A 114,751-nucleotide genomic window follows, 5' to 3' on the forward strand; every position below is an offset into this window, starting at 1 on the left:
CCAGGCTTCAGCAATACGTGAACCGTGAATTCCAGATGTTCAAGCTGGTTTTAGAAAAGGCAGAGGAACCAGAGATCAAATTGCCAACATCCACTGGATCCTTGAAAAGGCAAGAGTTCCAGAAAAACATCTACTTCTGCTTTATTGACTATGCCAAAGCCTTTGACTGTGTGGATCACAATAAACTGGAAAATTCTGAAAGAGATGGGAATGCCAGACCACCTGACCTGCCTCTTGAGAAACTGTACGCAGGTCAGGAAGCAACAGTTAGAACTGGACATGGAACAACAGACTAGTTCCAAATCAGGAAAGGATTATGTCAAGGCTGTATATTGTCACCCTGCTTATTTAACTTATATGCAGAGGACATCATGAGAAACACTGGGCTGGAGGAAACACAAGCTGGAATCAGATTGCCGGGAGAAATATCAATAATCTCAGAAATGCAGATGACATCATCCTTATGGCAGAAAGTGAAGAGGAACTAAAGAGTTTCTTGATGAAAGTGAAAGAGGAGAGTGAAAAAGTTGGCTTAAAGCTCAACATTCAGAAAACTAAGATCATGGCATCTGGTCCCATCACTACATGGCAAATAGATGGGGAAACAGTAGAAACAGTGTCAGACTTTATTTGGGGGGGGCTCCAAAATCACTGCAGATGGTGATTGCAGCCATGAAATTCAAAGACACTTACTCCTTGGAAGGAAAGTTATGTCCAACCTAGATAGCATATTAAAAAGCAGAGACATTACTTTGCCAACAAAGGTCCGTCTAGTCAAGGCTATGGTTTTTCCAGTGGTCATGTATGGATATGAGAGTTGGACTGTGAAGAAAGCTGAGCGCCGAAGAATTGATGCTTTTGAACTGTGGTGATGGAGAAGACTCTTGAGAGTCCCTTGGACTGCAAGGAGATCCAACCAGTCCATCTTAAAGGAGTTCAGTCCTGGGTGTTCATTGGAAGGACTGATGTTGAAGCTGAAACTCCAATACTTTGGCCACCTCATGCAAAGAGTGGACTCATTGGAAAAGACCCTTATGCTGGGAGGGATTAGGGGCAAGAGGAGAAGGGGACGACAGAGGATGAGATGGCTGGATGGCATCACCGACTCAATGGACATGAGTTTGAGTAAACTCCGGGAGTTGGTAATGGACAGGCAGGCCTGGCGTGCTGCGATTCATGGGGTTGCAAAGAGTCAGACACGACTGAGTGACTGAACTGAACTGAACTGATAGAGAACAGTATATAATCATATTGAGAAAATCAATGGATAAAGAGAAATCATTAAACTAAGATTTTATAAAAAGTTTGTTTTCTCAAAAATAAAAAAGCAAAAGAAAAACATCTTAAAAACCACAAAGTAATGATAAAAGCAAACTTCTGTGTTTAAATAAGTATTCTAGAGGAGACAAGACCTAAACACAAAAGGTTGAAGTCTAGTTAGTTCGAGAGAGAGAGAGATTAAAACTTAAGTCATTTTTCCACAGATGAAAGTGAAGGTCAAGGATTATTTTTTGGAGGTAAATTCCTAGAAATCACCTGATAAAAGATTATATCACTTTTTTCTGCTCATTCATTCTTTCATTGATAATTTCTTGACAATTAATTTCTGAGAACTAATTAATTTCATTAGTCATTAATTAATGTCATTAATTTCTGAGAATTGATGGCTCAGAACTCTCAACTGTAGATAATTTCAGTGTCATTGAGGACTCCAAAATGCTAGAATTATAAAGAAGTAACCAAACAGAGTTGTCTGTCCCATTATTCTTGGTTTTTTTATCTTTAATCAAGTATCATGGACTTGATTGCCAACTCTTTCCCACCCTAAGTAGCTAGATTTATGCCAAAGTCTTTCTCTAGTAACGTGCATGAGATATTTTAAAAAATCTATTTTGTCAGTGTTTCCCTTTATCTACACTTATTCATTATATTCCTCACTCTATTACATATTATCTTTCTGAAAACAGCAATTTTACTTTCCATTGCTTCAAAAGATGGGTATAAAGAATATAGGAACATTGGGGCACACAGCTTCTATAGGTTCTGTCATTAATTAGCTAAATAATCTTGGGCAAGTAATGCTTCCTTTCTATACCATAGTTGCTTCTGTGCAACTATAAAGTGAAAAATGAAAATAGAGTTTGATATTAAATGGGCCTTGAATTCTACCATTCCATGATTCCACAAATAATTCAGTGACAAGGTCAGGCTTTCAATGTTAAATGTTATACATTGCTACTAGTGCCGTACTGGTTAAATACATGCAGTACTGGTTAAATGCATGCTTCATTATTCCAGGTCCCACTGTAGGGAATTTTAAAGCTGAAGGGCATCTACTTTTTGGCTTAAATATTAGTCCTAGGCCTCAAAATTATTAGTGTCAGAACTAGAATAATAATCTAGATTTCCTAACTTCCAGGTCTAGTGCCCTTCCCTCTTTTCTTATTCATCTGCAAATGTAATAATTATAATGATTACAGTTATCAATACAATAATGTACAAAAGCCTGACAAATATTCTGAATTATTCTTTCCCCTCACATGAATGTTGTAGAAGATACTATTAGCAGAGATAATTAAAACTCAGGGCTTCCCAGGTGGTGCAGTGGTAAAGAATCTGCCTGCCAATGCAGAAGACACAAAAGACATGGGTTTGATCTCTGGGTTGGGGAGATCCCCTAGAGAAGGGAATGGCTACCCACTTCAGTATTCTTCCCCAGAAAACTCCATGGGCAGAGGAGCCTGGTGGGCTACTGTCCATGGGATTGCAAAGAGTTGGACAGGACTGAGCACGCTCATACACAATTAAAAGAGATTAAAAAGCAATTGCCATTCTACATTTAGCTTCCATCTCGACAGACTTGGGCAGCCTCCAGCAACATGGAAGTCTCACAGGCGAAGGCTGAGAAATTGTATATTTTCCTTCAAGAGACAGTTCCAGGAAATACACCTCTGTGAGAAAATAAACCCCAAATAACATTCAACAGCACACAGCATACACATCTGCTGAGGCAAAGACTGGTTTGAGTTTCCATACATTGCCCAATTTAAATCACATTATTCTCTCATTCTATATATTTTTAAGACTTTTCTAAATGAAAATTCATTCAAAATGGCCTGGTAAAAGTTTCCCTTTTAAATAAAAGTATGTTACTTTTACTGACTCTAGTAATATCTATACAATAATGCTGAAAGTAAAACACTACAAGAGAATAATGATGGTTTATGTAAGAGATCTTAAAGTGGCTCTCCTTGTGGAAAGTGTACACCAAAGGAGCAGCCACTGCCTGCTGTTGAGTTGCTACCTAAGCTCCCAGCCCCCATCCACTGGAACATCACACACCCTTAGACATGAGAACAGTGCGGTCTCAGCTTCTGGCCGCCAAAGAGCAAAGTGCTAAGGTTCAGGCTCTTGGTCTTGTGGCTGCTTTGAGGAAAGGCTGGCATCTGGGTCACAGCCCCTTCCATTTGCATGCCAGACAGTCGAGTGGCTGAGCTCTCTCCACCCGCCGTCACTGGGCCCCGGTGGCTGGACTCTCTACGCCCCATCATGAGCCCTAGTAGGGAGCAGCCTGTGTGACAAAATACTTCACCTTCCCTTCATCCCTTCTTTACTTCCAGCTTCTGCTCTTTCCTGGTGGAAGGTGAAGGATATAGAGCTCTCCTTTTCCCCATCAACCAATATATGCCATAATGTCAGGCATAGATTTCCAACTTTCCCTAGTAGTCACTGGACAGAATGGCTTTGGAAAATTTACTTGGTAATAAAGACGATTGAAATGGGGGGGAAGAAAAAGGATTCCTTCCAAATGACAGAAGCAAATATTTTTAAGACAAAAAAGTAATGTAAATGAAACTGGCTCCCCAAACTTTATACAACAATTAATTTCTTCCTAAAACATCTATCTGCTGTCATGTGGAAAAAGCCTTGTATATTTTCAGTAGGCCTTAAAGGGTAGTGTTTATCAATAAAATGTTCCTACATACCAAAACTAATTATACTTTATATTGCTAAATCTGGAAATTGCTTTATTTAAGAAAAAAATCTGAGGTTTCTATCTTTACCAAATATGTGGCTTCCTTGCTGTCTGTATTTCATTTCCCTTGCTTATTTACCAAAAGATAAACTAGTCACTTCTCCCCACTGGCTTTGCTTAGTTATGATTTTTTAACATCATAGTCAATTTCCTTTTGGATTTTGATAATGGGAGATCCTGTCCTTAGGTGTTCCATGTTTGTTCTAATTCAAAGTTCTACTTAAAAGTACATTAACAAAAATTCAACTCAAACAACTCAGTTCAAACTCAAAATATGAAAGCAAAGTTGAAAATGGCACCAGTGTTAGTTACCTAAATTCTAACTCTTAAGCAATGAGCAAATAGGGACTTCTTTTTTTCCTGGGACACCTTTGTTTTCTGAAAACATGATTTAGTCTCATGCCTCAGATCTTCAGTGGTCAGATTGGGACCTTGTGGTAAGAATCCTCATCTTTGGAAGTTTCAGTTGCTCACTAAGAATGTCCTCAAGTAGCTTGAAAGTTTTATTTTCCACTAATTTTATGTAAAATCTATGTGCTGTCACTCAGCCTTAAATTTCTAAGCGAAATAAGCAAATTATTTTTCATCTTGGCATAAAGCCAGCTCAGGAGTCAGATTCTGCCTCCAAGAGAAAAAGGAGAAGGATGACTTTGGACACATAAAGCACAGCCCGAAGTTAGGGGGAAACACTCTCTTTACATTTACTGCTACAGTGTCAAAAACGAGGCTGAAGAGGCAATTGTGCAGAACGAATATCCACACTGAGAAAAGGAATAAAGAGGGCTTTCCTGGTGGCTCTGTGATAAAGAATCCATCTGCCAAAACAGGAGACACGGGTTCAATACCTGATCCTGGAAGACCCACATGGCACAGAGCAGCTAAGCTGAGATGCCACAACTGGTGAGCCTGTGCTGAGCTACTGAAGCCTGCGTGCCCTGGAGCCTATGCTTGGCAATGAGAAGCCCCTGCAATTGAGAAGTCCCCACACTGCAACCAAGAGTAGTCATGTTCGCCACAACTAGAGAAACGTCTGCCAAGCAAGGAAGACCCAGCACAGTCAAAAATAAATAAATAAATTCAAAAAATGAAAAGGCCTAAAGAAGCAGAGGACATGCTTTCATTTGAGCCTACATTCAGAACCCTGAATTTCTGGAAGAAATAATAAAATCAGGTATCTAAAAGAGAAAAATACAAAAAGACATACTGCAATGTACCAACATCCTTACCTCTCAGATCTTCCTGAAGGATACCCTCAAACTTTGCTAACTGGCATTTCTGAGGTTCAAAGCACTCAATCTGGGGACTCAGTGTTTTTTTTCTATTAACAGGATTGTGTGGGAATCCTGTCATTTGGACAGGTTTCTCCACCTTCCTAGACTTCAGCATGGACTTCTAAGGTTAATACTCCTTTCTACTTCCTCTGCTATCTTATTCACTGATGACAAATAACTCAGTTTGTCTATTACTGAAATGTTTAACTTTCTTTGATAAACAAAATATTCATAGTTTCTTTCCAATTACAACAAACTACTTCCTCTGCTCCACTAAGCAAGTTTTTAACTAGTTTTATTTCTGTCAACCTAGAAGTTGATCTCTAATACACAGAATCTAGTACTAATTCATATAAATAATAATGTTATAGGTAAATACTGAACTAGTGCAGAAGTTGTTTATGTATTTGGAAGTTGGTAGTCAATAGGCATAAACTTCTAGTTACAAAATAAACATTATGTGTAATGCACACTATGATGACTATAGCTAACATTGTATAATACATGGAAAAGTTAAATTTATACAGAGATGCATGTCAGTTATTTCTCAATAAAACTAAAAGAAAAGAGAAAATAATGAAAATGAGCCACTTCAATTCTTGGTCGTCTTCCTAACTCATGCTTTGGAGTTAAAAAATATTTTCTAAGCAATTTTAAATGACCTGACAGGTTCTATTTTCCAATAATTCAAAACAATACTAGACAGCTAATAAGAAACACTTAAAGGGGTGTGCGTGTGTGTGTGTGTGTGTGTGTGTGTGTGTAAAATGACAGGAAGGAGGGAATGACTAATGTTATTTCCCAAAATTAAGCTTCTATTGAAGAAAATATGGGATTAAAATATTTCTCATATATTTCCCCATTTTTAACCATGGGAAATATAAGTAAAATAGTAAAAGCAATAGCAGATATACATAAAACCAGAAAATGTTGCTACCTAATGCTATAAAGTAGGAAGAGTATAGCTTAATCCATGCCCAAATGAGCTTAATTTTCTCTCTGTGCATAAAATTTAAATATATCAAGCCAAAATATCCAAACTTACAATAATTCATTTCAGTTCAGCTGCTCAGTCATATCCGACTCTTTGCAATACCTTGAACCGCAACGCGCCAGGCCTCCCTGTCCATCACCAACTGCTGGAGTCCACCCAAACCCATGTCCATTGAGTTGGTGATGCCATCCAGCCATCTCATCCTCTGTCATCCCCTTCTCCTCCAATCTTTCCCAGTGTCAGGGACTTTTCAAATGAGTCAGCTCTTCACATCAGGTGGCCAAAGTATCGAAGTTTCAGCTTCAACATCAGTCCTTCCAATGAACACCCAGGACTGAACTCCTTTAAGATGGACTGGTTGGATCTCCTTGCAGTCCAAGGGACTCTCAAGAGTCTTCTCCAACACCACAGCTCAAAAGCATCAGTTCTTCGGCGCTCAGCTTTCTTCACAGTCCAACTCTCACATCCATACATGACCACTGGAAAAACCATAGCCTTGACTAGACAGACCTTTGTTGGCAAAGTAATGTCTCTGCTTTTTAATATGCTATCTAAGTTGGTCATAACTTTCATTTCAAGGAGTAAGTGTCTTTGAATTTCATGGCTGCAATCACCATCTGCAGTGATTTTGGAGCCCCTCAAAAAATAAAGTCTGACACTGTTTCCACTGTTTCCCCATCTATTTGCCATGTAGTGATGGGACCAGATGCCATGATCTTAGTTTTCTGAATGTTGAGCTTTAAGCCAACTTTTTCACTCTCCTCTTTCACTTTCATCAAGAAACTCTTTAGTTCCTCTTCACTTTCTGCCATAAGGATGATGTCATCTGCATTTCTGAGATTATTGATATTTCTCCCGGCAATCTGATTCCAGCTTGTGTTTCCTCCAGCCCAGTGTTTCTCATGATGTCCTCTGCATATAAGTTAAATAAGCAGGGTGACAATATACAGCCTTGACATAATCCTTTCCTGATTTGGAACTAGTCTGTTGTTCCATGTCCAGTTCTAACTGTTGCTTCCTGACCTGCGTACAGTTTCTCAAGAGGCAGGTCAGGTGGTCTGGCATTCCCATCTCTTTCAGAATTTTCCAGTTTATTGTGATCCACACAGTCAAAGGCTTTGGCATAGTCAATAAAGCAGAAGTAGATGTTTTTCTGGAACTCTTGCCTTTTCAAGGATCCAGTGGATGTTGGCAATTTGATCTCTGGTTCCTCTGCCTTTTCTAAAACCAGCTTGAACATCTGGAATTCACGGTTCACGTATTGCTGAAGCCTGGCTTGGAGGATTTTGAGCATTACTTTACTAGCGTGTGTGATGAGTGCAATTGTGTGGTAGTTTGAGCATTCTTTGGGATTGCCTTTCTTTGGGACTGGAATGAAAACTGACCTTTTCCAGTCCTGTGGCCACTGCTGAGTTTTCCAAATTTTCTGGCATACTGAGTGCAGCACTTTCACAGAATCATCTTTTAGGATTTGAAATAGCTCAACTGGAATTCCATCACCTTAATAGCTTTGTTCGTAGTGATACTTCCTAAGGCCCACTTGACTTCACATTCCAGGATGTCTGACTCTAGGTGAGCGTGAGTGATCATACCATCATGATTATCTGGGTCGTGAAGATCTTTTTTGTACAGTTCTTCTGGTGTATTCTTGCCATCTCTTCTTAATATCTTCTGCTTCTGTTAAGTCCATACCATTTCTGTCCTTTATTGAGCCCATCTTTGATTGCAATGTTCGCTTGATATCTCTAATTTTCTTGAAGAGATCTCTAGTCTTTCCCATTCTGTTGTTTTCCTCTATTTATTAGCATTGATCACTGAGGAAGGCTTTCTTACCTCTCCTTGCTATTCTATGGAACTCTGCATTCAAATGCATATCTTTCCTTTTCTCCTTTGCTTTTTGCTTCTCTTCTTTTCACAGCTATATGTAAGGCCTCCTCAGACAGCCATTTTGCTTTTTTGCATTTCTTTTTCTTGGGGATGGTCTTAATCCCTGTCTCCTGTACAACGTCACGAGCTTCCATCCACAGTTCATCAGGCACTCTGTCTATCAGATCTAGTCCTTTAAATCTATTTCTCACTTCCCCTGTATAGTCATAAGGGATTTGATTTAGGTCATACCTGAATGGTCTAGTGGTTTTCCCTACTTTCTTCAATTTCAGTCTGAATTTGGCAATAAGGAGTTCATGATCTGAGCCACAGTCAGCTCCTGGTCTTGTTTTTGCTGACTGTATAGAACTTTTCCATCTTTGGCTGCAGAGAATATAATCAATCTGATTTCAGTGTTGACCATCTGGTGATGTCCATGTGTAGAGTCTTCTCTTATGTTGTTGGAAGAGGGTGTTTGCTATGATCAGTGTTTTCCCTTGGCAGAACTCTATTAGCCGTTGCCCTGCTTCATTCTGTACTCCAAGGCCAAATTTGCCTGTTACTCCAGGTGTTTCTTGACTTCCTACTTTTGCATTCCAGTTCCCTATAATGAAAAGGACATCTTTTTGGGGTGTTAGTTCTAGAAGGTCTTATAGGTCTTTACAGAACAGTTCAATTTCAGCTTCTTCAGCATTACTGATTGGAGCATAGACTTGGATTACTGTGGTAATGAATGGTTTGCCTTGGAAATGAACAGAGCTCATTCTGTCGTTTTTGAGATTGCATCCAAGTACTGCATTTCAGACTCTTTTGTTGATCATGATGGCTACTCCATTTCTTCTAAGCGATTCCTCAATGATTAACTGAATAGAAATATAAAAGCCAGAATGGCATAGACAAGAATAAGGCCTTATAGATTCTTAGGCAGAAATTAATTTTAAAATGACATATTTTGAATTGTCATTCCAAGTGTTTATCCCTTAGGTAGGATTTATATAGAAGCTTTCTTTATTTAGAGGTAACCTCATATGTTCTCAACCACAAGGGCACGCCTTTCTAAAGGCACACGTTGGAATAAAATCTGAGAATACTCCAAAGGACTTGCTAAACACCCTGGAGATTCTGAAATGTTCCTTTTCTCCCTCGCTGTTCCACAGCCTCAGCAGGGGCCCCTGTTCTTCCTGGGGCCTTACTTCCTGACACCCATTAAGGTTGTGAAAGCTGAAATCCTTGCAATTTGCTACCTTCAGTGTATAACTGTGTGTGTGTGTGTGTGTGTGTGCACACACATGCATGCACTCAATTGTGCCAGACACTTTGCAAGGGTAGCCCACCAGGCTTCTCTGTCCATGGAATTTCCCAGACAAGAATACTGGAGCAAGTTACCATTTCCTTCTACAAGGATCTTCTCGGCCCAGGGATCAAACATATGTACTAGCTTATTACTTTCATCTTGGACAGGTTGCTTCATCATCTCAGGACTTCTTTTTTTCTTCATTTTTTTTTTTCAATCTGTAAGGTAAAGACCTAAAGAAGTTAAAGTCTTTTCCAGCTATAAAGTTTCTCAGTTTTATCATTTTCAGGGTGATAAGGTGACAGGATAAAAGAGAAATCCTTGAGCTTAGCTCCATAAATCTAGGCTATATTGACTTTTGTAAGAAGTTACACTTCTGTGAAATTGTCTAAACAGTGATCAACCCACAAAATTATCTGTATATGTATTTAATACTGGAAGTTTTGTTGCCATACCCAGCTTTTATACCCAACTGTATATTTCAAGGTTGCCTATGTCTCTATTCTTAAAGAATTATCCTTATATAAAAACAAAGTAGGCCAAAAAACAATAATACTAATTTCCCCTCTTTCCTTTCTGTAGTAAACCATAAGCAAAGGTCAGTCAGTACAACAAATTTACTCACAAAAATGAATGATTTGAAAGTTTAGTAAAGATCTGTATTAGAAAACATTCAAATTTTCACAGCAAAACTAAAAAGAAAAAAGTTAATTTTAATATAGATCTTTTAATACAGTTTTCCACAAATAAATATCATTTACATAATTTGTACTTTACTGAATTCCTTTTCTAAAGTTATCTATGTGAAAGTTCCAATACTGAAGCTCCAACATTTTGGCCACCTGATGCAAAGAACCAACTCATTGGAAAAGACTCTGGTGCTGGGAAAGATTGAAGGCAGGAAGAGAATGGGGACAATGAGGGAGAGATGGTTAAATGGCATCACCTACTCAACGGACATGAATTTGAGCAAACTCCAGGAGATGGTGAAGGACAAGGAAGCCTGGAGTGCTACAGTCCGTGGGGTCGCAAAGAATCGGACACAACTAAGGGACTGAACAACAACAATTTTATTGCACTTGGTAACCAAAACATCCTACTCTTTAATTTTGAACTTCAAAATCATTCACCAAATCAAAAAACTTCTACAATAATCAACTAAAACTCAATACTAGATGCTACAGTTCTTAAAGGCAGATGACATGTCTCATTATTTTTCATACAGCTCAAGAAATATGGCACATCAAGCAAATACTTCTGAACATACTTTGTATTAAATTACAATTCCCTATGGATGTTTGCATATATACAAAACCCATAGGATTCTGCACTGGTTACTTAATACAGAAGATTTACACCGTAGTCAGTGTCCTGATTAAGACACAAAATTTACCCTGACTGATCCACATGAAGAGGCTTGAACAAAATAACTAGTTGCAGAGGTGTATGTGGGCTTTGCCAGGTGACTGAATAATAAAGAATCCACCTGCCAACACAGGAAACACAGGAGATGCGTGTTTGATCCCTGGGTCTGGAAGATCCCCTAAAAGAGAAAATGGTAACCCACTTCAGTATTCCTGCCTGGCAAATCCCATGGGCAGAGGACCTGGCAGGCTACAGGCCATGGGGTCGCAAAGAGTCAGACACGACTAACATTTTCACACATTCACTTTTTTTTTTCATATTTTAACGGGAGGAACACAAGGTAGCAGATAGATTAGGGACCTCTTATTGAGAAGTAATTAAAATGATGCGCTAGAAAGCACAAAATATGCATCCAGAAGTTTGAGGACAGAAGGAAAGGAAATTGAGTCAGGTTTAGCTAGTGGAAAGGACCCAGCCAAAACCCCCAGAGAGTAGGAGACACTGTGAGGGATTGTGCCAGGGCCATAAAACAGCCAAAGATGGAGTCTGGCTCTCTCATGAAGTCAGAGAATAGAGGTTAGGGTTTCCTTTGGCTCTTCTTTCAAGGAGTAAAACAACCAGAAAGCAATTTCAGAGGCTCTGCTTTTTCTTCTCACTCTCTTCATTTGCTGTCTGAGTCCTAAAGTAATCCTGTTTTGTCCATCAGTAAAAAAAGTGCCTAAAATCATTCATTCATCCAATCATTCATGCTCTTCACAAGGTAAGCTGCTCTGTCTCATTTATTGGCAAAATCCTACAACATGTAGGATGTGTACCATCCAGCTGGCAAACAATAGGTATCAATAAACATTAGCTGAATAAAAACCAATTAGTGAATGAGTGAAGAAATGAAGATACTATAAATGTCTGTTGTTACAAAACACTGCAACTTTAAGGAAAACACTATGACCTGCCAGCTGATTCACAAACATAAATGACTGCAATCAGAATGTTTAAGATTTTGACCTAGGATACAGGACTGAGAAACCTAGAGAGCTTGAAGTGGAAAGAGGCATGGCTCGATAAAGGGACAGCTGAGAACACAGAAAACAAACAGAACTCTGCAGAGACTTCACAGCTTTGTCAAAGGAAGGTTCTGTTTACCATCAGCTGGGAGGAGACAGACAGCAGCTTGGTGGAAATATGTTTGTTGTATTTGCTGCCAAGCTGCAGAGTTCAATTTCCAGAAATTTTTGGAGGTTTAGTATATGATTTAAACATCCTTATAAAGAATATTTTTTCCTTCTAAAGATCCTTTTTACCATCTTGGCCATTTTTTTTTCTTCTCAATAAGAGATAATTGAAAATTTACCTTGGTTTCAAACTTTGAAAAAAATTGTTTAAGCCAATACCTATGCTTTGAAATATCATACTGCTTTCTGGAAATTTAATATTAGAATACAGAAAGCAGAATCAAATTATAAATCTACTTTTCTAGAAGATGCTGAAATTTTTTGGAAGATAACTTATAAATTTAGATTTTATATTTTAAAATATCCTTGAATATTCTAGAAATACATATCTACATTGCTTTCCAATTGTGTTCATTTCACAGACTTAGATAAAATAGCCTCCTTTGCCTATATTTATATAGAGAGAGCTATATATATATGTATATTTATTTATTTGACTAAACAACAGGTATTCTTTAATTCAATACTAAACTATTTTATTATTTTTCTCTGGCTAATCTAGTATAACAAAGAAATGCTGGTTTTTTGTAAGTAAAGCCTCCTAGTCCTTCTTATCACTTCCTTGCTGGCATCTCAGAAATTAGAGTGATGAGTGGTCAATGATAAGAAGAAGAACAGAGAGGAGAAAAGAGAAAATAGACAAAACAGGTGTTACAAAAAAATTAGGACAACAGCCCATAACCTAGCACCTGAGTTCCACCACTGTGGAACTGTTCTACAACTAAGTGACTTGGGCATCAATGTTCATTCACCTATAAAATGAATATCAGAGTCAAACATTGCTAAGAGTCCCACTGGCTCTGCAGTGCTTTCCATGAGGTAAGACCTCTTTTCCTTTCACCTGAAATTCTTAGTTAAAAACAAATAACATACCACTATTTTATCTGTCCCCAATATCATGACTATTAACATCATCTCTAGCTGCAACCTGGGAGGTCACAAGCCCCATAATACCTTAAAACTGGCATCTTCTGTATCCAAAAGAAAAAATGGGCTGGAGCATATACTCATAAGGGCTGCACGGCAGACTTTAGAAACGAGGCCTGCACATGTCTACTCTGCAAAACAGCCTTGCTGACTTTTGACCTGCCTTAGTATTATTTGAAGCAGCTTACTGACATTGCCAATAACATCACACATAATAGAACACACATCTTGTAAGTGAACCACAGATAGTGCCAGGCAACATAAAGAATTCAGGAAATACACACTTAAAATGTAAACTGTGTCAACAGAATAGCTACTGAAGGATCTGGAAGCAAACACACAAGCTGCTTCTCTGAGGTTAAGTAACCACATTTTAGGATTCCTCAATGGCTGCTGCCATAGTCTTGCTTTTAAAAGCCTCCATAATTTCTCAAGACATCATGTTTAACAAAAAGCCACATCTATTTCCCCCAATAAAGATTTAGTTTAACATTACTGGATATTTTTAGGGCACAGAAATAAAGCATGCCTTCCAGAGACTGGGAAAAAGAGAAAAACAGCCTTTTAGAATTCGTTGGTACCACTATTCTGAAGCTTGTACTGTCCTTTTCAATCCTTGCAGAGAAACAATTAATAAAGGAATCCATTAAGACCTGATTATTGCTGCTAAAAAAGGAAGGTAGAATTTCAGTCCTTTGAAGTAACTGAGAATGATTCAGGCCTCATTACAGAGATATAATCTACATTCATACATTTATGTTAGTGATTCAAATCTGTTGGGAGAGATTGAATTCCGTTAAATAGTGCATCTTTCCTGTGGGACTTTTCTCAGGCTTTCTCCAGCTAACCTAAGAGGTGACCTAACAATGCAAAGCAGTGGAGTATTTAGGGATTCGACTGTGCTATAAAAGAAAGGCTGTACAGAAAAGAGAAAGAAGAATGAGATATAATCTAAAAAGCTATGTCAGCTTTTCCTTTGGGCTGTTTCCTAAATGCCCTTCCTGTCATCACGATGTACAGAAGAGCCGCGAAAGGGCTCTAGAACTTTTAATCACTGCACCTGCTGTAACCAGATTTTAATATGGAGTTTTCAAGATGTGTTTTTCTGTTTTAAGACAGAATAAAAACACAAAGTTCTAGCTTAAAGGTTTGAACAGCTTCTTCTCCTGGATAAGAAAGTTGATAGATGTCTGTATGTGTGCTACCTGTGTGAAAGAGACAGAGAGAGGGACAGAGACTATTTTGAGATTGAAGGTGGGGAGATGTCTATTGTCAGTTACCAAAAAAAAAAAAAAAATTAAAGGCTCTTAAGCTGGCACCAATATTGTTGATGTCCATTGTAGAGAAACCTCAAACTAATAACTTCCTGTGTTTTGTAATTTTTCATGGCAGGATCTTTATTGTATGGTTTCATCAAATATAACTTTTAAAAAACTGTAGTTTTAATTAGTTGTGCATTCAAACATTTGGATTCTGCTGAACAACTGGACTGAAACTCTAGTTCCTTAGCAACACTAGACTTTTTTTTTTCAGGCATTTTTTTTCAGATCAGGTATAAAACTATAAACTAGAAAATTGAAATTAGTACCATGAGCTTATTGTTTAAATATCCAGGCTTTAATGAAAGAATCAGACTTGTTTGACACAGGCTGTTTATTTGCTTAACTCTCTAATTAAGAACTACAGAAATCAGAGCTAATTATATTAAATATGAAAATCTACTGTGTCCACTACATTGCCAAAGTCTTCTAAATAAGCATTGTAGTTTTTTTCAATAATGCAATTAAAATCCTGATTCTAGTTTAAAATGTTCTGTTTCAAAGACCCTGAATGCACAGGAAAATAGAAGAGCATGTGTGTAAAGTCATTTATCAGGTCACCAAACAATGATTTGCAATATTCCTAAATCCCATTTCCAAAGCTAGATTTTTTTCCTTGCATTTTCTCCTGTTCAATGTAGACTAAGACCAAATGCACATTGTAGGGGCTGTGGTTTGTAGTATATACACAAGCTCGCCTGATTAATTCTCTCCAAATTACAGTTACAAAAGTCACACTCCCAAGTTCATCTTGAAGTGATTCTCCCTCTTAAAATAACTGCCTAAAAATTAGGGTGAACCATATGAAATTGCCACTTTTGAAGGTCAAAAACCATAAAATATTGGCAATTTCATGTGTCCAACTGCCTCACATAAATACTTTATATGATTTATCTTCAGTGGCTCCTCCCAGTCAGGCTTTCCCTAGTTTAGAGTCGTTCTTGAAGAGAATCTCCAGGAATTCTCACTCAGATTTGAAAGGATTATCACAGTATCTCCTTCTTTGTGCCTCTTAATCCTTGGCAAAGGCTTCCTAGTCTGGGACTTGATTCCATCTGTACCTGAGACATGAGCAAGTCTGTCAGCGATGAAGGAGTTGCAGGGTGGTGAGTGTGGAAAAAAAAGAAGGTGACTGGTGGTAGAGTTATATTGTAAAATAGAGCCTTTTAAACATTAAAATTGAATACAGAAGGAAAAAAACTACCCCTTCATGGCAAAGTGCAAAGGAAATTGCCTACCAAAACAGAATATTCTGCCAAATCATACGGTTAAATCTTCGCAATCTCAATAAAGCCAAATTCGCTTTGAAGTGCACGCGTTATTCTGTAAATGACCCTTGTGAGCAATTAGAAATCGGTCATTTCGGTTCCTGATTTCATTTGCGCTGAGAGGGGAGACTTTTAAGGGTGGTGATAAATCTCTCTGAGCTTAAAAGGCAGAGAGGGCCAAAGTGTGAACTTTTTACTTCAGCAACGGAAGCGGGAAATCAGAGATTCATTAAAGCAAGAGACCTCCTTGGAAGCTGGCAGAAGAGGAGGAAAGGAAGCTAATTATGTCTTCCTTTTCTCTGCTTGGCCCACCAGTTTATAATCTGCTGCTTTAAAAGGTTTATCCTTAGCATCTTCTGCTTTCTCCCTCAACCCTCCCCTCCTTCTGAGAGCGAGGGGAAAAAAAAAAGTCAGCCAAGCACCAGGCTCCAGGTGGCTCTCAAGTACTTCACTGCCAAAAGAAAAAAAAAAAAAATCGTACGCTGGAAAACAAGTGAGAAAGGGGCTCCCCAGAGGGGACTGGTTCAGACTGGAAGGCAGCAACATTCGGAAAGCGCCAGGGTACAACTCACACCAGTCACCCGCGCGCCGAACACAGGGACGCTTTCGCTGCAATTAGCACGAGCTGGAGGCGCCGGCGGAGGCTGCAGGCTGCGGCGGCCCCGGGGGCCGGGCAGGGTCCCGAGGCTCCGAGCAAAGGCATCACGCTCCCTTCTCCCGGCTCCCCTGCTCTCCCCCGCTCTCCCAGCCCCTTCCCCCTCCCTCTCCCTGGCGTTCCCAGCAGCCGAGGGTTTCAGATGTCCCACCGCCGTTTGACCCCCTCCCTCCTACCCCCCCCGGCCCCCCCACCTCCGCTTCTCCACCCCTGCAAATGAGGTTTGACCAGCCGAGGCAGAGCCCACCTCTGGCTTAGAATCACTGACATTTAGACTCCAGGCTTCAACCTGTTTACAAGCGGGCTTTCCAAAGGAAGGGGGGTGCGGGGGGGAGGGAAAGAGGGCCAAACCAAACACCAACCGCCATCCCCCCCGCCACCCCAAACAAGAAGTGACTTTCTGGAGGCTTCAAATCAACAGGCACCACCAAAAAGAGAAAGCAACAGGGCGAAGAAAACAACGGCTACCCCGGCAGCCGCCTCCGGTTCTGACAACTCCGAGGGACTCACTTTCAGAGCTGGCTAGCGAACAGGGGGCTGGTGCGGAGAAGGACTAGACGCTGCCAACCGCACCGGGGCGCAGATAGCTCCCCCAGCCTCCCACCCCGACCCTTTGGGGTGTTGTTCCCCGCGCTGTCATCTGTTTTTCAGCCTTTTTTTCCCCCCCTGCATTTAACATGGTGAAGAAAGGAGTGAAGAAGAGAACAAAGTAAGCTCCTGGGGGAGTGAGGAGCCAGGGTGACCCACGCCACCACCAGCTCCTGCTACTGCGGCCACCCACGTCCACATTCACCAGGAGACCCAGGGGCGCGCGCGGCAGCGGATCCGAGAAAGGAGCGAGGAGAGGCAGCCGGCCCTTCCGCGGAGTTATGGATGTTGGTGCTTTCACTTCTGGCCAGATCCGAGCCCAGAGGGAGCTAACCAGCGGCCGCCACCTCCAGCTGTCTCCTTGCCTCGCACCAGGTCTTACCCTTCCAGTATGTTCCTTCTGATGAGACAATTTCCAGTGCCGAGAGTTTCAGTACAATGTGGAAATGGATTCTGACACATTGTGCCTCAGCCTTTCCCCACCTGTCCGGCTGCTGCTGCTGCTTCTTCTTGCTGTTCCTGGTATCTTCCGTCCCCGTCACCTGCCAAGCCCTCGAGCGGGACATGGTGTCACCAGGGGCCACCAACTCCTCTTCTTCCTCCTCGTCCTCGTCCTCCTCGTCCGTCTCCTTCCCTTCCAGTGCGGGGAGGCATGTGCGGAGCTACAATCACCTCCAAGGAGATGTCCGCTGGAGAAAGCTATTCTCTTTCACCAAGTACTTTCTCAAGATTGAGAACGGGAAGGTCAGCGGTACCAAGAAGGAAAACTGCCCGTACAGTAAGTAACAAATGCGCGCTCCCCTCCTTCCAATTATCCACCCCCACCCCACAAGGGGGGTAAAATCTGTTCCAGATGTGGCCAGCTAAATATTTACGTCCCCAACTCCTGTAAAATGATTAAGTGGAATACTTTCACACTAAATCACCCCCCCCCCCGCGCGCGCGCCCCGTGTATACATTGCGCTACAGCACCCCCTCCCCGCGGCGCGCTCCCTCCACACCCCCCACTCTCTCGGCCACCCCATCTGCCCTGTCTCCTTGGCTTGTCACTCGCAGGACCACGCAGGGCGCCCAAGAGTTCCCTCAGTGATGGATGCCCCTCTCTGTCTCCAGCGTCCTTCCCCACCTCACCCCAACGTCTCCTTTCCCTCCCTTCTGGAAATGGCTCGAGTAAACACATTTTGTTCTTTTCGCTGGCAATCTTATTAAGAGTTTCAGGACAGTTTCCGCAAGCTGAAAATAATTATCCGTTATCCGCTGTCAATTGCAGGGACTTTATGGGAACTTTATTTAAGAGAGAAAAGTCAAATCCACTGTCTCCCCACCCCCATCTCTTTACCCCACCACCCGGTCTCGATAGGAGGAAAACAGTTTTCTGGTTTTGATTTTTTGTTGTTGTCGTTGGTCCCTCTTGTTGGTTTGAGTGATCGCAGTCCATGAAGTTCGCTTTTCAGGCACCACCGCTATTTGTCTTCTGCCTGCCTTCTCTGGTAACATGATGCTCGTGTCTGCGTTGTCAATAGCATATGCGCTGCTTTGTGGTGTCCTGTTGGACTCTTCTGAAACCTCTCATATTGCAGAGGCATAGTACTACAGTGCTATAAACATCTGGGACTGGAGTCACATAGACCTCACACAAATTTCATTGTCATTCTCTTATTTTCAAAGTAAAAGTCATAAGTCTGTTTCCATGGTTATGGTTTATCCCATAGGATGAGGTTTCCTCCTCAGTACAAAGTATGCCCCCATCCTTCGATTTCTTGGCTTTTTCCTTTCTCCTTCCCTCTTTCTTTCCTTCCTTTGCTCTTTCTCTTCTTTCTTTCTTGCAGGGATGTGGGCTGGGTAGGGGGAGAGAGAACTAGAAGAGGAGGGGTGGACATTGTGTCTCTTCTTGAATCAGTCCAGCAAAGCCAGATTACTCTGTTGGCTTCCTTTCCTGCTTACTTTCAAGTGGTGAGACTTATTCATCCTCTATTGATTGCAATTTGAAAGGATCCCGAGGCTATGTAATGGCACATTGAAGACAGTAGACAATGACTTTAAACATCTTTAGTGACTTTAGCATTATCTCCATGGTGCTTCCAAGTCACCTTTTCAAGGGACTTTTTTGTGTCAATTGTTTGGGAATTCCAAGCATATATTAATATTTGCTAGCTAACTTAAATATGAGAGTCATAGATTTCAGATTCCTTAGCCCAGAAAGTATCTGGTATTAATGGGAAAGATAGTTAACCAGAACTTAGCATTATCTTTTTAAAATAAAGATAAGACTTATTTTTCTTATTTGGAGACTCACATTCAAAATTAACTTCTGTTCCTCCTCAGCTGCTACTTCCATGTACTAAAATAGCGATATGTTTACAAGTAATAAAAATATTTGTATAAGTGTTTTAAAGTATTCCATCTTATGTTTATCACCAGAGATGGACCTGTACTCCACTACCTACCTATATTTTTCCTGCTTTTATTCATTAGAAATACTGAAATAAAGTCAGACATGATGACTGTTTTTGCTATAATTTGTTACATGAATTTATTAGATATGACATATAGATGTTAGGTTATTGATTTAAATTTTTAATATTTTCATTCACTTCTAAAATAAAATAGTTATGGTACCATCCAGGTAGGATGATGGGGAAGAAGTGGTCCAACACTTACTGAAGAGCGAGCTGGGACAGGGACTGAAATTTTTCTTTGTATTTTTACTTCGTGGAAATAACTCAAAAGAAATATAATAAAATTTCAGAGTGTTATTCTTGAGCAAAAATTTTTTTTTTTACAAATAACAATGTTATTGCTGTATTTTAAGTGTCTTTATAATGTGATGTAAAGACCAATCTATAGTAGTTTATTTATGTGTCTTAAATTACTATTTTCTAAAATAATGTACAATGTGTGATTAACCATTTAGTAAGATGGTTTCCAGGGTACAGATTAAAATATATATTTTTACAGTAAGAATTATCTGCAAAAAGAAGAGTATATAATTTTTATCACATAAAAACAAGTGGAAATTTTTCACCCTAATTGTCTAAAGTACACTAAACCGTCTTCCATGTGACAAATTATAACTGATAGTCCTTGTTAAAATTCTAATATCTTATATAGTAATGCAATCCTAATCAATGGTTGAAAATGAAAGGAGGTGGAGCCTGCTCTGTTAATGGCAAACCATAAATAATTTAGGCTTGCCAAGAACATCTGTATCAAGACATAACAAGTGAATAGTAGAGGTTGAAAAAGCTTTAATTTCACATGTGGCTGGGTAATCAGAATGCTGCTACAATTTCCAGCTGGACTGATTCAGCTGAACTACATGGTATCATTAAGATATTGTCTAAATGTTGCATAATTACATGAGAACAAACTTTGCCATGCCTACAGGGTAATCAGCCAGCCAGCCCACCAAATGGTAGCCTGTTAAATATTAGGGTCTCTAACCTCTGAAGTTCCTTGTCCAAAACCACATTTCAGTAACATTTTCCTAAATAAGTTATTAATTATTCAATGTACAAAGCTGTTCTTTTAAGGTTTGCTTATTTGAAGCTTATTATTATTTGAAGCTTAATTTTCTGTGTTACTTTTGACCCTAGTATTATTGCTGCTAAAATACAGTAACAGCTTATCTCAGAGGCTACATGTTTGTGATGTCCTGAGTAATTAAATGACTGTTTCACTGGCTTTCTGCCAGCAAAATGCTAACAAAAGAGAAGTAAGGAAATCACCCATTAGCACTGCAAAATCATTTTTAGCTTCTACTTCCAAAGTTGGCTCCCAGAAATTGGATGGTTCTAAAAATATTACGTATGCTAGAGAAACTCTTCTCCATTTCAAGTGACTATTCTAATTTTTTAGTGGTGGGGTAATTTTTGTTTGCTCCTTTGCCATTATGTGAAAGTAGAATAAAGGGAGCAGTGATGAATTATGTTTCTCCTGCTAGAAGTCTGAGAAAGCCTGAATAATTTAGAATAGCTGTGGTGTATCTGTCACTAGATATGCTCAGGCTCATTTAGGTTTGTTTTATCATTCTTTACATCTAGAGCTTTGCCCTTGAAACATTACCACTCGGCTCCAGTTCTGGCCTACTAGAAAGGCTGGATACAGCTGTTAGTGCCCTTGCAACTGGGACTGGCGGTCTTATTTCTGGATGTGAGTAAAACAGCTGTGGGCTACTCCCATGACTGTCACTTATAGACAAGGAGAGTCTAGTGAAAAGAAAATGCATCTCTAAACTTGAGAGAGTCGAAGATAGATATTTTCAAAATGGAAAGCCATACCGCTAATTAGTATTTTCCGGAAAGGAGTATGGAAGATATTAGAGAAATCAGTGTGCACTGAGTATGCAGGCTCTGCCCTATTTCTTAAATATATACCTCATTTGACACTCATAATCACTCTATGATTTGGATAAATCCACATTTTTCAAATATGAAAACTAACCCTCAAGAAAAGTAAATTGCCCAAGGTCATTCAACTGGAAATTGACAGAGCCAGATTCAAGCCAAAGTTGATTTGGTTTTATCATGACATATCTTCTACCTCTCTACTACTGGCAACTTTGATGTCAATATATCAGAAGTAGATGCCACACGAAACTCTAAAAAACAAATTATCCAGATCCCAGATCCTTAATTGCTTCTTGCTGTGTACACCAGTTTTTTGTCAGAAGGAAATTGAAAGAGGAGTAAAATGACAGTGGGGCAGAATGAACTATGTTAAAGTTATCATTGCAGGTGGCAAGATGGTATCAAACAATGTTAGTGCATTCTCTGTGTGAAATATTGCTTTTGATATTATGTTTGAGAATATACTTGCTTAGGGCACACAATATACACATACAGCCATCTCACAGAAGGCATTAGAAATACATGACTAAGAAAAATCCATAAATATCATTGAATATAGTAATAGTTTACAGCTGAGGACCAAATGTTTCATGGTTTCCACATGTAATAAAACAATTTGATTGTAAATACAAGTGTGAAATTGGGCTGTTGAAGAAACTTCTGATGTATGACTCTAAAAGGAGCAAATCTTAGAGACCTAAAGTTTTAAAATGACTCTGCAAATCAAAAGGTACTTCACCGCATAGAAATGATAGATTATCGCCCTGAACTCAATCATAGGGCTTCCCTGGTGACTCAGAGGTTAAAGTGCCTGCCTGCAACGCGGGAGACCTGGGTTCGATCCCTGGGTCGGGAAGATTCCCTGGAGGAGGAAATGGCAACCCACTCCAGTATTCTTGCCTGGAGAATCCCATGAACAGAGGAGCCTGATGGGCTACAGTCCACGGGGTCACAAAGAGTTGGACACGACTGAGCGACGTCACTTCACTTTCAATCAAGGTTTATGTTATGACTTTTTAATCAGGATTAGAGCTTATTTTGTAGGCTTCCGTGGTGGCTCAAATGGTTAAGAATCTGCCTGCAATGCGGGAGACCCGGGTTCGATCCCTAGCTTGGAAAGATCCCCTGGAGAAGGGCATGGCAACCCACTCCAGTGTTCTTGCTTATTTTAGGAAGAAGCTAAATAAGGTAAGGATATCATTTTTGAGGAAAATAAGGACTTGAATATTATCTCCTAATAAATACGTAACAGTTTTCCGGGAAGAAAACATACACAGCTTATGATTTCCACTGGTAACTTATTTAAGTTGTATTTTTTTCTAGAAGTTGGTTGCATAATTTATAACTGGCAGCATTTAATCATGAGGATTGAAGATTTATGAAGGTTGGAAGGCACTATTTAATGTTTACATGACACTGTCCTGTTACCTTTACTGCATTCCTACCATATGGACCCTCCACTGTGATGGATTTATCATAAGCCCATTAAAAATGCACAATTACAGAGAGTTTCCTCTTTATAAACCTGATTTATAACCATCTACTAGAAGAAACTCAAGAGAACAGTTGGCAGAAATCACATGCCAATAATGGAGTATGAGAATTTAGAGACCTCAATCTCTAGGTTTTTGGGTAGTTTAGTAATCTAGTACCAAAAAGTATGTATCATTCTTTAAAAATAAGTTTTTCCAACCTATTGTTTAAGCACAGAACTTAAAAGAAGAATTGCGTTTTATACAATGAAGGAAACCCCTAGTGCATGCATTTTTCTTCTACATTTTTCACTACTCAATTTAGAGAGAAAAGCCTCAACCCAGGGTAATTTCTTCATTTTTTAATAAATTTATGGTAGAACCTGAATGAGCATTTAAAATCCCTGTACAATTACCTTAATGTTCAGAGGCAAACCCCATTTATTATTCAAATGTCTGACTTTCCACAAGCCAAAATGTTGGAAAAAGTTGACGGCTCATTTGAAATGCAGCTAATATTCCTCAGGTTTATGACCTGTGTATGAATATCTCCATCTCTCCTAAGCCTTAAATGTCTGTATGCTTATCCAAAATTGAGTACAAATGATATTTCTTTATTATGCTTCAGAAAGAAGAGTAATAGATGTGTATTAGTTCAAAGTGATTTTAATCTATCTTAACATTAATTCTATGAACTTTGCAATGAAGAGTAATTCAGATGACATTTTTAGTATTACTATTCCAACATTTGTCAGGATTAATAGTTGATGGTTGCTTAATGTACGTAAAATATTAGCATTTCCCTCCCAGAAATTAAAGTTTTACTTTAATTTTCCAGTAAAATTGGGAATACAATTTATGTTACTGTAGTTTTAACACAGTTTTATTACAATCTAGAAAAGTAATGAACCTCATTTTGTCTTAAGTTGTTTTATGCAGAAGTATCTTAATTTTTCATGTATATTGCAAAGTATTATGATCATTTACATTTGCCATTTGAAAAATGGTGTTTGTTGCTTGGTTTTGCAGACTAAAAGCACCTGCTTTTCATAATCGGCACTCTTTTATTGTCAGTGCCTATTACCTCTGCCTGTGTTAGTCAGTCAATTATAACAAGTGATAACCTAGAAACATGTCTTTAAAATCAGTGTAAGAATATATACCAGCATCTTGGGAAGCCACCAGTGACACTCTGATACCCAATGAATAAATAAAAAGTGTCGATGTTTTACAGAATTAGTTTAAAACCAAGTATTAGTCAGATTTTGCACAAATAGAATGTTCCAGTATATCTAAAAGGGAGCCGGGTCACCCACAAAATAATGGCTTTAAAGGTCCCCTTCCTTTTAAATCAAGTCAGTTGTGTTCTTTTCTTTGAACGCTATGTTCTAATTGGAACAATAAATCAAAGACGACACTCAGAGTAGATTCCCATGTAAGGTGGACAACTGGACAGTGACTTTTTACTGCTGCTAACACGTGCATCCAATTACCATTTGATAGATTCATGGTGCTGGCAGTAAAGCATTGCCTCATTTTATAATTCACCTAATAATTCTTCCACCTAAACCTGTCTGCCTTTACCTATATCTAATCTGTCACTATGTGTGTTATCATTAATGAGGAATTTTCAAATGTTTAGCATGCTTCCTACAATGAATGATGACATTAAGATATTAATGAATCATTTAACTAACCATAATAGATGAGGTAAAGTATTGATTAAGTCAATATACCCCCAGCTTCAAGTAACTGTCAACTAAATATAACCTAATAATTTCACTACAACTTAATTATGAATAGTGTGGGCTAACTGGAACTTAATTTTAAATAGCAAAATTTAAGAACTTTAAAAATAAATTCTAATTAAATAATCATAATGGCGAACTTAAGAATCTTTTAACAGGTATTTTTCTATGATCATAATTATTTTCTTTCAAGAACCTTAAGTTAACATGTTTTCTAACCAACATATATTAATATGTTAATAAATATATGTTAGTTCATCCTTAACCTTTTTTTGAGGCACTGCCCTTGTTTGAGGATAACTTGACATTTTCATAGAGTCTACAATTGAAGGCCCATCAGCTGCTTTCTAATGTTTCTATATTGAGGCAGTTATATATCTGAAATATCAGTATTGTGAATCCTTGATACATTATCACCCTTTCACTACTTCACTATTTTCTCCTCCTTCTTTTGTTTTCTTTTTTTCCCCCTTTCCCTGGTTTCTAAACCCCTTATATTTCACTGAAGCAAGGGAAAGTCATCCATCGTCATTCCTTAGCATCCTGTGTTATGTTTAGAGCCAGTAGCCTATTCATTTTTGAATGTAGAGCACCCAAAACATGTAGTTTATATTCTAGGCATAAAAGTCTTCAGCAATGCAAATTCCACATACTCTAGCAGGTGCCTCTTCTCACTTTGAATCTCCAATAAATTCTCCATTATCCCAGCACTCAGTCCAGTTTCCCATTAGTGAAGTGAGCAAACCACTTCTGAGAATGGATGGTAATTGTCTGGTTACTAAGTCGTCAATCTACATTTTCCCTTCAGGTTAAATATTCTGTTCCAGTAACTCTCCCTACATGTTCATTTTACCTATCTTCTAAAAATTGTTTTAGTATATGCAGCATTTACTAAATACTTTGTCAATTTTGTGAACTTTTTCCTTTTGTCTGGACTCCTATAGGAGAAAGTAAAGATGATTTAGGAAATCAAATATTACTTCACTTACATTTTAATTATCATTTATTTCAAAAAGTTGAATGCTATTTTGGAGGTCTTTGTGCATAAGCGTGTGTGCTAAGTCACTTCAGTAGTGTCTGACTCTTTGTGACCCTATTAACTGTAGCCTGCCAGGCTCCTCTTTTCTAGGGATTCTCCAGGCAAGAACACTGTAATGGGTTGCCATTCTCTCCTCCAGGAGATCTTTCCGACCCAGGGATTGAACCTGCGTCTCTTACATCTCCTGCATTGACAGATCGGTTCGTTACCATTAGAGTCATCTGGAAAGCCCCTTGGGGATATTAATAATATTTCCAAATTCCAGAATTTTATTTAAATTATAAAGTTCCTCTGTATAACCCTGCCAATTGTAGCTCTCTAAAATGAAGCCCATGTTCTCATTTTAATACTGGTTATCAAAGAAGAAAAATGTAAAATGTATCTGCATTTGTATTTCAGGTTGACCAAATATAGAAATGCACATAGCTTTATTAGAAAGATACTGAGAAACTGATAGGAGCTAAAATTTAAATTCATAGCATATGTGTATTCACATACTTCTCTCAAGAAAGAACTTTTGGTACTGATTGCTGAATTAGATTGATTTTTATTATATGCAGAATCTGACTGTTTACATATGTTAGATTGATTTGTTACTATAATAATAATTAAAAGCCAAGCTTCTTTCTACAATTAGTTTCCAATTATATAGATAGGCAGATATAGATAGATGGATTCCCAAAGCCTAAATAGCTTTGATTTACTGATAGAATTATTAAAAGACAAAGTAATCTTCTGCAACATGAGGAAACCTGACACTAATTTATATACTATTTATGTTTTGAAGTGAGGTATATTTACAATGTGATTAATAACAGTAATTAACAAGGTTGTTATTGTTCAGTCACTAAGTCGTGTCCAACTCTTTGGGTCCCCATCAACTGCAGCATGCCAAATTACCAGATTTCTAGGGCATTTTTTGGAACATCTCTGTAGAAGGATATGATTCCTCAAATATGAAATATGAAAAGAAAATATGCTAGGGATATTAATCCCTAAGATTAAGAAGTTGACAAATGAAACTACATAAATGCTTTAAACCTGAATCAAGAGGGATAGTAAAGAACATATAATTAGAATGTTAGAAGCCAGAGGAAAAGCAGAAAGTCCATAGAGCATTTAGACACAGACTGTGAAAGGAAGAGGGGATGGTTTGCTGGAGTGATGAAGACAAGGGTTTTGAACTCTCAGGAAGGAGATCAAACTAATGAGTAGCGCTGCAAAAGGGCTGACATGACAAGAAAGGTGTGAGGGAAATATAACCCAATCCCTGGCATTCAACTGGATGTTAAATTAACTGAAAAGAGAACCTGCAATCTAAAAGGAATCCCACAGAAGTAATCGCAGCCATGGTATCAGAGTAAGGAAGGCTAAATCTGAGTTCCTGTTAAAGAGGCAAAAGGGTAGAGGGGTTAAAAGTGTGGGCTTTGATTAAAAATGATTACAGCTATGGGCCTGGATCAAAAGTAAGCTTTGTAGACACAGAAGTGGGTGCATTTGAGGCTCCCAATTGCCAGACAATAGTGTATCACCTGGGCAAGTTGTCCTCAGTAGAACAAGGGTAGTAACAATACCGACCTCTTTTCTCCAGGGTAAAGATGAAATGAGATCACTTATTCATTCAACAGAAATGTCTTAAGTGCCTGCATTGTGTCAGATACTATCGGACACTTAAATACATGCTGAACAAAGATAGTTTTGCTGTTGCAGAGCTTCACTCTACAGACAGTATCAAAAAAAAAAAAAAAAAACAGATATGTGATGAAAAATTGGGGTAATTGTATGGAAAGCATGCTACTCTAACAGAAAACAATTGGTAACTATTCCAGGCTAGAGAAGCCTATTGAAGGTGAGAGGTAGGAAGATGGGTAAAGCATGGAAGGAGTTTGGTGCCTCCTCCAAGAAGTACAGAAAATGCACGCTGAGCCCAGGGTTTAGTGAGAAGATTGGAGAAGCTGGTATTTGTAAGAGCTTAATGGCACCCTCATCAAATGAGTACTATACAAGGAAAAGGTATGATGCATCCTCTTATTGCAAGGGTAAGTATCAGGAAAGCAACAAGCAGATTATTTGATGAAATGAGAACTAAAAATAATAGAATAGAAGAAGGGATGAGGAATGCACTTGGCATTTTTTAAAGGCAGAAATGTTAGAACAACTGAAGTAATTTCAGATTTGGAATTGTAGTATCCATAATGTTCTGAAGGTTGGGGAAAAGCCTAGAAGTCTGGTTCGTTAAGAGACTAGGCACATTAAAAGACCAGCAGACATTTGAAAATTGAAGGGGACTCTAGTGGTCCAGTGATTAAGAATCCACCTGCCAATGCAAGAACATGGGTTCTATCCCTGGTCCAGGAAGATTCCACATGCCCCAGGGCTACTAAGTCTGTGAGTCCAAGTTCTAGAGCCTGTGAGCTACAACTGCTGAACCTACTGTCTGCAACTTGAGAAAGCCCATGGGCAGCAACGAAGACCCAGCGCAGCCAAAACTAAAATAAGTAAATTAAATACATAAATAAATAAAATTGAAGATAACTTGAGAAGAGAGTGAAGAGCTAAAAATAAAGAGTAAAGCGGGTAACTGTTGTATTCAAGGACACAAGAATAAAAGAGAAGAAACAAAAGGAAAACAACAACAACAAAAGTAGGGACAAAACAGGTAGTCATAAAGATTAGAGGAAGACATGACTGCATTAAATGGAAGAGTAAGTGACTCAGTTCTTAGATATTTCAAAATAAATCTTTATTTTAAGTTATGATGTGGTTTTGAATCAAGATAATCCCAGATACTCAGCTCTCAGGAAATTCTGTAGTTAAGCTTCTATTTCTCATCCCATGCCTGTGACCTTTTTGACCCATACCCTCAAAGGGTTTGCAATCTAGAGGGGGAAACAGGAGATCTTCGCAGACAGTTGGAAGGTAACACAAGGCAGCTTACACTAAATTCCAGAGAAGCAGGGTGGAACTTAAGTAAACAGTAGCCTGTAACTAGGGAGGGATGAATGACAAGGGGAGTGTCACACTGAGGAAAAGGAACTCCAGATAGACTTAGATAAGAAAAACAGAATAGGAAATATCCTAAAAGAAGGCAGGAACCATGCGGTCTCAGAACCTGACATGAGACTTTTAGAAAGTAACAGGCAGGTCAATGGGGTGAAGCAGAATTTTCAAATCAGTGGGTATCCTATGATATACAAGCAAAATATGCCATAATGTACCATCATGGGAGAGGGAAATATGTAAATATCCTTAGATTTGAGGACTAGGTTTTCTGCTAAAACATTACATTTACATAGTTTGCATTTAAAATTGGCCTTCTCTATTTTATATTTGCTTTATTTTTCAAGGTAAAGAAAAAACAGAGAGAAAGTAGAGATATTTGAAAAGGGTGTGAATTATAGTACCATTGACATAACCTAAAAATGTTAAAACAGTAAGTTAATCTGCCAAAAAAAAAGAAAGCACTGAACTACTTTTGTACTAGGTACAGGAAAAAGTCCCTGGAGGAGGGCATGGCAACCCTGGACATGGTTGGAGAGTCTTGCCTGGAGAATCCCATGGACAGAGAAGCCAGGTGGGCTGGAGTCCATGGGTTCGCAAAGAGTTGGACACTGAATTGACTTAGCATGTACTCACGCACAGGAAAAAGCAGTTCTGATCTGTACCAAATGGCATCATCTTTAGCATTCCTGATTTGCTAAATGATCACTACTTAAAAATTTAAAATAGCTACTCCTGCAGAACTTCTTGACTTATACCCACCCCTAGGAAGAGATTTTTGCAATATCACAGCAGATTCCCACAGGGAACTACTGAACCCTCAATGTTACTTGCTCTAAGGTAAGGTAAGGTGAAGCTGCTCAGTCGTGTCTGACTCTTTGCGACCCCACACACTGTAGCTTAACCAAGCTCCTCCATCCATGGGATTTTCCAGGCAAGGGTACTGGAGTGGGTTGCCATTTCCTTCTCCAGAGGATCTTCCTAACCCAGGGTTCGAACCCAGGTCTCCCGCATTGTAGGCAGACGCTTTACTGTCTAAGCCACGAGGGAAGTCCTTAGTCCTTAGTCCAAAGGGAACTACTGAACCCTCAATGTTACTTGCTCTACCTGTATATTTTTTTTCATTTCTGTTCTAAATTGTCTTAGAGTTACTTGGTTTAGGTGATTAGGAAGAAAAATAAAATTGACTACAGCTATTTTTCTTGCAAAAGAGTAAACTTAAGTATTTCTAAGGGAGCAGGATGCTGACAGCATATATGCTACTGCACCCACTATTAAGATCATGAGCTTTGCAGACAAACACTGATGCAGAATCTGGGTTCTGAAACTGCGAAGCTTCACCCATGGCCTTGACAAAGGACTCCAAGGAGGAACTTGATCTGTGCAACTGTTAAGTGAGAATAATCATATCACCTACCTCATCTTTGTTGGAAGGATAAGTTTGTAAATTTACATGTGAGACTATAAATGTAAACTCGATATAGGATCAGTATATTTTAAGAGCTGAAAAATGTTAGCTCCTATTAGTGTTTTATGCTATGATACTGTGTTGTTTTTAATTATGCCATTTTCTGGAAAGATCTCTAAGTCATAGGATAATAAAAAATTAAACAGAAAAGCTGTATCATACCACCTTACTTCGAGTTTCCCTGGTGGGTCAGACAGTAAAGCATCTGCTTGCAATGAGGGAGACCTGGGTTCTATTCCTGGGTCAGGAAGATCCCCTGGGGAAGGAAATGACAACCCACTCCACTATTCTTGCCTGGAGAATTCCATGGACAGAGGAGCCTAGCAGGCTATAATCCATGGGGTCGAAAAGAGTCGGACAAGACTGAGAGACTTCACTTTCACATTCACTTACAGAATTTTAATGTTTTTATTAATTGATTCTCAGAAAAATTTGTGAAAAGGAGCACTGTTATCCCCATACTATCTTTTTTGTTATTGTTTAGTTGCTAAGTTGTGTATGACTCTTTCATGACCCCATGGACTATATAGCCGGCCAGGATCCTCTGTCCTTGGGATTTCCCAGGCAAGAATACTGGAGTGGGTTGCCATTTCCTTCTTCAGGGGATCTTCCTGACCCAGGGATCGAACCTGAGCCTCCTGTATTGGCAGGAGGATTCTTTACCACTGAACCACCTGGAAAGCCCATCTTTTTTTTTTTTTCAAATACAGGACTTTAGTTGTTTATTAATAAAGTATGTCATCATTATGATTTTGGGGAAAAAACTTAAAAATGTTCAACCTTCAAGTTAATGTAGGTTAGGCCACCCAAAAGACAAAGCAAAGATAACATAAAAGTCATGGTCCAATAGATAAATAAATATTTTTTTATTTTTAGTGTTAGTCATTCAGCCGTGTCTGAATCTTTGTGACCCCATGGACTGTAGCCCACCAGGCTCCTCTGTCCTTGGAATTCTCCAGGCAAGAAAACTGGAGTGGGTTGCCATTTTCTTCTCCAGGGGATCTTCCCAACCCAGAGATCAAACCTGGTTCTTCCTCATTGTGGACAGACTCTTTACCAACTGAGCCACCTTACTGTCTTTAAATGACAAACTTGAGTCTAAAAGTTATGGTGCCAGACTGAAGTTATATTGTTAGAAGAAGTGAGTCAGGATTTAAACTTAGGACTGTCTTAGCTAAGGGTGACCTCCCATCCTGATTGGCCTGGACCAGTCTCAGTATGTGCCTCTTGTTCTGGCCTGTTATTAACAGCACTCTTGTTCACTCTCAAAGTACTTCATTACAAAGTCACCCTAGTCTTAGCCATTCTGGTTTGTGTAAGGCACAAATCTACCCAAGCTATTTCCCTCTCAAATACTTCCATTTGTTCGCAGTGTTCTCAGGATCATATCTTAATTTCTTTGCATGGCATTTTAGCCCCTCAAAATTGTTGCCTACTGAACCCCACCCCGCCCCGCCCCAGCCCCGCCTCATTTCTTAATACATGCCCCATTATAGACATACTGAGTTGATTTTAGTTCCAGAACATGCCTTGTTCTTCACATGAAGCCATTACACACACTCCTAGGTGTGATTGGAGTGATGTTCCTGCCCTAGTCCCCATTCTTTCAGGTCCCAGTTAGATGTCACCTTTAGGAAACCTTTCTGACCACTCTGTTGTTTCCACAAAACCTCCAATCCCAGACAGCCTGTATTTAGTATTTTAACACAATCTCATACTTGATTAATTTACCCATCTAGTTTCCTTATACACAGAAAACTTGTTGAGGGTGAGCACTATATGCATCACACTGACCTTTGCATACAAACCCTTAATATACTGTCTAGAGTATAATGGGTCTTCTCATTAATACTTATTAGATAAAATTCTTTTTCTAGCTGCATGTCCTTGAGTCAATATACTTAAGCCTTTCTTTGGTTTCATCACCTGGTCTGGAAAGTGTGATTAACATATTACCTACTTGAAAAATATAGTTGAAGTAAATTATCTTTTAAATTCCATAGGGTTCTAAGTTCTGCAATTCTGAGAACTTAGACAATAAATGAGGCATCATTTCTTAACTAAGTGTTAAGTACATACATCCATGCAAACTTTTGAATGCAAGTTTGTGTAATCCTTGAAATAGGTTGTTTCCCATTTTTTTCCAATTTGCCTAAGTTTACTGTTGACTATGTTCAGTGGATATATATGATAAATTTACTCTCTTTTAAAACATGCTGACTGTGGGATAGTTATTAATGGCTTCAGAGTTGTATTTGTGTTCTGGGGTAATTTGGTGACAAGAAATGAGCAATTCTTGGTAATTCATTTAGAGAAGAAGAATGTACTGCAAAAGAATGGGAGTAAAGGGATATGGTTCATAGTCCTGGCTATGTCAAAACATTTGCTATGCAATCTTAGGCACATCATTTACTTTATCTTGGCCTCAGAAACTTAATCTGTGAAATGAGGGTATTAAACGAAATACAATTGTTAAAATATTTTTGTCCGACCATTTCCTAGATTAAGGACCAGATGCTAAGAGCATATTTATTTTAGGAGAGATAATAAATATAGTATGCTGAATAACAGCCACCCAAAGATATCAGGTCCTAATCCATGGAGTATGTGAATGTTACATTTATATGATAAAATTTTGCGGATGTAATAAAGTTAAGGATCTTGAGATGAGGAAATTATCCTGCATTATCAAAGTTGGTCCTAAATGCTATCACTTGTTATTGTAAAAGAGAGACAGGGAGATTAGACACACATAGACAGCAGGAGGCACTTTGATGATGGAAGTACAGAAAGAGAGATTAAAGATACAGTGCTCTGGCTGTGAAGACAGATGAAGGAGCCAAGAGCCAAGGGATGTGGCTATAGAAGCTGGAAGAGGAGAAAAACAGATTTCTCCTCTAGAGCCCATGGAAGGAGCTTGACCCCACTAATACTTTGATTTAGCGCCAGTGAAACTAGTATGAGGCTTCTAGCCTCCAGAACTGTGAAAGAGTAAATTTCTATTCAGACACCAAATTTACAGCAGCTACTTGTTACAGCAGCTACAAGAAACCAACACAAATTTTGATACTGCAGAGTGGGGTGCTACTGTAACAAAAACCTAAAATTGTGCAAATGACTTTGGAATTGGGTAATGAGTATGGACTGGAAGAATTTTGAGTCATGTGATAGAAAAAGCCTTGATTGCCTTAAATGTAGCATTGGTAGAAATATAGATATTAAAAGCCCTTTGGTGAGACTCCAAAGCAAGTGAAGAGAGCACAGTAGGGAAAACCTGTACCATCTTAGAGAATATATGTATCTTCACAGAATGTTGGTAGAAATATAAATATTAAAACTGCTTCTGGTGAGAGATAGAGGAAATAGGGAGCATGTTATTGGGAACTAGAAGAAAGGCAATTCATGTCGCATAGTGGCAGATACTTAACGTAAACTGTGTCTTATAGCTGTGTGGAAAACAGTAAGTGGTGAACTTGGAAATTTAAATGAGAAAGTTTCTAACAAAAGTGTTGAAGGTGCCATCTGGTTTTTTCTTGTGGCTTAGAGTAAAATGTGAGAGGAGAGAGATAAAGTGAAGAAAGAACAAGTGAGTGAAATAGAACCAGTACTTGATTTGGAACTTCTCAGTCTATCCAGATGGCAAAAGATGCTAAATTAAAGGATTCAGCATTTGAAAAGTAGTTTCTAAAGAAAAGGCTAACGGTGTGACTGAACAGCCTTATGCTAGTAGTGCATGTGATATGAGTTCCCTCAGCCATCTTAACAGAAGCCAGGAATAGAGGATTTCAAAGATCTGGGGAGGACCCTTTGTTTATTTACATGAATGCTGTGACAAATACACAGGAGACCCACAAAGTTTTTGAGAATGTTATATCAGCAGAAACACTGCCTGCTTGGACTGAAAGAAACTGAAATAAGGCCAAGTGAAGGGAAGTTGTCAGACTCCTCAGATTCTACAAGCAGGCTGATAAAACTGTTCAGCTGCAAACACATATGAGCTTTCAAGAAAGGAAGGATCATGGTGAGGGCAGAGCCTTGAGCATAGAAGGCAGAATCACAAGTACAGAAGCAGAACCTTCAAGCCACAAAGGACCAATCCCAAGTCTTGAAACCTAATGGAATTTGCCCTGCTGAATTTTGACATTAGGTGGGACTCTTGACCCTTTTCTTCCTTCCATTTTTATCTTTTCCTTTTTATGTAATCGGAATGACTATAACACTAGTGCTATGCCTGTCCCACTATTATATTTTGGGCATAGATATCTTATTTTCTAGCTTTCAAGATCATACCTAGAGTCTCACGGATACTTAATTTAGATTAGTCAGGTGATGAGATGTGGGATTTTTGAGCTCATCATATTTAAATGAGATTTTGAACTGAAATTCATGCTGTGATACATGGAAGTTGGGGAGGTGTTGGGGTAGAGTGAGTATACTTTACATGCGAAATGGATATAACTTTGGGCTGTCTAGAAGGTATTGTAGTATGCTGAATAATGACCAACAGAAATATCAGGACCTAATCACTGAAACCTGTGAATGTTATAAATTTTTAAAAATGTGATTAGATGAAAAATCTTGAGATGAGGAGACTGAAATTATCCTGGATTATCCAAGTATGTCCTAAATACCATCACAAATGTCTTTATAAGATAGAATCATAGGGAGATTCCATACACACAGAATGTAGAGGGTGATTTGATGATGGAAGCAGAGAGAGATCTGAGGATACTATAATGTTGCCTTTGAGATAGAGGAAAAGCCATGAGCCAAGAAATGTGCCTCAAGAAGCTTGAACAGGTAAGGATGGTTTCTGTCTGGAGAGCCTTCAGTGGGAATATGATTCCACTAATATCTTGACTTCAGTCCAGTGAAACTAATAGTGGACTTCTGGCTCCCAGAAATGTGAGAGAATAATTTTTGTTGTTTTAAGTCTCCAACTTTGTGCGAACTTATTACAGCAGCCCTGGGAAAATCATACAGTAAACTCTGACAGATTTGTGTGACCCAAATTAATGGTGATTTGACAAAAAGAGTATCTTATAATAGAAAGCACTAAACATTGACTGAAATAGACGTAAAGTACAACATTTCATCCGCCACTTACTAGTTGTGTGACTGAAATACGTCTCAGATTCTCATGCTTCAACTGATCAATGAAGATTAAAATAATGTATGTAAAAGCATCAAGCAAAGTATTAGGCTTATAGTGGAACCCCAAATTTTATTTGAATCTAAATTGATGAAAAGTTTAAATGACTGTATATTTATAAAACATTGTTTTAAAAAGATGGTTTATTTGCACCTAGTACTTTGACTGCTGGGCACTACCAAAGGCAAAGAAGAGCCTTTTTTGAAGAGCCTTCATTCAGAAGAAGAGCCTTCTGAATGTTTGATGCAGAACTAGGCTATAATGGTGGCCTATTTTTCCATGGGGCGATAAATTCAATCTGGATTAAAGAATGTTTGTTTTCCTCCTCGCTGGTCCAAGAGCCAGTGTCCTGAAGGTGCATGCTAAACCCATGAGAACCTTCCCAGCTTATAGTTAAGGATAATAGAAGATCTATTTTATAATGGAACAATTCAGTTCAGTTCAGTAGCTCAGTCGTGTCCGACTCTGCAACCCCATGGACTGCAGCATGCCAGGCCTCCCTGTCCATCACCAACTCCCATAGTTTACTCAAACTCCTGTCCATTGAGTCAGTGATGCCATCCAACCATCTCATGTAATTAACATGTAGGCAAGTGGTACTTTATTAAATATTTCAATGCCTCAATATGTTGAAGGTACTAAACTTGTGTTCTCCTTGAAACTATACGCTGCATCACCTATCCTCTTTCACTGTGGATAGAATTCATATAACAACCCACGTTTAAGCCTCTCACATCTCAAAATGTTTCCATAATAGTATAACTCTAAATTTATTATCATGATTGTTTCTATATCTTGGAATTTTAAGGCCTGGGAACATATGATGCTAAAATTGGCATTTCCTCTTCCAGAAAATTAATTTCTGCCACAATAATAGAAGCTATGAAATGATATTTAGTCACTCAGTTGTGTCCAACTCTTTGGACCCCATGACTATACAGTCCATGGAATTCTGCAGGCCAGAATACTGGAGTGGGTAGCCTTTCCCTTTCCAGGGAATCTTCCCAACCCAGGGATCAAACCCAGATCTCCCGCATTGCGGGTAGATTCTTTACCAGCTGAGCCACAAGGGAAGCCCTATGAAGTGGTTGACAATAGATAAACGTTTTATTGTCAACATTCAAAACACGAAGATCATGGCATCTGGTCTCATCACTTCATGGCAAATAGATGGGGAAACAATGGAAACAGGGACAAGACTTTATTTTCTTGGGCTCCAAAATCACTGCAGATGGCGCCTGCAGCCATGCAATTCAAAGACGCTTGCTCTTTGGAAGAAAAGTTATGACCAAACCCAGACAGCATATTAAAAAGCAGAGACATTACTTTGCCAACAAAGGTCTGTCTAGTCAAAGCTATGGTTTTTCCACTAGTATGTATGAATGTGAGAGATGGACTATAAAGAAAGCTGAGTGCCAAAGAATTGATGCTTTTGAACTGTGGTGTTGGAGAAGACTCTTGAGAGTCCCTTGGACTGCAAGGAGATCAAACCAGTCAATCATAAAGGAAATCAGTCTTGAATATTCATTGCAAGGACTGATGCTGAAGCTCCAATAACTTTGGCTGCCTGATGCAAAGAACTGACTCATTTTGGAAAGACCCTGATGCTGGGAAAGATTGAAGGCAGAAGGAGAAGGGGATGACAGAGGATGAGATGGTTTGAGGGTATCACCGACTTGATGGACTGCGTTTGAGCGAGGTGAGGGATTTGGTGATGGACAGGGAAACCTGGCCTGCTACAGTCCATGGGGTCACAAAGAGTCAGACATTACTGAGAGACCGAATCAAATTGACTGATTAGAATAATGGGACATTTTCCCAAGTGGAAGCTGACAGTGGCATCTCCTAATTTAAAGGAGCTTACTCCTTTTTATCCTTAGTACTCATTGCTAACTGAATACATGAATAAGTGTTAGTCGCTTAGTCGTGTCTGATTCTTTGTGACTCCATGGACTGTAGTCAGCCAGGCTCCTCTGTCTACAGGATTTCCCAGGCAAGAATATTGGAGAGAGTAGCTATTCCCTGCTCCAGAGGATCTTCCCGATCCAGGGATTGAATGTGGGTCTCCTGCATTGCCTGCAGATTCTTTACCATCTGAGGCACCAGGGAAGCATTGTTAACTGGGGTTACAGTAATTTGAGAAGAGAGGTAATAATGGTGAAATGGAAATGGTGGGTACAATTAGGAATAGGGCGCTAGTGCATGAAAACTAGGGAAAGATCTGACCCAGTACTTTCTTAAGCACAGTGAGTACAGTAAAGGGGAGGATCAATCCCATTAGCCCTGGCAGCAAAAATATTTACTTGTAGTCTCTGAAACCAGGCAAATAATACAGATCCGTATAAATCGACAACAGTCTTCTTAAACTTTGGTAGCAATAGAATGGCCACAGAGAAAGTTGTGAGTTATGATTTGAAATCCAGCCTCTACCCAATTCTCTTAATGAAAATAAGATACCTTTTACTAAATCCTTAGAGGTTTGAAGCAAAAGGTGAGGCCCGGTTTCAAACAGCTAATAACAATAGACAATGCTAGGTATTTTTCAAAGCTGGGCCTATGGACCACATGATGAGAATGAACCAGATGTTTGCTCAAAAGGCAAATTATGAGTCTTATTCCAGAAATACTGCCCAGGGGAAGAGGGGATGGATAAGAGAAGATACCCAGGAATTTGAACTTTAATAAACATCCCCAAGTAATTCTTAATGTCAATGAACCTCTAGGAAACGAAAAAAATTAAGTGTGACATTATGCCTAGTGTAGAGGTGAGGAATGAAAGGTCAAGGTGTTTTGAGTTTTGGATAATCTGAAAATTTTGCCAGAATGAATTTCATGGGCATATTCCATGTCTGCATGTTTTCCGTTTTTGCACATCTTCTCAAAAAGAAGAAAGCAATAATGTGTCCTGTAAAGAGAAAGTATTTTCAAAGTTAAGACATATGCTAATGTTAAATTCCCCTTGGTTGGTAGATTTTCTGATAGATCTGAGGTTAGTCAGTTTTCAGCTCACTACAGGAAGTGTATAAGCTATGTGTATGCTACACGTTGGGTGAGGAAAGAGAAGACACCATACCCATATAAAGCTGTCTGTGTTCTCACATGTCAGAATGCTCTGCCACTACTATTTATGAGGGAGAGCTGGGGAGGCTACACCAAATGACAATTGAGTAAACAAACTTTTAGAGATTCAGGGCTCCTTCTCACTTTTTTTTTTTTTTTAAAGCCACAGGAATTTGTTCACAAGCACCTTTAATCCTAAGAGTGTTGGCAGAAAACTAGCCATCAAAGTAATCACTTGAGTTTGTAGCGCAGCTTCCAAAGCTGAAAACGTGAAAAGGGAATATTGATGAGATTCTGTGGTTTCCTCAGGAATGATCTTTCAAATGTACATAGCTCCTTAAAGTCTTCTCCGTTACTGAGAGGAATTTCTCTATTGGGAGGAAATTTTTCTTTCAGCTATAGAAAGTACATTTATTTTAGTTCCTGTATATGATCCTCTCTTCGTGTGTCTAAGACTGCAGTAAAAGAGACTGTGCCCACTTGGGATGTTCAGAGTATGCAAACTTTAGGTTTCCTCCAGGCATCAGTGACACTTCTTTACATCATAAAAGACACCTTGGACCAGATTTCCAGTCCATATGGAATGTAAATTCAATGTCTTCCGCTAAGTCACAGAGAATATGAATCTGGAATTGTCAATAAAGAGTGAAAATACCTAGTACACCCGTCAACACATCTTTTTTTTTCCTCCATTATTTTTTCCTTTTTTTGTATTTTTTCTTTGTACTGAAGGCTTCAAAGTCATTTAATAAGATTAATCAGAATATGTTCAGCCGAGCTTAGCCATGTGTAACGATAGACACTGACCATAATTTATTGGTTTGAGATGGCTATTGTTCTGAGCAACGTACACTAGTGTGGTTGGGCTTTTCACAATCCAAAAATACTTCCTGGGGTTTGAAATTATTTGTTATATCCTATTGTGCCATATGAAGCAATTGGCCCAAGGCATTTTTGCCCTAATGTTTTGTGCTCAAAAGAAGGCATCAAATTATTTAAACTATTAAAGAATCTGAAATTGAGCACTGCTGATTTTATTCACCATCAATTGTCATATTATTTTCTTTTATGGTGACAGTGATTATAGAACAAAGACATGTTGTTCTAGAGCTCCTTACCATTTCATGTCTTTATTCTGTGACTAACATTTTAATTGAACTAATTGATGTTTTTAAATAGTAACTGAAATTTTTTCATGACGCAGAGTTGAATACTAGAAAGAGAAAAATTAGAACTTAAATTTCATTCTTATTTTTCATTAAAAATAAATGAAGCATTCAGTAATATTCTGAAAATCTGACTACATAAAAATCTTTATTTTTCTATTTGACCATGGAAAATGTTGTGAGGCAATTCAGTTGTAATTAACGTATGGATTCTTCATATGACATCATCGTGCGTTTTTACAAACTGTATTGGACATCAGCAGAATCCATTGAATAAACAGGTAAAGGTTGTTTTGTTTTTTTTTAATGTAGCAGGAATTTTATTAGGCAGCGTTGAATGATTGATGCAAACTGGGTGAATATTCTCAACTATTGATATCAAGCTCCATGGTTTTAGATATCATTTCAGCTTTGTTATTAGAATAAGATAAAATCATAATAGCAGGTAATGATACTGAATACCTAGTCCTAAGTACTCATTTAATCTTCAAACAACCCTAAGATGTGAATACTAGTGTTATCCCAATTTACAGGTGAAAAAATCTGAAGCCACTAAGAGACTGAGTAATATTACTGAAGTATTATGGTTAATAAGTGGTGGAACTAGGCTTTGAACCCTAGTAGAGTGGCTCTCATGCACATATACTCAATCATTATAATATTGTACTGTTCAGTAAGATATAACCTATAACTAGTCCAATTTGAAATCCTTTAATCAGGCAGAGGTGAACAATATTGTGTGACATCAGCAAATTAAATTTTATAGCTGGAAAAGCCTTATATAGTATTCTGTGCTCCTTGACAACTGTGTCTGCATTAAGACCAAAAAATATCTCTTCTGGCCAAATTTGTACCTGCAGCTGCAAAAATCTGGCCTGTGATCACTTTGTATTTACAATAAAATAAGAAACAGATAAAAAAATATATGAACTTTTCTAGGAGTAACATTTTTAAAGAATGATAAACTGGAAATGTTTCAAAAATAAAGTTTTGTGGTATGAGTTCATTTTTTTTCTATCAGTTCTCTCGGCTGAAAATTCTTTACATCATTCACTTAATATCAAAGATGATACTTTTGATCTAATCACATATGAAAATAAAATATTTATTCTGTTTTCTTGCAGTTTTGGAAATATTTGTCTCAATGCCAAACTGCCTGAAGACATTCTCTTTTAATGAGAAATCAAAATATTAAGAGAAGTTTATTTAGAATTGCTGATCTTTTCCCTTTTACTCAATGTCTCAACAGTTCCCAAGTTCAAGACTTGAAGTATTCTCTTTATTAAAGAAACAAGACTTGAAGTATTCTCTTTATTAAAGAAAGTCATCCATATTAAACTCCTACATCTATGTGTAGCTATTTTTAAGCTCAAAGGAGAACTTTAAAATGATCCAAATATTGAATCAAATAAAATATAAAATGTCTTTCCTAATGAATTGCAACCAAACCAACCTAGAATCAGCTTTTGACATACCTCATGCTAATGGTAGATTTGCTTTCTGCTTTTGAAGACGAATTGATGCTCACAAATCATATGTCACAAGCCACTAAAAGTGTCAGAATCCCACAGCAGGCCCTTGGTGGCTTGTTAATCTCTCCTGTTTAAAGGAAACAGACTAATTCACTTAAATATAATGAAAGCCATGCCTTCTCCAGACCAGTCCCTCAAAGAGTGTCAGCTCCTGCAAGTCCTGCCTTCTTTCTTCACCTCCTTCTTTCCTGGCTCTGACAATTAAACATGAAACTAAGAAGCAGTGATTTCCTTAGTGTTCCCATGTCTGAGTTATTTCAGATGTCACATATGTACAAAATGTAGAATCTTTTTTTTTTTTTTGGACATTGAAAATATATGCAAGGAGGTATTTCTGCCCACCTCTCTCCATTGTCCTCAACAAAGCATAAAAGATAAACCAAGATGTTAATTGAGGGGGGACAGATGTATATATAACCTTTTGCCCTCATTGTCCTAATTGGTTTCCATTCTGGGAGGAAGGAAAAACTAAAGCAGGACAAAATAGGAAATAATTGTTGCAGAGGTGTGAGAGTGAAATTTTACAGCTAGCAAAAATCTAGAAATATTATGGTCAGAATGGTAGAAGAGCAGTTTGCAAAAGGATCAAATCAAAGATGATTGCTATAATAGTAACAGGAGGAAGGGGACGACTCTATATTGATTCTGCACTTCCAGAAATTGTTCAATAGTGGGCAATTATGCCCAAGTTATATTACTTTTAATATTTCTCATGCATTTCTGTAATTTTGAGGGAGAGTCAAATGTCATCTCTTATTGTCCAGATACATACAGCCCACACAATTTTGGCTAATTATATCTGTAGTTAGTTTCCCCCTTCTAATCTTGTGTATCTTCCCCTTTTAATAGCCTTATCTGTTTGTGGTTCTCCATGCTGAAACTATCTGCAATATTTAGTAAAGTTAGATATTCCTATCAAATGCCTTAGTGACAAAGGAAGGAAACTAGGAATGGGATGAAAACTTTCTAGGATGAAATGGATTTTTACTTTTAACATATGTCTTAATCAAGGCTTAGAGTCATCAAATAAAAATCTGGAGTTAGGACATTTGGGGGAAAAAACAATTTTCATTGCAAGCATACTGTACATGTTAGTCATGGCTCAATGAAGTCGGAATTTTATGGAGCAAGAAGGGGGAGGTGCAAGAAGAAGGTTTTGAGTTTCCTTCCAAATGTATTTTTAAAATAGCATTACCGAATCAGGATTTATGAAGGAAGGAAGAAAATAACAAAAAGAAAGCTTTTTATTTTGGCCAATTATTTGAGAATTAGATTGACCACCAGGAAAGGAGCACAAGAGGCAAAAGGGAGTCAATTGATTGAAGAGCTTCCTAATGTGGCAGCGTCTGGAATCCTGCAAGACAATCAGCCAGAGCCTGTTGACAGCTTATCTTGAGTTATAAAGTCTGAGTGGAGGTTGGAGGTATGGAAGAAGATTTCTGAGGCCATCTCGCTCTACAAAACACATTCTATGTCATTTTAGACATCTCACACCCACACTGGTATTTAACAATAATCACCATAATTAGAGAATCTACAACACTCATTAATAGCCAATTCTAGTGTTTAGATATAATATCTGAATGTATATTCATGTTTTATCTTCAAGTTCTGGTTCTTTAACTTTAGCTCATTTTGTCCTGATTTCTCACTGATCATGAGAGATAACTGAGTAACCTACTTAATATCTTTACAATGACCTACTTAAAATCCTTACATTTGCCATTTATTTGTGTCTTCAACTCTTTCATTAATATTCTATCATTTATGAACATTTTCATAAATGAAAAATCTATTATTAAACATTCTATTGTTTTGGGTACTATTTTTAATGGAATAATTTTATTTTTCAGATAATCAGTTGATAGTGTATAGAGATTCACCTAATTTTTTAAAATTTATTTATTTTTAATTGAAGGAACATTGCTTTGCTGTGTTGTTTTGGTTTCTGCCAAGCATCAACATGAATCAGCCATAGGTAGACATTTGTCCCCTCCCGCAACTGATTTTTGTGTGTTGGTTTCATATCCTGCAACTTTACATTTTCAATTTGAAAGCCTTTCATGAAGATTATTTTGACAGATTTCTATCTTGATTTCCTTGAATCAAAAGGATTCACTCATATTGTGGCTGAATTCATTATATTCATAATTATACTTTATTTTATAGGATATATATATATGTGTGTGTCTATATATATATATATATATGATTTTATTTGGTTTTCAGAAGACCTTTTGGAATTAGGCAGGGTCGGTGGTAATCTTTGTTATATATGTGAAAAAACTAATCATATTGTACTTATGCTAGGATTCTCTTCCTGTGGTTACTAATTAATAATCGTTCCACTGCATTATTATATTTCTGCTGGAATACGGTTTCCTAGCCACAGCACTACTGACATTTTGGGTTAGGTTAAGTCTTTGCTGTGGGAGGCAGCCCAGTGAGATATAGGATATTCAGTAGCATCCGTGATCTCTTCCCACTAGATACCAGTAATACTCCTCTCCCAGTTGTGACAAGCAAAAATTGTCATTGTCATAGTCCATGGGCTAGGAGACTGACAGCCTGATCCTATCTGGAGAATAACTGCATTCAGTTACTGTTAGGTATCATGAAATTCCCTAAATGTGAGATGTGTATCTTTCTATTACTATTGATAGGATTGTTGAGATGTCATCTTTTGATGATAAGTACCTATCCACTCACAGAGGGTATAATCCTGTACCTTCCCTTAATATTTCTAAAGGCTTTAGCTTGCTGTCTTAAAGTATTTTTCCATCTTTACTTTAGAAAGAGTCACAGTAAACTTCTTTTTTCTTCAAACAGTTTTTCTTAAAAGTTTAAACAACAAAAATGAAGATGTAACTCAGATGAACTTAGAAAGTCTCCAAAGCCAAGATTTGAGCCAAGATCTGAGCCCTGAAGTGTTCTTTCCATTTTGCAGTCCTCTCTGAAACTATTGACTTCCCCAGCACTAATCGTAAATAACCTATCAGCCAGTGCGGGAGACACAAGAGACATAGGTTTGATCCCTGGTTTAGGAAGATCCCTGGAGAAAGGCATGGCAACCCACCCCAGTGGGTTGAAGAAGAGAATCCCATGGACAGAGGAGACTGGTGAGCTACAGTCCAAAGGGTCACAAAGAGTAAGACGTGACTGAAATGACTTAGCACGCACAAAGGCACTGAAGCTATAAGTTGCTGACATATTAATATACAGTGAATTCTACAATTCAATTCAAACAAAAGTAAGTTGTGTTTATTACCAGTTGCTAATTTTTGCCTCTTTACTATGTGATCCAGGGCTATCTTACTTGTGTAAGTAGGGGTATGTGAAAGAGCTGAAGAGACACTGTGAAGGAAAAATTTATCTAGGGTGACCTAAAAAATAACTAACAAAAGTGCAAAGAATAAAGATTTCCTATAGACTGCAAGTGTAGATACATTTTGAGTGATTTCAAGTGAATGTAGTCAGTGACACTCTATCTTCTAAGTTAATAATAAATTTTCTAATAACATAGACAAATATTAGATTGCCAAAAATTACTTCCTTCATATTGTAAAGAGGTCTGGTGAATCAGTGAAGAAATATAGTGTCAATGACCTCATTGGAAAATCACATTTAAAGTGAACAAACCTTTTACATTCATTTTTCACTTTTCAACAAACATCTTTTTTGGTGCTCCTTGAGTATATAAGATAATTGGTGTGAAATTCCAAACTCTGTGAAACTTGCTTTGCCCCAAGTCTTCACACAAAATTTAGAGCAGTCAAACTTTATTTGAGATGTCTTTAAAAGCCTCCAATCTATATTTTTAAATTTGATATTGATTTAGAGAATGGCTACTGGCTAAATCTTGCTGGTTCACGGAAAGTAATAATTTTATATCCTTGAGATAGTAAAAGACAGGGAAGCCTGTCATGCTGCAGTCCATAGAGTCTTAAAGAACCGGACATGACTGAGTGACTGAATAAGACAGGCTAAATACTCATTTCATTACTTCTACTTATCTAAGTGTCCTGGTGACATTCACAACTAGCTGTTAAATAAGAGTTATGTTTAATTGAAATATACCAGTTATTTAATGAAATTTTTCACTTGAAGAGCCCTTATCTTTTGTATTACAAGTTGAAAACTGTATTAATAGTGCATTAAATGATGGGCATTTAGAGATCTGAGGCAAGTGAAACAAAAATGTTTATAACATGTAATTTTTAGGCACATTATATATATATATCTATTGTTTTTCCCCAAAACGAAGTCCAGAAAAATTGATACTGTCATGGAAAATTGGAAGAGTCACAGAGCACACTTATTCGGAAGTACATTCATTATTCAACAAACATTTATTGAGTACCTATTATTCCAAATGCTGTGAACTCTTCTGGGGACAACAAAATTGGGCATTATTCTCTCCACATTGAACTCACAGTCTAGAACCAGAAACAGACACATAAACATATAATCATATAAAACAGTTAGTGAAAAGAACAGTGCAGTGGAGGCAAAAAAAAAAAAAAAAAAAAGGGAATAGTTAACATGGCCTTAGAGCATTTTGGGTGGGAACATTTAAAAATGAGTAATGTTACTTCCATTTTCTTGAGGGAGTATCTCTTTAGCAGAGGATGATGGCATTAGTGGTAAAGTGCCTGCCTGCCAATGCAGGAGACATAAGAGACACAGGTTCAATCCTTGGGTCAGGAAGATCCCCTGAAGGAGGAAATGGCAACCCACTCCAGTATTCTTGCTTGGAGAATCCCATGGACAGAGTAGCAAGGTGGGCTACAATCCATAAGATCACAAAGAGTCAAAGACAACTGAAGCAACTGAGCACCCAAGCACAAAGCTTATATAGAATATCTCCAACATATTAGAGGCATTATAAATAAAGGGAGAATAGCTCATATAAGGGAAGATAGCATTGAAACAATTTGTCATATCTAGGAAAATTTTAAATGCCTTAGTATTTATCCCCTAGCACATAGTATTCATTGATATGTTGACATCTCTACCTACAATAGAGAATAGGACAAAAAGTTTACAAGATTGGCTGCCAAATAGTATTATCAAATATGAGGAAATATAAGAATAGCTACTAGGCTGTATTCTGGGTTTACAGGAACTTTACATATATCTAGGTTAATTCTTGGAGAAGGCAATGGCACCCCACTCCAGTACTCTTGCCTGGAAAATCCCATGGATGGAAGAGTCTGGTAGGCTACAGTCCATGGGGTTGCTAAGAGTTGGACACGACTGAGTGACTTCACTTTCACTTTTCACTTTCATGCTTTGGAGAAGCATGAAATGGCAACCCACTCCAGTGTTCTTGCCTGGAGAATCCCAGGGATGGGGGAGCCTGGTGGGCTGCCGTCTATGGGGTCGCACAGAGTCGAACACGACTGAAGTGACTTAGCAGCAGCAGCAGGTTAATTCTATCAAAAATATATGGAAGAGTTGATATTTTCCCATTTTTCAGAAGAATTAAAGGATCACTGGTGACATGAGGGCAGTGAGTAGCAGAGCCATGATGTCAAACTTGATCTGCACAAATCTAACCATTATGGAAAATTATCCTTTCTCTATGTGTATTACCTGAATTACTAAGGTATTTTAGAGATTGTAGTCTTCTCAAGGGACCTGAAGGGAATGGAAGCAGAAGGCATAAAAGCCTGGGATTTGTTTGAACAAAATAAATACAGATTGCCTTTCTAGTAAAGAGAGCAATTGAGAGAGTGATAAGAGGTGGCTTTGTGTGTATATATTATTTATGTATATTTGAGAAACTTTTTGAAAATTCAGATGAAGGGAATGAGAAATAGTATCTAGGTGCTTAGGAAATGGAAATTACAAAAGTGCTGAGCAGACAAACCAAAATTAGTGAAATTTCAAGTAAACTTACAGAAAATATCAAATGCAGATTTATTAAGTGCAACATAATAATGAGTTTGTAAGGCACAAAGAATTTGTAGAAGCCCAACATTTCTAAGGCTTGCCAGACTATGTAAGACAGACTTCTCTGTCCTCCCTGGCTCAGCTCCTAAACAGAGCTATTATCTGGAGAGATAATTCCGGATGCTTTGACCCTTTCCAAATTCTTATTTGATGAACAGTCATCTGAAGTGGAACTCTTACTCTCCATCGGGTTTTCAGGGTGAGGCACCAAGCTTTACTCTCCTAATTAACACTATGGGTCATCTCCATGCACCCAGTAGTTCTTGGAGACTGTCAGATTCTCAGATCTATGACACTGCCCTTGGGGAGGAGAGGGATGGGTGGACCCTTTGAGTGGCCTTCAAATGCCTCAGTATTAAAATAGAAGTCTCTCGTGAGTGTCTGAAAAATCTCAGCTGTTATTTCTCCAACTTAAAAAAAATTTGAACTCAGAAAGCAATAAACTACAAGCTAAAAGGGCCCATAGAGCTTCTGTGGGACAGCAGAAGCCGTTTTTAGCTGAACTAGCAAACTCTGATTGTCATCATTCCAATCAAGATTTCAACACTGAAGAATAATCTTGACACAGAGTTGCCTCTGCAAGGCAGTCCTTTCCATTTAAAAATTTTTATTATTGCTTGTAAGTCCATGGAGTACCTTTTAATATAGACATTTCAGGGTGTTCTGTATTGGACCAATGAGATAACTAAGAGGTCATTTATTCAGAAAAAGTTGGAAAAGAATTAGGAATGCACCTATCTTTTCATCAGCAGCAGATCTCTTTAGAAGATCTAAATCTTGAAATATCATTAAGACAGAATATTTTCTAAAGAAAGTCATAGCTTTAGTATTCTTTGACAATCTGTCAATTGGTGATGGAGTTGCTAGAGGTGTCTTGCTACTTTTAGGGGCAGTGATAATAATGATTGCAGGTATAGTGTAAAGAGGCATAATATTCCAGCCCCCACGCATTCCATCTAGTTTAGAAGACATGGTTTGTAATGCAGTAAGTATCTATAAAAATTCCTAATTACTAAGTACAAATGGAATGGTATATAAAATGAACAGAGGGGCAGGCATGAAGGAGCCAGAGAGGCAGACACTCAAAAGGTGCTCTTTCTTTGAAGGAAATATCCAATGTAGACAAGTGTCTGAGATGGCAAGGGCCTTAAGGTATTGGCCGTGGCCTCAAGAAGAAATGTGGCCGGGGTGATCAGGGATCAAGAACAGATATTTATTGGAGAATGAGCAGTTGCCGTAGGGAATGGAGTGTGGGAGGTTGGCAGGAAAAGCTAGATGAGCATATCAAGAGGCATCAGAAAAACTCAAATATGAAGCTAAGTAGGAAAGTTCAATCAACACACTAAATGTCTTACCCTTCAAAACCACTTTTCTTAATGGAATATTTTAAACAATTAAATGGAATCTGTTTTCATTAAAGATGATCTTCATAGGATGAAGATAGTGGCAGAAAATGAAGAACTGAAGAACCTCTTGATGAGAGTGAGTGAAAGAAAGTGAAAAAGTTGGCTTAAAGCTCAACATTCAGAAAACTAAGATCATGGCATCTGTCCCATCACATCATGGGGATGAAATAGAGGGGGAAACAGTGACAGACTTTATTTTCTTGGGCTCCAAAATCACTGCAGATGGTGACTGCAGCCATGAAATTAAAAGACACTTGCTCCTTGGAAGAAAAGTTATGACCAACCTAGACAGCATATTAAAAAGTGATGACCAACCTAGACAGCATTACAAAGGTCTGTCTAGTCAAAGCCATGGTTTTTCCAGTAGTCATGTATGGATGTGAGAGTTGGACTATGAAGAGAGCTGAGCACTGAAGAATTGATGCTTTTTAACTGTGGTGTTGGAGAAGACTCTTGAGAGTCCCTTGGACTGCCAGGTGATCCAACCAGTCCATCCTAAAGGAGATCAGCCCTGGGTGTTCATTGGAAGGACTGATGTTGAAGCTGAAACTCCAATACTTTGGCCACCTGATGTGAAGAACTGACTCATTGGAAAAGACCCTGCTGCTGGGAAAGATTGAAGACAGGAGGAGAAGGGGATGACAGAGGATGAGATGGTTGGATGGCATCACTGACTCAATGGACATGAGTTTGAGTAAACTCCAGGAGTTGGAGATGGACAGGGAGGCCTGGTGTGCTGCAGTCCATGGGGTTGCAAAGAGTCAGACACAACTGAGCGACTGAACTGAACTGATAGTGGAACAAAGAATTGTATCATTTGGACTTCAAAATTCTCCACATGTGTCTTGAGAAACATCGTCCCATGAAGTCACGATATGTCACTATAATCCAAAGCACCAAATGAATGCTGGTCATAGTAAGCATTTTTGTTGTTTTCAGGATTATGAGGATGGGGATAATTTGAAGAGGGAAACTCCTAGGGTTCATAAAAGCATCCAGGTATTCCAAGAAGGGGATTCAGTCCAGGAAGGTGGCACTTTCTAAACAATCACAGGCTTAAATGTAGATCATAAATTTTCAAGATGGAATTAGATTTTCCAGTCCAATCAAATTAGACCACCATTGCTTATCCAGCACAGGGTACCTTGGGAAATAAGGGGTAAAGTAACCAACCATTAAAGAGTATCTGTGTCCATATGCAAATGATTATATGTGCTGTTAGATAGGTTTCTATTTAAAAGTCCAGTGAACAACACCCTGCCTCTGCTTCAGTCTGTAGGACTGGCCCAAAAGGGCCTTATCTAATATAGACTTCCCCTCTCCCAGGTAATGTGGAAGATTTTGTGATTTCCTTGGAAAGCTATACAATGCCACATGGAATAATTAAGGATTATTTTCCTTTGGAGATCCAGAATATCATATGTCAGTGTCTTTGAATATGCATCTGATCTTTGCAATATTATCTTGCCAGTGTGTTTCAATATAATTTTTCACTGCAAGATCCTTTATGTAAAAATGTACATGTTCAGAGCATACTTGGACTTCACAGGTGGCAAGTATTAAAGAATCTACCTGTCAATGCAGGAGACACAAGAGACGCAGATTTGATCCCTGGATCAGGAAGATCCCCTAGAGAAAGAAGTGGCAACCCACTACAGTATTCTTGCCTGAAAAATTCCAAGGACAGAGGAGCCTGGTGGGCTACAGTCCATGCAGTCTCAAAGAGTCAGACATGACTGAGAAACTGAGCAGGAGCACTAGCAGGAAGAAGATCTTAAGATTCTCCTAGCACATAAAATATACATAAACACTTTGCAAGTTACTGCGGGTGGTTCAAAAGCAGTGTAAGATAGTACCCCGACCTTTACAAGATTTCAAATCTTAGTAGGAGGCTCTCATCGGGGTATAATAAAATTGCACATAATCAACCGGTGGAAGCCTTGAGCCTTTGTGCATACTGAGGTTTGGAGGTTCGGGCTGTGTGCATTGCATCACATGGAAAACAAATGTAGGCAAAAGCAGTCTTTCTTGAAGAACATCATCCTGAAATTTTGTATTTTTGAGAGCTACTCCTATTAATTATATAATTTTCATTTTTCATGGCTTTAAAAATAGATATATCAATTTAAGATAAAATGTACTAACTTTTAGTGTTGTCATGGGGAGAGCATGCACCATTAAAATTGATGTGTGGAGATAATATACACCACATGGTTTCTTACTGTCTATATGTCTGGCTTTAATCACAAAGTCTTCATGAAATGTTGCAATCCTGGGGTGAGTTAACTGTGAGATTCTTCTGGGGGGCTGTGGATTATAGGTGAAACTGCCTTATGAGGCTACTGAGGTTAATTACATCTGAAAGTTTCCAGGACAATTTACATCAGTTGACACTCTGTGCTCACTAAATAAACAATCTGGAGGGATCCTTTATTAGCAGAGCAAGAAGGCAGCTAGCTGTCTGTGTTCAATAATGTCCTTTTGTTTTTTAGAGCTTCTGACTCAAATAGCCTTCCTGTTTGCTTAATGTATGCTTTATTGAGCCAAATAATGAAGAGCCAAGGGGATCAAAATCTTGAATAGAAAGTCTCCATCTCAAGGAACAGTTCTTAATTTAAGATTATGTGCCCCAGGACACTGCACACAGGGAAAGCATCCCAGTGATTACCAAAACTTAAAAGTTTATAGTATAGTGCTGAGAGCCTTTCTAAATTGCAGAAGTTTTATAAAGAAATTAGCCAACAAGCACAGGTTAAAGATCGTCTCCCTTGAGTATGTTCTGCCTTATCTATTGGAACTTCTGCCTTGTAAAAGCCTCCTAATTCTCAGTGAGTCACAATCCGCTTATCTGTAGCACTCTTTCAGGTCTTAAACAAAGGAAGGGTAAGAAGAAGAAAAAAAAAGAAAAACAGCAGTGAGGGCCCAGTAGTCTAAGCTGACCTGGAAATACCTTTCTTTGTCTTCCACCAAGCCTCCTGTTTTTGAAGTCATTCAGCCTCTGGCACACACCAGTTCCATTTTTCCTCACATGGTCTCCATTTCATTATCTTATAATTTGTTGGGTATGATAAGTTCTGAAGTCAATGGAGGGAAATATATAATTACTACAGGTCTTCCTAAGAACCTCCATGGCAGAATAAATTTAGGAGGCTTTAGGGTCCTGATACTTTATAAGGGAAAAAGGTGCTGTACTTAGCTATAAAGAGAAACCTATATCCACCAAGATGTTGAGAAAGCAGGAAAGTTTTGCCCTCAATTGACATCTTTGTCATTGAGCTACTTAAGCACCTAATAAGAGAGGTGAAATACCACACGATTAAGAGCAAGGACACTGGCGTAGATGATGAGCTTGAATCCTGGTTTCACCTTACTGAGATCTGTGACCTCGGGCATATCACTGAACCTCAGTGCAGTACATTGCTCTGTTGCTCTGTCCTGTCTGACTCTTTGTGACCCCATGGACTGTAGCCTGCCAGGCTCCTCTGTCCATGGGATTTACCAGGTAGGAATACTCGAACAGGTTGCCATTTCCCACTCCAGGGAATCTTCCCGACCCAGGAATCAAACCTGCATCTCTTGTGTACCCTGCATTAGCAGGTGGATTCTTTACCACTGCACCATTATTGAACCTCAGGTGCCTGTTAACTGTCAGTAAAGTAGGATACTAAGTGGGCTGTTAGATGGTTAAATGACTTGATCTGTGTTACACAGTTTTGTTTTAAGCATAACTGCAACTGGAAATTTTCAATTTCACCCACTTCTCTGATATCAAGTTCACTGTTTCAATTCACGTATATATCAATACTTTTATGTCTGTAAACTAGTGAGAAAAGGAACAGACACAGATGACAAGATATTATAGTTTCTGCCCTATCCTAGTACTGGCGAGCTGTGTGAAGATGCAATTACTTTGGGGGTTCAGGTTTCCTTAGCTGTAAGATGAGGAGGTTGAAATAGATTATGTCTATGGCCCCTTTCAGGTCTAATGTCCAGTTACTCCAACTTGAGAGATTTGTTGTTGTCCAGCCAAAATAACTCATCGTGTTTCCAAGTTACATTAGAATGTTTGTTTTTTCATAAAATCTTAGGAAATTACAGGTAAGTGTTAGTGATCTAAATGGCACCCCTCACCTAGCCACACATAATGTTTTATTTTGCTTTGTAACAATCCTTTTCTTAAAAGTTTTTGGCAGTTGAAGCAGGAAGAAGTGAAACATTAGATTTGTGAAAGCAAAGTATATTGCAGGGAAAAGGTTATAAGGTCACCCGGTTAGTCTGAAGTGTGTAATTCTCTTCTCTCTCACCTCATTCTTGCTTCTTCAGAGTAGCAGTTGAGTAATATTGCATGAGTTTGATAAGGCTCACTTGCCCTTCCTAACAACTAAAACCATCCTGGACACCTTTTCATGGACACTCCCTCCATTAAAGTATCAGAGAACTTTAGAACTGCTTTTAAAAATAGCAGATAAATTAATGATTTTCTTGAGAAACTCTTTTCACTAGAAGAGTCGGACTGAGAAATGGTTGATAATGCCATATAAGATCTCCTTAGTGAATAGAGACATGGAACATTTCTGTCTGCAGAAACATGCACAGAAAATATCCCTGAGACATTGATATTAGAAAAGGAACAGACACAAGCTCCACTGAACTTGGCTGCCAGTAAAGAGCTCATTTTGTTTACATTATTCCTCTCTAAGGAAGACAAGATGAGATTGTCATTATCCAAATGTTGTCCAGTGTTTTCCAACTCAGTTCTTGAGCTAAAGTAAGATATTGCCAAAAATCATGTTTACAACATTGAATGTATTGTGTAATAAAGTGTTAGGTAGATCAGCTAATAAAATTACTTTAAACTTAAATCTAAGTTGAATTTGGGTCTAATTCTCTCCCCCAAAGGGGCCAAAGAGAGTTGATTTTTCGATAAGCTGAAACATACCCAACTTTTCTTGATAATAGAGGGTGAGATCTCTTATCTAGATGTTGCCCATGAGGAAAACTCCTTTTCAGTGGGAGTAGTTGGCCAGGCTCAACTGAATTGCTGATGGTCATCTATCTAATTGATTTTGATTCTCAAATTTGTTAAAATGAAGTTGGCAAATAATATTCTTTATTGTTCCTGTTGGCTGACCTCTGGACTCTGAGCCACAATGGAGCTGGTGAAAGTTTAGGAATGGAGATGAAATTAAATCTTTAGGTTCCAATCATTGATTTCCTAGGGGAGATTGTAATAGTTTTACCTCCCACCCTTTTATGACACTGAGGGTTGTATGATTAGCATTCCCTTGTTAAAGTATTAGTGGTACAAGCCTCTTGGGAAAAGCAGTGATGTGCGTTGAATATTTGGCTCAAAGTACCACATAAGATCATTTATCTCAATTTATCCTACTATAAAATTCAGATTAGGAGAACAGAATCATGATGTTTTAAGTATAAACATACTCTAATCTCAAAATAGTCATGTTGATTCACATATAAGATTTCTCTTCTATGCTATGTTGTACTTACTGTTTTCATGTTAGTGTTGTTAACGAATTACAGAAAAATATGGGCATTGGGCTCTCCTTGTTTTTCTGCTACCTATGTGCACTAATACCTGGTAAGTCATTCTTTGTTTTTGAATTCAGGAATCTGAGATGCTTGTTAATTCTCTACTTCCTTGGTAAATGGTACCATTTTAATGTATCACTAGATTGTAACCGTATACCAGAATATCCCACACTTTTGAGTCCTCAGCAAATTTTCTGTTCTACTTGGTTCTGTTTATATCAGATCCTTGTAAGCTGTTTTCTCTTTCTGTTAAATCTTTTATTGTGTCTACAACAAAGACATTTTTATCCCATGTAGGAAAGGAATATACTTTGATTTTTCTATACATATATCCCTTTTAGATCATTTGCAGTGTTAGATTGGGGCCACATACATCAGCGTCTTTTGATAGGATGAGGCTTTGCACATCCTGAGGAGTCTAACAGGCAATAGCTATGCTTCTTGAATCAGTTATCTCCTACCCACCATGGTTCCAACTCTAAATACAAGTGAAGTAAATGTTCTTGTAAGTCCTGTCTTCCTATTCATGCCATTGAGACAATAGTTCTGCACTATATGGACACATAATGTGGAGACTGGGTGCATACAAAGAGGATGAAGTCATTGCCTTTTTAAGGTTTGAGTTTACATCAACATTGCCTAGCCAGATAGAAAGCCTAATGAATGGAAAAGGGAACTAGTCTTACAACAGTAGTGAATCATGAAAGCTAATAAAACCAAGATCCGACCAAAGCTGCATCTGGAGTGAGGTTTCAAGGAGCAGTCAGGAATGTGCACTAATTATCGGATTGTTAATGTCTTACATGTGTTTTGGAGAGGAGATAGTGTGACTCAGGGCAGGCAGTAGCCGAATCAGTAGCCCTGGGTTTTATCCATCACAGATTTAGTATTAAAACTAAATGCCAGTTGCATTATAACTTTTCTAATGCAACAAACTCCCAAACAGAATCTGGTGCTACAGCCAAACATGCTACCACTATGAGAGATTTTAATATATGAAGATCAGAGTCTGTTTGGACACCTTCTGAACTGGATGAAAAGTTTAGATGCATCCATTAGGTGATGTTTACAGCTCTGCAATGACAGTAAACAAAATTTGAGAGCTCCTAAGGTCTTCAGATACAATTAGACTTAAGAACAAATTAATTGTAACTTCCCTTTAGTATGAGGTAGTTGGAGTCAGGAAGGATATTTTAAGCATAATATAGCACAGATTATATTTAATTTATATTTAATAAGCACTTCTAATTAAGAATGTACCTTCCTCAGCCATTCTGAGAAATGCCATTCATTACAATATTTAGGTAACATATATGCGAAACAAAAATATATAACACCTGAGAACATAGACGTTTAACATGTCACCCACTAAGAGTAAGTAAATTGAAAGTAAATTGAAAAGATTTTAATGTTACTAGAGATGGAATTTAAGAATCTTGTATGTTTTTTGTTAAGCAGTCTGTTTCTTTCCTTTTCTTTTCTGTTCTTTTTTTGCATTCTTCTAAGAAAAAGGAAACTCTAACATTAAATAAGAAAGGAAATTCAACATACTCTAATCCATCTAAACTAAGAATCCCAGAGAGCTATAGCTTGTTATTCACCATTTTATCCTGTTCTTTATTTTATTACTTGGTCTTATTGCTCCAGTATGAGAGACAAAGATAGAGGGGAAAATCCTCAAATTATTTATGGAATAAGTGCATTTGTTACAATTTCATTTTATTTCATAAATGGAAACATATGAGATAGCTGGGTAAACTAGAAGTACCCCTTTCAAGTTCAGCTGCATTCTAACAAGGAAAATAAGGGCCTTTTTCTTCATGATAAATTACTATTTTCTCCCCCAGTGATGGTTTAGTAGAGAGTTCATTTAATCCTAGGGATAATAGGAAGAGATTGTAGAGCCTCCACAAAGTCCCCACTCCCCAACTTCTGCTAGAGAAAATTTTTCCAGATACATCCAATTTTATGAAATCTTCCAATTTAGAAAGTATCTGAGAAGCTCTCATTATGATATTTGGAAAGTACTCAGGATTTTTATTATTTCTACCTAATTACCAAAGGATTTGAGGTAATTTAAAATAAAATACAAATGCAAAACCAAACCACTAAAATAAGGAAATAAAAATATATAGGAATTATATAATAAGGGCTTAGTTGCTATAGTTTTATTAGAAACTATGCTTGGGCTTGCTATTGAATGTAACGCTTCACTCTAAGCCTATTAAAATATAAAGAAAAAAGAAAAAACAGTATAAAGCATATAGCTCTCAACAGAAAAAACAAAGTGAAACAAACAGAACAAAAACTAACAACTGCCACCACATCAATAACAGAGAGGTCATCTGGACAGTAAGCATATCTCCTGGTTTTGGATTCTTTTGTGAATACTAAAGAGGGAAGATGGATTACAGGTATGGTAACTGTTGATAAGTGATAAGAGAGCATTGACTAGACCTAGATACTTTAGCTGAATATCTAATTTATAATCATCACAAGATCTCTATGTGGTGAGTAGTATTATCTCCATATGAAAAATGAAATCACTAAGGTTATGTGGTTTCATTCTACCGACACATGGCACTAAGTCATATTAGAAATATTTTTCTTAAATCCAAAACATTTTTTTCTAAGAAAGTCTCTCTTATCCAATTTTGTGAAAAGCCTAAGTAAGAAGTCTGAAAGTTTTATTTTTAATAGTAACAAAATAACATACATTTCTTGAGCACATACTATATATGTTAACTCAACTAAACCTTAGAAAAATCTTTACATTAAATACTATCAATATCCCTACTTTAACGGTGACAAAAAGGAGTCACAGAGAGATCACCTGGCCCAGGTTCCCATAATCGCACAACCTAAAAATTTCCTGGCTATGTCCAAATCGTATACTCCTGCTGTCTGGATTATTGCAGTAGTGGGTCTTTGGGATTTTAGACTACTGATTACAAAAATCAGTTATCTCAGTCAAAGTTCAGTTAGGAGCTCAATAAGAGGCAGGTTCAGTTCAGTTCAGTTCAGTCGCTCAGTTGTGTCCGGCTCTTTGCAACCCCATGAATCGCAGCACGCCAGGCCTCCTGTCCATCACCGATTCCCAGAGTTTATTCAAACTCATGTCCATCGAGTCAGTGATGCCATCCAACCATCTCATTCTCTGTCGTCCCCTTCTCCTCCTGCCCCCAATCCCTCCCAGCATCAGGGTCTTTTCCAGTGAGTCACCTCTTTGCATGAGGTGGCCAAAGTATTGGAGTTTCAGCTTCAACATCAGTCCTTCCAATGAACACCCAGGACTGATCTCCTTTAGGATGGACTGGTTGGATCACCTGGCAGTCCAAGGGACTCTCAAGAGTCTTCTCCAACACCACAGTTAAAAAGCATCAATTTTTCGGCACTCAGCTTTCTTCACAGTCCAACTCTCACATCCATACGTGACCACTGGAAAAACCATAGTCTTGACCAGACAGACCTTTGTTGGCAGTGTAATATCTCTGCTTTTTATTTACTTATTTTTTTCATACTTTTAATTTTTTTTATTTTTTTTCCATTTATTTTTATTAGTTGGAGGCTAATTACTTTACAATATTGTAGTGGTTAGTGATGCTGAAGAAGCTGAAGTTGAATGATTCTATGAAGACCTACAAAACCTTCTAGAACTAACACCCAAAAAAGATGTCCTTTTCATTATAGGGGACTGGAATGCAAAAGTAGGAAGTCAAGCAAATTTGGCCTTGGAGTAAAGAATGAAGCAGGGCAATGGCTAATAGAGTTTTGCCAAGAGAACGCACGGGTCATAGCAAACACCCTCTTCCAACAACACAAGAGAAGACTCTACACATGGACATTACCAGATAGTTAACACTGATATCAGATTGGTTATATTCTTTGCAGCCAAAGATGGAGAAGCTCTATACAGTCAGCAAAAACAAGACCAGGAGCTGACTGTGGCTCAGATCATGAACTCCTTATTGCCAAATTCAGACTGAAATTGAAGAAAGTAGGGAAAACCACTAGACCATTCAGGTATGACCTAAATCAAATCCTTTATGATTATATAGTAGAAGTGAGAAATAGATTCAAGAGATTAGATCTGATAGACAGGGTCCCTGATGAACTCTGGATGGAGGTTCATGACATTGTACAGGAGTCAGGGATCATTGTACAGGATCATCAGTGCCTGATGAACTATGGATGGAGATTCGTGACATTATATAGGAGTAAGGAATCATTGTACAGGTGTCAGACATTGTATGAGCCCCAAGAAAAAGAAATGCAAAAAAGCAAAATGGCTGTCTGAGGAGGCCTCCTCATGAATAAGTGACTGAATTGAACTGACTGAATAGGTTCCACCTATCTGGGACAAGAGTGATAGAAATTTGTGCTGAATTTTCTCTACAATTCAGAGGATAGGTCAAATACAAATATGCATCAGTTCAGTTCAGTCATTCAGTCATGTCCGACTCTTTGTGATCCCATGAACCACAGCACGCCAGGCTTGCCTGTCCATCACCAACTCCTGGAGTCTACCCAAACCCATGTCCATCAAGTCGGTGATGCCATCCAACCATCCCACCCTCTGTTGTCCCCTTCTCCTCCTGCCCCTAGTCCTTCCCAGCATTAGGATCTTTTCCAATGAGTCAGCTCTTCGCATGAGGTGGCCAAAGTATTGGAGTTTCAGCTTCAACATCAATCCTTCCAATGAACACCCAGGACTGATATCCTTTAGGATGGACTGGTTGGATCTTCTTGCAGTCCAAGGAACTCTCAAGAGTCTTCTCCATCACCACAGTTCAAAAGCATCATTTCTTTGGTGCTCAGCTTTCTTCACAGTCCAACTCTCACATCCATACATGACTACTGGAAAAACCATAGCCTTGAGTAGACGGACCTTTGTTGGCAAAGTAATGTCTCTGCTTTTCAATATGCTATCTAGGTTGGACATAACTTTCCTTCCAAGGAGTAAGTGTCTTTTAATTTCATGACTGCAATCACCATCTGCGGTGATTTTAAGTAAGTAAGTAAGTGTAGTCGCTCAGTGGTGTCGACTCTTTGTGACCATGTGGACTGTAACACAGCAGGATCCTCTATCCATGGGATTCTCCAGGCAAGAACACTGGAGTGGGTTGCCATTTCCTTCTCCAGTGATTTTGGAGCCCCCCAAAATAAAGTCTGACACTGTTTCCACTGTCTCCCCATCTATTTCCTATGAAGTGATGGGACCAGATGCCATGATCTTAGTTTTCTGAATGTTGAGCTTTAAGCCAACTTTTTCACTCTCCTCCTTCACTTTCATAAAGAGGCTTTTTAGTTCCTCTTCACTTTCTGCCATAAGAGTGGTGTCATCTTCATATCTGAGGTTATTGATATTTCTCCCAGCATTCTTGATTCCAACTTGTGCTTTATCCAGCCCAGCATTTCTCATGATGTACTCTGCATATAAGTTAAATAAGCAGGGTGACAATATACAGCCTTGACGTACTCCTTTTCCTATTTGGAACCAGTGTGTTGTTCCATTTCCAGTTCTAACTGTTGCTTCCTGACCTGCATACAGGTTTCTCAAAAGACAGGTCAGATGGTCTGGTATTCCCATCGCTTTAAGAATTTTCCACAGTTTATTGTGATCCACACAGTCAAAGGCTTTGGCATAGTCAATAAAGCAGAAATAGTTTTCCTGGAACTCTCTTGCTTTTGCGATTATCCAGCGGATGTTGGCACTTTGATCTCTGGTTCCTCTGCCTTTTCTAAAACCAGCTTGAACATCTGAAAATTCACAGTTCACATCTTGCTGAAGCCTGGCTTGGAGAATTTTGAACAGCATAGTTAGTGTCAAACTATTGTGAATTGTCAAAATGTTGTTAAATGCTCGCTATGATCTGAATGTATCCCCTCAAAATTCATATGTTGAAACCCTAAGCCCCTAAGGTGATGGATGGCATTAGCAGGCAGGCCTTTGGGAGGTGATTGGGTCATCAGGGTGATATCTTCATAAATGTGATTAGTGCTCTTATAAAAGGATCGTAAGTAATTCCCTAGCTTATGTTAGGACATGAGAAGTTTGTAACCTGGAAAGAGGGCCATCATCCAACCACACTAGCATCACCCTGATCTCAGATTTCCAGCCAATACTGGGAGCAACAAATTTCTTGTTTATATGCCGTCCAGGCTGTAATGTTTTGTTAGCAGCCTGACCAGAGTAAGACAGTGTCCTTTTTTCTCTCTGAATCTGCTTTCACTGTGTCAGAATTATTCCAATAGTACATTTTATTAACATTAGTTTTGTTTTATACTCACAGAATATTTCATCCTACCATCATCAGTGATTTCATATAAGAAAATTACATTTTTACTAGCTAACTGCTGACCCACCTTTGGAATAGTTCACACATTTTCTTAAAGAAATGTTGCAAGACTATCTGTGCCTTACTAACCACTTCATCCATAGTACAGCTACAAGGCAGATAGAATTCTTGAGATCTTCTGTTAACTATCCTCAGATTTGTAAAATATTTTACTTTGACAGGTTATATATACATTTTCTACCAAAATCTGACAGTCTTAAGAAATAATGACATACTGCAGAGTGGTTGTATGGAAGACTGCTATATTTACCTTCTACTTTAAATAAAAATATCATACAGCCCTAACATAAATAAAATCATATTACTCAGACACTAAAAATAATTGTTCTATATAATAAAGATGGAAGGAAGGAAATTACTTTTCTGTGGGAAAAACAAAAGCCTAGAGTCAGAGCCATTGAGTCCCACCCATCAGTACAATGGAATCCTACTATAAAGACATCAGCTGAATTTAATTATCAGTCATCAAGTAAGAGCACTTACTAAGTGCTACAGCTAGAATTTTGCTCTGTGCTAAGGCTATAAAAGTAAACCACAGTCCCTAACCAAGTACTGTATATTCATGTAGCCATAAAAGCATGGGTGAAGTCGCTCAGTCATGTCCGACTCTTTGCAACTCCATGGACTGTAGCCTACCAGGCTCCTCCGTCCATGGGATTTTCCAGGCTAGAATACTGGAGTGGGTTGCCATTTCCTTCTCCAGGGAATCTTCCCAATCCAGGGATCGAACCCAGGTCTCCTGCATTGTAGGCAGATGCCTTTACAGTATTTTTTTTTGCCTTTACAGTATTAAATATAGATACATACACACACACACACACACACACACACACACACACACACACAGGAGCTATTCTCAGCCAGAGAAGGAAGATTTGCCACGGGTAAATCAACATATGCCCTGGGCAAATCATCACCCAAATTGAGACATTTCTTTGGGTTTTTGAAGGATACATGAGAATTTGCCAAACATGAAAAAGAATGGTTGTTTACAGCAGCCTAAAATGTATGAAAACTGCTAGTTCCTCAGTATTGCTTGAGTGTTAGATGAGAGGCAGGGAGAGCCATGTATGTAGAAGTCACCATATCATTAAGGGATGCTCATGATAGTGACCTCCACCAGAAAGTACTTCCAGGAGTGCATCACTTGATCACAGAAGTAATTCAAAATGATCACTTAGTGACATGAAAGAGAGATCCAAGTTGAGGCAGAAGTAGAATGAGGGTTCCAGGGAGGACACTATTACCAATAGTCTGAACTAAAGATACTAACACAGGCCTAACTTCAGCCAGAAACAGAGGGGATAGGTTCATCCATTCATTCATTTATGTTTTCTACAAATACTTAATGAGTACTTAGCATGTGCTAGGCCCTCTTCTGAGCTTTGAGTATACAGAAGCAAACAGACCCAATTGTTCCTGTTCTATGAAGCTTACACTGCATAGAAGAAAATTTTTTTTCAAAAGTATGTCAACAAACTTAAAAATAATACTATGATATTAAATTGTATTTTAAAAAATAGAATGACGTTCTGTGCTAGAACTGCACTATTCAACACAGTAGCTGCTAGCCACAAGTAGCTATCTTAATTTAGATTAATTAATGGAAATTGTATTATTCAGTTTCTGAATATCAGTAGCCCCATGTTAAGTGCTAACATATTAATATGTCGGACAGTATAGATTATCAAACGTTTCTGTCACTGCAGAAAGTTCAGGATGGGGCTACCTTAAGGCAGTTTTTTTATATGAAAGATTTGTACAGAAACTTGAGTGATGGGATCAAGACAGCCGTGTCAAAATCAGGGGAAATAAAGCTCAGGCAGGGGATGCAAGTGCAACAGTCCTGAAGAATTAAACCAATATTTTCAAGAAAGAGAGCCAGTAGGACTGGAGGATGGTGTGTGAAGGAGAGAGTGGTGGGAGAAGTTTAAAAAGTAGACTGTGGTTCCCAAGGACCATACTAGGAAGTCTGACAATTATTCTAACTTAGGAGGAAGCCAGTGAAGGAATTAATATACATTATGACATGATGGGATTTATGGTTATTTTAATCACTTTATTTTGGGGACAAGAGATAGTTGGAGGGAAATGGAAGCATTATGTTGATGGAAAAAAAAGTTAGTGCCTTGGATTGCACTAACAACAGAACTGTGGAGAAGTAGTAGGATCCAGACACAATTTGGAGGAAGAACAAACAAATCTTTGTGCTTGACAGTAAATGGGGGTGGAAGGTGAAGAGATGAGAGAGAGTGATTGGTATTGCTTTGTACTGAGATGAAGAAATCTGGGGGCAAGGAACAGCTTTGGGTGGAAAAATTGTTTGTTTAATTTTGGAGATGTTAAGATCACTATTAAAATTTAAGAGCAGCTGGCAAGTAGTTAGAGGTTTATGAGCTTAGGAAAGAAGTCAGCACTGGAGAAGTATGTTTGGGCATCATCATCACATGTATGGAACTTAAAGTCATGAAGCTGAAAGATCCCCAAGGAGATGGCATAGAATACCTGGCTGGGTCTGAGTCCAAAGTCAACCGAGTTATCTCTATATTCAGTAAAGCAAGGGGAGACGCTACAAAAATGACTTAGAGAGTGCCAAAAAGATAGAAGAAAAATCCAGGAGTGAATTATTGGAAGACAAGTGTGAAATTGTTTCTAGAAGTGTGGAAGAACAGTTATTTCAAATGCAAATAAGGGGTGAGCCTAGAAGAGACCACTGGAATTTAGCAGCATGGAATCTGTTGGTACCTGATGAAAGCATGTCAAGTAGAAATACAGTTTTACTAAGCTGAGAAAGGGAATGAAAAGTGGAAAAATGGGCATATAGAGACAGATTATGTTTTGCTGAGAAGGAAAAAAATTGGAAAGAAATTGGAGAAAAGCTTGAAGTCAAAGGACTATTTGAAGATTAGAAATTCCCAAACACACTATAGACAGTGGTCCTGTACTGAGGCAGAAATTGATGATGATGATGGTCATTCACTTTAATTACCATGGATAGAAGTTCAATGATAATGCAAAATTTTAATGTATTAATATTCTTATAAACAGAAGGCTTCCCTGATGGCTAAGCAGTAAAGAATCTTCCAGCAATGCAGGAGACCTGGTTCACTCCCTGGGTCAGGAAGATCCCCTGGAGAAGGAAATGGCAACCCACTCCAGTATTCTTGCTTGGAGAATCCCATGAACAGAGAAGCCTGGTGGGCTACAGTCCATGGGGTTGCAAAACAGATGGGTATGACTTAGTGACTAAACAACAGCAAAGAAAAAAAAAAATCTGGTTGAAATCTTACGTTCTCAGACAATATAATCTTAGTTCATTTTAACTTTGCTTATTTTCTCCAAAATATCATCAAACAAATTTTCTCATTTTATCATTGATGATTTTTCAATAATCAACTAATATATTGTAATTCACAACCTTTTATCATTTGCAGACTATGTTTAAGGGTAATATATTTTTAGACTCCCACATGAAATCTTATAACTACCTAATGATGGAAAACTAGTAGGTATGCTTTAAAATAAATTTTTACCACTACATAATACCCACAAGTATTTGAAAAATGGTGTATATCCATTAGATATGAGGCTTTTTCAAGTTATAGATAATGTGTAATGTGATCATTGACCATAAAAACTGAAGTCCTATAGGCACACAGATTGGAGAGAAGTCAGGACTTCCCAGGTGGCTTAGTGGTAAAGAATCTGCCTGCCAACACAGGAGATGTGGGTTCTATCCCTGGGAGAAGATCCCCTGGAGAAGGAAACAACTCACTCCAGTATTCTTGCCTGGAAAATCCCATGGACAGAGGAGCCTGATGGGCTACAGTCTATGGGGTCGCAAAAGATTTAGACACGACTTAGCAACTAAACAGACAAAACTATATACAGTATGAAAAGAAGTCAATAATTATATATACTGCTGTAGCCTGAATCAGGGAAATTGCTACAACTATGTGAGTGCTTTTATCCAAATTCAAAAAGTTATTTTTCAAATGAAATCCTTTGAAAATCCAAAAACTTCCTTTCCTTTACTGACCCCTAGAAACCACTGACCCAGCACATACCATAAAATCAGAACAATGCTGAAACTTACTGTTATTATTAGCAAATGTTTCAAAGAAAAGCTTAGAGGAAAACTTGTAATCTCTCAATCCTAGGTATTGAAAATACAAAGTATTTGTCCCTAGAAGCAGAAGTCAGTCAGGGATGGGAGTCACTTAAAAGAAAAAAAAAAGAAAACCTATAAAACTCTAATTTTGAGCAAATGAAGAAACAGACAAAGGATTAATCTCAAAAATATACAAGCAACTCCTGAAGCTCAATTCCAGAAAAATAAATGACCCAATCAAAAAATGGGCCAAAGAACTAAACAGACATTTCTCCAAAGAAGACATACAGATGGCTAACAAACACATGAAAAGATGCTCAACATCACTCATTATTAGAGAAATGCAAATCAAAACCACAATGAGGTACCATTACTCGCCAGTCAGGATGGCTGCAATCCAAAAGTCTACAAGCAATAAATGCTGGAGAGGGTGTGGAGAAAAGGGAACCCTCTTACACTGTTGGTGGGAATGCAAACTAGTACAGCCACTATGGAAAACAGTGTGGAGATTTCTTAAAAAACTGGAAATAGAACTGCCATATGACCCAGCAATCCCACTTCTGGGCATACACACTGAGGAAACCAGATCTGAAAGAGACACGTGCACCCCAATGTTCATCGCAGCACTGTTTATAATAGCCAGGACATGGAAGCAACCTAGATGCCCATCAGCAGATGAATGGATAAGGAAGCTGTGGTACATATACACCATGGAATATTACTCAGCCATTAAAAAGAATTCATTTGAACCAGTCCTAATGAGATGGATGAAGCTGGAGCCCATTATACAGAGTGAAGTAAGCCAGAAAGATAAAGAACATTACAGCATACTAACACATATATATGGAATTTAGAAAGGTGATAACGATAACCCTATATGCAAAACAGAAAAAGAGACACAGAAATACAGAACAGACTTTTGAACTCTGTGGGAGAATGTGAGGGTGGGATATTTCAAAAGAACAGCATGTATACTATCTATGGTGAAACAGATCACCAGCCCAGGTGGGATGCATGAGACAAGTGCTCGGGCCTGGTGCACTGGGAAGACCCAGAGGAATCGGGTGGAGAGGGAGGTGGGAGGGGGGATCGGGATTGGGAATACATGTAAATCCATGGCTGATTCATATCAATGTATGACAAACCCACTGGAAAAAAAAAAAAAAAAAAAAAAAAAAAAAAAAAAAGAACATGTTAAAAAAAAAAAAAACTCTAATTTTGTTAAAAAGAAAAAAAAATGAACTTTTACCCAAATTGTCACTCAACTTAAATCTGTCATTTTTACTGTGTTTTAAATTTAAGAAACAAAAACCATTCATGTAATATTTTTAAAATTTCCCATTCATATATCCTGTAGTTTTATAGCAAATCTAGTGTGAAGTACAATTGTTCCAAATGCTGTCCTGTTAATGGTTTGCCTTAAATTGGACATGTTGTCATATCTGCCTGAATTTATCACCATGCAGGGATGAAGTTTGGTTAAGCCTCAAAGCTGGACTATGACAATGGAATGTACTGACGTACTTTAGGCTGAGAAAGCCGCTTGCCTGAGCCTCAGAACTTTCCTGTGTTTTCAGGCTCACCTCTCTCATTGTTCTCTTTGGCTGTCCCTTTGGTCTCTGTCCAGATTTCTGACACCCACCTGAGCTCGTCCTGTGTGTCCCTGTGTCTGGATTTGTATCTCTCCACCTCTGATTCCTTGATCATAGCCTTGCCTTGACTTGTCTGCACAGAGCAGCAATTTTACTCTTAGAAAATAGAAAGTGATGTCATTAAGTTTGCAGACATCATTGAACTCCTCTAAGAAGAAACATTCCCTAACCTAAAATCCTTGAAATATCTCAAAGTATATAATTGATATTTGAAAAAGATGTAGATGAACTTTAACCTGTGTGAGGTGGTAAAGAATTTCAGAATATTTTCATTCCCTTTACCATAGGGGTCCTGTGCCTCCCTCCTTCTGCCTGTGTTTTGCAGGAATGTTTGACCTAAAGCTGGCAGTCAGTAAATACTCTGAATAATGGATCCTGTTTTCCCATAAAACATTCCATAAGCTTCCTAATCCAAAATCCTCATTCTCTTGAACTCCTAGTGAAGTTCTTGCTTGTGCAATTTACCTGGCATCCTATATACTACTTCCTAATAACTCAGCTGGTAAAGAATCTGCCTGCAATGTGGGAAACCTGGGTTGATCCCTGGGTTGGGAAGATCCCCTGGAGAAGGGAAAGGCTACGCACTCCAGTATTCTGGCCTGGAGAATTCCATGGGCTCTATAATCCATGGGGTCACAAAGAGTTGGACATGACTGAGTGACTTTTACTGTACATAACAGATGGACATCTATATCTAATATTTATGAACTTTTCACAAATTCTTTTGCCCTTTGCCAGAATGTGCCTAATACAGTGTTCAGTGAATTAGAATGGTGAATTAAAAGGTCTGTATGCTAGAATATGACTTCCAATTCTTTGTATCCTATAGTAAATAATACCTATGTGTTACTTCACAGGGGGTCATTGATTTGTCTATGATGCTTATGAATGTAAATTTTGAGTCTAAAATAATATAACTTTATAGAAGAGACAATTAAAGAATAACAAGTGGTAATATCATCTGAAGGTATAATAAGTTCACTAACTTTGAAATAGAAAGAAATTCACAAATATAAAGGTATAATAGGATTATTAAGGAATACATCAGTTCAGTCACACAGTCATTCTGAGTCTTTGCTACCCAGTGGGCTGCAGCACTCAAGCCTTCCCTGTCCATCACCAACTCCTGCAGCTTGCTGAAACTCATGTCCATCGAGTCAGTAATGCCATCCAACCATCTCATCCTCTGTCATCCCCTTCTCCTTCTGCCTTCAGTCTTCAACCCAGCATCAGGGTCTTTTCTAATGAGTCAGCACATGCCATCAGGTAGCAAAAGTATTGGAGCTTCAGCTTCAGTATCAGTCCTTCCAATGGATATTAGGACTGATTTCCTTTAGGATGGACTGGTTGGTTCTTCCTGCAGTCCAAGGGACTCTCAAGAGTCTTCTCCAACATCACACTTCAAAAGCATCAATTCATCGGCGCTCAGCTTTCTTCATGGTCCAACTCTCACATCCATACACGACTACTAGAAAACCCATGTCTTTGACTATATGGACCTTTGTCAGAAAAGTAATGCCTCTGCTTTTGAATATGCTGTCTAGGTTGGTCATAGTTTTTCTTCCAAGAGCAAACGTCTTTTAATATCATGGCTGCAGTCATCACCTGCAGTGATTTTGGAACCCAAGAAAATAAAATCTGTCACTGTTTCCATTGGCTCCCCATCTGTTTGCCATGAAGTGATGGGACTGAATGCCACAATCTTCGTTTTTTGAAGGTTGAGTTTTAAGCCAGCTTTTTCACTCTCCTCTTTTACTTTCATCAAGAGACTCTTTAGTTCCTCTTTGCCTTCTGCCATTAGGGTGGTGTCATCTGCATATCTGAGGTCATTGATATTTCTCCCACCAGTCTTGATTCCAGCTTGTGCTTCATCCAGCCTGGCATCTCACATGATATACTCTGCATATAAGCTAAATAAGCAGGGTGACAATATACAGCCTTGATGTACTCCTTTCCCAATTTGGAACCAGTCCTTGTTTCATGTCTGGTTCTAACTGTTGCTTCTTGGCCTGCATACAGTTTTCTCAGGAGGCAGGTAAGGTGGTCTAATATTTCCGTCTCTTTCAGAAGTTTCCACAGTGTGTTGTGATCCACACAGTCAAAGGCTTTAGCACAGTCAATGAAGCAGAAGTAGATGTTTTTCTGGAATTCTCTTGCTTTTTTGATAATCCAACAGATGTTGACAATTTGATTTCTGGTTCCTCTGTCTTTTCTAAATCCAGCTTGAACATCTGGAAGTTCTTGGTTCAGGTATTGTTGAAGCCTAGCTTGGAGAATTTGGGGCATTACTTTGCTAGCATGTGAGATGAGTGCAATTGTGCAGTAGTTTGAACATTCTTTGGCATTGCCTTTCTTTGGGACTGGAATGAAAACTAACCTTTTCCAGTCCTGTAGCCACTGCTGAGTTTTCCAAATTTGCTGGCATACTGGGAGTAGCACTTTCACAGTATCATCTTTTAATATTTGAAATAGCTCAGCTGGAATTCTATCACCTCCACTAGCTTTGTTTGTAAAGAATCCACCTTCAATGTGGGAGACCTGTATTCATTTCTTGGGTTGGGAAGATCCCCGAGAGAAGAGAACAGCTACCCATTCCAGTATTCTGGTCTGGAGAATTCCATGGACTATATAGTCCATGGGATCACAAAGAGTCAGACATGACTGAGCAACTTTCACTTTCAAGAAATACATACCTAGTTTTTAAAGTCTATGTTAGACCACGCTGCCTTCCCAGACCTGCCTTTGTCATCACCAAATAGTAGTTTTGCAAAACCTACTGAATCAGTTTCCCCGGTGGCTCAGTTGGTAAATAATCTGCCTGCAATGCAGAAGACCTGGCCTGATCCCTAGGTTGGGAAGATCCCTTGGAGAAGAGAATGTCTACCCACTCCAGTATTCCTACCTGGAGAATCCCATGGACAGAGGACCTGGTGGGCTACAGTCCATGGGGTTGCAAAGAGTGGGATACAATTGAGTAACTAACACTTTCACTTTCACCGGATCAGTTAGAATATTGAAATAAGAATATCCATTATTTGTTGAACTCTTTGCATACATTAAATAATTTATTCTCTTCTGTATGCCCTGTGAAGTAGGGTTGTTTAATATCACCCAAAATAATAAAAAGCAGACATTTTAATTTCTGATTTTAATTTCTGTGTTCAATCCCCTATCCCATGATTTCCCCCCAGTCACTACAGGTCATATTCATACTTGTTTCTATTCTTCTTTTTGGGTCCTATAATGGCAGGACAATCAGCTCCAACTGTCAGGGCCAACTATGGGACTTGATCCTCTGAGATCCTCTATCCACACAGTGCTCATCCACATGGTTCCTGTAACTAGTCCTCCATGATACAGACTGTACTGAGCAATACTAGCAGTTCCCTCATTGATTTAGGTCTTCTAATAATGGTATGAAATCTCTTCCAAGATTATTCTCTTATAGTAGGGTTGGTCTGTAATGTGGACATCATAGAGCTTTCATTGTTTTGTCCAAAGTCTTGAGTTTTAAAATAATTCACTTAGTTATAAACTCTGCTAAATGTTGTGTTATTGTCTTCTAATGATGAGTGGGTGTGGGAATAGCTCAGACAATCTATAATTAATATACCTAACCTGAATATGTAAAATAATGAACTATATTGTTGATCTTTCACTTATTTGGTAAATCAGATCCATAACCTAGTGAAGTAGAATTGAGTGACATAGTTGTTTTTTTTTAATTCTTGCCTCTTTCTAAGAATTCCTTAAAAGCTAAATCCAAACAATTTTAATCTAGCTTAATATTACATATGTTAAATTTCCAAGAACACATGTTCAATGAATCTGTATAATATAAATAGAAAAAAGTATTGATACCTTCCATTATAAAACATTACATAATAGTTATGATATTAATAAGGGCTTCCCTGGTAGCTCAGTGGTCAAGAGTCCACCTGCCAATGCAGAAGAAACAGGTTTGATACCTGGGTCAGGAAGATCCCTGAAGTAGGAAATGGCAACCCACTCCAGTATTCTTGCCTGGGAAATCCCATGGACCTAGGAGCCTGGCAGTCCATGGGGTTGCAAAAGAGTCAGACACAACTTAGCAACTGAACAACAAAAACAATCATATTAATAAACATTTATTGCCATTTATTTCATCTAGAACTTAGGTACAGACTTTTGCCCTGGAACCTTACAGATCATACAGAACCCAGAGATGCTGAAAAATAAGAGCAAAGGAAGAATTGTTTAGAATAAATTTTTCTCATGTTAGATGGACAATATATTTCAGATCATCACATAAACCCATTTGGATGATTTTCATATTAACTTCTAGGATTTATATACAGAAGTACATTTTCTTCTTCCTGGGCTGATTCTGCCTTTGACTTCCAAATCTTCTTTTCCCTTTTCAGTAAGGGAGAATACTACATTTGTTTAGTATTCTAATTCTGTTTTCTTTTTTGTACTTTTGAACTTACTCAAGATGGTAGATCCTAAATCCTAGAAATAGGACAGCTATTCCATTGGAGCCTAAATGAATTTCATGTTTATGATACTCTCCCATCACAAAGTAAATGTTATAGACTAGCAGTCAATATGTTAATATTGTTAGAAATAATGAAAAGAAAAACTGTCACATTGATAAAAGTTAACACCTCTAGCCAGCGTGATAAAGAAACTGTGTCCTGGGGTTAACACTCCTTGTCTTAATGCCTGTATATGATATGTTCTTAAACTTTCCAAATTTTATTGTTTCATAATATTTTTATATTAGGTGAATGGGGCATGTTTTTAAAAAGATTAAAGGAGATTACCAACCTAAAAGATGAGCACTGTGTGGATAGAGTAGATCTCAAAGGGTAATAACTCTTACTCAAGTTTATAACCCTCAGGTAATCCTTGATGAAATTGGAAAAGAAACAAATCTAAGGTATGTCTTTCCTGTTCTTTGAATCACTCTCTTGTCACCTTCCAATTCTATGTTCATGTATACTTCTGCTTTTTCCTGCCACCTACTATTTTGGTTTCAAACTGCTACTGTCATTTTTAAGATATCCTTCTCATCTTTATTGCCACTCTTCCTTAATTGTATGAAGTGGTCAAAGTGAAAGTTGTTCAGTCATGTCCGACTGTTTGTGACCCCATGGACTATACAGTCCATGGAATTCTCCAGGCCAGAATACTGGAGTGGGTAGCCTTTCCCTTCTCCAGGGGATTTTCCCAACCCAGGGGTTGAACCCAAGTCTCCTGCATTGCAGGTGGATTCTTTACCAGCTGAGCAACAAGGAATGTGTGTGAAGTGGAAAATTTTATGGTTACTTTGATGAGACCAGCAATTGGTGAACTGGGGCAAAGGTCTCACTACAGTCTAAAACTTCTTACTTCCAGTTTCCCATGAAATCTGATTTCTTAACCATTTTCTGTCGTATCAACCATATAGTGGAGAAAGACATGCAAAGTTAAGGGAAATGAAAAAGTTTCACATTATTTTAAAGAGTGTGTAAGAATGGAGACCGGAGTCTTCAGAGGCAAAGGTAGGTGTTGATAGGAGAATAAAAAGAATAGAAAAGATGGCTTAGGTGGAATCTTCTGTTCAAAATAATAAGTAGTGTGTAAGAGGGGGAGAATGCAGTCACAGTGAGAAAGTGGGATGCTGAAGAGCAAAGAGCAGAAAACAAGAACAAGGTACCAAAGATAGGGGTCAAATGACCGGAGGAGGCCTTTCAGATAAGAGGCCACCTCAATGAATTTCAAAGTGTAAAAGGAAGAAATAAGTGGAATTTCTCAGCATGGGCCTAATAAGTTACAGTTTCACATATAGAGTGTTGATAGTAGGTTATCACTGCATTTTAGATCATTTGCAAATATACAACATGGAAAAGTCTCTTGCTAGATCATAGCATAAGCCATTCATATAAAAAAGAGATACTTTTCCTAATAGAATGCCTTATACTAAACTTTCATTTTGTGTTTTGTTTTTCTCTTTTCCCCAACCTCACATTTATTTAATATATTTTAAGGACAGAATGATTTGTACATTTAAGTTAAACACTACTCAAATTATGTGTGACATATTGAAGGGTGGGCCAATCTACATTTACTTGTATTACTAAATTCTAAAATGATTTATCTATTCTGATTATCACTTTGCAACATGTAGACTCTTAGATGTACAGGCTTCAAATAAAAATAATTAATTTTTTTAACATTCTGTGTGCTTGGATTTTAATCTCAGTTTTGAGACTTCAGATATTTTGGAAATTTTCAAAAATACCCTATTTAAATCATATTTATTGTTTTCTTGGGTCACTTTTTGAAAGAAAAAATAGTAAACAGAAAGAGGCTTTTTAAAGTTAAGTATACTTGGTCCTAAAAAACAGGAAATTAGATTCATTAATTTGGCTTTACATGAACATCTATCCAAATTCTAATTGATGTTTTTAACATGCTTTATTATTAAGTAGCTGGTTAGATAATCTCCACCTAAATATAGCTTTCCTTTCTACATTAATTCTCTATGTTATCTTCTTGCATTCTTCACTGAAGAACAATAAAATATCTCTATTATTTGTCTTTGATACTTGAAACACAACAAATAAATTACAAGTGGCTAATGAAAATTAATAGAGTGCTCTAACTCAGCTGTTGGGGCATTTCTGATAAATAAAGTTATGGATAAACTTTAATTGTAATTCAAAGCTAGAGAGAGGTTTTGTTGCAATTTAGCCTCTTCATAACAAATGTTTCTTTGAACTTGTGATGTAGTGAGGTAAAGCGAAGGGGAAGCTCTGCTGGTCTTTTAAACATGTCAAAGCCTTAGGAAGCTAAGCATACTGGACAGAAGCTTCTGTCAGCCTTATGGTTCTGTGGCCTGTCTTCCTATGAAGATCCGTTATCTCCTCTTAAGGCAGACAGGAGCTCCTGTCACCGCAGAACTCTACAGGGTCTACATGGAACTGCATAATTTCTGTTTCTTTTAGTTTTCCTCTACTTTATTAAGTCATCTTTTCTGAAAATTGATTTTACGCTTGGGAAAAAAAAGTTTTAAATACTGGTTGTAGAAAATACAGATTATAAAGAAAAATAAAAATCGCCAATAAGGCCATCACTCAGAAATAATCAGTTATTTTAGATTATCTTCCTCCTTTCTGATGTATAACTATATGTTATATGTCAAATTGCCATTTTTATACAACTGTGATGATACAGTACCATATTTTACATTGTTAGCAATTCCTCAAATCAGTAAGTAATGGTATCTCTAACATTTTTCTGACATTTGCTATGATTGCCAGTGGAAATAAAACACATCCTTTTAAGTTAGAAGAATGACTTAATGAAACTTTTAGTTGGACATTTAGATTGTTTTCAGTTTTCAGTGTTATATAATAATTTCAATATATATTTAACACTTAAATCTGGTTTTGGCGACTGTAGCCATTACTTCAGCATAGATTTCTAAAACTAAAATTATTTGGTTAAAGGCAAAGGTTGAAGGTTATTCCAGTAAGTTGCTTGTTTTAAAAATGTTCCAGTTTATATGCATGGCAACCCACTCCAGTATTCTTGCCTGGAGAATCCCCATGGACAGAGGAGCCTGGCGGGCTACAGTCCATGGGGTCTCAGAGTCGGACACGACTGAACGACTACACACACACACACACAGGCCTATCAGCAATTTCACCAAATCCACATCAATGCTGGCTATCATCATACTTTTTCATCTTAGCTAATTTGATAAGCAAAGTATTTTATCTTGTTTTAATTTGGATTTAATTCACTAATTGTTGTTGTTTAGCCCTTAAATTGCGTTTGACTCTTTTGCGACCCCATGGACTATAGCCAACCAGGCTCCTGTGTCCATGGGATTTTCCAGGCAAGAATACTGGACTGGGTTGCCATTCCCTTCTCCAGGGGTTCTTTCCAACCCAGGGATTGAACCCACATTTCCGGCATTGCAGGTGGCTTCTTTCCCACTGAACCTCCTGGGAAGCCCACTGCCTAAAACCTGTATTTTTCTTCAAGTTGTATTTTTATGTCATTTGCTCAGTTTTCTGTTGTTTTAGTTTATTATTTTTTCACCAATTTTTGTGAGTGCTTAAAAGACTTAGGTTAGTTCCCTTGTCAAATCTGCGGTAAAAAATGTTCTATTTTTAAAAATCTTTTCTTTTTATTATGTATTTTGATGTAGAGTATCATTAATTTTTAATATTTAAATCCAGAACTTTCACTTTGAGAGTCTGTCCATGTGTTTTATGTTTCTTACAACATGAGATTAGACTATTTTTCTATAATTTTACTTCTAATTATATTATGATCTTATTTTTCATAGGTAATATTTCATTAACTTGGAGTTTATTATTGATTTAAGATAAAGATCCATTCACTCTTCTTTTTGCCCAAATCAGTAATTACCAAATTGGTAATTATCTAATTATCCATTAGAAATGTAATGAGTCCATTTCTAATTTATATACTATCTTAATTGCAAACTACATTTGATATACTGTTATTTTTCTTTATACTGTGTCATTTCAAATTATTTATGAAGAAATATAAAGGATTAAAAAATGTCAAAAAGAATAAGTAAAATGAAGCAAAGGAAAAAAAATGAAATCATAGATAGAGTCAAGAATCAGTTCAATTCATTTGCCAAGTTGTATCTGACTCTTTGCGACCCCATGAATCACAGCACGCCAGGCCTCCCTGTCCATCACCAACTCCCAGAGTTTACCCAAACTCATCTGCATTGAGTCAGTGATGCCATCCAACCATCTCATCCTCTATGGTCCCCTTCTCCTCCCATCTCCAGTCTTTCCCAGCAGCAGGGTCTTTTCCAATGAGTTAGTTCTTCACATCAGGTGGCCAAAGTATTGGAGTTTCAGCTTCAACATCAGTCCTTCCAATGAACACTCAGGACTGATCTCCTTTAGGAGTCAAGAATGAGTTAACAAATTTTCTGCCTTCAGATGTTACACCTATGCAAAGAATAGACCATAAATATTGCCCCTTAGGTTTTCAAATTAGTGAGGCAAGCTTAGTGTGTTATGGAATTCAGAATTCACAGATATTAAAAAACTAATTATGTTAAATATCACAAATTTTTTTAAAATAACAAATTATCTGCCCAATGAAACCAATAAGAAGAGTACAATGCCGAAATACATTTTTACTATATCTTTATAACAAACAGAACAATACTAAAAAAGAAATGTGTTGTAGTAACTTGCTATTTTCAAGCCAATGGCTTTTGTTTAATTCAAGTATAGTCTTAAAAATGTTTCTAAGAATATACTCCATATCCCTCATAATTATTGATACACTTATACAAGCTTTTGACAGATACGGAGTAGCCATAATTCAAGAGCATTCAGCCTCAGGGAGGCCACTAGTGAATCCAGCTAGTTGAGGGCAGAACAAGAATTAACAACTTGAAGAGTTAGGAGAACTGACATCTTCTTGAGCTAATAGAAGAGTGTTAAAAGGATCCTGCCAAGTTTCTGAACGGAAGCCCATGTCTCCTCTTCTTAGAGGAAATTTTTATACATACAGTAATTAGTGTCTGAGCCATTTATTCCATCCATCAATTTCATTGTACTACTTATATTTTGAAAATTATTATATCTATAAACTGTATTTCATTTGAGAATAAAATTTTCTCTTCAAAATTATATATTTAAAGGTATTTTGGCTATTTTTAATTATTTGTTTTTCCTAATGAAGTATAGGACCACTTTGCTAAATTAAAACATTGAAATTGTGGTTAAATTGTATAAAATTTAAAAACATAATAAATGAAAAACTGAAATGTTTACATTATTTCTATCTTTAATACTCTTCTTTCTTTTATACCTCTCAAAATTTTGTTTTTTCTTATAGCTTCTGTATATGTCTCTTATGATTATTTCTTGTTTTTTATTTCTTATGATTTTACAAAGGGATTATTATTTTCATTTTCTTTTCGAATACTGGCTGAAATATTTAAAAACTATTAATTTAAAATATTTTATAATGATCCAAATTAAAGAACTATGAAGATTTTCAGTAGGTTTTGTTGTTTAACTTAGCTAATCCTGTCATTCAAAGGTAGTGATGATGTTGCTTACTCTTTTCAGTACACATCCTTCTAATCTTTGTTTAATTTTGCTGTGTTGCATTGACCTCAACTTCTTAGTAAATGGTAAATACTAGTTCTGTCAACAGGTTTAGTTTCAGTTCAGTTCAGTCGCTCAGTCATGTCTGACTCTTTGCAACCCCATGAACCACAGCACTCCAGGCCTCTCTGTCTATCACCAACTCCCAAAGTTTACCCAAACTCATGTCCATTGAGTTGGTGATGCCATCCAACCATCTCGTCCTCTGTCATCCCCTTCTCCTCCTGCCCTCAATCTTTCCCAATGTCTGAGTCTTTTCAAATGAATCAGTTCTTCGCATCAGGTGGCCAAAGTATTGGAGTATCAGCTTCAACATCAGTTCTTCCAGTGAACACCCAGGACTGAACTCCTTTAGGATGGACTGGTTGAATCTCCTTGCAGTCCAAGGGACTCACAAGAGTCTTGTCCAACACCACAGTTCAAGAGCATCAATTCTTCTGCACTAGCTTTCTTTATAGTCCAACTCTCATATCCATACATGACTACTGGAAAAACCACAGCCTTGACTAGACAGACATTTGTTGGCAATGTAATGTCTCTGCTTTTTAATATGTTGTCTAGGTTGGTCATAACTTTTCTTCCAAGGAGCAAGCATCTTTTAATTTTATGGCTGCAGTCACCATCTGTAGTGATTTTGGAGCCCCCAAAAAATAAAGTCTGTGACTGTTTCCATTGTTTCTCCATCTATCTGCCTTTAAGTGATGGGACCAATGCCATGATCTTAGTTTTATGAATGTTGAGCTTTAAGCCAACATTTTCACTCTCCTTTTTCATTTTCATCAAGAGACTCTTTAGTTCTTCTTCACTTCTGCCATAAGCACGGTGTTATCTGCATATCTGAGGTTAGTGATATTTCTCCAATTTAAGTCTGAATTTGGCAATAAGGATTTCATGATCTAAGCCACAGTCAGCTCCTGGTCTTGTTGTTGCTGACTGTATAGAGCTTCTCCATCTTTGGCTGCAGAGAATATAATCAATCTGATTTCAGTGTTGGCCATCTGGTGGTGTCCCTGTGTAGAGTCTTCTCTTGTGTTGTTGGAAGAGGGTGTTTGCTATGACCAGTGCATTCTCTTGGCAAAACTCTATTAACCTTTGCCCTGCTTCATCCTGTACTCCAAGGCCAAATTTGCCTGTTACTCCAGGCAGGTTTAGTTTACCTAATAGCAAACTATATTTGAATTGCTAAATAACTCTCACTTGATCATAATGGTATCTTCCTATACTATCCTATTAAAATCAGCTAATTAGTAGTTTATTTATGATTCAATGGTAGCTTTCTTTGTGTTATCTTTATCATATTTCAACATCAGAGATTTTTTTTTTGCAAAATAAGTTTGTATTATTAATACAAAATTGGTTAACATGTTTTAGAATATTTAATAACTTTCACAAGTATAACCATCAGATCCTAGAGCCATTTTAGGATTGGAGAAATTGTTTTACAGTAGTAATGGTAGTAATGGTAGTATTTTATTAAAAATAGACCCTTTCCTCAGTTTGAATCAGGTGATGAATAATATAGGTCCTAAGAATATTTGAGGGTCATTTTTAGTGTTGAAGTCATTCATCACTACTAACATTCATTATATTCTGACACAGTATTCAACAGTGTGAACAGTTATATGAGTTCTTAAGATGGGTATGAATAAGTAATATAGAAGATTCTATAGTATAGAATATTTATAGAAAATTTATAATTTTTTTTAAATTTATTAAAAAATCATAGAATTTTTTCCATTTTCACAATATGTGCTCTTCCAATATGTAGAGTAAATAGGGAGGAAAACAGTAAACTAAAGCTATACATACAGGCAAAGTATAAACATATAACTTAACTGCAATGTAAATTTGTATAGAGGATTTGTTTTGCTTGGTTAGCTTCTGTTACACAATGAATTAAAATAGTGACCTAAAATAGAACTTCATTGATTTCTATTAATGATGTTCAAGATGTAGATCACTGAATAAATTTAGCATGCCAAAAGTTATATTTAGCCTGTAGCTTAGGAATCATAAAATCTGAATGTTTCTTCCCAGTAAACTTCCCAAGACCTTTGTTTAAATTTTATTTTGATAAAGTATCCTTAATATAAAAAGAGAGCTTTTATTATGTGCCAAGATATATACTAAGGAGAACACTAGCTATGAACAGGATTGGAGATGCAGCCAAATGGAGGCTTTACAATTATTAACATTTTTAACACTTCTTGATCCAAAAAGAAATCTGGAAACTCTTCCAGTGGGACAGCACTTACTTAAAGAGAAAATAGAGTAGGTCATTTCCTCTCATCATTAAGATGCATGAGTATCTCTGGTGAATGACCATTGTTGTGAATAATTCTTATCATGCTGTGATCTACATATTCCCACCTATAGGTATAAAGTTCTTATAACTTATGGTAAGAAAAATAAAACAATTTCGATCTTTAACTTATCCCTTTGCTATCTATTATTCTTCATGTTGAAGTTAAATTCTGAGTCTGGAACTATGTGGAAGAAATTAAATTAAGCCAAATACAATATTATATTATTAAAAATTTTAACAGGGGGGAATGCTGAAGTACAATGATTCAAGTGAGGAAAGTTCCTCTTTGCTATCGTGATTTTTCTCACAGTCAATTATTTACCCCCAGCATTTATGATCAATTTCCACTGAGCTTTCTCTGCTTTGTTTAAGACCTTATCTTTATTTTCTAATCAACTAAGCAATACCAGGCATTAGCACTCCTGTTTGCCCGGCATTGCCACCTCAGATGGTAGCTACCCTGCAGAGCACCTTTGTCTTCTAAAACTAGTGGAAAGAATTTCAGCTGGATTGAAAAAAAAAATCTGCATTGGAATTTCAGTTGTGCTAACCATCAGTTGTGTAAAGCCAGATAATTCATTTAACTATTATGTCATTCTGTGTAATACAAATTATTAACATTCTTTAATATGGCCTCTAATAACATGTCTATTGATAAGCACATTTCTGAATTCAGTTCTTTTTGTATGAAATGACCACATTCCCCTTTGTAGTTGGGGTGAGGCAGTGACAGGCATTCCTTTTTAATGAATTGGGAGAAAACTTCTGTTCTTGCTGGGTTTCAAGAAATTTTTATAGAGGTGGCCTAGGAATATTCCAAACACACTTGAAGAAAGGCCAGTGGAAGCAGTATCTTTCAAATGGATTCTCATTCTAGAATGCAAGGATAATAAGTTAAAATGGGCGAAGATGGAAAGACTGAAATTGTAGACATAACAATTGTAGGCATTTATGTCTTCATTCAGAAAAATGATTTAGAGCATCACAAAGTTTTGAACAACTGAGGTTTACTGAAAGCAAAATTCTGGTTTAAAAAAAAAAAACCTTGAAGTAACATTTACTATTATTGAAAGGAAATAGTGCCTTTTTATTAGTTAGCTTTAATGGAATTTACCATCTGCTTTGGGCTGCATTCCCTAGTTGAAAGAGCAAGAGAGATGAGAATCACCTTTTGTACCAACTGACCATTAGTTTCTGAAAAAAAGTGAGACCCAGAAGAATTATTGTAAGAGAAGGAAAGCTCTGATGGAATGGGAAACCAGAGCTGAAACACAGATGAGAGTGTCAGGCTGTGCCTTCCCTCCTCCTGCCAGCTCCTCCCTCTTCCAACAATAACACGCCCCACACATAGAACACAAACACAGAGATAGTGGAATCCAACACACATCTTTTATTATTCAAACTGGCAGCCTCAGCATTATCTCCTTCCTTTGCTCAAGAGTAAAGAGGCAGCTGTTGACAATATGGAAATCAAATCACACAGAGGGAGTCTTTTAGTTAACATTTTGAAAACCAATAAAATACAACATCACTTAGTGCTTAAGAGCCTGCATATTTGATGTCATATCAGAGTTTGCACCTTAATGCTAAGCTATTTCAATTTTAGCTTCCTTGTGTGTATAATAGATATATAATGGAGCCTTCAGTGTTTATAACCACAGTGTTCTAAATGTAGGATCCAGTACAAGGGGATACCCTATAAGTTGGAGCTATGAGTTTTAATTTTATCATAGTTACATATTCATTTTCTTTCTTCCTCTCTATGAAATGAACTTTTGGACAAAACACCACTGTTGTCTCTCTTATTCAGGTCTATACTCTTAGAACCTAGCACTGTGCTTTGAACATAAGCAGTTTTTTGCTGCTAAAGTTAGACCACTCTGCTTTCTGGAAAGAAATCCCACTATGCAAGAGTTTAGTTCATCTGACCATATGTACTCATTGTTCCATCAATACAGCTTATTTCTGTAATAAATTACACAAATATGGTGACTATTTTCTGTCTAGACTGACTTTAATGTGTGTTTTCACATAATTATAGAATTGAAAATCCTGACTTAAGTTCCACTAGTTCTAGTTTTTTTTAATAGGCCTATCTGCTAATTAACCTAAATACAATAAAATATTAGAAGGGAGACTATGTAAACCTAAATGCATATAATATCATATTAAGACTTAGAAACTTTTTAGAGATGGCCAGATCAAGAACAGCGTGGCTTTGCCACATGAGATCTTTCAGTCTGGTGGACTGATTTCATCCTTTTTTCTTATCTTCCTGCCCTTCTCTTTTTTCCTCCTTTTCCCTCATCCTTCTTTCTCTTCTAACTAACTAGAAACATACTTCCTTCCTTACTTCAACCAAGTATGTGCCAAAGAACACTAATCAGTTAAACTCTTGCTGCTAATCAGTTAAACTACTCTTGTGTAGTTCTAGGACTGGCAGCATTGAAATCACCTGGGAGTTTGTAATGCAGAAATTGGCACCCAGCCTCAGGTGATTTACATAAAGCTTGAACTGCTCTTTCTATAGCCTATCTTGTGGGTAGCCTAGGGAAGATATGGTTTCACCCACTAGAGGGCAGTAAGACATGCACACCACTAGGCATGCATGTATTTCCCCAAGTATGATTAAAAGTTTAACTACCTGCAGTTGCCAAAGGGGTAGTATCCCTAGTTCCTTTAAAGGAAAAACAACCAAGTCAAACCAGGTTACATAGAGAAGTTCAACATGTGAGATCAATGAAATAAGCAGTTCCATGACACTAGCATAGTATAAAATCAGGTGCCAAGTCCGAAATTGTAATGTTGGCTCTCTTTCCTAGATTATAGAACTGTAAAGCTGGAAAAGGCTTTGATAATCACCTCTGGGGCAACCTCGTTACTTTGCAGATGAGGAAGGATACTCCAAGAGGTTAACTGCTTCTTTCAAATTCATACAGCTCGCAATTTGCCAAGCCAAATCTGGAACTACTACCAACAGACTCCCTACCAAGAGTAAAACAAGGTTTTAACAAGATGCAAAACATATCTCTGTAGTATTCCATGGTAAAATGAAATTCATACTTGTACTTTACACAGATGATGGGTTTAATATTGCTGTTGTTTTCTTTAGAGGGAGGGGATAGCAGTGGAGGCACTTGTCTTTTTTTCTTCTTCAGTTATTTATATTCAGTTGTATGAACACAGCATAGATGTCTCCAGCTCCAGTTCTATAAGTGTCCACATGCAACTATCCACCACTCACTAAGCACTGAGTAACTATAATATTCATGGCACAGTTTCACATTCCTTTTAGTGTGATGCTAGCATGATTTCTACTCTTGGTGGTCTTTAGTTATGTATGTTATTATAGCTTAGCTGGTAACTGTTTTTAATTCTCAATCCCATATGTTTTTTTGCATGCAAAATAGGATCAACAACATTTATGTCAGACCCAAAGATACAGAAGGTGATGAAAACTGAGCTGGTGGGTCCTCATTCATCTAATAAGCTGGAAAGGCTTTACAGAAAGAGGAACCCTAATTGCACATACAACACCCTCAGTACAACTTGCTCACATGTCTTCAAAATGACCTTTAAAAGAATGCTTTAAATGCCATAGCTTTTTTAGAAAACATTGAGCCAAACATGGAAATTGCATGAGAAGAATTTCTGAATCTCCAATTAAAGGCACAAAGAGCCACATTTTCAATTTCCTCTTCCTTTTTTCTTTCTCTAACTTGTCGATGCAATTATTTAATAAAAACCAACATCACATCAAAATAATTAGGCATAAGCAGTTGAATGTTGATGGATATAATACAGGCAGTTTCTTAGACAGAGGTTAAGTTTTTGAGCAAAGTTCCAGGATAGAAGACGTGGTGAGGCAAAGTTTCAATGGAGTGACCCTAGCAATAAAAGTGCTCCAAAAATAGCATACATTTTTTAAGGAATGTCCAATCTTATTCAACTTCAGCCTTGTCAAAGAAATTTAAATCTAGCTCCCAAATAAATGTTTAAGAGTCCTGATTTACTCATCTCTTCTCTTACTTTTAGCAACAGTATATAAATGATGTCATAATCAACTGTTATAACTTTGTCATAATTGCTTATAATGAGAGTTACCCACAAGCTCACTTAAGTTATCCAGAATATGACTCCAAAACATAGCTGCTAAGATTGGAGCAGATTCTGAAGTAAATGGCCTAAGTAGGTTTTGTTCTTCCTATTTTAAACTGAAAAGGAAATAATCTTAGCAAAAGAATGATGTCTGATCAAGTGAGCTAGTATCCATAATCTGTAATTTAAACAACTTAAACTGTAATATTGATTTTCCTAAGGGATAGACAAATTATATACTATTTGTATAGGATATGTATTTTCTCTACCATTAGTAGTATAAAAACCATAAATAAAATCAGTACCATTTAATAGACTATATTTTAGTATTCATATTAAAATATGTATGCAATTATTTAGGAGGTAATATTACCATTTACCTTTACTTTACCTATTTTATCTGAGAATATCCTTTTTCACATTATAATAAAATAATAGCCTTCAATTATTGCCAGTAATATTAGTGGCATACTCATGTTTATATCTCAAATATGCTTTTAATTTTCTGAAGCAGAGGCAAATTGCTGGTGATATCTTAATGTTTGAGGTACTTAATGCCAAAAGGCTTGGACCTTTGGCATTTTTCCCAGATGTGTAGTAGGGTGAAAGGTGTAACAGCTAACAGAAACCAACTTCCTATCCATGTTAGACTTACTTAGGTGATTTTAAGTAAGGATTAATTAGACAGTGAGACCATATAAGCAGTCAACTTCACAACTCCCAGAGATAAAAGCTGGGAACATGTTCTGTTGTAACATAAGCCATATGTTGAGAAAGAGAAGTATCAACTACCAGTGTCTGCTTTCACCTTGTTTATAATGCTTTTTTAGCCAACTTTCTTTTGAAAATCCAATATTCTGGGAAATGTTGAAAAGTTTACTAAAGGGTGAAGCACCTTACATTTTTGAATAAGTATCAGATAAATATTGAAGGAGCAAAAAAAATGTGAAACATTTAACTCCTATGGATGAGCTCATAAATATAAAAAAAAAAAAAACCTTAAGAATGACAAGAGGAAACTGCTATTAATGCGGCTTATCCTGGACTAGCTTTGTACTGACAGTGACCCTGGGGACACCAGTGCTCTGGAACACTCTGTCTCCGTGGGAAGCCAGGCTGCCCAGTTTAGGAAGAGGAATTTGGCGCAAATTTACAGTTGTTTGTCCAGATTCAGTAGAGACTAAAGATGAATTGGAACAAGATATTGCCAATTATTCATTCTTAGGGGTTGGGTGCTTTAACTTGACAAGATTTTGCCACCTAAAACAGCTGTTTTGTGTTGGAGACTACTGGATGGTAAGTTTGCCAGAACTACTTAGAAGGTCTGAGCCATAAATGTCAAAGCAAATGTTTCTGATATTGGGTACATGCTCATTTTGTGATATTTTTCATTTGAATTATCATTGGTTATGGGTATTGATTTAGATTGGTAGTGTCAAAGTAGAAGACATTGATATCAAGGTAAAAGCCAGTTATCAAAATGTGTCAGTCAATTAGAAAGAGATCTGCTTCAACAAACAATGAAAATTAGATATGGTCCAAATCATATAAGAAATCAATCCAGTACACCTATTTGCCAACAGTGAGAACAAAATCATCAATAATATCAATTCCTCAAATATGTCAAGTTATTCTGGATAAAAATATACTGGAAATAATTTTCCTTATGTGTTTTTTTTCCTTTTTAGACTTTTAAAAATTATTTATTAGCACAGGTGAAATTTTCAGGTTGTAGTTAAGAAATAAATGAAATGTAAAGAATATGTGTGGAAAAATATTTTGCAAAGCAAGTAACTGAAATATATGTATATAAAATATATTTTTCTGCCTATAATAAATTTGCCAGAAAATCTTTTCTACCAAAAAAGTTAGTGTGTCAGTTATTTTGCTTCAATTTAAAGGTCAAAAATATCTCTGACTTTTCATGTGATTACCTTACATTGTAATTAGCTAACAAGGGCAACTGAAAAAAAGAAAACTATCAGATTCCAAAGAATAGTACACTGCTCACTCTACAGGGTTGCCAGTATTTTTGGAGGGGTTGAATGAAGGTGAAAGAAAAAAACCATGAAAATAATTTTCAAGATAGCCATTTAACATCATAGTGTGTATATCCCTTGAAGTTTGTGAGTGGGAAGACAGCTAAGAAAATGTCTCTGAAACTCTCATTTTGAAAATCAAGTTTGTGTAACAGGACAAGACATGTGGCACAAGTCTATGCAATTAGATCACATAGCCTAGAACCACAAACATAATGATTAGCGGCTGTTTTTGTCAACTGGCAGGTTACAGAAACAATAAAAAGAGGAGCTGATGATGATGAAAGAGGAAGGGCATGAAATGGTTGTACTCTTCTCAGTAGCTTTTAACCCTCAACACAAAGACTTTGTCAAACTTCAGACTTCAAGTGTTGACGGAGAAGCAAAGAGGGATGAGACGGCTTTTTGTTGGCTGGAAGAATAAAGATAGGATCTCCTATCACGCCAGCCAGAAGGCTGTTAGGCATTCAAGATGAAAACACTCAGGGTTTTAGAGTCAGCAAGCAATTGTTTATATTTGGACATTTGCAGCAGACCTCATTACCTTAACATCCTTGACCAAGTTTTTGAGGTTAAAAAAAACATCCAGGTTATGGACTGAGATATTGGACTTTGTGGTAAAGGGACTTCTTTTTTTTTTAACTTTTAAATAGGTTCCCATGATTCTACACCCATGGAGGGAAAGAAAACAGAGAAATCTTTGGCTTTGCTGTGATTGAAGCAAATAAAATTTAGTAAGAAAAGATTGAGCAGAACAATTTAGGCTTTGGATTCCATTTTACTCTTGACAGTGGTTCTTTTTTATGTTCAATAGATGGCTTTCATACACAGAAAACATCAAATACTTGTCGATGTGATTTTCATAGGATTACATAGTTCTCATCTGCATACTGAATTTCTCCTTAACATGCCTAGTCCTTGTATCAAAATCCAGAAAGAAATAAGTTCAGTTCCATGGTGACTGTAACCTATCCATATGTGAAAATTTCCTAAGAGAGTTCTAATCCTGAGTTCCATTTCCATGTTCTGCCATAGTTTAATCAAAATATTCAAACTTTTTAAGGGCATGGCTAGTTTTTAGTTTTTTGAAATTTAAAAAAATGTTTTTCTAACTGGTTTATTTCTATAAGATAGATATACATTTCTATTCATTTATCTATTAAATAACCATTACTATGAAATGTATATCCTCTCATGCACTTGAATTTCTGAGTCTGTTTTGGTAAAATATAGAAGCATCAAATATATGCCCTCATAAATCACGACTCTAAATTTGACATCTATTTGGACATAATTTGTAAAAATTCTTATATGGAAACAAATAAACAAGGTTTACTTTGAATTTTTCCCAAGAATAATATACAGTGAAATATTTCAGTGTTTGTACTAAATCAAATTATATTACAATCATGTTATTTTTTCTGACCTTCTTGAATTAGAGGGAGAAGAAACATTTACAATAAAATTTGAATGGTATGAAAATGTTGAATGTTGATCATTCTATCATTCTTTATAGATGTTTCCAGTAATTTATTAACCTGACTTGCTTAAATAACAACCAACCACTTTACCTAAATGTGTTTTGCCAATCTGATGACAATTTGACTAATTATTTTCAAATTTGTATTGTCTTTTTAAGCTTCTGTTTTTCTCTACTTATATCCATGCACTAAAATTCTACTCACCATAAATTTTATAAATTATTTTATTTCTGTTGAATTTGATAATTATTTGACAAAACAAGCTAGTCAGAAATGAGCAAATCCATTCAAATGCTTCCTTGCAGTTGAGTATATGAATTAAATAATATCATGGGTCTTTATTTTGGGGGAAATGCTTTCAGATTTCGACAAATAAACATCAAGTAGAAACAGTCCTTCAAACTATAATATATGGAATTTTATCTAGCTGAACTGAAGGATACTACAAAGAAGGTTTTTTTTTTTTTTTAGTGTACCCCTAATTTATTTTTTCAAGTTTTGGCCACACCTTGCAGCATGTCGAATCGTAGTTCCCTAACCAGAGATCGAACCCATGCTCCCTGCATTGGCAATGCAGAGTCTTAACAATTGGACCACCAGGGAAGTCCCTACAAAGAAGTTTAAGTTAACTTTTACTTGAATATTTTTTCCAATTTTTTAAAGGTTTTAACAATTTGGGATAAAATTCAATTGAATAAAATGAGCTACTTGCAATTAGCATGGTTTGGATATGTATTTTAATGCAAGATATACAAAATCAAGTCAGTACAATAATTTTAATTTTGTGGTTTTTCTCTATTAACTTTTAGTTTTGATTTTTTCTCTTTTTTTGTCCCCTATAACCTGGATACAAGAAAGCATATCTTATATGCATGAAAACTTAAGTACGTAGTAGTTATAATCTATCATCTGCACTTAGATACTGAACATTCAGTGTGCTTCATTCAGAACGATTTACTAAGATTTGCATCAAGATGATTATGAAACAACACTTGTCTGAAATGCATATATATTATATATACACACATTATATATTAGTTCACTTATTTGCCTCTCGACATTTTTTAAAACTCTCTTACAAGGTCCTGCTGATTATTTGGGACCAGCACCTACATTTAATGTTCTCTTATCTGACAGTTTTCACTTTCAAACTTGGATCAGATAGTGTTTTCATTTAAAGGGTGTGTGTTCCTTCTCAAAAGTATACTATTTTAAACTAATTTTAGCATTGGTTTTAAAATAAGATGTATATTAAGATAATCCCTGGTCTTTGTCAGCCATGGGAAAACATAAATCATGTGTCAGGTAAAATTTATCCTTTCTAGTAATATCTTTAAAGATAGTCTGTTAACTTAAGACAGTGAAACAATAAAAGTAGAGTTTAAAAATCCTTACATAATATTTCATTTTCCATGTATAAATACAAAGAATAATAAAGGATATATGTTGGGTTCTAATATCAATTATCAGATGCATCTCACTAAAGGAGTAATAATCTACTCCTCAACATGGTTAAGGTATATCTGTTCTTAAAACATCTCTTCCTAGCCCAATGTTGCTTTTCCCATGTTCTGTCTGACTTTTATGCTCATTTTTATTTTTATACTGTCTCAAAATACTCTTTTTAAGTACCAAGGAAAGCCCTTATATTAATTTCTATGAAAGTATTCCTTCCAATGTACCCTGCACAATACTGGCTGTGTGCATTACTAGTGACTAGAAATGAACGTGTGACACCATCTTCCTCTATTTCCAACCTGAGGGAGACCTGTTTTCTTTACCAGTTGTGTGGAAAATAACAGGGCATTTTCATGAACTTTGAAGATAAAGTCACTTCTACCTTAGTACATGGAGAAGGAATTAGCAATCCACTCCAGTATTCTTGCCTGGAGAATCCCATGGACAGAGGAGCCTGGCAGGCTACAGTCCATGGGATCGCAGGAGTCACACACGACTTGGCGACTAAACCACCACCACCTCCACCATCTTAGTATATGACCAAAAAAAATCAGTCCTTTTGGTCAAAGTCCAGAGAACCATGACCTTCCCTGAGTATCTTAATTAAACTTTCCCTTTTCAGCAGAAGCCAGAATTCTTTATTGCAATATGATGAGTTACAGAATGCATAATTTTATATATGGCAAATGAATCAATGTTTTAATTTGACAAGTATATATAAATAGGTAAAATGTTTTTTGCATAATCAAATAAAAATGTACATACTAAATAGTCATGTTTGTATTTCTTACTATTATAACTATCCACTATCTAAGTAACTATGGGAAGAATCTTTGAAAGAATAAAGAAACATTATATACTATTCCATATCATGCAAAAGCTTTATTAATTTACAAAATACATGTTGAAAGTGAGCCATGAGCTTGAACTCTAAAACTTGTTGTACAGTAAGTAGCTTAAGCTACTCAGGGCTATTTATTCTTAGCTAGTTTGTGAACACTTCAATGCATCAAGTCAGACTATTTCTTACTAGAAATCCAACATTAAGATGTGCTCTACTAACCCATTTTATTCTTTTCATTAAATTGAGGGAAAAAGATATTTAGATATTACATTTAGTTGTATTCAAGAAAATTATTTAAATTTAGTAAATATGATAGACATTTTACAGGAATAACTTTAGAGTAATTATATTGACATGGTCATCCTTTAGCAAAATATATCATGGAACAATTCCTCTAATCCTTTATGTTGGCTTTTAAATTTTTTCTTACTTTATAAATAAAATGCAGTGGTCAAGCTCAACTAGAATGAATTGTTTCTGTGTAATGAGCAAGATAAATTAGTCTATAAAACATTAAGTAGATAGAAAACTTTTGCCTGGCTGCCAACAGATTTTAAATGTTTATAGGAGCCTCATGTTGTAGTAGAAAGAACATGTACTAACTATTTATTTCAGGCTCTAAGTAATCTTTTAGAGGTGCTTGGATAAGTCCCTGGATATCCCTAGGTCCCCTGGTGTCATCTATTACAGAAGGGAAAGAGATAAACCAGACAATCTCTAGATTTCATCAAGCTCCTCTCCTACTCTACAATTTACTAAGACCTAGCTTTTTCTTAAGCCTTAAATGACCTGAACTTTCCTCACAAAAATAAATGACATGAAGCTTTCTTATTTAGTAATTTTAGCCAATTTTGAGGCTTTAAAATCTTTAATCAGAAGTTTTGTTTGAACCAAAAATATTTCTCAAAATAATCTATGACAATTCGTGTGGGGCCTGGGAGAAGGGAATATCACCTTTGATATGCTTACCAAAGCCTCTTTATCATAGTAGATCTAATTTAAGGAGTTGGCTGGCCTTTTCTAGTACATAACATGTTTCTAGTATTATTTTGCATTGTCTGTAGATTTATCCAGCAGCAGTAAGATTGCAGGGCTGTCCTTTATTTTAATATGGTTGGTATTTAGACCAACATTTCTACATAGAATGACAGACTTTCCTTCCCTCCAATGCTCAGTGAAGAGACATAAACCACATGAGGTTTCCCTCAGGCTTTTCCCCCAAATGTGAAATGTATGAGACATGATAGAGTAGGGACAAAGTAGGCTGTGATTGTAAGCCCAGGCAAGAAATCAGGAATTCTAACACTTTAGAATTTTTTTTTTTGGAAGAATTAGTTTACTAAAGGAAATGGGAAAAACGAAAAAAATAAATAGTTTTATAAAACTTTATATATATTCTCTGACAGAGAAATAAAGTTTACCTTTCAAGAAGAAATATTTTCCATATTTACTCTTTGCCTTATTATGGCCTTATTACCTACCAATCAAATGAATTGTGCTGGATTTTCCTGAGAGTATCTTCAGCCTCCCTTTCTAAACTCTTTCTGTTCTATGCTATTTCCCTCCATTTATTCCATTGTAAAATGGGATCCAATGTCAATTATCTTAGGTCACAGCAAGTGACTCAAACATGTAAGTATTTCCACTGTTCTTTTTTCAGGATTACTGGCAGTTGGAAGTAGAGCAAGGGGCACACAAGCTTTTCTAGGTCTTTATTTCATGCAAAATTAGGCTTACTAGTTTTCCTCATATTGCAGTTAGTTAAATTTATATCAGTACTTACTATGTACAATACTCAGGAATTTCAAATAAATTCTTATCCTTAGAAACATGTAATTTATCTCAATATAGATCTATCCTAAGAACACAGAAGGTAATATCTGAAAACACACAATATTAATAATTATCTATGTCCTGATACAGTTCAATAAAGTTAAAAGAACAACCCAAAAAACTCTGCTAGTGAGGAAAAAACTTAGAAAATATTAAGTTTACTAAATCTATTGATCTAGCACAGTGTCATGAAGAGCCACATTAGAAGGTCATCTGCAAATATTTATTGACTTATGATCAATATGGAAAACTTCAGAGTCATATTTCATTTGTAATAAAAATACCATAATGAGATGAATCTTGAACACACTTTAACATTTGTTTATAACTAGGGAATAAAGTCTCTGGATTGTATTGTTTCTGATAGTTTTAATGTTAGGTCAGTGACAGTGGTTAAATTACAGCATAAGTCAATTAAAATATAGCTTTAAATTGCCACCATACTCATCAATCAGACCAAGCTAGTCACCGAGTTTAGCCTCTGACTTGAAGTACCAGATGAGAATGTAAAAGGTCATTGTGTGTTGTAGCAAATTGGCAAAGGTATATTTCATTATATTATATAGGGATGGTAAGGATTTTCTGCTAATGTAGGCCCTGTTTCTGTGTGCAATTCTAAAAGAATGTCAAGGGTATCTGAAAGAACTGTGGCTGATAGAGAAACTAAATATCTCTATTGCATTATGCTGAAAAGGCAGCCAGAGTCTATAATAGTACAAGGGGGACCAGCTTTAGATCAATGAGCAGCCCACTCTGGTATCACCCCTTTAAAGGTAGTGAGATTATTCTAGACAGTGGGAGATCTAGGGGATCCCTACAGACCTGTAACAATTTCATGGCCATCAGCACAATTTTAAGGGAACAAAACAATCATTTAATTCTTAGAGTGTCCAATGCCAATACAATTACCCTATGAAAATGCCTATAAAATACTTCTTTAGGAATAGTTGAAGGCACTTAAGTTTCCACCAGCATTCCATACCCTTATTGAGAAGAAGAAAATAAAGATTCTGCTAATAACATTATTGTAAGTCTTCAAAGAACTGACCACAGACAACAGTATACTATATTTGTTTGTAAACTCTAAATCTACATTATCTCACTTATGCAGACATTGAATCCCACACCTATAAAAAACAAGCAAAAGAAAAACCCAGTGCTTCTTTCCACATTCTTTAATAATTTGCTTTGATGTTAAGTTGTTACCATTATTTTGTGATTTTGTTTCTCTGCATGTGTTTCTATCAATACTTTTTTTTTTTAATATCAGAGTCCTGCTCTGTCTCTGAATGTAGTATATACAACACTGTGTGGTTCCTGGGACAAGCAAAATCAGCACTGCCTGGGAAATTGCTAGAAATTTAAATTTTCTGGTCCTACCCCAGATCTACCAAATCAAAAATCCAAAACATCTGTGTTTAAACAAGACTTCCAAATAATTCTGGTGCATATCCTCAAGTTTTAGAACTACAGGTATAGAAAACTAGTTAACTTCACACCATTCTGACTCAGCAGACAGTAAATATCTATCCAATATTCACTGCCTGGCATGGCACTAGTGGTAAAAAAACCTGCCTGCCAATGCAGGAGACGTAAAAGATGCAGGTTCAATCCCTGGGTCAGAAAGATCCCCTGGAGAAGGGCATGGCAACCCACTCCAATATTCTTGCCTGGAGAATCCCATGGAAGAGGAGCCTGGCAGGCTACAGTCCACAGGGTCTCAAAAAATCAGACGAAACTGAGCATGCACGCATACACACACACAAACACACACACACACACAATCTCCATATATGAAGAAGGAAATGAAAGAACATGAAGATATAGGGGCCAAGTTATTTTTTTTAACAAAGTTACCAAGAAAACTTTAGTTATCAAGAAAATTATTCTATATGGAAGTGAATCCCTTTGTGCAGACTAAATGGTATGCGTCTCTAAAATACTTTTGAAATCTAATAGTCAAGCGTTTGCTAGAATATGGAGAGAAGTATCTAAATAGATAAAACAACCTTTATTGTTGACTTTGTTATAATTTGCCTGAAAGTAATATTAAACATTTATACTTTATAATTCGCCAATTTTTCCTGTGAAGAATATATTTTGGCACATCCTCTAACTTTCATTTTCATTTTATTTGGATATGAAATTACTAATTCATCTCAAGATTTTACAAAGATCACTGTCAAAGAAAAAATATATTTAATACCCAGTTTTTCTCTACTCAGCCAGTACTGGACTAACCACTTATGATTTATTTGTTCATTCAATAAATATATATTAAACATATATTATGAACTATATACTTTTCTAATAACTTTTTTAAAAAGATCACTATGACTGCTGATTCTTTGAGAAAGATACACCATTAAGGAGATAGACCCAGAGTGATCCTAAACTGAATACCGTATTTGGAGCCAGTTAGGCCCATGCTATTGGGTATGGCCCATAATCTCAGAGATATACAGTATAAATGTGGTATCAAGCCAAGGAGGTCTATAGTTCTTTCTTTAGTAGGATATAATAGATCTGTCTGGGCCACTGAACAGTTCAGGGGAAAGAGACAGATTTAGCTTAGAGAGGATGTGATTTGTGTAACATACTAATCATGACATGTTTCAGCACCCTGACTAAAACTATCAAACTACATACACAGCATTATAATCTATTTTGTGTTAAAATGTTTAGAAAAAAATTATACTTGACTAATTCTGAATTCACAAGTCTGTGACATTTATTGAGCTGCTTCCACATTTCACAAATCATTTTTTGAAAAGTCCATTCCTCATCCAGGAGAGCATCACTTCCTCTCAGGCAGAACCCTTACATGTACTGAGGGTCCCCCACAAAGTGCAGTCAGTGGGGAGAGCCCACAGCGGCTCAGGTATACACCGAACTCTTTCCGCTCCTCCATGCCTTTCATCACTCATTCACTTTTCTCCCCTAAAATGTTCCCCTCAACTTCTCAGATCCCACCTATTAAAATCCTACCCCCGAAAGGTTCATCTCAAATACCAACCATCTTCTTCAGGATGATTTCTTTACTAAAAACCATGGCAGCATATTTTATCTCTAATAGAGCACTTAACATATTTACTTTGTGTTGTAATTACTTAAATTTTTCCTGTCTTTATCCTAACCAGTTTAAAAACTCCTTGCAGGTAAAGATTGTGTCTCATCTGTCTTTTCATCCTCCATAGTGACAGCTATCACAAGCCCTGCACATGGGTGCTTCATACATGCTAGCAGAGGATAAGATGGTTGGATGGCATCACCAACTCGATGGACATGAGTTTGAGCAGGCTCCAGGAGTTAGTGATGGACAGTGAAGCCTCGCGTGATACAGTCCATGGGGTCGCAAAGAGTTGGACAGGACTGAGTGACTGAACTGAACTGAACATTCTAGCCGAATTAATTTACTCAAATAATCTCCAGGATTGATTTATATATGCAAGTTCTGTTTATCCAGGAGAGGATAATCAGATTTTGCATCCATTTTTTGCATTTCACTGCCCCCTTGTATATATCCATTCTCTTATTAATAAATCACATTTACTTTCCTTTTCCTGTTATATCCATGAAAAGTTATTTAAGGAGAAAGTTACCATCTAGGCCAATGGTATTTATTATCATGGATCAAAAAGAGTAGTCTTGGTCCAGTGTAATTGCTGGAGAAAAAACAGGTTAGATGCTTCTTTTCTGGAGATAGAGGAGAGACAGAAACTGGGAATATTGTTTCCGAATGGCTGCATCATGAGATTGACAACTCAGTGATTCATCAAAATATAACTCTTGCCTTAAAGTTTTAAAAAAAAAAAAACCTGATTCACATGAAAATTATGATGTCCAGATTATTTCCATTTGGAGTTCATCAGTTTTCAAAATCCTTCCCATTATTATGGTGATGCTGCATCATTAGGTAGAATTTGCCAATTAATAGGAGCTAATTTTTTTGTCACAATAACTCTTATTAGATTATCAAACTTTATTAAGATTTCACATATCACTCAAAATAAACCATATGTTGCTATTATTTACTTAAAGGAATTTGCTTTAAAATTGGCTTTTTCTAATATGTTCTTTAAACTGTTACATATTTTTAGATAAAATATTTCCTATTTGCCAGAATCCTTAGAGTGAGTAGAAGATGGTTGATACCTTGACTCTGACAACTCCCCACCCTTATTTCTTACAACTTCCTGCATTGTTTCTCACTTTCCCCTAGGAGGCTGTCCAATTGGCATTCAATTTTGCATTAAAGCGTACACCCATAGAACTATAAGTTATTAATGCGACAACTCTGAAACATACTTTCCAGAAGTATTTTGTAGGCAAACTTGATAATCCTTAACAAAGAACAGAGAACGTGGGAGAGATTCTTTCTAAAAAAAAGATAGACAAGACCTTTAGACTCGAGTTTCTTAGAAAGTCACTCGCACATTCAAAGAAATTCATAACAAGTCATTGTCCTTTAAGCACAAGCTGGAATCAAGATTGCTGGGAGAAATGTCAATAACCTCATATATGCAGATGACACCACCCTTATGGCAGAAAGTGAAGAAGAACTAAAGAGTCTCTTGATGAAAGTGAAAGAGAGTGAAAAAGTTGACTTAAAGCACAACATTCAGAAAACTAAGATCATGGCATCTGGTCCCATCACTTCATGGGAAATAGATGGGGAAACAATGATAACAGTGACAGACTTTATTTTTGGGGACTCCAAAAGCACTGCAGATGGTGACTGCAGCCATGAAATTAAAATATGTTTGCTCCTTGGAAGAAAATTAAACATAAATTAGACAGCACATTAAAAAGCAGAGACATCACTTTGCCAGCAAAGGTCCATCTAGTCAAAACTATGGTTTTTCCAGTGGTCATGTATGGATGTGAGAGTTGGACTATGAAGAAAGCTGAGCACTGAAGAATTGATGCTTTTGAACTGTGGTGTTGGAGAAGACACTTGAGAGTCCCTTGGACTGCAAGGAGATCCAACCAGTCCATCCTAAAGGAGATCAGTCCTGGGTGTTCATTGGAAGGGCTGATGTTGAAGCTGAAACTCCAATACTTTGGCCACCTGATGTGAAGAACTGACTCATTTGAAAAGACCCTGATGCTGGGAAAGATTGAAGGCGGGAGGAGAAGGGGACGACAGAGAATGAGATGGTTGGATGGCATCACCAACTCAATGGACATGAGTTTGAGTAAACTCCGGGAATTGGTGATGGACAGGGAAGCTTGGCATGCTACAGTCCATGGGGTCACAAAGAGTTGAACACGACTGAGCAACTGAACTGAACTGAACTGCCCTTTACCCACAAAATTATTGAATTCTGACTTACTGATATATGGTGTATCCAAAAATTTATTTTTAGAACTCAAAAGAACTTAAATCATCCAGGTCTTCTTTGTATTTTGAAGCATACTGAAGGTTTTCAAGCTAGCCCTAACTGATTATAGAGTAAGAAAAATGGTTAGCTGATTGGTGAATTCTTTGAATATTGTGTTCCTATTTTGTGCAAAACAAAAAGAAACCCAAGAGTTTCTGAGCATAAATACAATCTACCATGTGCAGTGCACTCAGAAATAGTCAAGGATTTGCCAACACTTATTTCACCAGAACAGTTTTGCTTTTGCCGACTCAGTCTGTTACTATAGTTTAATTCTACTTGTTCTCATTTAAAAATCTTTATTTGCTGAAATCAACCTTTTTCATTCTAACAATTTCCAGTTAAAAAGCATACATAGGGCTTATCGTATAATTTACTGATAGTACTTACTTGCCTTTTTTGGCAGGTAAAACAAATAGCAGCCTATATATTTGCCCCAGATTCCTATCATTGCCTTGTTCTATATCCTCTGCTTGTGACATAAATAAAGCATATTAGATTTCCTTCCCTGACACTCAAACATCATCCTGCATGGCATGCCAAATCCTTGGGAGGAAAAGCACATTATTAAGTTGTTAAAGACTGATATCTTGATGAGTCATTTTGTCAGTTGGTTTTCCAGCAGAATTCCCTTGTAGAAACAAGAAAGAAACAAGAAATATGATGGAGAGGCAACACAGTCAGAGACAGAGAAGAAAACAATCTGAAAGTGAGAGGACATAGGTGTTGGGTCCCTCATAATTGACCTATGTCACTTTCTCACCTTGTGTGTCAGTTATAAAACCTCAGTATCATCATCCAATTTTTCATCTGTAATTGAGAATAATCCTACCTCAGATGACCACTGTGAAAATTAAAGAAATAAAGTAGAAAAAAGTACTTTTTAACATGTGCAAATAAATGTATGTCTTTGTCCCTTGAGGACAACTACTAGCATAAGGAATGGGATATCAAAAACACAGATACTGATTTAATATCTTGTAATAACTTATAATGGAAAAGAAACTGAAAGACACCCACATACATGTGTAGTTATTTCCTTCTCCAGGGGATCGTCCCAAACCCGGGTCTCCTGCATTGCAGGCAGATTCTTTACTGTCTGAGCTACCAGGGAAGCCCAAAATAACCTATAATGGCAAAGAATCTGAAACACACACACACATATATATGCATATATATTGTTGTTGTTCAGTTACTAAGTCGTATCAGACTCTTTGCAACACCATATGTATATGAATCGCTTTGCTGAATACCTGAAAATATCACAACATTGTACATCAACTACACTTCAATAAAACAAAACAGAACAAAAGTACGGATACTGTCTCCCTCCCTCTTCACACTCTTCCCTCTCACTCTATTAATGAGGAGGTGTGCTGTGTTGGGTCACAGGCTTCCTATAGGATATAAGAACAGAATGGACCATGGCCGGTAGTCTGGCCCAAGTCCCTCTAGTGACGTCAGCTTTGCTTGGGGCATGAAAGCCCTTCTACTAGCCATAACATGGCTAACATGGCTTGTCAGCATGTGAAGAAAGAAAAAAAGGTGTCCGTGTTTGAAGGACACTCTTTCTTTTTGGGAAAAGCATAAGCACACAATATGTTGACCACATTTAGGATGGTGTTTCTAATGATAGGAAGTACAGGATAAATCCTAACTTAATCAGCTTTCTGATTTCATGGGCTAAGCTAGTGGGAATTTGTATGTCTTATTCAGGATTTACATAGCCTGTTGAAGAAGAAGTTTCAAACTCTGTGACTGTTAGAGGAAAACTTTCCTCTCATAATAATTAAGAAGGCACTGAGCTCTAGGCAATGTCTAATTGTTTTATATGTACTCTCATTTAATCCTCATAAAACTAGAAGGGAGGTGCTAATATGCTGCTCATTTTACAAATGGAATTGAGGCATAGGCAGTTCAGTGACTTCTCCTGTGGCCATTCACTGGTAACTGCAAAGCCAGGCTTCAGATGCAGTCTGGATTCAGAGGCCTTTGCTAATCACAGTGTACTTCTCTTCCCTGAGACAGCTTTCCCAAGAGTTCAAAAATAAGAAGCAGGTATAGTACCTGAGGTCTCTTTACCTAAGCTAGGGCGACATTTTAAGTAGATAGTTTACCCACCAACTTTTCAGAGAAAATTATCTTTAAATGCACTAACCAAAACTTGTGTATTAGGAAAAAGATCTCTTACCTATCACTTTCCAGTCCCCTTAGTTTTTCTTTCTTTCTAAGAAAAAAAGAAACTAAAACTTTCAAAAGTATTGATGGATTCTCTCCCAACCCAGACTAGTAATTCTGCTATTTTAAAGACAATGTGGACATCGGGATTAGTCTCTCTGTATTTTAGAATGTCAACACATTTGCCAAAAATAAACTTATCAGTTAAATGCAGCCAAGAGATTTAGTTTATTTGAGCCCTACAAAGAAGAAATAGTTTACCAGTGTTTTTACAGATTGAAGTAAATCTGACATATTATTGACATATGCTATAGATTTAGTTTAATACCATAGTACAGATGTGTGCTCTGATAATTTTTTTGTGAAATCTAGGCTGAGATGAGTAGAGTTGTTTCAATATTTACAGGGTTGAAAATGCAGAGTTAGCAAAGGAAGTATTTTAATTAAAACAATATTTGCCCCTATAAGCTCAGAGTAAAATGCAGGGGAATTCATTTAAAGATTATTTTTTTCCCACATAGTGACTATGTTTTTAGGCAAAGTGGAAAAGGTGTGTTCCACTCCCCCCGCCCCCATCTTTTTGATTTGGGAACCACTAAAAATAAACAATAGCTTCTTCTGACCTTTATTTCTTTCAGTTAAGTATATGTAACTCTTTAAGTTCAGCCTTTTTAAATTATATGTTGTAGGTATCCTGGAGATAACTTCAGTGGAGATCGGAGTTGTTGCCGTGAAAGCCATTAACAGCAACTATTATTTAGCCATGAACAAGAAGGGGAAGCTCTATGGCTCCGTAAGTATTCTGCTTCTAATTGAAAAATCCAGTTCAGTAAATTATTACCAGAGTTTTGCAATGTTTCCTCAGACATTAGTAGCTTTGTTATCATTCTAGTGCTAGTAAATAGAACCACAGAGGGCTGGTCACCAAGAGTTTCAAGGGCTGGCAAGGCAGCTCTTCCAACTCTATAATCTCCTCTGTTGTTCACTCATTAGTCTACCACACAGGCAGTTGCTGGCATTCATATCAGTCAAAGCTTTGAATGCTAATATTCTGAGCTAACCAGTCAGACTCTCACGGAAGCATTTGGCCAAACTGCCGTGGTTGCTGCAGACATCTTGAAGAATCAGTGAAAATAAAGATCTTGGATAGAGCCGAAAACCACATGCTATGTATGTTTGTGTGTTATAGCAAGAGATAAAACAGGGGCATAAGTGTTTTGTATTCTGTTAAAATCTGAAATGGGGAGACACATCAAGAAATTCATAATTTTCTCTTCTGTTCAGTCAACTTCAGAATTTTATTTATCTGAACAATAATTATTAATTCACTGATGGAGCTGATACCCAGCCAGTGCTTTGGGTACATACACCCCTGTGGTCCATAGCAAGTGTCAGGGAATATCACTTTAAAATGTGTAAATAAACTTATTTTGTTGATTAGTATAAGGATGACTGCAGTGCCTGCCTAGGGCCAGCAGCTCTCAAACTTGAGTGTCAGAATCACCTGGTGGATTTGTTGAAACACATTCCCAGATTCTCTGATTCAGTTAAGTCTGTAAGACTTTGCATTTCTCACGAGTTTCCAGGTTTTTACCAATTGGTACCCACAATTTGAGAATCATTGGAAATTGGTCCTGTCATTGGTCTGGATATACAATAGCTTTCATTCCTGTAAAACCCACTTATAATTGGAGAATCAGGCATACTTTGGGTCAATTTCTTTGATTAGAGTAAATGCTTTTTGGGTGAATGGGTCAGAAAAATTTTAGTTAAATTTTTCCATTGTATGTAACTTTACTACTGAACCTGGAAGACTAATGGACCATTTAAAAATGTGGTTCCATTTGGGAGTTCATAGCATAACCACTTTGGAGATATTCTTGTTTTTCTTTTCAATAAACATGCAGAGGTCCCTTTCCTCCTTAATCTACTATATGAGAATTACTGAGCGAGAGGTCCAGGTGTGTATTCTTTGAAGACTTACTAATACACAGTCAAAACCAATGCTTTAAAGTGAAACCTAATAAAAATTTAGATTGAGACAGAAATGTAAAATTCTTAATTGCAATAAAAGATTGAAATGATTTTTAATTGATAAAGTATACTTCTTTAAAAAGGTGACATCAAGGAAAAATGGATAACTCTCAAATGTCATAAAAATGTTTAATACTTTTCCTTCCATTCCCCCACTTTTTCTTCTGTTCCAACACAGCTCATGCCCTGAGTCTATGCCTCTTCTTGAGCTCTAAGACCTGTGACTTATTTCATTCTCTATTTCTAACGTAGATGCCCAGTTGCTTTCTATCACGTCATACCATTTTAATGATCTCCAAAGGCATTTATCAGATATTTCTCTCAAAAATGTGCTTGTTGTTGACTGTCTTCTCAGAGTAGATTGTGAAATTTGAGAGGACAAGGCTTGCCCTGTCCCACATGGTTTTTTCAGTCCTCGGAACCATACAATAAACAGATAGTACAACGCATAAACCACCTCTCCAAGTAGTTCAACCCATCACAGCTAACACACTCCACTTTTAGCCTGACTCAGAAATGAGCTCTTTCTCTAACCATTGTGCACTGTTTTTTCTATTTTGCATTACCACCAGGAAGAGTAAAACAGTATGGCTTGTTCAAAACTAAATTAAAAATCTACCAAAATTCAGTGTCTTATTCAGGGCAGAATAGGACTAGGAGCTACCAAAATTATTCATGAATACACAGTCTATATAATTCTGTATGGACAGAAGAGCCCAGCGGGTGACAGTCCCTAAGGTTGCAAAGAGTCAGACATGACTGAACAACTAACTTTCATTTTCACTTTTCATCAGGTGACAACTCATAATCCCTCTGTATTTTTTTCCAGATAATTTCCACTGATTCCATAGCCTTTTTGAAAATAGCAATTAGGTAAAAGCCTAAAGTGATTGATTAAACCAGCTCTATAAATTCTATTCTCTTAAATACTTTCCTTGATTCCCTTTTGGGAAACATATCTCCCTTATATTTTCATTATTTGCCTTCTGATCAATGTGTCTATTGTATTATATTGTATATTGAGTTTTCTCCTGACTGATGGACTTAAGTAAATAATGATAGTTTATAAAACTGAATTATATAGAATAAGCGCTTATAGGGCATGGTTTAAAAACTGAAGAAATTTCCCAGGTAATCCTGAGAAAATCTAAAAATCTTTTTTAAACTACCAAACCTCTACTTTTGAGATCTTGGTCTAGCCTAGATTTTTTTAAAACCTTTAATATTTATTATTCACCTAAATGCTGTAAACAACTATAGATTCCTAGGTCTCCTCCAGAGATTCTGATAGAAAAATTTGACCAATGATCTAAATATTCAGTGGTCTAAACACCAGAGATGAGGAGTCTGATACAAGTGTAATTCACTTTCAGAAACGTTTCTCTATAAATTAATTTTTAAGGAAAAATAAATTTAGCATCCATTCATACTTTTTTATATATAGCTCCATTTCAAATATAAATTCTTCCATAGTCTCTAAACTATACCTTCTTTATTGAAAAAATATAATTGCTCATGTAAAAAAATCCTCTTTGCTTTTAAACCCATATAGTTTCAGACAGACTAGGATGAATTAAGAGAAAAAATAAACTCAAAGTAAGAATTCAGATCATCTCTAATGCATAATTTTTTGTTATGTTAAAATCATTACCTTAAATAATTCCTTTTCTTCTTACTTTCAGCCAAATAAGTCATCACTTGAACATTACATTTAAATATTCTTTATAGAAGAGAAGCATAGAGGATAGATTCCAGAAAACAAAGCTTAAACTGATTACATTAAACTATACCTGCTCATTATGGTTCTGATAATGTTCAAAATTCGGATCTAGTCTGCAGAAACCTGAATTATTTAGATATACACATAGTCAAAACTTCCAAAAGTCCCGAAGTGAGAAATACTGAACTGCACAGTAGAGGTTTCAACCAAAAGATGCCTGTAGTTTTCAGATATATTTATATAGATAGATAGATGCCCTTGGTTTCCATAGAGAAGATAGCCCCAGAAGGAAAAAAGCTCCAGTTCCTTTTTAACTGCTTTAGTTTGGGTATAAAGGAAAGGAATATATCTGAAGTCAGAGTTTTGAGATTAGTAAGGTATCTCCTTTTTGCTATTCACTCCTGAGAGAAAATCTGGATTTCTATAATCCAGATTTCTGAAATGAAAGAGATATCAATCTTGGTCACAAAAGATCCCCTTAAAAAAACTTTGCCATTTGAAATGAAGCCAAAAGACTATGGCTATAAAGTGGACTATGGCTACAAGTCTTCAGACTTATACTATATAAGCTGTGCTAGTCACCAGATCTGTAGTTTCTCTGACACAGAAATTCACAAAGCAGGGTTGTCTCATGTCCTACTGTTCAACTATTCCTAAACCTCAGAGTAAAGTTGGTCAAAATTCCTAGTTATGGAAAATAGTGAATAATTTACAAAATTGAGAAATCTGGTATTTGGAAAAGAGAAGGATATCCCTCACTCCCAGGGCCTCTTGTTTATCTAGATCTATTAAGGTTTTGTTTTAAGATCTGCTTTCTTAACAATGTATATATATTTATTGTGGATTTATAGGTAAATAAACTTTACCAACTTCATAAGCCCACCTTTTCCCTGTAATTTTGTTTTTCCCATGGAACCTCAATTATTACTCTGAAAAAAAAAAAGGATGATAATAACATTCTTCATTATTTGTTCATCATAAACCTTGTTACTAGAATGCTTGTTTCTTAATAATCATTCTAGGCACTTAACCATGTCATACTCAAAGCACATCAGCTCCTTAAAAGGGCTGTGGTTATGATGATTGATTAAAGTAAATCGTGTGTAGAATGTTTTGTCTTTTTGTTTTATTCTTCTGTTGTTGATGTTTTGTTTAAGCACACAACGTATGTACAGATGACAAAAGCAATAAAACCGAGGAAGTGGAGTTCTCTGGATGGTTTGTGTAAAATGGAACCAAGTGTCATCACCACAGGAATAAAAGATTTTCTTTTTCCCTTGCAGAAAGAATTTAATAATGACTGTAAGCTGAAGGAGAGGATAGAGGAAAACGGATACAATACCTATGCATCTTTTAACTGGCAGCACAATGGGAGGCAAATGTATGTGGCATTGAATGGAAAAGGAGCTCCTAGAAGAGGACAGAAAACACGAAGGAAAAACACCTCAGCTCATTTTCTTCCTATGGTGGTACACTCATAGAAGAAGGCAATGTTTGCAGATGCAGTAGAACCAAAGGCTCTTTATGAGGCGTAGTTGGTGTTCTTTATGAAGACAGTACTTCACAAGGCAGAGACACATTGCAAATGTCTGCTTGCTTGAAAGAAAGGAAGCCTTTGAAGGTTTTTGTACTCTCTACTGACATATGATGTTCTCTTAATTAGTTCTGTGTCCTGCCTTGTGATCACAATATAAGCAGATCAAATGGATGGAATTTATTCCCAAGTGAACAATATTGTGGCTGTTTTGGGGTTAAGTTTTTGTTTATGTTTTTGTTTTTCTCCTCTGAGATAAAGGACAAGGAACAATCTGTTGAATGATCTTCGGGAAAGTTATTTATGGAATACGAACTCATATCAAAGACTCTCATTGCTCATTCAAGCCTAATGATTCAATGAGCAGTAAGACATGCAAGCATTTACTGGAAAGCACTTGGGTCAGATCATATGCACAACCAAAGGAGCTTTGCGCGTGACGTCATGGAAGAATCTGATAGGATTGATAAATATAAACATGGTAGTGTAAAACTGTTCTAACCAAACAAATAGCAATGGTATGCTTGTGCATTCTGCCTTCATCCTTTTCTATTTCCTTCTAAGTTATTTATTTAATAGGATGTTAAATATCTTTTGGGGTTTTAAAGAGTATCCTCAGCAGCTGCTCTCTGTTTTACCTTTTCTTTTTCTTTAGCACACCACATGCATATTCATGACAAAGTGTTTTTAAAACTTGGCAAACACTTCAAGAATAGGAGATAAAATTGGGAAAAGAGTGTGAGTGCCCCATGTGCTATCTGTTGACTTAAATCTGCACTTCTGCCATAAGGAACCATCAACAATAAACATGACAATACTACAACACGGCCTGAGTGAGAGATATCTGCCATCATTTAAAAACATACATCACTCCTAAAGCTTCCTTTCCTAAGCAATAGACTAAAAAGCCAACTTCTTCTCTTTTAATAAATCAGTGGGCCTCCAAAAGTATAGTAAAAGAAATAAAATTAATTGTCAAATACATTTTAGTAGCATAGGCTCATTATTTACTAATGATTTTTTGCCATATGTCACAGTGGTAAATGATGAAGAGGCTGTCTGCCTGTATAAGAACACCACTTTACAGGTCTCACATAGTGTATCTCTCCCACAGGAACTATCAAGCAATTTGGTATGAAGTGCAACCCTCCCCTCCCCCCACCCCCGACAGGGGCTTAAACTGAGCAAATATATCCTGGTATATGTGTAACTATATGCTGAAATTTGTTCAAATGGTATGATCTAGCCTTTACAAAACCAAATAAAACTTATTTTCTGTAAATTTAAAGAGCTTTGGAAGGTTCCATAATGTAACCTTATTGAAATTCATTTTGTTAGAGCAGGTATAGAAAACAGTACAGAAAAGGGTACCAGTCATCATCACATTGTATTCCACTAAATAAATACTTAAACCTTATTTGCAGTGTCTGTAGTGATTTTTAAAAGTGTAGAAAAGTACTATTTGTTCTAAATACTTTAAGTGATAACTATAAGATTATATTGATACTGCAGTTTTATCTTAATATTTCTTGTTTTGAAAAGGTCTGTTTATTTTTATTATTTGACACAGTATTTTGGTACAAAGGAAAGACTTACTAAATGTGTCTTTTTACTAAAGTTTAAGCTCTAGCAAGTCTGGTGTTTTATCATCTTCTCTAATAACTTAATTGTGTCGATGCTTAACCAACACTTCCAGTTAATCTGTTATTGAAAAATTAGCTTTATTAAGAAACTTTCCCATAAAGTAATTTCATTAAAGATATTTTTCTCATTCCTTACAAAAGTTGGAATTTCAAAGGAAATGCATTTGAGGCAGAATGTTTTGGCTTATGGCTAAACTTGCATTTTATGGTACTTGGCTTCCAACTTGCTTTTTGACAAATGGGATTCTAAAAATGTTTAATTTTGTGGTTGGAATCTGTATGTTAAAATTTAATTGGTAACTGAGTCTGAAAGCTATACTGTAATGCATTCCTATGAGAACTAGATTATCTTTGTTATTTTATTTTAAAATAATAATTGCACCTGACACATGAACATGGACCACCCACAACCAAAATTAAATGTTTGGTGAGACAAATATAGTATTAGATGACCATGGTAACAGCAAATAGGGCACAAACTGGATTCGTATTTCACATAGCCATTTAGATTACCAAGAGACTATGTGTAAACAGTCATCATCATAGTACTCAAAACACTAAAACAGCTTCTAGCAAAATGTATCAAAGCTTGCAGAAGCCAAAAATAGAAAACATCTCCTTTATCTCTCCCCTGCCTCACCCCCAGAATACACACATGGACAGAAAAAAAGACAGAAACAGTTTGGTAAAGAGTAATGAGATTCTCCTGCATTTAAAATGGCATCTTTGCTTGATATTGAGATAGAATTCTGGTCCCCTTTGCAGCTGGATTGTGCTACTGAAGGAAAAATGGCTCCAGTCCTGAATGTTTTTGTTTTTTTTTTTTTTTAATCATGATTTTGGTAGCTCTGCCTCTGTAGGAAGTGTGAACCCTGGCTACATGTCAAGGTGCTTCAGCCACAAATGTGTATCCATCTGAGTGTTGATTTCAAGGAGACTCCTCATAAAGATATAGATCCCCTCCCTCCTCCTACCTCCCAAAAGGCTGAACAGTGTATAGTATGTTACATTTAAATAAATCAATAAAAATACTGGGTAAAGAAAATAAAAATATTGTCCTTGTTTGTTTTATTAGGCTAAAACTATACCTGGTAATTAAGAGAGACGCTCACGTGTTGTGTGCTTGGCAGGATGTGGTTAAATGCCCCACAGCCCCAAACAACAACAGAAAAAAAGTCACTTAAACATTTGTAAGGTTTCTTTAATGCTTTACATGTGTGAGTCAGCTATCCTTACTCTAATAACAACCAAATGCTTTCGATTTTTTCTAAGTATTCAGGTCCACCTAGTTTACACAGTGGATAAAGAAGGATGAATTGAAAACAAGGATGGCTTGTGAAACAATGAAAGACTTTTGGAGGAAAGCCAGGAGGCTGCAAAATCTGATTTCAAGGGGATGGAGTAAGCCAATGAGTTTGATTTGAAAAGTAGAGAGAGAAAAATACATAATATTGCAAGTTGGGGCCAGGATCCAAGCAAGGTTGTGTGTGTGTGTGTGTGTGTGTGCGTGTGTGTGTTAGTCTTTCAGTCGTGTCTGACTTTTTGTGACCCCATGGACTGTAGCCCACCAGGCTCCTATGTCCATGGAATTCTCCAGGCAAGAATACTGGAGTGGGTTGCCATTCCCTTCTCCAGGATATCCTTCTGATCCGGGGATTGAACCCTGATCTCCCACATGGCAGGCAGATTCTTTACCGTTTGAGCCACCTGGGAAGCTCCAAGTAAGGTTATGGACACCATTTAAATATATCATCACTAATATACACAGTTTATAATTTGGATGTTTCTTAATTCAGGTTCTATGATCATTCAGCAAAAATTAAAATTGCCTTTGCCTTATCAGTGAAGATTTCAGTTTATGTAAGCTTTGTTTAAATAAAGTTATTTGTAGAAGTCATGAAATATTTAAGAGGAGATACCTAGAGTATTAGAAGTAGTAACACATTTACATGAGAACAAGTATCCTGTTGATTAAGGATTCTTGTCAGTTTCACTAGACAGGACCCTTTTTAACTTAAAGTAAGATTTAAGGGGGGAAAGGGGATATTTTGGGAAGATAACTGGAAACAAAAGGGCAATTTTCTTCCACCAGAACTGAGAGATGAAGTAACTAAAGTCCTCTTCCTCCTAGGCACTCATTTCCTCTTACCTCTGATTGGCTTTATTTGCTTGACTACTGCCTGTCTCCATTTTATTTCTTTCTAATTGTAAAGGCCCCAAATCCCAAATCTCTTTTTCTCAAGATTCCAAAATGGAAGCATCCAAGGTATGCCAAGTGTGGGTGAGGTACTAACCTTTAGAGCAATCAGTAGGACAAGGCATATGGGCACTATGATTGGGCAAGCTTTAGTCACGTGACCCAGAGCTCCATGGTGTGGATTTTGGCAGCCCACACTACTGGAACTGGTGAAAAACGGTGTACCAAAAAAGGGTGGTGCTGGGCACATACAAAAACAAAAACAATTCTTAGCTACGTCTATCTAAATGAGACTACTGACTTAATCTTGCATTTTTTGCTAATGCTAATCTTGCATTTAGGTTAATGCTAGGCTTCATCCTTTTCTTCAAATCAGAGAGATCTCAAGATTTTTTAAGGCATTTTTTAAAAGGGAGAAATAGCAGTCTTTTTTTTTTTTTTTTGGTGTCAAAGCCAAGAATAGGGTCCTGAATACAAGCATGCTCACCATAATTCTGCAACTGTTCATTGAGATGAATGCAAGTTTGCACTAAGTCAAAATGTAGTTCTCATACTAAGTATCAGTCTATACAACAGCGTGACATTATAAATATTTCTTTACATTTATCCCAAGAGTATATACTAGTATTTTCAAATATATCAATGTAAAGAGGAAAATCTGAAACTCAAACGTCATTCAATTTTCAAAAACTGTAAAATAAAAACAGACAAAAGTAAAAACCTGCTCTATATCGCTCATTAGGCTTTATGTATATTCAATATAAGAGAAAAGAAAGCTTTATAACATGAATTTCTCTTTTCTGTTGCTGATTAGAAAATAATAAAACACAAAATGCCCTTGTAAGTGCACAATCTACTGAAAACACCTTTACAAACACCACGTTAAAATGGAATAATCATGATCAAACTAATGAGATCAGAGGAACTGGTCTCATTCCTAAGTGACTAATACTGACTATTTCCATGTGGCTGTTCCATGATAGTGGCTGTTCTATGATAAGAGCAGCAATTTCATACACAAAGAGAAAAGCCGTATACCAACTGTCTATGCATGTGGCCTGTATTATCTTACACATTTTTATTATCCTCCATGAAAGAGTCTGTGTTCATTTTTTAATATTGGCAACTGCATCCTCTAGAGAGGAGAACAGCAAATGAAGAATCAAAATATCCCATGTTCCTCATTACAACTTTAAACTGAACATATGCCTTTATACAACTTAGGCAGTGACCCTAGTTGTAGAATAACCAACTACGGTAGGGTCTTAACCTTCCTAAAGTTTGGTTTTAATTACCTTATACACATCTTATACACATCTTAAATGCCTAGATAATCTTACCATTTTTCAAATTATTTAATGATCATTTCTGGGTCAATTTAAGATGCTGACAATGAAAATATTCTTGGAGAGGTCTTTCAAGGAGCAGAAAATTAAAATCAGTGTTTCATGAGATATTATAAATCAAAAAAGACTATTTTTTATGGCTACAGGAGGCATTTAGGTGAGGGGTCACTTAACTCAACATCATAAATATTTTAACATCTGTATCTTAACATCTGGTATTTTAACATTTTCTTTTTTTAAATCAAGTATCCTTATTTTTAAATTTAAACTTAAAAAGTGAAGGATAAAAGCAGTAAAAATTACACTTTAAGTGAATAAAGTGAAAGTGAAAGGAAGTCAGTCAGTCATGTCTGACTCTTTGCCACCCCATGGACTGTAGCCTACCAGGCTTCTTCCTCCATGGGATTTTCCAGGCAAGAGTACTGGAGTGGGTTGCCATTTCCTTCTCCAAAACACTAGACTTTTCAACTACCATTATTTTTTTTCAGAGACATGATCAATATGTTAGACAATGATATTTAGCCAGTATCTATAAAAATGATATAAAAATGTCTGTTTATTTGGGAGATTTCCAACTGGGAAAATTGAAAGAGCAACACTGACAAATGGTATTGCAAATAAATAGGCAAACATCTTACTTGCTTTTATGATAAATTGAAAATTTGGAATAAAATGCATTCTACAATGCAAGCTTACCCTCTTAAAGAAAACAAATGAAATTAAGTATTTTTTTTTTAATACTAGTATTTTAAAGTCAGTATCTGCCATCCTTCCTCCTCATCCTACCCTAGGAAAGTTCTGCATTCCAGCCTCCAGGATCTCCTAAAAAAACAGTCAAATCACAACATTTCACCTGCAGCAGTTTATGACTCACAAAGTATGGACTTTAAACTAATACCTACTTCAACTGTATCAAATGAGTATAGGCTCTACAGTAAAATTAGTAGAGATTATTGGAGGCAATTAATATTGAGTACCAGAAATTATTGTTATATTCCTCTATGTTATTTAAGTTACATTTCTTCCATGCTTATAAATATTCCCTAGTGAAAAATTAATAGTTCTGAGAAGTCTGAGTTGTTCATTCCTACCACTGGGAAAAAAATTAAAGTAAAATTTAAACATAGGCCCTAGGAAGGATTGAAGTCCCTGTATCTTAGAATGTGGCTTTACTAGGAAGTAGAGTCCTTGCAGATATGATTAGTTGAGATGAAGTCAAACTAGACTAGGGTGGACACCTAACCCAATATGACTGATAGATATCCTAACAAAAACAGGAAACTTGAACATAGACACACACACAGGAAGAACACAATATGAACATGAAGGCAGAGAGAGACTGGGGTGATGAGTCTACAAGTCAAGAAACACCAATTTTTGCCAAGAAGTCATAGAAGCTATTCTCTCTTGTGGTCCTCAGAAGGAATCAACTCTGCCAGTACCTGATTTCAGACTTCTAGTCTTCAGCACAGTGAGACAATGAATTTCTGTTGCTTAATACACCAAGACAGTGGTACTTTGTTATGGTATCCAGAGGAAACTAATACAGTCTGAACTTAAGACCCACAGAACGCAAGTTTAGGAAGTGCTCAGGCACATGTGGGAATCATAACAACAGAATTGTTTGACTCTAACCTTCACATCATACAGTCACAACAAACTCCTAAGTCGTTGCTGTTCTCACCAGCCCAGGCTGGATGCATGAGACAAGTGCTCGGGCCTGGTGCACTGGGAAGACCCAGAGGAATCGGGTGGAGAGGGAGGTGAGAGGGGGGATTGGGATGGGGAATACTTGTAAATCTATGGCTGATTCATGTCAATGTATGACAAAAACCACTACAATATTGTAAAGTGATTAGCCTCCAACTAATAAAAATAAATGAAAAAAAAAAAACCTCCTAAATCGTATCACCACAAAATCCAACATACAGTTTTTCTTAGTAAATCTTTACTTAACCCACAGATTTTTATAGTAGCCCCAGAATCATGTCACACTTTTCTCCAAAAATGTATTTTATTGTTTGCTCAATGACCCCAAATATGACAGAAATCAAATAACTATATCTGATTTAAGTCTCAATATGCAATTTAGATGAGTTTGATGTAGGGCAAAACTATTATGATGAATAGATATTCTACTGGGAGTTATTATTTAAATCTCAACACCCTCTAACTAAAGGGACAATAAAAAACTAGTACATACAAATATAAACCTGTTTATGCTAGCCTCCATTAATTCCTGATAATTTATAACAAATTTTATGAGTTAACAACTGCATAATTATATTTATTTCAAAAAAAAATGGAATTAAACTATAAAGGAGATATGACTACTAAATAATGGAATTGGCCAATATATCAAAATTTATATATATAAAGGAACATTGCTCACTTCAGAATAGAACAGTAGGAGGCTATATTTATATTAATGATAGTCTTCACCTTAGAAATCAGCTGTTCTCTTATCCAGATCCTACCTCCATACAGGGCATGTTTTGATCCAAATGACTTTCTGTTTCATGCTATCCTAGCAGTTTACACCAGAGGTTGTTACCTAGATGCATACTAATTTATAATCTTAGCTCCCATTTTTAAATCTTAATCTTCCCAGTAGAACTGCAGAATCAACTTTTGAATCCAAATCCATGACCGAATTTGTTCTTGTCATCCTACTTGTATGCAACCACAAGATTGATGGGTAAAAAGGGTCCCCTTTCCAAAAATTTTAGTAAATCCATCTCTAGAACCAATGATGTATAAAACAATGGACTACTTGTGTTATGAACCAAAAAACAACAAGGATGTTTTGTAACATCAGTCACATTTGCCAATCCTTCTTTCATTTGTTTATCCTCCCTTCTCTGCTCTCTTACCAGTGAAGCCAATAACATCCAGGATTTCTACAGAGCTCAGTATTTTATGCTGCTTTCTTTACCATCTGAACTTCCGTCTTCTTTTGTACAACTAGTAAATAAACAAGCAAGGAGCTAACAGCCTTCAACAAAATAGACATCTGCTACAGAGATAAAATCACTCAGGGATAACCCAGTGCTAACCCAATGATTCATGTAACCACAGAAGTACTTAACATTCAAAACAACACAGATTGGTTCTGGGACACGTCATAGTTCTGATTTGCTCAAGCTTTGCGAAGGGATTGACTGTAGTAACTTAGTTTAAATTCTACATTTACATACTACTTTTACATCCTAACTTTACAAGTGATAAAGTCGAAGTTAATTTTCTTTCCCAGAGCTTACTGCCAGGAAATGAATGCAGGTCTCCTGATTCCAAAATTACTCTTCCCTCTATTGTGCTCAGTCACTTCAATCGTGTCTGACTCTGCAACCCCACGGCCTGAAGCCCACCAGGCTCCTCTGACCATAGGGATTCTCCAGGAAAGAACACTGTAGTGGGCTGCCATTTCCTACTCTAGGGCTTCCCTCTACTACACTGGCACATTACCAAAATTAAAAAAAAAAAAAATGTAAATCAGAACCACACCATTTACAGCCCAATATTATTTTTCAATTATTTTCAGAAGTGAAATTCTAAGATGTTTTATTTTAAATGACACATCTCTCTTCATAGATACTTTTTGGGGAGGAATAGCATGTACTTTTGAATCAAAGAGATCATTTTTTAATCCTGGCTCTGCCACTTTCTAGCAATGTAAATGTACAAAGTTTATCTCATTTAAAATAAAAATGAATGAACAAAAAATGTGGATAATGATTCATGCACTTGGGACAGTAGTAATAATTGAATGCTATTGTATTAGTTAGTTGTTTTGTATAATGACTGGCAAGTCATAAGTACTCAGTATATGTTGATTTTCTGCCTTCTTGTTGGTCAGTTGTGAACATTTGTAAAAAATTTATTTGTGTGTTAAATAATGTCTGTGTTACCTTCAAAATCTCTATGTTTACTCAAGAGATTATTTCACTACATGGACTTCAGGCTTGGTTTGAGTATTATTTTTTTCTTCCCAGAAAACCATTTTCTGACCATTGACTAGACCATCAACATATGCCAAAATCATGCTTCTCTCAGCACCGTGGATTACCGGGCCCTGGGCAAGCTCTTGAGGAGGTACTTTGGTTTTAAACCACAATTTTCTCCTCTGGAAAGATGGGCTATCTGAGGAATCAGAACAAAGGAGGCCAAGATAACTTAAGCATGGACATAGCTGTCTTACTTCAGTTTTGGAGATGACACTGTTTGTGGGAAGTTTGGTTTAAGAATCAAGAGGGACTGATGTATTAAAATATTCATTTGGGAGTAAGGATACACACTGTGAGCCTAAGTGTCTAGAAAAGTTACATATGTCTTAGTATAGCAATGTTGTTGTTGTTTAGTTTGTGTATGACTCTTTGCGACCCCATGGACTGCAGCATGCCAGGCTTCCCCGTCCTTCACCATCTCCCAGAACTTGCTCAAACTCATACCCATTGAGTTGTTGATGCCATCCAGCCGTCATGCCCCCTGTCAGCCTCTTTTCCTCCTGCCTTCAATCTCTCCCAGCATCAGGGTCTTTTCCAATGAGTTGGCTCTTCACATCAGATGACCAAAGTATTAGCAATAGCTTAGCAATATTTCAGCTTTTTTCCCCCCTATCAAAGCCTCATTTTCATATAAAGTGAGTGATAGCTCTTAAATGTTTAGGGAACAGGGAATGCACACACACACACAAACATAAGAATATCATACATATTCTGCACTGTGTAGTCACTTGTCTCCTGATAAATTCTTAACACTTTTGTAAATAATTGGGAAATGAAGGAAAATATGCCTACTATCTTTGTTTCCAAGACAATTCAGCTTTTAGAATCCTGCATAGTGAATGAGTGGTGCACTGCCATGATCCCTTTCTCAGCAGTACCTAGGCACTCATTCCCCAGCTGCTGAAAGCAAGTTGCATGCCCCCACTGTGGCAGCCACATTCAATGACAGCTCAATGCAAATATAAAAATCTTGTCCTCTTGCTCAATTTGGAATAATTCAATGAGGTCATCAGCTAAAACATTTGTTGTGACTTCATCTCAGATCAACTTTTTTCCCCCTCTGGCTAACCCTGCTTCCTTCACCTCTCAAAGATGCCCCATGAACAGTCCCCAGTGAACTCCCTACATGCAAATCTCCATCACAGAGTCTATTTTCTCTGCAACTAGATCTAAAACATCTGTCAGTGCATCTTGTTTGTTTTCAAGGTGTAGACTATTTGACAAAACTGTCAACAAACCAGCTACCCCTTCTTCTGAAGTATGGTTGCATCAGTTTAACTTAAATAGCATGTGAGTTTATTAAATCCCAAAGTGAAGGACACACAACACTTAATGAGGAACAAATTGAGGAGGGAAGCGGCAATGTTTAGGACCAGCTTGAGTCAACAGCATAGGAACATAAGCACGGGTTTCCCATCAGGCCCAGGGTGTGAACTAGAGGCACGTGGGCACTAAGCTAATTGCCAAAATTGAGAAGAGGCAAAATGGGAATTTGTGGAAGAACCAGCAGAAAGAAAGGATGATAGACATAATTCTGTCGTGGAAAACCTAAAGCTTAGAAAGATATACTCAAACACTTCAAAAAGAATATTTCTAATTGTTTCCTTACAGGAAAAAAAAAGTCCATATGAAGGGTAAATGAGAGATATGTAAGTATATGAACCTCACTATAAGAGAGTTCATTTCTATTTACTATGAGTTCAAAGAGCCAAGGATTATAGTCTCAGGACTAAGAAAATTTTCAGAGCAGCCCCTCCAAACAGTTTCTGGGACCTGTGTAAGTATTTGTATCTTTGTAAAGAAAATCACTGATAACAATTTACTATTATTTTTCCCAATGTGCTATGTTGAAATTCCATTACTGGTAACCTCAAACATCATTACCCAGGACAATTCCCTATTATTATGTTGGAAATGAAACTTAATTTTAGGTTTCCAGTTCCAAGTCCCAAGTGGGAACTAAATGTCACAGAACAAAATGTCATGCAATGAGATCGGATACTAAAATATGTGACAGTAACCAGATGTTTCCGTAACAATTACCACACAGCAAAACCCAGTCAAAGGAATGAGGTACAGCGCTTCTCGGGAATGAGGTACAGCGCTTCTCTCAAGTCAAAGGGCACTCCACACTGTTATTTAGCATGTTGGTATTTGTCAGTTTATATTTATATTCTGATGAGCACACCCTTCATGCCTCTGAAGAAATACAGAATAACATGCAAAGTATGGTTATTGCTATGGAAAATATGTTTAAAGAAATTATTCAAATTGACCTCAAAAAGCACCATTCATGGTATCAGCAATATAATCCAATATGAAATATGAAGTATTTCAATGAGAATAGAGTGAAATGGGTCCTTAATTATTCTACTAAAAACCTCATCATCATCAGCCCTGCCCCAAGGCCCTCCCATTAACTCTACCACCGGACCATCTGTGGGGCCGGAAAAGAGGCCAAAGGAGGAATAAGGGGACACGTTGACACAGATATTCAGCTCAGAGATGAAGAAGCAAAATGAGAACTGACAAAAGAACAAGACCACCACTCCCTTTCAGCTTAGATACTGACCCAGATCCTTGAGTTTTGTCCTTGGATTGGTTCCTCAAATTCAAATTGCCAATTTCAGGAAGCAAATGATTTGCTTCAGGACTGAAATTCCTTTAGGCAGTT

General features: G+C 37.1%; 1 protein-coding gene across 1 annotated transcript; it reads left to right on the forward strand.

Moving 5' to 3' along the window:
- The first annotated feature begins 16,493 nt into the window (after nucleotides 1-16,493).
- Nucleotides 16,494-105,579, forward strand: FGF10 (fibroblast growth factor 10). Its single transcript, XM_043887801.1, has 3 exons — nucleotides 16,494-17,593; nucleotides 98,289-98,392; nucleotides 102,637-105,579. The coding sequence occupies exons 1-3, from the start codon at nucleotides 17,254-17,256 to the stop codon at nucleotides 102,832-102,834; spliced, it is 642 nt and encodes a 213-aa protein (XP_043743736.1). The 5' UTR covers nucleotides 16,494-17,253; the 3' UTR covers nucleotides 102,835-105,579.
- Nucleotides 105,580-114,751: the final 9,172 nt, after the last annotated feature.

The sequence above is a fragment of the Cervus elaphus genome, chromosome 25, assembly GCF_910594005.1.
Source record: "Cervus elaphus chromosome 25, mCerEla1.1, whole genome shotgun sequence".
Taxonomy (NCBI): Eukaryota; Metazoa; Chordata; class Mammalia; order Artiodactyla; family Cervidae; genus Cervus; species Cervus elaphus.

What these genes read in the sequence shown, in the direction of transcription:
- FGF10 (XM_043887801.1), top strand. Translation starts at nt 17,254, where the DNA reads ATGTGGAAATGGATTCTGACACATTGTGCCTCAGCCTTTCCCCACCTG. An exon ending in GAAGGAAAACTGCCCGTACA is followed by an intron (nt 17,594 to 98,288) that starts GTAAGTAACAAA and finishes TATATGTTGTAG; the next exon opens with GTATCCTGGAGATAACTTCA. An exon ending in AGGGGAAGCTCTATGGCTCC is followed by an intron (nt 98,393 to 102,636) that starts GTAAGTATTCTG and finishes TTTCCCTTGCAG; the next exon opens with AAAGAATTTAATAATGACTG.